This window comes from Chinchilla lanigera, unplaced genomic scaffold (assembly GCF_000276665.1).
Source record: "Chinchilla lanigera isolate Chin_1 unplaced genomic scaffold, ChiLan1.0 scaffold00070, whole genome shotgun sequence".
Taxonomy (NCBI): Eukaryota; Metazoa; Chordata; class Mammalia; order Rodentia; family Chinchillidae; genus Chinchilla; species Chinchilla lanigera.
The window spans coordinates 5,716,405-5,818,533 of NW_004955471.1; the positions used below are offsets into that span (position 1 = coordinate 5,716,405).

The following is a 102,129-nucleotide window of genomic DNA, read 5'->3' on the forward strand; positions in this document are numbered from 1 at the left end:
CCATTTATGACAAACCAACAGCCAACATCAGACTAAATGGACAAAAACTGAAACCTTTCACTCTAACATCAAGAACAAGGTAAGGATGTCCACTGTCTCCACTCTTATTCAATATAGTTCTAGAAACAATAGCCCGAGGTATTAGACAAGAGAAATAAAGGAGTAAGGATAGGAAAGGAAGAAGTTAAATTATTACTATTTGCAGATGACGTGATACTCTCCATAGTAGGCCCCTAAAATATCTCTAAATTTGACAGCCACATTCAGTAGCATAGCTGGATACAAAGTCAACACTCAAAAATCAATGATGAATGTGATCATTATGTATTCCTAAAATGTACCAGTAAACTTAATTAAAATTAGGGAAACAGCACCTTTTACTGTAGCATCCAAAAAATGAAATACCTAGGAATCACTCTAACGAAGGAAGTAAAAGACCTTTACACTGAAAACCCCAGTACCCTGAGAAAGGGTATCAAAGAGGATATCAGAAAATGCAAAGCCAGCCCCTGTTCTTGGGTAGGAAGAACCAGCGTGTGAAAATGGCCATACTGCTGCTGTCACATTTGGAGGTCACGATGCTGCTCTTTCAGTCTCATCTACTGGCTTTGGACATGCAGCTGCAGCTCTTGAAACTAATCTGTCTGTTTTCTCTGTCTTCTGACCACAGGGTGCCTAAGGGTCACCCAGCGATGAGCCAGAGGTGACACTGGTGAAGAATATTTCCTGCTTCCCACCACTCACAGATCTCTGACACTACTGAGCATTCAACAGGTGTCCAACTAAGGGGGACACTGTGGCCCACACCTATAATCCCAGCATTCTGGGAGGCTGAGGCAGAGGGCTCACAAGCCTAAACCCAGTTTGGGCAATCTGGTGAGACTCTAGCTCAAGAGTAAAAACTGCAAAAAGGGCTGGGATGTAGCTTGGTGTGAAGGCCCCAAGTTCAATCCCTCATACCAAAGATTATCTCCATTGTCTCTTGGTTCATAATAATAATAATAAAAAAAGGTCTGTGTGAAGGAAGGGGTGACAAAGGCACAAATTTTGTGGCAGCAGAGGAAAACAATGCAAGCACGTGGAGAAAAAACAGGAACAACTGTTCCTAGATCACTTCCTCAGCCTTGGCCCTACTGATGCTTGATTATTCCCAGCTGTGAGTCGACCTGTACGCTGTAGGATATTTAGCAATGTCGCTGGTCTCTACCACTAGATAGATGCCAATAGATGTGAGAGAAATGTCTTCAGACACTGTCCACTATCCCCGAGGAGCAGAACTGCCCCCAGCTGGAACGGCCCCGATCCCAAGTCGCTACCTCCATCATCAGCTGCGATGATGCGTGAGACCTTCTGCTGGATTTGTCACTCCCGTCCACACACCATGATGAAGAAATCCCATGCGGATGCAGCTGGTCTTAAGCTGAGCTGTTGCACCCCTGCCATCGGCAGCAGCTCCCGCCTGAATGGTCACGGACACATGGACCGAAGAGTCTGATTCAACCCGACTCCTACGTCTGGGTGACCATGGGTCATGTTATGTATGGCCACTGAGGCCACAACTACTTGGTGATACTGCCTTGGGACCTGAGCCCAGGTGGCTTTTTCCTTGTGAGTTGTACTTTTTCATGTGAAGAAAAAAAAATGTGCCATGAGATAGCTGTCTCTCTTTTTTTTTTTCCCAGTACCAGGAATTGAACTCAGGACCTCATGATTGCCAGGCAGGTACTGTGCCACTGAGCTAAATCCCCAGCCCCTAGATGTCTCTCCATTGGACACAGAGTTTTCTTTTTGGCCTGTTTATTTATTTTTAATTATCTTTTTAGTTTTTCTTATTTTCTTTCTCTTTTTCTTTTTTAGTTTTTGGTGGTACCGGGAATTGAACTCAGCACCCTGCGCTTGCCAGGAAGGCGCCTGTGCCACTGAGCTATATCCCCGGCCTTTCTTTTTAGTTTTATGAGACAGAATTTTGCTGTGCAGTTCATGCTGGCCTTGAACTCACTAGGTGGTCAAGCTGGGTTTGAACTCAAGGCACTCCTCCTGCCTCAGCCTCCAGAGTGCTGGGGGGTTATAGGTGTACATCACCGCACCCAGTTTATTTTTAATCTAGGTGCTGACAGTGACATCACAGGCTAGTAGATCAGTTTAAACTCCCTTGCACAAATGATAATGAGTAAGAGCCTGGCCCTAGAACACCTCATGGTGCCCACAGTAAGGCAGACCCCTGCCCCCGGGGCTTAGTCAGAGCTGGCTGGGGTCAGTGCTCCACGCTGGCTTCGGTGGCTGCTGCGCATCTGACTGATCACGGCCATCATTAACTGCTGGATGAGACAAACCGAGTGGCTCTGGTTCCAGCCTGGTGGGCTGGGTTCATCAGCGTGGCCGCCAGAGGAGCCAGTTCACGTAGAGATTCAAGCTCAGTCCTCAGGCATCAGGCCGAGGCGAGAACTGTGAGGGAGGGACGCCGCCCGGCCCTGTGCGTCCCTGCACGTTCTCGCCGAGTACCTCTGCCAAGAACACAGTCCCCTGATGGCTCTCTGCCTGCGCCATTTCTCAGGGCTGTGCTGGCATCCTGTGAGCAACCTTGAGGATGAGGTAATGTCTCCCCCAGGAATAAAGCAGGCTTGCTTCCACTCAAGTGCCGCTCTTCCGTACCACCACCCACTGCATAAGGGGCCCTTTGTGTCACCTTGGGACTTACGGGAATGGGAAACGCACACAAATCTCAGCTATTAATTTTGCTGTAAGAACAGTTCGTTGTTTCTGACCAAAGAGCCCGTCTTCTGCCAGCCTCCAAGAAACTGCGGCTGGCTAACTTTTAACACACAGCAAGCACTGCCAGGCGTGACGGTGCATGGCTGTGTGTCCCAGCTCTCTGGAGGGCTGGGGCAGGGCAAGTTCAAATTCAGACTGGGGAAACTAGTGAGATCCTGTTTCAGGAGAGAGGAAAAAAGGGTGCTGAGGATGCAGCTCAGTGTGAAGACGCTGGGCTCAATCATCAGGACCAAGAAATGCACATAATAAAGCATGGTGTAGTTCTTGATACCTTCTCCTGCCCACTTACTCCGCACCAAGCCTGACGGTCAGAGCCGTGTCTGCTAGCCAGCTTTCCATCACTGTGACAAAATGCCTGGGACCATCAGCCACCACGGAGGAAAGGCTGATTGTGGCCCATGGTCTCACAGGTGGTAGCTCAGCCCTGTTGCTGTTAGGGCTGAGCACCATGGCGGGAACATGTGGTGGAAAGCAGGCCACAAAAAGACAGGAAGGGGCGGGGTCCCAGCTCTCCAAATCCCTCCAGGGACCTGACTTCCCTCCTATAGGTCCCACCACCTCCTAACAGTGCCACAGGCTGGGGGCCGAGCCTTTAACACATGGGCTGTTGGGGGACACTTCAGACCCAAACTATAGCCATCTCTAACGTGATTCTTTAAAAGGAAGCAACCACAACCCCACTAGCTTATCAAATTTCATTAACATTACTAAATATCCAGCTGCGTCCATGAGTGGTTTGCTGTTGGATGCTGATTATATTTCCTTATTATTATTTTAGTTTTAATAGACAAGACATCCTGGTCAAGCAGGTGGCCCTGAGCTCTGGGGTCACGCAATCCTCTGGCCTCTGCCTCCCAAGTACAGTGGCACCTCAGTTCATAAACATTTTTGTCTGCAAACAATTTGGTTCACAAACAAGCATTTGGCAACATTTTGTTTTTGTTTGCAAACTGCATCAGGTGACAAACACAACCTCAGCCATTTTTCCTGCACAAATACAAACGTGGCCATCTTTTCCAGAGCATAGAACAAATAGAGTTCATGAGTCGAGGTACCACTGTACCTGGGACTCCAGGGATGCACCATCACACTGGGGTTGGGATAATGATCTTAGTTATGTATCTAGAAGAAGTGAAATGCTACGTTCACCAAAAACCTAGTAGAAGGGATAAACAAACTAGTATTAAACTGTGGTAACACTCAGTAGTCAAAGAGAATGAAATAGTTCATTCAACGTGGATGAATTTCAAAAGTTACTTACAGCAAAATTAGTAGGTGAGTTTTGTGTTCATTTTGATGCTGAGCAAAAGCCAGAAGAGTAGATATTAGATGACTCCAGTTTTACTAGGTTTAACACCAAGCAAAACTGATCTATGGGGACAGAAATCAGAAATGTGACTGCCTCTGTGAGTCCGTGTGTGTGTGTGTGTGTGTGTGTGTGGTGGAGACAGCAGATTCGGAGACAGACTGGAAAGGGGTGTGAAGGAACTTCCCAGGGTGCCGGAAACGTTCTCTGTATTTGTGGATGGTTATGTGACTATGGAACTGTCGGAACTCACAGCTTCGTCTACTCACTGTCTGTGCATTTGGTGAAAATTTTGACTCAATGTAGACAGCGGGGACTAGGGTACAACCCAGCCCAGTAGGAGCGCACCTGCCTAGAGTGCCCCTGGGTCCCAGACTTGCTGCCCTCGGGGGTCTGTGCCAGCACAGGCGGGCTTTCACAGTGCACTCCGCCCGCCAGCCTGCGCGGCCACACAGCCTGGCACAGGCTTCTCTTCTGTGCTCTTGGGGATGGGTTGCACAGAGGGCTCAGCGGCTGGGCATCGCTTCCAGGACTACGTGGCCAGATCTGGCCATGAGTGTCCTGACCGTCGAGGGCTCCACGGGTGACGGCCGCTGCCACATCCCGAAGAGGAGTCTCGCTCTCTGCAGCTAGGCACCTGTCTTTTGGCTGCCGCTCTGTGGGCAGTGAGTGTGTACAGTTCTCCTCTGCAATCCTACTCCAGCGAGATCCCGGTCCTCATCTGTCCTGAGGGGCTTAGTTTTTTTCTTTTTCTGTTTTTTTTTTGTTTTGTTTTGTTTTGGTTATTCTCCGGTACCGGGAGCCGAACTCACGACCTTGCGCTTGCCAGGCAGGCGCTTTTGCCGCTGAGCTAAATCCCTAGCCCCTCTTTCTGTGTTTTTTGAGATGAGGTCTTGCTATGCAAGTTCCAGGCTGGCCTAGAACTTAAGGCAATTCTCCTGCCTCAGCCTCCTGAGTGTTGGGATTACAGGCGTGCACCACCATGTCCAGCTCAGATTCTTATGTGGTCTAATCATTACCCTCATTCTTGTCACAAAGTAGTCTGTTCTGTGTCAATAAGTCCAACATGACCTAGAGACCAGCCACTCCTCCGGCGGGCAGACCCCGACAGCTGCACAGGTCAGCGCCACAGGCCCAGCATTTTGCTGCCCAATCTCCAACTTCACCCCAACCCTTTGCTGCAGTGCCTGCCCGGGCCTCCTCACAGACCCCAAAGCCCAGCGAGGCTCTTCCATATTCATCTGCCCCCAGAGCACGCTGTATGCACGGAGGAAGTGGGTGGCTCTTGTCACTGTGTGTTGACCTTTTAATAGTGCTGACACTGTCACACATCTAAAGAAGGCGCACCCTTGTCTTCCTGACATAGACTTAGGTAAAGTGCTGAGCTAAAGGGTCAGCCAAATGCTCCGAAGCCTTTGGGAAGTAACAGCCCTTTCTGGGGGGCATGTGCATGCGTGTGGCTATGTTGTGCAGTTTGGCCCTGAATGTGCAATCTTCCTGCTTCAGCCTCCTAAGTAAGTGTGATTATAGGACTATGATATCATGTCCAGCTAAGGAAGTAACAGCTCCAGTGTTGCCATTTGGCCAGCTGGAGAAACATGTAGTGGCCCTCATTGGTCTTTCAGTCGACTCTCTATCCCATACGTACTTCAGCACCACTGGAGAAATAAGTGTAGTTTTTGGCATTTATCAGATGGATGGGTCTCGCTTACTGCCCAGACTAGCCCGGAGCTTCTGGGCCCAAAGGGTCTTCCTGCTTTAGCCACCTGAGTAGCTGGAGCTAAAGGCATGTGCCAGCGCACCTGGCCTATTCTTTTTATTTAGTAATGAATAAACAGTCCAATATTCTGGTATTAAGACTATTAATCAATTTTTGCTAAAAGTAGACAGATAAGCTGGGTGTGGTGGTACATACTTACAATCCCAGCACTCTGGGAGGCTGAGGCAGGAAGATCACAACTTCAAGCTGAGCCTGGACAATTTATCGAGACCCTGTCTCCAAAAAAAAAAAAGTAAATAAAAGGACTGGGGATGTAACTTAGTGCAAAGGCCTTGTAGGCAATCCCCAGTACTTAAAAAAAAAAAAAAAAAAAGCAGAGAGAACCAGTATTTAAAAACCATCCATGGTATACACATAATTATGATTCCTTCAAAAATATCCAGAATGTGTCCCAGACTCTGAAATATAAATGTGTTACTTTAACAGGGCTTGGGTTAATTTGTTAGATTCCAGAACAAGACAGTGTCCTGCGCTCCTCTGTATGGAAGTCGGACCTGACGCTGCCTGCAGCTCTCCAGCTGCCCTGCAGAACCTGCGCGGGGTCTGATGTCCTCTGCTTAACACGAAGTAAGCGCCACGCCTTTGAAGTTTCTAAGCAACACCAATGCAGATCATCGACGTGAAGCCGAGAAGCTGACGGGACACCTTCTAGAAAGAGAAACTTTCTCATTCATTCTGTCTTTCTCATCTGAGATTGTACGAGAAGTTGCCACTTAACAGGTCTGAGAGACATCAACTTTGCTTGTCTAACCGCTAAAGAGAAATGTATCGCTTCAGCACAAAAAGGGCGAAGAACCGCCCTGGGCATCGGGAGAGCGGGGCTTTACTGTAGGGTCCGTCAGCAACTAAGCTGCGCAGGTGCAGGGTGGGTGCTGGTATCCAAGCACCCCTCTGCAGTGCGGAAAGCTTGCAGTTCAGCGAGAGGCCGCTAGATGGTGGTGTTGTTCTGACTGAGCCTCTGGCTTTTTCCTTGTAATTACAGTGAAGGAAAAAGGCAGAGGTTACAAGATTTCCCATTAGTTCTGGGGAAAAAAAAAAAAAAAAATCACTGCCTAAGAATTCATTCAATGGCATTCAAAATGGCACGGAATCATGACCACACAAAAGTGAACAGACCCACTTAACTTTTTTTAAAACAGGGTCTCACTATGTGGTTCAGGCTGACTTTTTTTTTTTTTTTTAATCTTTTTGAGATAGGGTCTTACTATGCAGTTCAGACTGGTCTTGAGCTAATTTTGTAGCCCAGGTTGGTCCTGAACTTGCAACGATCTTCCTGCCTCAGCCTCCCAAGTGCTGGGATTACAGGTGTGTGCCACCACGCCCGGTTAAACCTTGAACTCACTATGTAGCCCAGGCTGGCCTTGCACACATGGCAAGCCTCCTGCCTCAAGCCTCCTGAGTGCTGGGACTACAAGCTTGTGCCACTATGCCCGGCCACGGATCCACCTGGCCCAAACATCCATCACTGTTTCCCCCAAGTATACTGCATGTATCCAAGAGCAAGAAACTGGGTAAGAACTACAGAATGACTGTCAGAAGTACTGATTTTTAACCCTAAGGAAAACGTTTTTTCAAATGTTAGTTCTCATAAACTGATACATCTATTGTTTTGTCTCTTTCTGAATGGTGCAGTCTGAATTCCAGACCTGTGATTTCCATGAGCTCAAGGACAGATAATTGCATTACCCCTCCAGCATATAAAGGACACCCTTTAAAGAAATACACTTTTAGTGCCCTAATAATATATTAAATGGCATCTCCAGTTTTAACAAATAAAAAAGATTCAGAGACACACAATTTAAGGAGGCTTAGACGAACATCAATTCTCACATAAAATGCCTTGAAGGAAACAGAATGTGTTCTTCTTTCTCACCTATGAGCTTCACTGGACATGAAAATTACGTTTTTCCTTAAATACGGAGTCTTCTCTCGCACTCGATACACAAATACGAAAGTACCTACAATCCCCCACTGGCTACGTTTGTGCTTGAGTGGGAAATAAACAGCAAGCAAGAAACAGCATGAAACAGTGAAACAGAATATGGTAACCATGAATTTTATTTCAATATAGACTTCTGTCAACAAATTAAAGAGGAATAACATTGAGTAAATCCAAGAGAGTATTGCTAAATGTGAAGTCATCCACCGACCCATCCACCCACCCAGTCCAGTACAAAGGACTGGAGACATAAAGGGATGTAAGATACCGTTCCCACTCTCAGAAAAACTCAGTGTAGCCTTAGAAAGGGACTTGGAGAACTTCGGTTCAGTTTATTATACTGTCAAGTAGATTTACAACTATTGCACTTATTCTGCTTACAGAAGGTCAGCATTTAAGAGGGATTTTTTTTTCCTCTAGTGAAGACAAGCTTTCAGACTCTTCATTATAAGATGTTACAATGACACAGGCAAAGATACACAGCTCACGTCCCCCTCCACACCTCTGCGCCTTACTGCTGACGTACAACTTGCTGCAAATGAGCACTGAGTTTAGGTAACGTTTTAATCCATTTCCCATGAAGTTACTTTTGAGAGAAATTCAACAAGGATTTTCTTTACACTCTTTTCTTTACTTAAGACACAGCTCCTGTACTCTAAAATCAAACATAGCCGTACACCTGGGGGATGAGCTTCGGTCAAGGACAGAGTAGATACTGCTTCCGTGCAGAACTCCGCATGGTGTTTAGCTAGTGCCGGGATCACTGGCTGCCTAGCTTTTTGGACAATGGGGGAAAAACAACAAAAGCTAAAAAAGTGGTCCAGCATATGAAACTCTTCTCGAGAACAGAAGAAAGTCACGAACATTGTTGGCAAGGTATTTTACATTTCCAATGAAATGTCATTCCACTGATCTGTCTGGAAGATTGTCTTCAACCTTTTTGGTTTGAGCCTGTAAATTGTAATTGATTCAATCAAAGAACCACTTTTATCTTCAGCTTGGAATGTGTGACAGTGCGTGGCAGGAAAGTGGTGTTTTGTTTCCTCTAATACTTGTGCGGAGACCAGCTGGGAAAGAGGTCCCAGCCTTCAGTCCTCTCAGATTATTTTCTTCTCTGATTATACTGCAAAGAAAGGAGCTGTGGGGTCTGGGAACGGCCTTCATCCCAATAGCTGCTTTGTACTCTAAGATAGCATATGTAATTTATAATGTACTGCTATAACAAGACACAACTTTTACATATGACTGGGGTAATGCAAGGAAAATGAATTTTCCTTTGGGTACCAGTAACTGTCAAAGGAATGACTGCAGAACCGGAAGATGTGCTGCTGGCATGTACACACCGAGGGAAGGACGGCACGTAGGTGGGAAGGTTAGTTGCATTAGAAGGCGTGTCGGACGGCTGTGGTTCTTTGCACTAAGTGAGACGCACCCAAGTTTGAACCCCTTCAAAGCCGTGGGCGAACAGTGACCAGGAACACAAGAGCATCTGGTGGGCGTGAGCTGACCTCACCATGTGCTCACAAATGCTCCCGGTGCTGCGTCCTCTACCGTCCCCAAGCAAGACTCTGCCCCGGCACGAAGGCTACTGTGCTCAAGCTGTTAGAACGAATCTGAGTATCAAAAGTGAAATTTAGATTACCAACCATGTCCTGATAGTTAGAGCACGTAGAACGCCACACGTCCCCTTTTTAAACTAAGAAATGAAGAACCGTGGCTAATTCATTTGTGCTAACTGAAACCGACGTCCAAGCGCGACTTCGCTTGTGAGCCACCCGGCCGCCGCGCCGCCGCCCTCCCCGGGGACACGCCCCTCCGCCCGCCCAGCCCCCCGCACGTTTCCGGTTCCCTCGGAGGTCCCTAGCTCGCGGCTCTCCGTGTGCGCCTTGCTTCTGCGAACGAAAACTGACCACAAAACCTGCAAGTTTTCTGCTTTCAGAAAATTCTACTGTACCATGTATACCTCACATATTTCTGCTTAAAAAAATAGTGCAAAAACATATCTGATAGTCGAAGTTGATAGTTCAAGTGAGTTCTCGTGCCAAGGAGCAGTCCACCTTCACCTTTAGCTGACTTGCAGAAACTGGACGTAGTTTTTGGGAAATATCCCAGATTTTCCCATTAGTTCTCCACTCATCCAGTCATCATCTACAGTTTCCAGCTCTGATATTATAGCTCCAGCCTGCAGGAAGACAGGAGGTGGGAATAATTATTGGTTTCTGTTGGGTATTAAAAGCATGGTGACTAGCCTACCCAGAGCAGCATGAATAACCTTCTCTGTAGAGAACTCATTCATCTTCAGTTGCAGAGAGCATTAAATGACACAGTGGTACCTTGGTTCACAGACTTAATTCTTCATGATTCTGGCTGCAGACCCAACTGGATGAGAGCAGAATCAGATTCAATGGGTAGGTTCAATGCTGACCTTACAGGGAGATTTCATTCAGTTCTCAGGCAATTCTGTTTGCAACCAGAATCGTGGAAAGCATTAAGTTCGGGAACCAGGGTACCACTGCACACCATAAAGAAAATTGGAATTTAATGATACCATTTGCTTGTATGCTTCTTTTCCTCAAACCCCACTCCCACCAGGCACAGCTATAGTCCCCACATTCTGAGAGGCTGAGACAGGAGGATCCCAAATTTGAACCCAGCATGGGCAACTTAAAAAATAAAAAGGAGTGGGTATTTGCTCATTGTGAAGACCCTGAGTTCAATCCCTAGTACCAGCAGACAAAGAAACAACTGACATTGTCAGCCCTGCTGCATTTTATTTTCCTGCTTGTAGTTTATACTTTCCAAATGGACAACTCCTCATCTAAAACCCCCCTCGGGTAACAGTGTCCGTTACACACACACATTCTCTCCTTCCTCTAGCAAGTATTTACTGAGCATTATTCTGTGCCAGACACAGTTCTGAGTGCTACAGAAACAGTGAGTGAAGGCCTCACCCTAGAGCGGGAGGCCAGGCTGGCAGAGGGGCAAGAGCGCGTGCTGACAACCTGTCAGGGCATCAGAAAGGGCACCGCTAATGGGGACATTTAAGTAGTGACCAAGAGATGCCAGCCACGGATGCCTTAGCGTGTGTCGTCCTACTGCATGCACTTCACGTTCGAACACGCTGCAGTCCTAGGGGGTTACTGCTATTACCCTCGTTTTAGGGACGTTTTCAGGACTTTAAAGAGAATGAAACTGATTTCTTAACTTTGCCAGCACTGCATGCACAGTGAGCGGTAGGACCAGCACTAAATTCTCATGCGAGTCCAGGACTTGTACTCCTATCCACCAGGCGATGGGGCCAACCTGTGACATGGCCCTGTTTACTGAGAAAGGCTCCCACAATACCTGCTTTTTATTACTTGTCCTGAGGATTTTGCACTCACATTGATTCTCACAGACAGAGGTATTTCTCCTGACATTTGGTTTATTCAATGCATCCCTGGTCTCTGTACATGTATCTCTGTATGTATTCAAATACATCCCAAGTGTGTATTTTTTCCTATCTTAAGAGGCTCACCCTGACTCAGAACACTGATTTATCCTCATCGGGTGCTCTGAAGGACTGTGTTTCACTCTTGTGCAAATTATAATCCCTTTAGCGGATGATCCTCCTGCCTCAGCCTCCTGAGTAGTTGGGATTACAGAAGTGTGCCACTGTGCCTAGCTACTGTTTTGTTCTTTATGGTTTTGTTTTTGTTTTTGTTTTTTTTTGGTTTTTTTGGTTTTTCTCCGGTACCGGGAACCGAACTCACGACCTTGCGCCTGCCAGGCAGGCGCTTTGCCGCTGAACTAAATCCCCAGCCCCTGTTCTTTATGGTTTTCTAATCATTTCCATACAATCTGGGTTTAGGATTCTACAATGAAAAACAAAAGAAAAAAATAAAGAATGAAAGCACAAGAAAGGACTCTACAATGTTCCAAGATGATCCGGGTTACTCTGAAAAATATCTGTATCAGGTTAAGTAGACTTTTATCTGCAGCCTTACTACATTGCGCTTCAGGAAAATGGGTTTGATTTAGACTTTTCTTTATGGAAAATGGAAAGGGAACATGTTGATTATCCCAAGTCATTAACTTACTCTGCTAGGATCTGTAAAATTCTGGCTATTGAAGGTTTCTGTTACAAGTATGTTCCTAAATTACACCATAGTGGATGGCCCAAGTTAGTTTTCTTAGCTCTGGTCCATACCCACATACCAGGTCAGTTTCCAGAGGCTAGAATTATTTTTAAAATGAAGTTCTAGGGGTTGGGGATTGAGCTCAGTGGCACAGCGCCTGCCTGGCAAGCACAAGGTCGTGAGTTCAATTCTTGGTACCGGAAAAAAACAGAAAACAAACAAACAAAAAAAATAAAATGAAGTTCTACCTACTAACATTCTGTGGATAATAAAATATTAATGACCAATACTACTGAATCCTAGGCAGAGTCCCTTAACAAAAGCCTCAGAAGCCTGTGTGGTGGCACCTGCCTGTCATCCCCAGTACTCTGAGAGGCTGAGGAAGGAGGACTGGGAATTTGAGCCCAGCCACGGCAATTTAATGACTTAGTGAGACCCTGTCTCATAATAAAAATATGTCTAAAACGGGCTGAGGATGTAGCTCAGTGCAAAGACCCTGGGTTCAATCTGCAATGCTGCAAAAACAGAAACAAAAACAAAAAATCTTCACAGTTCGAGTCTACTTCTGGGAAATGAAGCCAGCAGGCTCTCTGGAGGGCACTAAGAATCCTGTTATTTAACTTGATATAACTGAAAGGCCAGAATGACATCCAGAAAGTCTGAACTCCGATTCTTCATTTGCAGTACCACTTTAGGTAAAGGAGACGACTAAGTTTTCAGCCAGACTCTCAAGACTGAAAAGGATGAAGGCAGAAGTTTTCAAACTTGTGGATGTTAAAGATCAAGACTATTTTTTAAGGAAAGGAATATACGGCTACTGATTTAACTTTGCACAGTTAACAGGTAGGATATAAGCATTATCTATCGTTTGCTGTTTTTTATAACAGAAACGACATTTTAATATAGACAGGCGAGCACTCTCAGGACCGGACACAGCTCCTCCTGCCTCCCCCTGCAGGCCCGCACACACTAGCGTGGACGAGGGAAGCCTTGTTTGGCACTCGCTGTTTTTTGTCTCGCCTGGCCCAAGCGTTCCTCTAGATGTGATTCTCTGCCACTCGCCGAGCACCGTCCGACCCAGTTCCTGTGAGCTGCCCACGCCCCAGCGAGGCCCCAGTACTGCCCCGAGTGCTTACTCTGCCTGTGCCCTGACTGTGGATGAGCAAACAGAACCATGGGGCTTTTGCAAGAGGCACAGTGTTGGTGAAGTAAGACTGGGATTCTATGTTAGGCTTCTTAAAACCAAACACACCTTTCCAAAATAGCTCAACCTTTGATCAGTGCTTTTTTACACACATCTTGCTATGTAGTCCAAGCTGGCCTTGAACCCATACAGATCTTCCTGCCTCAGCCTCCCAAGTCTGGGATAACAGGCATGTGCCACTGTGCCTGGCTAGTCAGTGTTTTTGTGGACAAGAATGTAGACTCTTAGGAGGCAAACAGTAGCAGCAGGCAGCGAGGGCATGTAAGGATCGTCCTTCATCAGGGTGAGGATGCCCATATTCCCGGGAAAGCGAAACTCCCATACCACTGACATCTGATGGTACAAAGCCAAGGAACAAGGAGTTCCTTTGAGGACTATGGGACTGTTAGGCCAAGGATGTCTCTAAGTTCCTAAATGACTGACTGATCGTGTAACTTCTCAGCCAGGTTTGCCTCTTTCACTTTCTCTACTGCCTTGCCCGACAATTAGGCTCTGAGAGCTCTTCATTCTGAGGTAAAAATTGACATTCTGCCCAAATATTCTACCTTTCAGTGAAGACATCTCAAAATCTCTAGTGCTTACTGCAGATATAAGAAATGCCTGCTCTGACCTTGAAGGAGAGTTCATCTTCATTCTCCCCGTGGAAGTCGTACAAGGCTTTGGCCTTCCTCCCTTTCAGGGCTGTGGCAGACATACTTTTCGCCTCAGCTGCAAAGACACCAAAAATCCAAATATATTGAAAGAAACGGGCTGCATCATTGATTAAGCATTTTAAGAAACCCCTTTCCATTTTAAACTAATTTTGAACTTATTTAACTTGCAAAATGATGAAGGATGTTCTTGTAATAGAAAATAAGATACAAGATACATTTAGTAGACAAAATTCGCCGTTATTGAGTGAAGGCATTTTACTTTCTTTTCCGTAACTCTAACAAAGCAGTATGTGAATGAAGTTTGCCTAACTTTATGGATCGGTTCTTTCCAATGCAGGAGCACAAACTGTGAGGCTGAGGGAAGAGAAATGTCCACAGCTCAGAGGTGCCAGGCTCAACGGGTGTGCCCCGCGGCCGTCCTACCTGGGCAGGGCTGCACGAACACCGCCGGGAAGGTCCCCTCCCGGTCGCGCAGTCGGCCCCGGTACCAGTCGGAGTCCAGCCGCTCGAGGATCAGGATCCGGTCTCCCCTCCTGAAGGATAAGTCGTCACTGGTCTCGGCTGTAAAGCTGTGGAGGGCTCTGCACCATTCTCCAGAAAGGCTGTTCTCCTGTTACAGAGCCAAAGTCTGGTAAGAATATGAGGTTTTCTTTTGAGCTGTACAAACCCTTAAAAATAGTGAGGAATAAAAGCTAAGGAGTTACAAGACTTCAAAGCCTGGAGGGTTCTTTAAAATACCTAGTACTTTATGGTGCTATCAAGTTTAGGAGTAAGTTTCCAATAACTTTTCCCTTGAAATATAACTTTAGATGACAAGTGGGACATAATTTGTGGCTTTGCTGTTTTTAAGGGATATATAATGCTTAACCAAAAACCTTTTCTTCTTATATTCTATATGAATTAAAATTATTTAAAAGCATCAAATACTTACTCATAGTGTTTATGACACAAAAACTTTTTTTTTTTTTTTTTGGTTTTTCTCTGGTACCGAACTCACAACCTTGCACTTGCCAGGCAGGCGCTTTGCTGCTGAGCTAAATCCCCAGCCCCCACAAAAACTTCTGACAAAGTAATTTTCGGGGGGCTCTTTATCTAAATTGGGGAGGATCAGCGGATGGTCTGTTAATCCTCACATCTTCACTTGATTCAGATATGATCAGATTCCTTAGCTTAGACTTTAATAAGTCACACTTTGTTTGTTTGTTTTTGTTTTTCTTCCGGTACCAGGAATGGAACTCACGACCTTATGCCTGCCAGGCAGGCGCTTTGCCGCTGAGCTAAATCCCCAGCCCCAATAATTCACACTTTAAAAAAAAAATCACACTTCTAAGTTTTTGAGAGGCAGTTCATGTACTCATGAGGATTACCACCCAGATCTGGCGTGCTGCTAAGATGGAGTGCTCCAGTAAGAACGTTTGCACCCCAGATACATCAGGAAGGGCTGCTCTCAGAGAGGCACCTCTGCCCCGTGGGATGGGAACCGACACTGAAGAGATTCTAGCAGGGGGCCGAAGATGTAGCTCAGGAGCAGAGCACTTGCCTAGTATGCAGGAGGCCCTGGGTTCAACCCCCAGCACTGAGTGAAAAAAGGAAAACGCAGTCCCAGTAGGTAGCAGAGGAAAACAGTAAGAGCAAAGCTTTGGGTCAAGTAGGCGAAGGCTCTGGACCTAACTCGGGCACCTCCTAGCTTCACAACACTAAGCAGCTCATCTCGGAGCCCCAGCACCCAGTAAGTGCTGCTGCGAGATGAAATGAGATCACGCATACAAAGCAGCTGGCACCGTGCCTGGCGTATCCTCTAAATTCTCAATAATCCTTGGCTTGTAAGACAAAAACAAAAACCAAGCAAATGACAAACCTGAGCCTGAGCCTCCTTGCACCTGCACTTCAGTAACCAGCCCTCAGGACCGGAGCTTATCACTCCTCAACTGCAGGCAGGCGCACAGCATGTCCTTTCGGAGAACGGCAGTCAGTGTTTTTTGTTTGCTTGAGCGGTGGGTAGGGATGGAAGAATTCAGAGCCGCACAGCCCAGTTGGAAGCGATGTTTTGACAAACACAACGAGCCCACCAGGCTCACTCCTCTAAGTACATCCTCCCAAACAACGAAGTTACCACACCCCCGCTACCGTCAACACTTCCGGAGTCAGGTTAAACAGTATAAAGACCTTCCCACCATAAAAGTCACACCAATGTTCTCAAATATTTGGAACATTCAGAAATGTATTAAGAAGTGGGGAAAAAACCTGCTTATGTATCAGATCTTATACTGAGAGGCAATTTATTTGTTTTTGAGGTAAGGTGTTGCTATGGAACTCAGACTGGCCTCAAACTCACTGTGTAGCCCAAGTTGACCTTGAGCTCACAGCAGCCTCCTGCCTCAGCCTCCTGAGGAATACAGGTAGAATACAGGCATGTGCCACCATGCCTGGCTCCAAGGAGGCAATTTAATGTTCACAATTTAAATATACAGTATTTCCTTCTAGTTTTTTCGATGCTACACATTGAATTCTCCTTTCTCTGCCTTCTTCCTACGACATTTATTTTATAAATTTAGGGTCGTGTGTATGTTTTGTCTTCAGGACTGAACCCAGGGCTTTCGCACTGAACTACGTCCTCAGCCCTTTTTTATCTTGAGGCAGTCTCACTAAGTTGCCCAGGCTCGGCTCGAACTTGGATCTTTCTGCCTCAGCTTGGCAGTGATGGGGTTACAGGCACGTGTCACTACACCTGGCGCTTTATAAAATCTAGGTTTTAACAGATTCGAAACATTCTACCAATAATGGTCATATTTAGGTATTTCAATTTTTTCCTATTATTTTAATATCATAACCATCTATGTGACTAAAACTTTGTCTCATTTTTTATCCCTTTCTCAGTGTATAAATAATAACTTGCACTTTTTTTTTTTTACAGTACAAGCTTATAATTACTTGATTAGTATTGAGTTGTACTGACTTGTTAAATGAATAGGTTAAATGGCTTTTTATTGCCACTTTATCATGTATTTCCTTGATTACTAGTAAGCTTAACTTTTTAAAAATATTAGTCATTTATTATATCTTCATCTTCTTTTTTTTTTTTTTTGTCTTTTTGAGATAGGGTCTTGCTATGCAGTTCGGGCTGGCCTTGAACTCACTTTGTAGCCCAGGCTGGCCCCAAACTTGCAACGATCCTCCTGCCTCAGCTTCCCAAGTGCTGGGATTACAGGCTACAGGTGTGCGCCATCACGCCTGGCCTATTGTATCTTCTTAAATGAATTCTCCAATTGTGTCTTTCCCCACTTTTGTTTGTTTTTTTAAAGAGACGAGGTCTTGTTCTGTCGCCCTGCCTAGAGCAGCGGCTACCCGTAGGTGCAACCCCTCTGCTGGGCAGCAAAGCCACCTGGTAGGCCTGCTCCTGGGGAGCTGACCACACGATGCCCAACTAGTGCAGAACCTGACAGCATGTAACACCACAGCCCTGAACTCCTGGGCTCAAGCAATCCTCTGTCTCAGCCTCCTGAGTAACCGGCACCATGCCCAGCTTCCTGCCTCACTGTCTACCCGGGCTCGCATATCTTCCCCCCACCCGCGCATGTCTTTCTGTGACTCTGTTTACAATCTATTAACCACTTAACTCAACTACTGTAAATGCGTGCTATATAAACGGGAAAGTGATTTCATACTATTTTCTCTTGGTAATTAAAATATTCTTCCCAGGGGTTAAACCTAGCTGTCTCTACAGTTATCCACTCAAGCAGCCCACCTGAGAATCTGAGCCAGAATCTTCTTTTTTGGTTTTCAGTGGTACCTTTGTGCCTACATTAAAAAAAAAAGTCACAATGTCAGAGGAACAGACTGCAGTATTAGAAAGGACTGAGTCAGGGCGAGTGCAGGTCTGGGGCTCCAGCCTGAGGCATGCTTCCTTCCTTGCCTGCACCCCTCTCTCCAGGACTGTTTACTCCACGAGGGGACACGCGAATTAATTAATTAAACTCCACAGCCCATTTCTGTTTGAAAGCCCTTGCCATTTCTTATATGAAGCTGTTGCTAATTATTCAAAACAAAAATCCAGCTCTTTGAACCATAGTAATGACTACCCCATGCAAATAACCACTTGAAATAATTTTTCCTTTTACCTTAAAAAGCACAGTAATGTGGTTATATCGTCATGCTACTGGTTTACTTGAATTAGGGCACAACAAAAACCGTATTCCCTGTACTCACTTAAAACATCTGCTCCAGAGGAGGGGTGATCCTCAATGAGCTCCACGAAGTTCAGGGGAAAAAGCCCAGTTCTGTCTCCAAGCTCTCCTCTGGCCCACTCCTCATTCACATACTCTTTAAGAAAAATGATTTCTCCCTCTGAGAAACTTAACTCATCCTTCTGATCTCCAATATATTCAAACCGAGCAATGCATCTTGGGTCTCTGAACAAAGAACATATCTGTGGGTTAGAGAACACATACGCACGCGCGCACGCACACACACACACACACACACACTTATTCTAAACAAGAGGTTTTAGTTGGTTTTATTTTCAGTTCCCAAGCTGGGCACCACTTCACCCCATAAAGCAATCAGCGCTCCCTAGTGCTAATTCTTAACATGTTTTAAACCTCCATTCAGTCTTTCAATAAATGTTTTCTCTGTGTGCACTATGAAGCGAAGTAAACTTGGATAACTTTTAAGTTTTCTGCAAGAGTGACACGTGTAAAGGACAGGACTATCTTTTTATCTTTTTTGTTGCTTTTTTTCCGGTACAGAACAAAAAAATTGAACTCACGACCTTGCGCTTGCCAGGCAGGCGCTGTGCCGCTGAGCTAAATCCCCAGCCCCAGGACTTACTTTTTAGACATGACATCCTCTCAGAAAAGCTGAAGCTCAAGGGCACAGAGCATGCAGTGGGGGCTCAGCTTACACCGTCACTTCTGTCTTTGACGCTGTTTACTTCGTTACCAAACCTCCCCACACACTATGTGTCTGTGTCCTGGGGCGGCAGCAATCGTGGCCACTGAGCCCTTTCAGTCACAAGTGCACCGTGCGGAGGAGAGCTGGCCCTGAGCCTCCCTCCCCTCAAGATTGAGGGCAGCCTGTTAGGGCATCGGCTCTGCAGAGAAGCACGATATGTGCCGAGCCAGCCAGCGAGTCAGATGTGTAGGAAAATAGCTACACACAGGAGGCGAAGGCGCAATGGAAGCAGACACTTGCCATTCAATCTTCTACCTAACTGCTGCTTTACAAAATAACTCCTCCTTTCCCCCTACTCTTTATTTTTTTGCTTTTATTGAGAGAGGGTCTGCTATGTAGTTCAGGCTAACCTGAACTCACTATGTAGCCCAGGCTGGCCTCAGATTTACAGTGATCCTCCTGCCTCAGACTCCCAAGAGGTGGGAGGGATTATAGGCATGGGTCACCACACCCAGCTTTGATTCCAGGATCTTCTTTACAAAAGTCTTTGCTTCTGCTAGGTGTGGTAGCACAGGCCTGTAATTCCAGCATGTGCAAGGCTGAGGAAGGAGGATGGCTGGGAGCTCAAGGCCAGCCTGGGCTACATAGTGAGACCGGGTCTCACAAAACAAAACAAAACAGCATTGTTTCTGACTCTTGGAACAATTCTTAACTAAGGTGCAATTCTGACTGAAAAGAGTATAAAAGCAGAGATGAAATTCTGTCTCTAGAAGGTATGATTTAATACCAAACTTTTGAGACCTCACAAAGCAAGTCTCAGTAGCAAGAAGCTAAAGACCAGCAACTGCCTGGAGAGATGAAGTCGGTCCTAGCTCCAATCATATTCTGGCTTAAGCTGGGTCAGTGGGTCAATGGCTGTTCAGGCCCACTTTAAACTCCATCAGCTGACATGGTATATGCTGCTTAAAAACAGGAACAAACTGAACCCGAAATAAAATCCAACTGCCGTGGCGTCGGAAGTTTTCTTATTTGTGATAACCTTTGCATTTATTTTCTCAAGTCCCCTGGGAGCATCTCCTTCTGTCTGACCTATTCCTAGACAGGTTTACAGTCTTCACCAGGTAGTGAATCCTATTAACTTCCTCATTTAACTAGAATATAAAGTTGCACTGTGGCAGGGTTTTAAATCACAGAGGAGTTACAACGATGCCTAAGAAGGTATATAAATTCATGCAAAGGTCTTCATGCACAGAGGAGGACCCCTTCAATTTAATTCTTCCTTCACTTCTCCCAGCTCTCTAGAACAGAACAATATAAAATGTCTAGGAGGGTTCTGTTTTGTTTTGCAGTGCTGGGGCCTCATTAACGGCAGGCAAATGCCCTCTGCTCCTGAGTGGCACCCCTGTCCCATCTAGCAGTTTCCCAAGATTCACATTAGTATGAGATTTATTTTCTGTGACAAAAATAGTAGAATTTTCTAAAAATCTGTTGGTAGATAAAAACTAGAAGGCTGAACTAAAATGCACTGGGGACCAAACCAGCTCTGCTCTGGGTCAGGCCAGGCTGTGGCACACAGCAGGCCAGACGCCACTTGGCTACTTTCCCCAAGGACTGCATGGAGAGCTGCTTAGGTTCGTTTCTATCAGCAAGTTGTATTTTCATCAGAAATTTACTCACTTTTAAACAAGTCAAGCTTTCTTCATAATTAAAAAGGCACCGAGAAGTCAGGCATGGTGGTATATGCCTGTAATCCTAGCACCCTGAGAGGCTGTGCAAGTAGGATTGAAAGTCTGAGTCCTACCTTGACAATTTAGTGAGACTCTGTCTTGGAAAAAAAAAAAAGATTGGGGATATACCTTAGTGCAAAGGCCCTGAGTTCAATCCCCAGTACTGCCAACAAACAAATAAACATCCCAGCTGGGCATGGTGGTGCACACCTGTAATCCCTGTACTCAAGAGGCTGAGGCAGGAGGATTGCCATAAATTCAAGGCCAGACTGGGCTACCTAGTGAGTTCAAGGCCAGCCTGAACTATATAGTGAGACCTTATCTGAATAATAATAATAATAATAATAATAATAATAATAGAACCCCCATCAACAAAACAGATACTGAAGATCTGAGTTATCACACATTAGAAGGTTTAAGCTTAGTATTCTTCATGAGCTACCTGCTTGCTTCCTTTCATTTTGCGCAAAAGAAAAATAAAACTTACGCATTAACACAATGAGATGAAACAGATTCTCTTTTCCCACTTCCTCCTTCTGGAATATCAACCTAGTAAAAGACAAAACCATGGTAACAACTGCATTTTCCCCCCACTTTTTAATAAGGTTAAGGCCAAGTTAATTAGGAAACGCATGATTGAAATCAGCCAGTAAAGTTAAGCCTTTAGTACAACAGGTGCTAAACAGCAAGAAATCCTAAATTTGTGTTTTGAACATAAGTTACAGCTTGTGCTGTAGCCCTCCTTGGATAGACGGAAAAATCCTCTTATTAGCTGGAATAAGCGTATTAGTGGCATTCTACCCTTGGTGGTTTTCTCCCATGATCTCCAACCTGAAAACTTCAGCTGAAAAGGATTTAAAATAGAAACCAAGCTGGGAATAGAGGTGTTTGTCTGTAATCCTAGCACTCCGGAAGCTGAAAGGCAGGAGGATCCTGAGTTCAAATTCAGTATGGGTGACAACAGCAAGACCCTGTCTCAAAACATAAAATAGAGCAAACAAAAGGACAGAAACCAGTCATCAGGCATTCGTGCTGTCACTCAGCAGTGCTACCACAACTATTCAAAGAGGTAGCAGGATTCTGCAATACCTTCTTGACCTCTAAATAAAACAATGTGGCGAAACCTGTGGCTTCTTTCCGTAATTCAGGAACGTTTTTTCCCCTTCAGTGTGAACAAGGAAGAGGGAGGGGAATTCATACTAAACAAGCATCTATTAACTCGCAGGCACTTTCCATCACACTTCATTTACAAGGCTCAGAAAGGCTGGGCTGTAATAAAATTCCTGGCCATGTGCATGCAGTCTGAAACTACTTCAGGCCACGAGGTTTGTGTTAAATAAATCAGGGCCCCTCTTGATGAATTCTCCAAGTTTGAAGTTTTAAAACAATTTTTTAAACTTGTGGGCTTAGAAATAACATTTATACCAATAATGTGGCAGATTCAGTGTGATTGATTTCAGTGTGGTAATTGTGCTTTTAAAACTACTGCTACATTGGGCAGAAGAAAAATGAGGAAGAATGCTAAAGCTAACATTATTCTTAATATTAATTTAGAGAATGTGGTGAATTTCTCCGAAGAATCAGGCCATGCATACAGTAAATAACTTATAAGACCTGTATTTCATTATCCAAGAGACTCAAACTCATTTCTATTTGAAAATACGGAGTTTCTTATACTTGTTTCCTAAATTTCGGATGTAATGGAAAATTATTTTCTTTTTCCCCTCAAATAAGCTGTTAATGCTAACTACGTAAGCTAGTGCTGCTGGTGCTTTGCAGTATCGGTAAGTTATATTCAGGGCTGGGTCACAGGCTTCCTGCTAATGTGGAAGTCCGAGGGGGTCTCGTTGTATCCTCCTGATCGACAGTCCCTTGGGTACAGCACGGGTGTGCTCATGGGTCAGGCTGCAAGAGTCTACAAGATCCTAATGCTTTAATATGTTTATTTCACCAGTCAGACTTCAAATTATGTGGAAAACCACCAATGGACTACTACATTCAATAGAAATATTTTTCTGTATTCCCAAATTGAGTTTTTTTGAAAAATGGAGATAAATGGTGAGAGATAAAGAAAGCAAAAATAAATGCACTACAAAGAAAATGAGAAGTGGTAACAGGACTTCAGAGAACACTCCCTTCAGGACAATCTAGAACCATTTCATTCGTGTTCACTAAACGTGTCAAAGAATTAATATAAATCCTTAAGTGTTTAGCAAATCTCTAACAGTATCTAAGTCACCAATTGACCTGTGATGACCTTTCACTTTATAATCCAGACAGATTAGACATTACATTATAATGCTTAATCGTTACCTAGTTAAACAAAGCCTTTATTTTTAAATTTTTTGTGGTACCAGAAATCAAACTCATGACCTTGCACTTCCAAAGCAGGGGCTGTGCCGAGGAGCTATATCCCTAGCCCAGCTTTTTATTTATTTCAGCCTTTATTTTTGAATTTTCTAAATTCCAAATGAATCAATGAAAGAAAGAAAACTAGAACTCAAGAATAGGGGAAAAAAACTGAACTGAGATGAGTCATGTACAGGTACAAAGTCCCTAGGATGAAAGTGCTCATTATGTATATTTAAAATATACCAATAAACTTAATTAATTAAAATAGAACAATGACTCTAGGCTTTTAGCTGTTTTTTTTCAACAAGTACCACTGCAGCCACACAGCATCTGACCAAATGAAATAGGCCCCGCCCACTTACGATGACTTTCACGTAGCTGGCCGGAAGCACACCGGTCTGGTTTCTGCACTTTCCTCTGTACCAGTCTGCATCTATTTTTTCGAGAAGATACACAATTTCTCCAGATGTGAGGTTCAGATCATCAGCTTGCTCTGTAATATCACAGTCTAGTGACATATGGGAAGTAATCCTGGTTGCAGATTTGATTAGACAACAAGGTAGTACTTAGTTCTGTCCACTAAGGTGGTATGTTCCATTGATTAGAAAACAGATTATACTAGTCAAACTGACTTTTTGAAAGAAAGTGTTCTGAATTTTGACATTATGAGCTCGCTCTCCTAAGATCAAATTAGTTGCATCTACTATGCATTGATGAATGGGGAATAATGTTTTTAAAGCTATTACGTTGGCCAGTGATTCCTACTGGTGCCAATATAAATCTCTTGTTGAATATACAGTGAGTAATGAAAGGGCTTTATAGACATGGTATATTATCACTACTCTCATTCAGGCTTAAAATCATTTCAACTTCAAATATTAACTAAGGGAGTACTATAGCTCTTTGGCAAGTGAATTTATCCACACTAAAATACACTTTACCAAGTGTATAAAATAAATAAATCAAGAGTTTATTTCAGGGCTGGTGATGTATCTCGGTGATAAACTACTTGCCTAGCATGTGTGAGCCCCTAGGTTTAATCCCCAGCATTGAAGGGGAAAAAAAGTTTATTTGTAGTCTTGGGTATGAATGGTATGTAAAAATGGTTACTAAAATTAAGCATTTTGATCTCATAGATAAGTAGGGATAAGACAATTTAGGACAAAAGAACTTCACTTATTCAACTAGAACTGAAACTTTACTACAAAGACAGTTAGTACCCAGTATTATGAAAGAGTTAAAAAGGTTAGCCCAGGTGCAGTAGCACACTCCTACAATCCCAGCACTGAGGCAGGAGGATCGTTGTGCATTTGAGGCCAGCCTGGGCTACAAAGTGAGCTCAAAGCCAGTCTGAACTGTATAGTGAGACCTTGTCTCAAAAAGACCAAAAAAAAAAGAGAGAAAAAAAAAAAAAAGGAAAAAGTTAATTTGCTATTGTCCCCCACCCCCAGGGAAGTGTATGTAACCGAGCTCTCTGGAATGGCCGGGCTCAGTGTTCTTTCCTAAAGGCAGAACACTGGAGAAGGTACCATCTCCAGTCTAGGATCTACAAGCACAGAGAAGAAAGATTAACCAGAGGAAGATGTCTCACTTCTGGACCCTATGGCTCCATCAAGTTATTATTTATGCCCTTACCTGCTGGAAAATCATGAAGAACAACAGCATGAGGAGTATTACTGTCAATAGGCTTCTGAGCATGGCTTGAATCCTTAGGGGTCAAACAGGGCTGCAAATGAAGTGAAAGGATAGATGCTGGATTTATGCACTCAAAGATGGTCTTAGCTACTTTTCTCATGGCTAAGACAAAGTATCTGACATTCACGATTTAAAGGAGGAACAGTTTATTTTAGCTCACAGTTTGTAGAGATTTCAGTCCATAATTGGCTGGCTCCAAAGGCAGGGTGGCATGGCAGAGAAGCATAGCAGAGGAGAAACAGCTCATGGCAGGGAAGGCAGAAAAGCAGCAGCAGCAGCAGCAGCAAGCCTTCCTTTGACTTGTATCCCATCCAGGTTACAAGCCTACTGGATGGGGCCAGCCACATCTGGGGTGGGCCTTCCCAATACCCATACCCAGAACTAAGCTAAATCAATCATTGGACTAATTTAGTTATCGCAAACTCGAGATTCAGCCACCTCTGAAAAGTCCCACCTATGAGTGCATGAGGCTTTGGGGACATCTACATATAACTCATATACAAGCCATAACAAAGACCAGTCCTCTTTTTCCCCTCATTAGAGTTCTCTTGACACATTACAAGATGCAAACCATATAGGCGAGCAAAATGAGGGAATTAGTATCAAACTGAGAAAAAATGTCTTTTTGTCATGGAGGATAGAAATAACTCTCAAAACCTCTAGCACACATGCACACATCTATCCATCTACTGTCCCCCCGCCATTTCTTCCTCGCTTGCTTTCTCCCAGAAAGTAAAACAAAAAGGAACTCAAGTTAAAAAAGACAAAAAAACCAATGGTACTTATTCTATCTCAAAGCAGTGTTTTTTTTTGTGTGTGTGTGTGTTTCTTTTTGAGACAGGGTCTTGCTGTGTAATTCAGGCTGGCCTTGAGTTCACTATGTAGGCCAGGCTGGCCTCGAACTCATGGTGCTCTTCTTACCCCAGACTCCTGAGTGCTGGGATTATAGACGTGCACCACCATGCCTGGCAAAACAGTGGTTTTTTTTAAAACCTCTTTTCCTTTCAAGCTAGTTTTTTCCTTACTGTGCCCAGGATTAAACCTTTATGAACAGAGCCTTAAAAATTGTATGTTTATTAGGATGAGAAAAGAAGAAAGTTCTGCAATTTATATTCTATTTGTAATGAAAGGAGTTAATGACTTCCCACAGAAGTATAATTCACAAAAAATAAAATCCATTTCATTTATTACCACTTAACTGAATGCTTTCTCTAATTTGAAAGCAATGCTACCTCCCATGCCTGGCCTGGATTTCCAATTTGGTTTGACTGGTTTATTTTGCAGTAATTCTAAGTAAATTAGCAAAGAGAATGTAATATTCTCCACCCAAAGCCAGCGGCCTACATGGGCTGAGGAGAGGGTAAGATTGAGGAAAGGCCTTTCCTTATCGACAAGCAGTTGCTTGTCGATAAGCCCTTAGTTTCTTTACACAAGAAGACAAGCTTATCATTGTCGTGGTCAGCAAATCCGACTTCAGGGTGTTATCTGGAGTTAAACTTCAAACTCTCACTGGGCACAGTGTTTCACATCTGTAAGTCTAGCACTTAGGAGGGTGAGGCAGGAAGACTGCAAGTTCAAGACCAGCCTGGGCAACTTAAATACAAAATCAAACAACTCTTCAATTAAGGTAAACCTGCAAAATAAATGAAGGCTGATTTTTGTGCTTTTTGTCTCTTCACCCTGTCAGTGATTCCTGTGCTCTCAGCCGCACCCCAGCACTTCTCTCTGCCCCTCCCCTGGCCAGGATACCGCGCTGTGAATAAGGCTCCACTCTCCCTTCCCGCCCTGCAGCGCCTCTGCTTGGATCTTTCCTGAATCTCCAATGCTCTTTCAACCACAATGCACCACGGAGGCAACCTGTATTTTCTTAGATTAGGTAAACTGAAGTATGATCTAAGTCAAGATGGTAAGGGCTAATGTGGCTCACTCTATCAGCTTTCTGAGGTCACACTCACATTTTCTTAGGGACTGCTCAACGCTTTTCCCTAAATAAATGAGCAACACGGGAGTTTCAGGAATTGTGAAAAGGAGCTGGGTGATGCTTTAGATTTGGAGTAGCTTTAAATTTTCTTTATTTATGCAATTAATTTTATGTGTGTATGTGTGATTTTCATTTTTCTTACATCTGTGGAGAAAGGAGTGACTACGCAATAAAGGACGTTAGGCTAGATGGCACTTATTTGGATAAAAAGAAATCAGAGATCTACCTCACACCCAACACAAATATTAGCCTTTAAAAATATACAAGATGGTTATACTACTAGTTTCTCTTAGTTCACTGAAAAGAAAGTGAACTAAGTATTTTTTGGAGAATTTTTATGCCCATATCTTATATTCTGAGTGACTACTTTGAAGGTAATAATATGCAATTTATTAACTACTGTTATTCTCCTATTATTGTTTTTTTTTCCCTCATTAAAAAAAGGGACCAAAGATCTAAACAGGAGCAAGCCGGGGAGATAGGGAAGGCAATGTGTGCCCCCCAAGTACAGGTCCCTTCCTTGCCTTCAGTGGACGGACATCCTGGGGAATGGTGTCCATCAGCTGGGCTGATAGATGAAGGGTAAGTGAAGCAGGCTAGCCAAGGCTGCCCACCAGTGGTCAGCACAGGGCCACCACACCATCAGCATGCAGATCTGGCAGGTAAACCTAGTATTTTCCAATCACTGCTAATACAAATGGCATTATACGAATACAAATAGCTAATATTTATTGTTCCTTTGCTGATGCCACGCACCTTGATAAACACCTTTTAGTGGTTTAGATTTGAAATGCCCCTAAAACTCATGTGCCAAATGCTGAGCTTCTGAGAAGACAATGGATCATGAGGGCTCTAACTTCACCAGCGGATTAATCCTCTAATTTGAGGACATTATGGCAGGGAATGCACACAGGCGGGGGACCTGGTCGATGGGGGTGGATCATGGCAGTGCGACCACGAGAACTGCACCTGGGCCCTGGCCCCTTCTTCTCTGCCCTTTCCCACAGTCTGCATCTGGGCTGCCATGAGGGGAGCAACCTTGCTGCACCATGACCTTCTGCCAAGATGCTCCGCCTCACTCCAGGCCCACAGCAATGGAACCACCCCATGAACTCAAGTCTCTGACAAAGTAAGCTAAAATTGAGCCACCAGTTGTTTTTATAAGGTATTTTGTCACAGCCAAGAAAAGCTAACACCTTATATGCATTAGCTCATTCAAGGATCTTTGAGATTTGACTCATGCATAATAAAATCCAGCTGTTTAGTGCACACGGTTTTAGTACATCCACAGAATTGTTTAAAAATCGGTATAACCGAATTTTAACTTATAACTTCATCACCTGTTCATCAGCAGTCACTGCCCACGCACTCTCTCCTCACCCCAGACAACCACCAGTCTACTTCCAGTCTCTATGGACTCACCTTTTGGATTTTTTATACAAATGGAATCTTATATCAATTCTAAAAACAACTCTGTGCGGTTATTACTTCACACATTAAAAGATGAAGTGGAGAGGGTTAAATAATTGCCTCAGGTGATGGAAGGGGCCAAACCCCAGCTTCCAGCAACACGGGCCTGTTATCTCCATGATACCCTCTGCAAGATCCCCTTTTTCCATGATCTGTAGGATTTAACTGCAACTGATGCTTAATACTGTATTTGCCGTATTAGAGGAATGTATTAGAGATATTTATCTAAAAGGAATGTATTAGAGATATTTATCTAAAAATGAGGCTTTCAAATAGTTAAGTTTTATTTTTCTAAGAAATGTAGTAATATCCAGCAGCCCAAAATCCTAAATGAAAATTCACTGTCACCAATAGAGATAATGACATGGCCACTTCAGGACATTTCTCAGTGTACAGCACAAGTTAGAAGGTGATGTTTAAAGTGGAAAACTGGACAGTTATAACTTCTATGTGTGTGGTGGTACACTCCTGTAATCCCAGCACTCTGGGAGGCTGAGGCAGGAGGGTTACAAGTTAAAAGTCCAGCCTGGGCAATTTGGCAAGACCCTACCTCAAAAGAAAATATTTTAAAAAGGCACAGGGGTATAGCTCAGTGCAAAGGCCCTGGGTTCAATCCCCAGTATCATCACTACCACCACCAAACACACACACACACACACACACACACACACACACACACACACACACACACAAACACACACAAAGGATAGCTCCCATTGCAACCATCAGTGTATTCTGAGAGAGGAAGGGCAGCAATGACAGATGGACAAAGCTATACTGAAACATATTCACATGCCAGATGCAATTAGCTGAATACACTGCTGTCTCTGCTCCCCTAAATATAAATGTTTCATTTCTGAGAAAACTTCAGAAGACAAACTGCCTTCTAAGAAGAAAGAATTGGATTAGATCATGGTAATTATGATGAATGGCAAACCAAATATTTTACTTGGGTTGAATGATTGGTGGGTATTATTTTTCATAAATGCTATATTAACAGTGAAAATTTAACTGAAAAATTTAAGAAGCTCCTCTAAAAATACATCTCTACAAATTGCTCAACACTATTTCTCTTGATAAACAAATGACCTCCAATAATCATTGTATCTTCTAAGTCTCTGCAAATTTGTTAGGCCTACACTGTGATTTGCAGTTGCTGGATTAGATTTCATTACTTCATGAGCTAAAATTAGAGCAGTGAGGTTTACATTAAGTTTACACTTTAAAAGAAAGTACTTTTTAAAATGTCAGACATAATGTTTATAGGACTCTTTAAAATCACTATCCATTCTGCTAGACAACTAATCTCTGCTACTTTGTTAAACATGTTTACAGTACTTAAAAAAAATAAACAGCTTTCCCAGTTGAAAACTCATGGGTGAGTGTTCTGGCTCTTATAAGTCAGCATGCTATGAAAAAGGCAAAACCAACAGTAGTCACTCTAGGTATCAAGTGTTTAGAATGGTAGTAGCAAATCTCTCAGAAGTTGTTTATTCTAAAAAGGGAATAAAAAGCTAAAATTTTTATTCTGCTTAAAATAACCATGTTAATAAAATAAACCTAGGGATGAAACGTAATGAATAGTTCTGTAAAGTGTGCTGCCATGTATAGCATGAAGGCTGTGCAATATTAATTCCTTACGTTGGCTCTGCTTCTAAGATGTTCATCAAGAGGAGTGATGATGTTCATCTGAGACGCGTGAACTCTGCCGGTACCTTCTCCCTTTTGGCATTCCAAGTAATTATTTTCTGCCTGCTTCAGCATCACAAGTACGTCCCCACGCTGTAAGGTACAATACCGCTCTCTGAAGCAATTATTATTTAATAAAACATTATTACTTTTTCACATTTTAATCTTTGGAGCCTAAAGCATTTAATAACGTGTAATAGCAGTAACAGAGGCCAGCTTTTTTTTTTTTAAATAATCAGTCTGTAAAGAAAGAACTCTGCTTTACCTTACAAGAGAGCTCTCCGGGGTTTCGAGAGACAATGTCTTCATTGGCAATTCCATGAGGCACAGGTAGCTTAAATGTAAACCGATAAAAGAATTATTCTTCAACCGAGAGACATCCCCACTAGTTGCTGACCACTTAGGGCCTGGCAAGCGCACCTAAGATGCAGCCTCTCTAGCAGTTAAATTCTCTTTCAGGCCCCTTCAGGCCCCTTCAGGCCCTACAACGAGAGGGGCCTGCCAGGTCTCGCAGACATTAAAGCTCTTGGGATGTGAAGTTGAGCTGACAGGACCACAAGGGCTGCATGTGCCTGAAGTTCCCTTCGACACCATAACCAGGAAGTTCCAGGTTACAGAGCCGGTGAGCCAAATCCCCTGGGGGACTCAAGGGCAGATAGCACCTGACCTCACAGCCTGTCAAGGCCCTACCTAATGCAGGGCTGTCACCGTGGTTGCCTTCTGACAGCTAACGGGTAACTGAAGCTCTCCATATAGGGCCTGACTTATGTTTCCATTTGCTTTGAGTCTGCAGTCCCCATGATACCTAGTGTCTGCGTAAACCCCAGCCACACCCTGGTCTACTCAGTTTGGTGTGGTCTTAGAACAGTTTTTACACCTGTGCCCCACTCTGGCCATGAGGATTTCTTTCCTTGCTTGGTGAATGTGAGTTGATGCATGCAGGCCAGAGGGTCTGTACAGTACACAAAGTACACCCAGGAGATGGAGAGGGAGGCTGGCCGGGCCCCTGGATAATCCAAGAGCAAAGATAGAAAGGTCCGTGCTGAGTAGCGTGGCTTCCCGGCTTCCTTAGACTCCATGTGGACCAGATTCCTGGCTAGCTGGCTAGCAGACTAGCAATTTAATGATATGGTAGCCATAGAAAAATAAATAATTGAAGCAATTTTTTATAACAAAAGACGTATCACTCTGAATATGCCATCATGTTGATGTAATAATTGCTTTGAGTTCTTTAAATGTTTTACTGTCAGAACGTATACAGCTGTGCTAAGTGACACTTGGCTTCCCCCAAGGAAGGGATCTTAAAAAAGAATGGCCGAAGTGGGTAGAGACTTTCCACCAGGAACAGTTTTCCTAGGGTGTCGTAACGGTTAGGAGCCTGGGCTCAGAACTAGTTAACCATGATCAAATCTCGGTTCCCTCCTTGCTGGTTTAATCTCACCATCTTACTTTCTCCAATTGTGCAATGATGATCTAACTCACAAGGTTCGTGTGAGGAATAAATGAGCTGCTTTATGTATAAGTGCTCCAAACAGCGACTGGCTTATAATTAGTACTCAATACACATCAGCCACTGTTTTTATTTATTTATTAAGTAACCTATCCCAAAGGATACCCTTGGGTTTTAGAATTAAAGTTTCATTAGTTTAAATGAATACAAATATATATGGATATAACCTTCTTATCTGCTGATTCCCTTCTCAAAGGATAATTTTTAAAAATACTGAGTGGTTTTTAAAGTAAAGTAAAAAATATCTGGCTCAGTGATGTAATGTAGAACAATACACATTATTAATTGCTGCCCCTGTTATGAGCTACTTTATCCCATAGTTGTTTAAGAAGTACAAATTTAAGAAGTACAGTTTTGCTCTCATTTTAATTTTTTTGATTTTATCAAGTTAACCTGACCAAAGTAGAGAACACATCAATTTTACTTTTCATCCACGGGTAATGGAGGCAAAAGTCATCTGACAAGAAAAACATTCACAGAGAACAAATTTACTAACCCAACTATCTCAATTACTGACAAAAACTTGTAACTAGTAACTATTAAATGGGACCATAATAATTAGGCTTACAAATGGAGCAAATGTGGGAGTATCTGTGCATCTTAGTAGCAGACACTCAATTTTTACTCAGTAGGCAGAGTAGTTCTAAGATTTAATTATATCCAGATATAACTATCATATTTGTCAGTTACTCCAATGAACATACCCTGCTCCATCAGCTTTCTCAGTTCTGGGTGTTACTATGGCCTGCTTATCTAAAGCACTCTATGCGTCAAGGGACAAGCCTGCATTTGTTTCATCTTTTTCTAAGGGATAATGGATCTTACATATATTTTAGGACAAACCTCTTGACCATAAACATTTTAAAGAGCAATATTTACCATGTATTTCTTGTACAGAGGGTGTCCTGGTTTCGGGCGAGGGGGCAGCACCGGATCTTGATTTTTAAAGACTTGGCTCCTGGCTTTTGAGAGTCCAGATGCCATGTGACTTTGTCTTTTCTGGAGATCCATGTCAGAAGAGGAGCGATTAAAAGGCAGTTTTTTACTTGGTGTTCTAGTGGCAGAAAGTTTGGGAGGTGGTGGTCTCTCAGGGGCCCCTTTGGGAGGAGGCCGTCGAGTTTGAATCACTTTGCCATTTACAGGTCTGAAAGTTAATGCAGTAGTCATGAGTCCGCGTTTGGATTGTATCAGTTTCTATTCTGTTCTTTCTTATAGGTGCGCGCGCACACACACGCACACGCGCACACACAGAGCTTTCTGCTAGTGTAATACAATTTACCGAAATCTGCAGGGTATGCTATTTTTGAGCAAATGACTGTTGCATTAAACATTACATTATTAGAGGAAATGCCATGATGTTCCAGCTTCCTCTTATCTTGCACTGGAGATTCATTAGTTTAAGACAAACAAGCACTTACTATCATGAGCTCTCAGAGGCCCCAACTGGTCTTAAACACATCATGACTGCTTCAGAAAATTAAGCACTTTCTACCAAAATCTGACATGAAAGGTGTATAATAAGATAATCAGGTATATGTACTAGGATCTTGTAAATTATTACAAAGGAAGATCCCCTACCGTTCACATTGTAGGAATCACTATTAAAATTCTAGTTTAGCTTAATTTGAAGAAAAGTAGTTCTGAAAGTGGAGTAAGATAGCTATTGCTTTGAAAGCCTTACGTTAATCACTAAGACAGAAATAAACTGTAACACGGCACCGTCTTTGACGGCAGCACAGCCTTTTGTTCACACAGCTCTGGGACTCAGGTGGTGGGTCGGTCACCTCTGAGTTCGCAAAGCCTGTCTTCCTTTAAAATGCCCAAACTGGGCCCATCTCCCTTACCCAGGAGGGTGACTGTGTGTGTGTGTGTGTGTGTGCTCCAGAAATGGAGCTGCTTTAGGTTTACAAAGCAGTCTTGCTCATTTGTTTGAGGAAACGTAAAAGAGGCCCAGGTCTGTGCTCTAAGTTTAGGAATGCGTTAAAAAGAAAAAGGTACAGAAATTCCAACAACCTTCTGTCAGAAGCAGACTGTGGGCTAGTGGCCTGGGTGAATTCGTGATTTATTTGATTCGTAAAAAAGATCTAAGGCCAACAGCATGCAGTCTGGATGTCAGAAGTAGATAGCCAGGTAGGAGTCCTGAATTCTTTTCTAACGTGTCCCATCCTCACTTACCTTGGTGGCAACCTAGGGGGTCCTCGCCCAGAACCTCCTGTTTCGCCTGTATGGTCGGGTTCCTACAAGTGCCAGACAATGCTTATTAGTCAAGGCCATCGAAAACAAGAATGTCTCAGGAGGAGTTTTGGAAAACTTTTTGGTTGTGTCTGTAAGTAAAAGTATAGCTAACTTACAGAAAGTAACTGAAGAGAACTTCATTCTTAAACAATATCAACTCATTATTCACCTCTGAGCTATCTGTGTCCTCTACAGGTGCAACACTGGGGAGAAATCACGGCATCATGTGTTGAACCAGAGCCTGACCAGGGTACTGCATGGCCTGCACCCGGTGATTTGGGAGACTTTAAAAGATGGTGTGAAAGTCATGGGGGCCGCCCAGCGACAATGCAAGCAGGCACCGTAGGGAATGAAACAAATCTATCGTGTTTATGCACCCCAACTACACAAAGGAAACCTAGTTCCTGAGTTTACACACATAGGAGGTTACTAGCTTGTTTTGCTTTGAACAGGAAGATCTTATCATTGGATGGTCTGACATTTTGTAGTGGGTTTCTTTTTTCTTTTTCTTGTGTAGTACTGGAGATTGAACCTAGGGCCTTTCACACCAAGCTACACCATCAGCCCATTTTATTATTTTGAGACAAGTTCTCACTAAGTTGCCTAGGCTGGGCTTGGACTTGTAATTCTCCTGCCTCAGCCTCCCCAACTGCTTGGGTTATAGACCTGTATCATCGGACCTGGCTTGCAGTAGGGTTTGAAAGAAAAGGAGGTAAAAAGCATAAGGGATGGTCTGAAAGGAAAACATATGAGGAGAAACAGAAGCCCAAGAAAGAAGGACGCTTGTACCACTATAGCAAAGGGGTTGGACAGGGTGACAGGAGGTTGTGTACAGAAGAGTAAAGGGGAACAATGTGAAAAATGAAAGATGACTACAGTTAGAATGCTTCAGTAGACGAGAGAAACTGGAAGGAGGGAGATTAATAGGAATGTTTCTCTAGGGGAAGGAACTTAAACTGTGCTGCTTAAAGCTTTGTGAATATATTATAGTTCAAGGACTAGAAAGTAAGTTAATACATGAGAAATATTTTCAGGTCTTCTGTTGAGTGAGAAGTTAAGGATCCTCACTAAATTCTTACTCTGTCTCCTTTGTTCACCTTTCCTACTTTCCTAAGACTCCAACATAACATCCAAGAGATATTTCTCCCTCCCTGCACTGACAGGGTCTTGCTATGTAGATCAGGTTGGTCCTGAACTCACTATGTAGCCCAGGTTGGCCTTGAACGATGGCGGCAACCCTCCTGCCTCAGGCTCCCATTGCTGGTATTACAGGAAGAGATAATATTTCTTTAAGGCCTTAGGCTAGCCCTTTAAAATTACATTGCCTTTTTTTTCTTTTTTGCAAAGGGGGTTGAATTATAGATTGGGACTCTTTGGCCTAATTCAGACTGTTTTTTAAAACTTACTTTCAAGATTTTAAATTCACCCTATTTATAATTTTTCCTTAAGTACCAAGTGATTAATTGCCAATAACTGTGATCATTTAAACATGTTTCAATGTTTTAAAAATCCCATTTAAAAAAACAAATTAAACTTGCCCTTAAAACTTGGCTTCACTAATGAGTTCAGTTAATGTAGTGAGACAAGTCACCAGCTCATAAACCCTGCAATATCCTAGAATATAATCCATGCCTTATAAATATGCTGCTGCCTGTATTTTTTCCTGACAATACTGCCGTGATACTTGAAAATGCAGTTATTTCTTTGGCCACCTTCAAAATTAAAACATACTGTAGCAGACAGGAAGAAACTTTTATCGCTTTTTCTCAAAATTATACTGGCTAAATAACTTGTTATTATGTAACTAGTTGTGAGATAATTATGGAAAAGTTAAAAAGGTACCAAAGTACAAGTATGACATGGAAATATACAGCTAATGTACCACAGTAAGTACACAGCATATGATCCTAATTTTGTACAAAATATTAGCTGTAGTTTTCTCTGGGTGGTGATGTTGTTATGAAACATCTTAAATTGTTTTTTTTTTTTCTTTGTAGTACTAGGGATCAAACCCAGGAGTACACATATGCCAGGCAAAGATTATACCACTGAGCTATATCTACAGCCCTTCTAAAAATTTTAGCTTGAGACGTGGTCTGGCTGAATTTCCTTTGATGGGCCTTGAACCTGTGAATCTCCTGCCTCAGTGTCCCTTGTAGCTGGGATGATAGGTGTGTGCTATCAAGCGCACTTTAAATCTTTTTCATTTCTCAATTTCCTACAGTGAGCAAATTTTAAAACAGAAAACAAAACAGTGAGTTGAAATTCTTTGGGGATGTCAGGCACATCCTGAGAGCACCGCTGTACTTTGCACTCCAACCACAGATCTAGGGCGGCTCCCATGGGAGGCGCTGGCTATGTTTGCTCAGGCCTGGGTTCCCACCTGCTTCTGCCGGGTCTCTGGCAGGTGACCGACTGGGGACTTCCTTCACTTCAGCATTCCACACGTAACTGGAAGCCTCTGCATTTGCTTTGTGGCAGTTTTTTCTAGTTCTAATGTCCTTGAGCTTTAGTGTTTGATGGGTTTGGATAAGCATTTTAGCTCCTGGCGAAGTTAGTTTTCCTACTTGTATTATTTCTATAGATGCTATCTTTTTGTTCAGCTGCATTAGAATTACACTTTAAGACCAAAGTAATTCCCCAGTTTTTGGTGGGATTTATTTATTTATTATGGTTTTTGTTTGTTTGTTTTTTTCCTTTTTGAGTCAAGGTCTCACTATGCAGTCCAGGCCGGCCTTAAACTTGCTTATATCGCCCAGGTTGGCCCTCAAACTCACAACAGTCCTCCTGCCTCAGCCTCCCAAGTGCTCGGACTACAGGCATGTGCCACCATACTGAGCTTTGGTGGCATCTAAAAAAGATTTTTCTCATAAGACTGTACTGATGTGTTGGAATTACCGAGTGGCCTCAGATGTGCTTCTGTGTCCTGAGTGCTAAAGCAGCCTGTGTCCTTCCACACACACCTTGTGCTGTACATTTGATTCCTTACACAGCCAATGGGGCCAGTGCCAGGTGGCAGCCTCCTCGGGGGATGCCCTGAGTTCCCACAATGGGCAGCAGAGCTCCTGCACAGAATGGCTCAGATGTTCCTCACCCTGAGAGGGCAGGTTCTCAGACTCACGCAGGAGAAGAGTAGCAGTTTTTGTCCTGCGCAGTCAGCAGACTCAGCAGGCAGAGACCAAGCCTGTCCCTGTGGGCTGCTGTCTGATGAAATATTCCTTCTAGAGACCCTCATCCTCGTCGCTAGTCTTTATGGCCTCTGGTCTACAGTTCACTCCGTAACTGGAATTCTCAAAGGAAAGGAATTACTTAGGTACACACTTGACCTGCAGGCTCTATAAATCTACACATGTGATTTCAAGCAAATCATTTCAGCTCTACCCTGTTCTCATGTTTATTCTTTCAGACTCAGTGTGTCTCAATGGCATGCACTTATGAAAGCACAGGCTGCTCTGACTCTTTTTATAAACAGTGTAGGGGCTGGGGATTTAGCTCAGTGGCAAAAGCGCCTGCCTGGCAAGTGCAAGGTCGTGAGTTCGGTTCCCGGTACCGGTACCGGTACCGGAGGAAAACCAAAAAAAAAAAAAAAAAAACTGGCATTTATTTGAAATAAATAAAATAAACCTTAGCCAATCTCACCAAAAAAGGAAAGACCATATCAGTGTAATTAGAAATGAAAAAGGCAAAATGACAAAGGACACTGATGAAATCCAGGATACTGTAAGTAACTACTTTGAAAACATACTACAATAAGCTGGGAGACTCCACAAAAAAATGGGTAAATTCCTAGATATATAGGGGCTGGGGATTTAGCTCAGCGGCAAAGAGCCTGCCTGGCAAGCACAAGGTCGTGAGTTTGGTTCCCGGTACCAGAGAAAAACCAAAAAAAAAATAAAAATAAAAAATAAAAAACAGTGTAGGACAGGATTTTCCTCATGTTCACGTGAGGCACAAACACAATTATGAGTACAGTATTCCTCCAGATGGATTAGCCTACTCTTACTTCCGTATCCTTTTTTTTTTTTAAGGTGGGAGTTGCTAGTGGATTGCTTAACACCAAATGTAATAATAACATATTTCAATAGAGCTTTGTCATTCAGAAAGCCTATTACATCACCTAAAGAATAACATGGGTGGTTTCTAGCACCCTTTCACTTCCTTTTACAGTCTTCTCAGAGTAAACGCCTGTAACCTTCTCAAACAACCACTGCCACATGGAAATGTGGGGTTTTCCCATTCAACAACAGTATAGAAAGGACCATTCTGTTCTGGCCTTTCTTGGCCCGATTTTATTTTTCTTTCTTTCTTTTTTTTTTTTGTTTTTTTTGAGACAAAGCCTTGCTAAGTAGGTCAGGCTGGCCTTAAACCCACTATTTGGCCCAGGCTGGCCTTGAACTTGCAGCAATCCTCTTGCCTCAGCCTCCTGAGTGCTAGGATTACAGGCATGCATCACCATACCTGGCTGTTGGCCCAATTTTAATAAAAAATTATTACCAAGTACTTTGAAAGTACAAGTGATCACTAAATTTTAATTCATTCTACAGAAAATCTCATTAACTTGGTATTGGCTAATTTAATTTAATGTCTCCTTCAAAGAATTTTCTCTTCACTAGATGATTAGATGGGTCTGCTGTACGATAAAGTACAGTTAATGCACAGGGTAAAGCTATTATAAAAATTTGAACTGAAAATTAGGTTCAAAGACTTTGAGAGTTGACTTTGTATGAATTAAGTCTTAAAGATCATTTAGCTTATGGAAATACTGAGATTGAAATAAAAATATATATACAAGATTTTCTGACCATTATTTTTTGTTTTTTTTTTGTTTTTGTTTTTCTTCCAGTACCAGGAATCAAACCCACGACCTTGCGCTTGCCAGGCAGGCACTGTGCCGCTGAGCTAAATCCCTAGCCCCTCTGACCATTATCTTAAATGTACAGTAATGTGTCATTTTTTTTAAATTAAAAAATATTTTTTCCTTAAATTTCACATTTAAAAAATCTTAGGGCAATTATTTTAAAGTTATGTCACCAACTGGATATTTTAAATAAAAACTGACAATGTGGTTAAATCTATTTCTGTAAGAATTAAAGTTTCTTTGAGATTTCTAGCAACTTCATTATTAGCATAATTTAAAAGGCAATGTCATTACATTGGTACATGACAAATTATTTCACAATGATATACAATGAATTAGCCTAATCTTACAGTGATCAAAAAAACGTTTTTAAGTACATGCATGGGGCTTACTAACTGGTTTCTAATTAAAGTTTTTTTTTTTTTGGTACTGGGAATCAAACTCACTTGCGCTTGCCAGTCAGGTGCTTGTGCCACTGAGCTACATCCCTGGCCCTAAAGTATTTTTAAAAAGTCTGAACAATAGTAAAATAATTTTGACATCAGCTGAGTATTTTAAATTAGTACATAGCTTTTTCCTCAACCTAGTATAATCTGTTAGGATCACTTACCACATTTCTTGTTCTGTCAGCATTACTGAGTCTTCCAGATGCTATACTGTAAGTGTTTCCAATAGGTTTTTCAGCGGGGAGCGGAGGTGGGCTTTGCGGATCCTCAGGTAAACCTTGCAAAAATAGCAGTAATTCATCAGTAATGTCTAGCCAGGTGTCCTAAAGGATGAAATGATTGCAGCTTGGTTCCTTAGGACGACATTATAGAAGACCCAAACAAAGAACAGACAGTTAAACAAATGAGGAAGAGCTCTCAGCAAACTTCAAAAATTGATGTTAGTCAACATCAATTAATTTTATTACATATTTTATAGACAGTGAAAGTAATACTAAATAATTGCAACAGTGTTAGCATTTGCTGGGAACCTTCTCTGTTCCAGGTATTAGCTCAGGCACTTCATTTGCAGACATACCTCTAACCAATAAACACGGTGCCGTCAACAAGTATGGTAAGTGTTTAAAAAGTTATTACAACAAAAGACACACTGCCATTAACTCCCCTCAAAATATTCCCCTTCACTTTGAACACATTTATCCTAGGCTTTCCGCCACTTTCTGAAACACTCTGGACGTCTTCTCCTGAGAGTGTCTTTAGTTGCGCTGTCATGGCTGCCTTCAGTTCTGAATCAGTTCAAAATGTTTACCTTTCAAGGTCGTTTTGACTTCAAGGAAAAGCCAGAACTTGCAAGGTACCTGCTATGGTTTGTGTCTGGATGTCCTCCCCAAACCTTATGCAGTCATAGTGGTGGGGGGTTTCCAGAGGTGGCTGAATCTAGAGTTTGTGAGAGATTCATGGTCCAGTGCTGAGATTAAGGTATGAGTGCTACACTTGCCCTAGGGTGGGTAGCCTGCATACAGTATAAGGGACAGAGGCTTGTTCCTGCTCTCTCTCTTTTTGCTTTTGCTGGCTTCTGCCTGATGCCATGAACTACTGCCCCTCTGCCATGTGCTACCCTGCCTTGGAGCCAGACAACTATGGACTGAAACCTCTACAAACTGTGAGATAAATAAACCTTTACTCCTTTAACCTTAGTGTTGTTGTTTTGTCTCTGTTATGGTTTGTTTCTGGGTGTTCCCCCAAAGCCTCATACGGTGGTCATGGGGCAGGCTTTTAGGGTTTGATTGATTATGGGTGTGAGAGCTACACCCACCCTGGGGTGGATATTTTGCATATGTAAGGGAGAGGAAGAGGGTGCTTCTGGCCATTTCCTCCCTTGTGTGTTTTTGTTGCTTTGCTGTGTTCTGCCGCCATGAGCTGTAGCCCTCTGCCATGTGCCAATCTAATTGTAACCTGCCAAGTATGGATTGAAACTGTAAGCAAAATAAACTTTTCCTTCCTTAATTTTGGGTGTCAGGTATTTTGTCCCAGCAAGGAGAGGAAAGTAACCAAGACAGTTTCAACAATGAGAAAAGTAATATAGTAGCAGATCCAGAGAATAAGATGGATAAGGATGTATCATTAGGATATCTGACAGAAATTGCAGTAAACATTTGATCAATGAAAGGTGATCAAAAAATGATTAGTGTTTAAATAAGAAAGTATTACAGTAAGACACATTGCCATTAATTCCCCTCAACATACTCCAAATATTTCTGGCTTTGAACATACACGTATCCCATAGCTCCAGGCAACAAACGTGTCTGTCATTATATTGTTTTCTTCAAAATGTAAACATTCACTCTGCTCTTCAATCACCCTTTCCATCTATGGGCTAGATTTGCCTATGCAGTCATTTAAACAAATTTTAATTAAAATGAAATAAAATTTCAGTTTCTCAGTTACACTAGCCATATTTTAAATACTCAATAACCACTTATTAGCTCAGATATGGAATATTTTCTTCATTGCAGAAAGTTCTACTGGACAGTATCATATACAATATCCCACATATTTTAATAGATTAAAAAAACTGAAGTTATGAGAGTTACCTGCAACCTTAATGTTAGTAAATGTTAGATTTTCTTTCAGTTATGAACCCAAAATCCTGTCTCATTCTACTAAGACATGCTACTTAATACGTGGCAGACCCAACCCTTCCTCATCTAATAATTAACTTTTTAAAATTCATTAGCTCTTGGTTAATGAACATAACCTCAATTAAACAAACAAAACCTTTACATTCAAATCACATTCTTATCTTAGTAATAGTGTACTCTCAACTTTTTGAAGGAAGAAAAAAATAGATGACCAGATTTAATTAGTGGCAGCTAATTAAAATCAAGTGTGTAAGAATAGCTGCTGAGAGGATGACCATGCCATAACGCAGGAGGCTAAAGTGATTTTTAGTGTTTGGTTTAGATACTGAAAGGAGATAGGAATTCTCTTTTTGTTTTTAAACCAATGAATACGTTTTACTTTCCTTTCACATGAAAAACCTGTAAGTAGATCATTTGTCAGGTGCCTGTTTTATCAACAGACAGGAAAATATCCTTATAAGGAGGAAAATACCCAGGTCAGTTACCAGGAAAACTGATTCAGAGACAGGCAAGTGTTGTGAGAGCCAGGGCTGCTCTGGGGATTACAACACACACACACACACACACACACACACACACACACACACACACACACTATACCCAACTCAGCCCCCATCTTAAGACTTTCCCTGCTGCATCTTTAGGAAATAAAACACTCTTCTAAGAAATACTGAAGAATGCAAAGTAGCACTGTGACAGTAAGTAAGAAGGTGTCCACCAGCAGGAGGGACGTGGGGCAGCTCCATGTGGGCGTGAGGCTGAGGACACAGACCGTTTCCAACTTTAAGCAGTAAGGCTGGGGAAGGTATCACTGAGAAAGTGGCATTGGAGTAGGCGCACGAAGGAGTGGTGAGGGAGGAAGCCAGGCCGCTCTCTGGGGAGAGGCTATCCAGTTAGCACAAGCAGGTCTCATAGGGGAAGGAGCTAACCAGTTCAGACAACATCAAGGAGTTTTGTACAACCAGACTGTCCACTCCACTCCACTCCACTCCATTCCATTCCATTCCATTCCATTCCATTCCATTCCATTCCATTCCATTCCATTCCATTCCATTCCATTCCATTCCAGGTTCTTCAGATGCCACACTCTTGTTCTTTTTCTCTGCACTATACAGTACATGCACTGCTTAACACAGTAATAGAATTGCAGAACTGGTTTTTGTTGAGAGCAATTTTTTTTTTTTTGGGGGGGGGGAGAAGGGTTTGAATCCAGAGTCTTCACCTTGAGCTATATATCCCCAGCCCCCTTTTTTATTTTTATTTGAGACAGGGTCTGGTTAAGTTGTTAAATTGCCCAAGCTAGGCTCCAGCTTGTGATGCTCCTACCCCAGCCCTCCAGATGCTGGGATTAACAGGTGTGTATCATGTATCACCATGTCTGGCCTAGAAAAGCAACTTCTCCTTTTTTTTGGAGATAGGGTCTCACTATGTAGTCCAGGCTAACTTCAAACTTGCAGTGACCCTCCTGCCTCAGCCTCCCAAGTACTGGGATTACAGGTATGTACCTCCATGGATCTGGCTTTAGAAGCAACTCCTTAGAGACCATTCTGGGGTATTAGTTATCTCACTTCTAGCAGTATAGAATTCAACTTTCTAAAAGTTTCTTTTTAAAAGAAAAAATGAAAGATACTTGCTCAACATACCCTCAGGATTTCAGTGTTACTAGTTCAAGTTCATATGTGTGCAGAAAAAGTAAACACAGTCGGCCTGAAACTTGCTCTTAGAAATGTCTGCTTGCGACACTGGGCCCTGGCTGCTATCTGGGAAATTGGGCTCTGGGCCAGTTTCCATCATTCCCAGAACTGACAAAAGAGAAGAATATGGCTGGTGCTGAATTCCTGCTTTCCTGCTGGGAGTTTTGTGCATGCCAGCATTTCTAAGGGTGTCTATGTAACCCCCAAAACAACCATGGGCAGGGACTCTAATGAGCTTCCCTGGTTGACAATATGTCACATGTGTTGTTACAACTCACTGCCAGGAGGGTCCCCATATTCTCACCAGCAGAAGGCTCTTGGAATCTTGTACCTGGTTTCTTCCAGACCTCGCCCCAGTTGCCTTTTCCCTTTGTTGATTCTCCCATAGTACTTTGTGTGTGTGGTGCTGGGGATTGAGCCCTGGGCCTTGCATGCCAGGCAAGCGATCTATCCCTGAGCTATAGACCTTATTTTGAGGCAGGCCTTGTTAAGTTGCTCAGGCTGGTCTTGAGCCTGGGATCTGCCTGTCTCAGCCTTCCTGGTAGCTGGGATTGCAGGCAGGCACCACCATGCCCAGCTCATATACTTTCAGTAGAATAAATCACAGCCATGAATATAACTATTTTTTTGAGTTGTGGGAATCTTTCCAGTGAATTAAGAAACCTAAGAACCCTGAGTTGTCTTGGGGACACCAACACAACAGTGGAATAAATTTAAATATAAAATTTATATTACTACTGGGTATGGTGGCACACGCTTGCAATATCAGCACTCTGGGAGGCTGTGGAGGATCTCAAGTCAGAGCTCAGCCCTGGAAATTTAGTGACAATGAGACTGTCTCCAAGTAAGAAAGAAAGGGAGGCGGTGGCTGGGATGTAGCTCAGTGTGTAGGTCCTGGGTTCCACCCTCAGTGCTACAAAACAAAACAAAAGCTGTGTTACTTAATATCCAAATGAGTTACTGGCAAAACCATCATCATATTTCACTCTCCTGTTAAAATCCAGAATGTACGTAATTGGGCAACAGGGAACAGGTAAGCAACTGGACAAGCTGATTCTGGGCTTTATAAAACTGTCAGAAGAAATATACCACCTCTTTTTAAATCTAACACTACAATTTAACTTCCTAAGAAGTAAGAACCCACCAGAATTTGATACCCTTGACTTTTTGTCCTCATTCTTGATAGCAAATCAGTTCAGTCTTCTTGCTACTTAGCAGAAAGCCATTGTCAGTTAATAACAAAACCATCAAGAGATTTTAAAGTCTCTCAATATGATCCTCTTCTGGATAGGGCTTCATAGAAAAAACAAACCCCTAAAGTAAAGGGTAGGCCTGCAACACAGTCGTAGGGTGCTACAGGTCGAAGTCCTAGATGCTTGCTCTGCTGTTAGGAGAATGGAGTAGGCAGAATCTCTTGTTAGACAAAGGCAAGATCCATCTGGGCTATGCAAAAGCACTGCAGGTAGAAATGAAATCAGAGGCCTGTGGAAAAAGCTGGTGATTGTCCCCAACAACGACAGGAACTACTCTGGAACCCACTGTGTGTGCATGTACATACACATGATCTTAGCCGTACTTTAAAAATAATATGAGATCTAAAATAAGTAGTTCCTGTCCCTTTGGCTTATCCCTTATGATAAATAACAAAATTCTTCTCTTTTTTTTCTGGTGATGCTGAAATCGGACCCAGGATGGTCTACCACTGAGCTATATCCTGGGCCCTGCACAGCAGATAGTCTTTTTAAGTACCCATTGAAGTTCCTATAGAATTTGATTTACTGTACCATTTAGAATATCAAATAAGGAGATACATATATCCATATATACACACATATATATGGATATATGTAGTATTACACTAATTTTAAAACATTTTTATGTAGCAATTAAGCCATCACAAGAAAAAAAGTATCCTTATACATCATTGCATGTTTTTAAAGCTTTTGTTATACATCCTCATATAATTCAGAGTCGTATTTAGACTATGCTGATTTGAACAATAAATATACTCCTGACAGACATATATAACTTTATTTATTATTAGTTTCAATTACTTTCCTACCACTCTTAACCAGAGGCACTAACAAGGGATACTGCAGTTGTTCTGAGATTCAGTCTCCCTCTAATTCTCTGTGCCTAAAGACAAGATTAAAGAAAAATGAGATCCAAACTTACGGTACTAATTCTCCAAAGAATTGTGAGAAAACAACTCGCTTTTGGATGTCCATGACTATGAATAATAAATGGGAGGTTATACATAATTTCAAGGGTACAGTTGATAAATTTGCATCTATTTCTCCCAGGGTCTTAAGCAAATAAAAAAGGCAGAGCAGTGCTTACATTTTCCTGGTTTGGCTGGAATTCGAATTACAGTGGGCTTCCTGGTGGTTGCTGGTTGAATTGCTCTTTCTCTTGTTGGCTCTGTTTTTGTGGGGAGCTGAAAGGGATCTAATGAAAAACATAGTTTATTTTGCATGTTTTAGTTAACACGGACTCAAACAAAAAACCTCATTCATAATTTAAGAGTCATATTTTTCATGCCCCAGGGAAAACTATTCATGGATAAACAAAATCTCAGTTTGCAGAGACAAAAACAAAGTTGGAGCTCATAAAAGGAAATAATTTAGTACTCTGTAAATAATTCATGTGGCTTTTCTTCCTCTCTGATGAGAGATATCCAGGACAATCCTGAATTATGTAGGAGCAAGCTTTCAGGGGAGCACAATCATTTCATAAGTGTCTGACTGAAATGAGGAGACAATCTCGCCACATCATAAGGTCCCCAGACCCTCAGGAGAGAAGGGTATTCCCTCCTGCGTCCCTTGTGCATGTCCTGGAATACTTCCCGGCAGGACTCACCAGTGGTTGTCATCCTCCCCAGAACCCATCCTCGCACAGGCTCAGCGGTCTTGGATTTGCTAGATTAGTAAAACTATACTTCCGTAACGTGAGAATGAAAAAATGACCTCTCCTTTCAGACGTTTAAACTCCAGGCAAGCACCTATGACTCAGCATTTCTCCATCTCAACTCATGTCTTTTTTTTTTTTTTAATTAAAGACAGGGTCTCCCTATGTAGATGGCTGGCCTGGACTCAATATGTAGCCCAGGCTGGCCGTGAGCTCACTTCAATCCTCCTGCTTCAGGTTCCTGGGTGTACCACCATGCCCGGCTTGTCAACTCTTGTATTTTAAATGCACAGATAGTATGTGCCTAGAGAAGGGATTTTAAACAAAATTATAACTTTAATTTTTCTAATTGAAAGAAATAATTTTTTTTCTTTAATGTAAATGTTTTTTAAAGTGGCTTGGAAAAATGGCAAAGTTTTTAAAAGATGGGAAACAGTCAACTGCAGGGGCACAGGCCTATAATCCTAGAATTTGGGACACTAAAATGGGAGGGTTGTAAGTCTGACCCCAGCCTGGGCTATGTAGTGAGACCCTGCCTGAAAAATCAAAAGATGGAAAACCTAAAAATAAACACATTACCAAAAATAGGAGGAAATGCTGTAACAGCCCGGACACGTCCCCTCTCCCCGCTCTCAGAGGGCTCTCAGGCACCCACAGAACCATCACGCGCCCTCACTGGTCACCTGCTGCTGTGTTTATGTTAACCCAGGAACAGCGCTGGGTGGACAGCCAGGATGGCAAAGTGCAACCTTACCAGAAGTTTCTTACCCGCTACCTAGAGCTGGTCCCCAGTCATGACTTGGCTACTGAGAAAATAAAATTAGCATATCAGCTCCCAAGGGAGGCAAGTCCTAAATTCAGAAAACCAATTCAAGATTATCAAATGATTATCAAGCCTAAAATAAAAGACTATTGTAATAATAATACAACTTTCTTCCACTGTAATTTATATCCCCCCCTGAAACAAGCAAAGCTCTTGCTTTTTAGGCTTAATCAAATTCCTTGAGTTGATTTCTTATTTTGTGGGAGCGTTATTTTTTTTACTACAAAATATTTTTGTAAAAATAGAAAGTAGTAAGAAATATATAAAACAAAATCTCTAATAATTTCATCTCTAATGGTAACCATTATCTAAACTGGTATATCTGTCTATATATTTTTCTACAAATGTTATGTATATGCTATATTGACACAGATATTTTGAAAAAATAGGATTTCCCTCTTTTTGTGTGTGTGCAGTACTAGAGATTAAACCCAGAGTGTGCTGAGCTATACCCCAGCCTTTTTAAATTCTGAAATGGGCTTGCTAAGTTTACCAGGCTGACCTAGAACTTGTGAACCTCCTGCCTCAGCCTCTTGAGTAATTGGGATTACAGGTGTGCATGTCCATGCCCAGATCACGTCAAGTTTTTGTAATTTGCTTTTCTCTTTTGTTCATTCAATACTGACTGGGTGTCTGCCACGCATCAAATGCTATTCTAGGTGCTGGGAATATATCAATGAATGAACAAAGCAAATAACCTCCTGGAGCATAAGTTCATTCCAGCAGGCAGACAGAGACAATAAACAAATCTAATGTAAGGCAAGTGGTTCATGTGTATATCCTGGAAGATGAGTACTACTGAAAGGAAAAACTAGACCAAGCTGAGGAATCTCAGATAGGGGCAGAGGGAAGCAGGTTATAGCAGGAAACGAGCGCAGTGGGTGAGGGAGGCAGGGCTCTATCTCTGCAACAACTGGGTGCTAGCTGTTCTAACAGTTCTTCCATTTGAGATCCTCAACAGTCTGCAGGAGACAGCAGTTCCAATGGCCAAAAAGAAGCTAGTGCATTTGTGTTAAAGCTCATTATTGCAAGTATTACCAAATCTCAGTTCTCTGAATGGGTCCTTTATATGAGTAATATTTGCTAAAATGAAAGAATGTGAAGAATCTATTTAACCATTGCATACATTTTGTTCAAACATAGAAACACTGCATCTTTCTTTCTGTTTTTTTCTTTTCTGCTCATCTCTCCCCCACTGCCCCTGCTCTGTCTTCCTGGCCTGCTGGAACCCACGAACCCCCAGGGAGCTACCAGGCTTCCCTGCCCCTGCTGTGGGGGCGACTTTGCTTCCGAACTCCCCCACTCCCTAACCAAAAGAACCCAGTGGTTATATCCCATTCTGTCAGGTTCTTTCAGGCCTCTGTTTTCTGCTGAGAAAAGGACCAAAAATTCAAGAAAAGGATTAGGCTCCTGTTCATGTGTCCTACCTTTCAAGTGGCATTTCTGGTTTTCTTTTGTTTTGTTTTGTTTTTTGGTTTTTCTCCGGTAGCGGGAACCGAACTCACGACCTTGCGCTTGCCAGGCAGGCGCTTTGCCGCTGAGCTAAATCCCCAGCCCCGGCATTTCTGTTTCAACAGTTACTCTGGGTACCCATCATCTGTTGGTTATTAGTATAGCTTTTAGTTAATGTGTTTTTGGTAGATGTGGAAAGAGAAGAAAATCTTGAGCATGGAACAGCTTCATTGTTTCCCAAGTCAAACTAAATTTGGGGCCCACCTCCTACATAGATTGCTCTCACATTCCAGGAGGTTGGGCATGGACAGGTGGCTCAAGGGGAGCCGAACAACAAAGGCCAACCACCGGCCTCAGGGCCTGGAGAGAGGGGCCACTTGAAATGTGCTAGAGGATAGGCTTCAGGACATCCTGCTGTAGTTCTGCACACAGTGGGGACAGATACTGCTTGTCCTGTGAAAGGGTCCAGTCGTTCTGTTTTAACCTGAAGAATTTACACTGACATAGCGCAGGTACAACTCACACGCAGAGTGTGCAACATATGCTGCCACCTACTCTTTCCCTCTCTTTTTTGGTCACTTTAATACAGCTAGCTGATCTTTAGTAACTGGCACTCAGATCATGTTTAATTACTTTACACATCTCTATGGAAAAAATGCTTTTCTCCATTTAGTGGGTCAAGGAAGCCTTCATGTTCCAGCACTGTGGGTGTCTGGCCCCAGAGCCCTGCTGAGTGATGTGTCCAGCTGTGCTCCTTGAGTCACTGAGCTCAGCATCTGCCTGTCTGCAGGTTGTCCTGGGTTGTGATGCACTCGAGGAGTGCAGATCAGTAAGGAAGACATCACTTCAGTGAAGAGGAGCCAGAAGCCTGGTTTTCATCTTGATGGTGCTGTGCAGGTCTCTAGCTACACAGAATGAAGCTCGTGTGTGTGTGTGTGTGTGTGTGTGTGTGTGTGTGTGTGTGTGTGTGATGCTGGAGACTGTAGCCAGGGCCTTGTGCATGCTGGACAAGTGCACTACCACTGAGCTATATCCCTAACCTCCAAGGTTCCCTTTGTTTAGTCTTCTCATGAGAGAGGTATTTTCTCCAACAGAAATGGTTGTGGGCAACATATAAAGCCAAGACAAGATTAAAATAATACCTCTGCCACATAAATCAAAATGAAAAGCACTTAAAGATGAAGAAAAAATTCTTAAGTTTTTAGTTGTCTTTTCAAGGCAATCATGGTCAAAACATTTTCTATAACATAATTAGAAAAATAAAACCTTTTTCTTTTTTTTTCCTGAGACAGTGTTTCACTATGTACTGCAGGCTGGCCCTAAACTCATTAATCCTCCTTACGATTTCCTCTATAGGGAGTAGTATTAATTTGTCTTATAGATGTTGAAACCAAGGCACTGCAAGGTTAAGTAAACATGGCAATTGAGGTGATCTCCTACTTCAGCAGCCTGCCGAATTCCAGGATTATGGGTGTGTGCCACCACATCAGGCAAAAACTCTTCTTGCAGGGGCTGGGGACATAGCTCAGTGGTAGAGCTAGCACCTAAAAAAAGTTCCCTCTTTTGAAAAAATTCTATTTAAAATGAAATAATGCAGATATGTATTTCCAAATTACCTAATTTAGAGATACTTAGCTCATAATAATTAGATTCTGTTTGACACCTTGAATAATAAAACTCTTCAGAAAAATCACCTTAGTTTGCTGTGCTGAGGATCAAGCCCCAGCCCTGCACATGCTTTACCACTCAGCCACACACTACTATTCTATTATTTTTATGCTTTCTAAAGATACCAAGGCTAAAGATCAGTGGTGGAAACTATTCTTCTATGGCAAAGATAACAAGAGATAACACTCACAGTCAGCCTAATTATGCTTATGTTCAGCTGGTTTAAAAAAGCGATTATTTTATTAAAGGTTAAAACTTACATACGGTCTGCAAATTAAATGGATCTCAAAGCTGTTACACACTGAGAACCAGCACCCTCATCCTGTACGCCTAGTTCCCTTGTAAAAGACAACTTTTGTTACCAGTTTCTCAAACATATTGCATATAACTTTTCACACAAACAGCAGCTAAAATATCATGAATCCTATTCTGTGCCTTACATTTTCCAGCTAGTAATGGTATGGAGGTTGGCCCATAGCAGAAGATAATAGCTCTGCCTTTTCTTTATTGCCATGCAATACTATGGATATACCCTATTTATTTAAGTAGTCCATTGAAGTTTATTTCCAAAATTCTATAGGAGAAGCTCTTAATCTAGAGCTCAAGATGGCCCCTGGAACGTACAAAGTACCTCAAATTGTCCTAAAGAACAGGCAACTTTCAAAGGAGATGAAAGACAGGCAATGTCAGATTCCCAGAGTTCTATGATCTAGAAAGGGTAAGAGCCTTGCTTCTGTAATTTTATCCCACACTGGTTGCTCTTGCTTCTTCACAAACAGCACAGGGTGTCACAAGAGTCTCCTATCCAAATCTAAGGGCAGTCACTGCATTGTCTCCTACTTTTAATTAATGTGTTTATTCTGTCTTTCTAGCCCCTCAGACCAACACCAATTATTCTGCACTCCCTGCCAAATAAGCAGGCCCCTTTACACCTATACCTACATGGTTTTCATTACTGGGCTGAGAGAAACACTGATGATAAAGTAGTTTTCCGCCCATTACCTATCTCTAATAATATGCTTGTCATCATAATTAGTTTCACCATCCCTGGCTTGCTTTTCTGTCATGTTTTTCCCTTGAGTTCTGTTAATAGCAGAAATTGGCTGCTAAACTATTATTCTGGTCTGTGTAATGGGGCTGACAGCAGACATATTCTGCTTTTTTTTTGACAACTCGGTATGATTTGTAAAGGTGTGAAGTGGAATTGCTAATACTTCTCAGCTCCATTACATTAACCTGGAAGGCATTATACCCAAGAAATGGATCCAATATTAAATTGCCTGTTTTATGAGTTTTCCTTTAATAATTTTTCCACTCTTTTACAATGTTTTCACAGCTTCAATATTTTCTGATCTCTATTTCCTGAGGTTAATATGGCAACTTCATTTTATGAACACTATTTTATTAGATTTCCTTTATTTTTAGGGTAGAAGACAAAGAATAGGAAAGACGTATTTGTGAGTTTCTTTTCTCCTGCGTTCTTCCCAGTTTCCAGTGGATGCTGCGGCAAGGTTTCACAGAAGGACAGTAAGTGTACAGTACTTATAATGACACTGCTACTGGAATACTGTAAAAAACAAAAGGTCACAAGGCCCTAAATCAAACAGATTCCCTCCTTGTGTTGAGGAGTTCAGAAGCAATCCTCAAGGAGCAGGTAAGAAACAAGGCCAGTGTATACTCCAAAACAACCCTTATGAAGGGCAGTAGGTCTGAGTGAGCTCAATTTATGAGGCTACTCAGGAATCTGAGCATAAAGGCCTCAAGTAGGGCTGTACAAGGAGAGAGGGAAATGAGAAGCAAACTGAAGATCTCAGAAGATTAAAACCATCAGGTGATGGTAACTAATTGGATGTGAAGGCAAAAGAGTAACAAAAATAATTACCACTTAATGACTGCTTATCACATCTCAGACGATCTGATAGGGTTTTCTGAAAAATCATATTTAATCTTTACAATTTCCTCCATGAGGTGTAGTAATAATTTGCCATAAGGCACTGCAAGGTTAAGTAAACGGCCCCAATTACATGGCAATCGAGGAACAGCCTAGGACATTCCAAATCCTAACTGCGCCACTGTGTAACTCAGTGAGGCGACTCCAGGATAGTCTCCAGGTTTCTCGGGGGGAGGCTGGGTGTATGACGGTATCACTAAGTGAGCAGCAAATACAGGAGGAGAAGCGGGCTTGGAAAGAAGATGTGGTATTCAGTTCAGCATAACTCCAGTCAACAGCAATGGAGTCAGGTGGGGCAAGCAAATTATACATTTTGCTAAAAAGACAGCCAAAATAATTAACTGTTGTGCAATGAAGTAGAAATCAAGACACAGAAAGGGCCAACTATGAAGCGTGGGACTGTACTCATGCTGAATGTACACGATTAACCTTCCTTTGTGAAGATGACTATAATTATCTCCTTGCTGTACAGAAGAAATTCTTAGCACTTACTAACCAGGTTGCCATTCTCACAGAATCTACCAGGCGCTAAAAAAGGTATGATTTTTTTGTTTTGAACTGTTTCTACCCCTTAATAACTTACTGCCATTGGATTTATCCACTTGTGCCCTTCTTTGAGGCTTGTCAGCCAAAAGGTTGAAAGAAGAAATTGATATTAACATAGACTTCAAAACTGTAAAAAATGTTGCCTAATTTAAAAGAGCTATGAAAACAGAGTAGCGAGCATGATACTGTGGCAGGTAAACTAGTCTGAAACTTGGCCTAAAAATGTGACTTTCATGATGTCAGTCAAGTATCCCTTGGTATGTGTTAATTTACCTACAAACTGAGGCCAATGATCTCTTGCAGAGCGTAGCTGTATTAAATCAAATAACTTCTGAGATGTAAGCATTAAATGTTGAGCAGTGTTGGGAACACTAGAGAAACTCCATGTATCCTAACGTTTTTCCTTTTATCCTTTATAGACAAACAGCACATCTTTTTAGCTTATATGCCACAGCCAGGAACAATGTTGTTTGCATGATACATTATATATATTGAAAATATACCTAAGGTGCATAGAATTTAGTTCTGAAATTACATACTGTATCATTTTGAAGCACAATGAACATTAATAAAAGGATAGTTAAACTTCTGAAAATACTATGAACTTTATATGTTCACAAATTCCACCCAAATAAGTGAACAGTAGCAAAAGGATTCTTATCAATAACAAGTAGAGTAAGTTAGTTTGACAGATCAAAGATAAGCTTTACTACCACACTCACCATCTAAACAGTATAAGGAAAGAACACATACTCTGCCTCTTGGGAAATTTAACTGTCCTGATCTTAGTAGCAGATTTAACAAGTATTTAATTTTATTTAAAGATTTTGCATTCCGGAGGGAAGATGTATTGGGCAGATTATAGAGAAGGACTCCACAACACGTGGCTGGGTCTCATTCCTTGCATTGCTCTTGCCGGAGTCCTCCCGGCTGGGGCTGCCCAGGGGCCGCTGCATGATTTCCATCTACGGGTGCTTCCACTGCATCCTCCCAGTGCTCTGTCCTTGACCTGGCTGGGTCCTTTCATTGTGAGCCCTGAACTTCCGCCTGCCAGAGTAAGGGAGGCCAGCCTCACAACCTAGTCCCCGGCTCCAGTCCGCTCCCTTCCGGCTGCATAATAGTAATCGATGTGCTGTGTCTCCTCTTTCTCTGTCTCCATCTCCCCACCCCATGTTCTCCCTTCCTTCTTTGTCTCCATTCTGTGCGCTGTTTCTAAATGTCTGTTCATCCTTGTCTCTCTGTACACACACACTTGTGCATACACGCGTACTCGTACCTCAGCAACTCACGTACCTCACACTTGTGCACACTTGTGCATACACGCGTACTCGTACCTCAGCAACTCACGTACCTCACACTTGTGCACACTTGTGCATACACGCGTACTCGTACCTCAGCAACTCACAGCAAGTACCACTTCTGCCATTTGAGACCCCTCTGATAGGTTCGGGTTCTCTTCCACTTCTGAGTTTTACTCACCTAGAATCATTTCTGAACCAACAGACTCTTCAGCCACGTTCCCAGATGAGGAGGGTAAAACATCATCGTCAAAGCTGATGAGGTCGATGTCCCCCAGGGGCTTGCTTTGCAGAGCTGGAACTGGGGGAGTGGCCGGGGATCCTTCTCCCAGTGACCTGAATGCTTTGGCTTGCGATGCCACGGAGAGTCGGGGAGGCACAGGGACTGGTTTAGGTGGAGCAGAAGGGCAGGGAGGGTTTTCTGAGGAAACCGACTTCTTCGGCAGCAAAGGCCTTGGAGCAGGAGTTGGGATTTTCTTCCCAACACCAGGGCTCTCGACCGTGGGCCCTCCCCCTGCAATCTCATGATTACCACTTCGTATAAGGCCAGGAGTTGGTTTCTTTGGCAATTCGGGTTTGGTTATGGGGATGCTTCCTGCTTCTTGTGGTGAGGAGTACGGGGTGAGCCCTTCCCTCGGGGTCACCTTGAGTCTGTTTTCAGCCCACGTGTCCCATTCTCCAGAAGCTCGGCTAGCAGCTGGTTTGGGAGCCACAGAAGGTTTCCCTGAGGAAACAGCAGGCTTTGGGGGAAGTGTGCGGGGAGTAATTTCTGGTTTCTTGGTCAGTCCCGAGGTTTCTGCATTTGTCTGACCCTCAAATGCTTTGATCCTTGAAACAATATTATTTTGGCTTTGTTCTGTGTTCATAATGTTCATCACTGCCTGACTATCTAAGTCGTTATTGTCCAACAGAGACTGGGGCTGGCCTGGGGATGACTCCTCTTCTGGGACTGCTGGACTGGTTTTCTGGTTACTTTTTTCTTTAATGTTTGTATCTCTAACTATTGGCCTGAGGTTGCTTTTTGATCTTGGTCTTGGCACAGGACATCTTGTAGCACTGGTGTTTTCTGGACAATTCTGTTCTTCGGAAATATCAAAGACTATTAAAGGCGCTACATTTGCTGGAAGATCGCCACACGAGGCTGCTGGGGGAGGCTGCAGGGGCTTGAGAGGTGGCTGTAGTGCTGACAAGATCAAAACGAAGCAAAGTTGTAATGTGATCATTTACAACAACAACAAAAAAGAAAATACACATTTTAAAAATATACTTTTAGGCTAGCGTGAGATTTTTGTTTCCTTAATTAGTAAAAAGTGATTGGAAAGTCAGTGGGGAAATGTTTATACTCAGCTTCCTACAGGAGGCTTCTTCAATCTGTATTTGTTCATGTAACAAATATTCATTATGTAATACTTTAAAACACCATTCAATTCTTAATTCTCATTAAACTCACCACATGAACCATTTCTTTCTCGTTGCCAAAATTTTAACATTTTTAATCCTTTACTTTTCCAACTTACTCATCTCTGTTACCCTGTAAAATACTCTTTAAAAAGCCTAACAGTCACCCTTTGTATTCTATAAAGTCTAAATTACTAAATATAAAATCCTTCTCAGTGGGAATAAAGGGCACCCATGGTAATGTGCAATATGAGTTAAACAGACAATGATTCTGTGATCTGAACAGAATCTCTAGGGTGAGCCCAAGAGATAGGGGCTGCAACTCTTAAGAATGATCTAGTACAATAATCACTGCATATCCAAAAAAGGAAAGCAGGGCTGGGGATTTAGCTCAGCGGCAAAAGCGCCTGCCTGGCAAGTGCAAGGTCGTGAGTTCGGTTCCTGGTACTGGAGAAAATCCAAAACAAAAAAAAAAAAAACAAAAAAGGAAAGCACATAGGGATCACAATGACTGGAAAGCAGAGCTCACTGAACTATGCACAAATTACAAATTATTTTAAAGGCTGACAGCCTACTGATTACTGCCCTAGAAGTAGGTGAGCATTAGGGAAGACAAATTACTGGCATTACTTTGAGGCAGGTGGTTGTCTATTTCTTCTAAAAAGTCAGTCTGAGTTGCAGAAGTAATAGTGTGCCTTGGAGTGGCAGCAGCATTATTATTATTTGTAGTATTAACTTGAACTTGGTTGATTTCTTTTATGACTTGCTCATAAGAGGGCGGGAGCTGCAAAATAAAAAAATGAAAATTTCAAACATCTATGCACAACAGCCAAAGTGTTGACAGTCTCCTTTGTTTTTACCTTCTGAGTTTCATTTTAAAGATAAAGTGCAACTCACCTCAGCAGGAACCAGCTCATTTGGCCTCCAAGGACCAGCTGCAGGAGCCGGGGGAAATCCTAAGCCTGGGGGCGGGCCTCCTGGGAACCACGAGGCTGGCCTCAGTGGCTCTGCTGCCACAATGGTGATCTCTGGGCGCCTACAAGACAGAAGCGCTAATGAGGTTTTACAGGTTGGTGACAAGCTATCACTGTCTTCCCTGTGAATGTTCAGATTCACGAAACAAATGCCACCTAAAATAGTGAAAAGAACTATGAGTCACAGGAATGACTTCTGTGGCCTGGACTATCTCCTAATCGTTTACCCAAACAGGCATAAGGGAGCAGAGAGCAGTCGTCCTCTGTGACTTTAGCCTCACAAAGTTAGAGATACAGTCTGAGCACACTCACTGTGCCTTGGCTGATGAGGATAAGCACAGTTAAGGCCTACACAATCCGTTTATTCCAGGGCAGTGCTGCTGTATAGCCTATAGCACAAACGTATGGCATAAGGTAAAATGAGTCAATGTAGTTGTTTGGTTTTCTGTTATTATAGAGTATATACTCAAAAATGAAAATTACCATGTAAGAATGTCTTCATCTTTCTCACTCTGTCTCTGTCCCAGTTTAAATTTACCTTGAGATTTTTTTTTTTTTTTCCCCCCCTCCGGTACCGGGAACCGAACTCACGACCTTGCGCTTGCCAAGCAGGCGCTTTTGCCGCTGAGCTAAATCCCCAGCCCCCTACCTTGAGATATTTTGAATGTTTACTTCTAGGCCCTGATATAGGTCTGTGTTTCTGGTCAGTTTTATATATCATTTGATGATTAATCTCCAATGCTGAGGAGTTGCAGTGATTTAGGCATGGCTTCTTTTCTTCATCTGATTCTATATTTTTATGTTTAAATTTTATCTTCATCCTGATTTCCTAACAAATACCAAACGTGACTCAGGGCAAATCTCAACTTCTCTGAACCTCTATTTTCTCATCTAACAAACACTGATGATGATGCCTGCTCTGCCTTTTCCTAGCGCCCTGTGGAAAGTAAAAATGACAAAGCACTGTCATTAGCAAAACTGTGCATGTACACACATCTTCCTGCTAGCTTATCACAGTGTAGAACCTTATCATGAAGCTGAACTAAGAACCTCTGCTGGTAGCTATTGTCTAACTAGATAATAAGAGGTACTAATTAGTAAATTTTAAATACTATACATACATTAACCCATATACAACCTTGTGATGTAGTTACAATTGGAACCATTTTAAAGATGGGAATACAGAAGCTGAGGAGGTTAGTTTGCCCAAGGTCACATGGTAGGAAAGTAGTGAAGTCAGGATTCCAACTTGGTTCCATCTGACTCTAAAGTCCTTATTCTTCACTATCCTATGCTCTATGTAACAAATCTGAAAGCAGGAGTCATGACTCACAAAACTCCATTCATCCAGTTATTTACCTGTGTATCCTTCCATCTTTCCATGTTTTCCTCTCCATTCTACTATCTGTTGGTCCTTTCTTCTACCTATCTAGCTAGTCTTTTCTCCCTTTTATTCTCCCTCTGTCTTTCCAAACAATCATCTACTTATGTATCTAGTGGCTTTCCTGTTTTCCTTTACCTTTCTAATCAACTTTTTATCTTGTCATCCATCCTTCCTTCCACCCATCCATCCATCCATCCATCCATCCATTTAGACAACATTTACTAAGTACCCAAGAGGTATAAAGCCTTTCTCTGAAACGGTCACAACAATGCTTTAACATGTAGCAGTTGTTTTACCAACATTTTAAAAAATTGAGTTTAGTAAATAATGACAGTCAAAAGAATACTCTCAGGCCCCTATCACTTTTTCTCTCAAGTTTCATCAGGAGATGTAAAGATGAGGCATAACACAGGAAAACACTGCTTATGAAAGAGATATTTAACTAGGCAACTGATGACACACTTTTATTTCAATTATCAGCAGTATACAAATATGGTTAAATAAAACCTTACCTCCTATCCCGATGAAGTTCACTCTGAATAGAAGTCCGAGATGCTACAGAATAAAGAATAAACTGGTATAGTATCAAATTAGTACACTCAGTAAGGATTTAAATTTTTACACAGTACACAGTTGGAAAAAGTTAGCTTATATAATGGACATCATATAGAATGTATGACTTTTAACACCTCTTAGTAGAAAAGTAAATCAAAATGATCTTTATATATTGGATAAGGTTAATTATAAATTTGAATTTCATTAAAAAATAGATTTCAAAACCTCCCCGAAGCACATTCTGTGGTTCTGAAAATAACTTGAAGGATGAACAGTGGACAGAAAGTAGCTGTTAAACATAGAAGCTTGAAGCATTAAAATGACATGAAATGACAATGGAAATAAAAGTCTTAAAGGTATCTATTTTAACCTATATGACTGGACTTGTGTTATTTGTTTATAACTGTATTGCACAGTATGGGAAGTAGTTAAATTTTCAAGCATTCTGTAACTTTTCAGTAATTTCACTACTTGTAAGTAGTTGTTTAAATTAAGAGATAATAAATGCAAAAGGTGTTCAAATCACTTTTATAAACAAACATATTGCATCAAGTTTTCCCTCAAGTTTCAAACTCAAAAAACTTAATCGTTTAAATTTTTGTTGTAACTTTTATTTTATAAAGCAAATAAAGTCCTAATCAGATAATCTGGAAAATATGTCACACACAAGATCAATTTTCATGTAGTAGAGAATATTATCTCTCTTTCCACAGAGCTCATTCTTAAGACTCTTTGGTGGGGGAAGTACTATACTGTAAAGACTTGTACAAGATATATATTTGTTTCAGACAGAAACTATTTCAATCAGTGGCTTTCATTATTTCTCCATAACTTTTTCAATGGGTCTGTTTTGAAAGAACTGGAAGTGTGGATCTTTTCTTTCTTCTTTCTATTAATTTCTGCTTCTCCCTTAACCTGAGGTGGGGAGAGGCAGAAAGGGGCTGTAAATGAAATTTTGGTTGGGATTAGAGCTGTGTCAGCTTCACCCGTGCAGGGCCAGTAATGCAAATCCCTAACATCTGCAACGCAAGCCCCTGGATCTCAAACGGAAAGAGGCCCTTATCTTCACAGCTGGTTTGACTGTTACACTGTAGTCAAGAGCTAAGCCAAGCTGAGGTACATTTTGTCTGCTGGAACAGAAGGGGACAGAGAGGCTAGGGCTCTGCATAGCGAGTCTGATTGGTAAGAATGGTTTCATTGTGCCACAGGCTGTCCCCAGTGTACTAATCACATCGCCACCACTGCTAAAGCTGGAATCAACACACATAGCGAAGACTTCATGTTATTGTCACAAACATACCTCTTCCACGGGGCATTTTGCTGTGCACTATTCATGAGTGCTAAGGGAAAAAAAGAAGGGGTTATAGAAGAAGAAAGGGAGAGAAAAGAGTGAACCTACGCTCTAAAGGAAATTCAGAAGCAAGATTGCCACACCACTGTTTCCCCCTACTCTGTACACTCAGATGGGAAAAAAAAAGCTGATGAACCATGGCTTCAGAGGGTAAAGAAATATACTGCTGCAAAGATTTGTCTGGAAGACCAGATCATCAGTACATACATAACCACAGTTTAAAAAACCTGCTTGTAGTTTTAATGGTGCAAATGAATCTAAAGACTATTCTGTAAAATCAATTTATTACTTCAATAGGAACCAATTTAAAAGTATGAATAATACTTAAAAGAGGTAAGTTAGTAGTCTACCTACATTCTTTTAAATCAGTGGCTTTTAGTTTGATTCTGCCCCTTCACAGGGTAACAGCCTGTGAAGCCTTCGCAGATTCAACAGTAACAGCCGCAGCCCTGGACCCGGCAGCAGACTGTGCTGCCCCTCTCGACACCACAAGGTGAGGGCAGTGGTCTCACTGCCTTCTCCACCCCAATCACTGCTCTGCTCTCTTCTTCTTTAACTGCTCCCCCTCCTCACATTTATTCATCTTCAGTACAATTTCTTTTTTCTCTCTTGATTTTTATAAAAGAACTGTCACTGTTCATCAGTGTTGAGCAAATTTAACAGCTTGAAATACTTTAGATTTTCATGTAGACTTTCGCGTGATATCTCATGGCTCTTCCTGCTGATTTCTCAGCTATGCACTTAAAATGCCATTCTTTTTCCTGGATTAGCCAGCTTTGATATACTCATTGGCCAAAGAGTCCAATTTGCCACCAACACCCATAAAGACCAACATGTCCTGTTTAAGCTCAAGCTGTGAGTCTCTTGTGCATTTTGGGTCAATGTTGGACAATAAAGGCAGCATTTTCAGGTAAGTTATACTATCACTCTAAGGAATTATTTTGAAGCTATCCTACTTTAAGTAGTTAAGTTCTAAGTACAAAACATGTTAGGCTAGAGTTGAGATGTAGATTTGTAATATCACAACCAGTGAGAAATCCTCCCAAGTTTCAGTAGGCTCCTAAACCTGGAAAAACACCAGGAATCATCCCACTCAAACCACAGACGAGACTAAGATACAGGAATTGAAGTAAATTATCCCGAGGTCACTCTGCCCATTAGGGGGAAAGGCTAGGAGCAGTTTATTTCTTAGTTTATTTCTTGAAATAGCTTAGCTCCTATGCAGCCAGATGAGCTGGATGTTAATTCCATTCTACATAATTCAAAATTCTTGATGAAGTGATTAGGAGAAATGACACATAGGATTATTATGCATGTTCTTACTGTAGAACCACCTTATCAGTGAAAGTCACACACACACACCACCACCACTAACAACAACAACCAAAAACTTATCTGCATTTATTTGGATGGGGGCAAGAACCAGATGCACTTGACATAACAAGAACATTTCTGGATAGAAAGTCCAACAGCTTTAAAGTCCAAAATTCTAGGTTTACATCCCAGTTCTAACTTGTGAAGCCATTTTCTCTTTCTTGACTCAGTTTCCCTCCTTCTGTAAGAGGGGATTTACATCTGCCATGGGGGTACAGCTTATATCCAGATGTCCCCGTAAAGACTCATGAGCTCATAGGTGGGGCTTTTGGGAGTGACTGGACCATCGGTGTGCGATACTGGATTAGTCCACTGACTGGTTTAGCATAGTTCTGGATGTGGACGATGAGTTTACTAAAGAAGAAAGACCCACTCTGGTGTGGGTAGCACCAAACAATAGGCTTGTATCCTGGATGGAATAAAAAGGGAAAAAAGGAAGTCTCTACTGCTTCCTGCCTGCCATGCCATGGACTGTTTCTCTTGTGCCATACCACCCTGCCTTGGAGCCAGCCAACTATGGATGGAAACCTCTACAAACTGTACGCTGAAATAAACCTTTCCTTCTTTAACTTGTTGGGTTGTGTTGGGTGTTTTTTACAGCAATGAGAAAGTAACTAAGACACACACACAGTGTTATCTACACTTCTTGTCTTACAGTAGGTAATCAACATTAGATATTGAGGAATACTTTCCTCTTAAAAAGTTAACAAAAGAATATGAAATTCCAGATATATCCGATTAGGACACATTGACTCCACACACTGCCTGGAAGTAGAATCATTATGAAAGAATTTGAAATATAGCACTGCCTTAAAAATATGACAAAATCTCTTTTCTTGCCAGTCTCAGATGACTAAGTCTGGTATAGATTTTTTTTTAAATTACAACTTTTTCTTTCTCTTTTTTCCTTTTTTTGTTTTTCAGTACCGGGAATTGAAACCAGGGCCTTGCATATACTGGGTAAGAGCTCTTGAGCCACATACCCCTGCCCACAACTTTTTTTTTAAAGAACGGGCAAAAAGGAAAAAGAAAAGTGGTTGGCACAAATATTCCTCATTCTATGCTTACATGACATTATGAGAGATCTATTTGGCCCTCCTGCATAACATTAGGAATAAATAAATACAAATAATGTATCTTTAGTGTCTACAAAGTGACTGACATATAAAAATTTAAAGATAACTGGGTTAGTCAGAAAGGGAAACCACCAGATATATCAAAGCAAGAATTTTCTCTTTGTTTCATTGCTTCCTTTCAACTAGGGCTGTTTCACCAGTTTCCTCTTCTCTCCATCCTGAGGCTGCTCTCCACTGACTGCGTTCTCAATGCCTCAAAAGTCTTCAAGCTCCTCCTCAACTGTCTGGTAAAAAGTTCAAATTTCCTCTTCACTTAACCTTGCTGCCTTCTCAAGCTATAATCCTGCCTCCTCCTGTTACCCTCAAGTTCATTAAAGTAGCTACCAACTCGTGGTCCCAAGTCCTGCATTCCCCTTACTATTCGAAGTGAGGCACGGCTTCCCTTCGATCTTCTGATGCTGCTCTCTCAAAGCTCTCCCCTGACCTCCTAAGTTTTACATCCGAGGACCTGTTCTCAGCCACCTTTTGGGCTGCCTTGCTGCTGCAACAGGGCTCACACATTCCTTTCAAAACCTTCTGTTCCTTTTGATCTCTAACAGTGCCTACTGTTATCCTCATCTTTCTTTTTCAGGTTTTGGGCTTACTTCTCCTTAGCTGCCTTCTCCTTAAGCCTTGCATAACTCAAGAGACCTCACGGTAAGCAGGATCCATCCTGCAGGATCTACGGAAGGTCACATACAGATTGCCACTCTTAACCAAGTAATGAAATCCTAACTGCATTAAGGTTAAGAAGCCAGAAGCCACTAGGCAGGACTCCATGAAGGAGGCCCTCCTCCTTGCAGGACTGGGTTACTGGGTTCTGCATCTTTTGCATTATGGTCCTAAAGAGAATAGATTGTCCGCAGACATCACAAGATTATACCGCTGGTCATCATCTCTATCCTGTATACTTTCTCCCTTAATGCTTAGCTACTTTCAAGAATTTGCCTATAACCTGGACTGCTCCAAATGAAGTATCTTGCTTAAATTCTAGACACTAATTTCCTATTTAATGCATTCCCACTGGCTTGAACCACTGGTGGTACATGCATGACTGTTTCATTGGGTTGTTTGTACCACCTGATGGAACTGCTCCATACCACTCTATGGTACAGTCATGCATGTACTACGCACCATTTTTTCTGAGCCACCTGGCAGTGAGACATGAATGATGGCTCATTGTGAATGCTTTATTCTCCCTGCCCCTCCTCTCCACTCCACCTCCATCATACCAAGACATGTAACGCTGTCAAGAATTTTTCTTGTTAGTATTTGAATTTCCTTTATCATACACTGTGGCAATCCTGCATCTTTATAATTCACCAACACAGAAATGGAATGAAGAAACGTGGCATGTTTTTCTGTATTGCTACCTTAAAATTTTCACTGGAATGGCTCTAATGCATGTTCTTCATGGCCTATAGATATCTTCAGTTAATATGAAATATTAAAAATTATGTTTCTAAAAACAGGTTAGGTTCTCAGTTACCTCAGCTTAATAACGAGACCATCTAAAATCCCATCTCCACTGTTCTTTCCTATAACAGGTAATTCATATTCTATTTGAAAAAGGCCCCTTTCCAGAGCCTTTTATTTAAGAAGAGTGACTTGAAGGTATACCTGAAGTCCTGTACAAAGAACAAATTTCAAAGCTTTAATCAGGAGGTAAAGACAGAAAGTATATGTGTGTCATTTTTGAAAGGAATTTTCACAGCATTTCTCTTACATGTGAACATATGTGAATGCCTTTTTTCATAGGCATTCACACAACTTTAAAAAATATTGTGAAGAAAATTCAGGAAAAGCAATGAATAAAAAAGTACATGGTTTAATACTTTTTAAACCCATCAGATGTGATTAACTTTAGAAAATGGCTACATAAAGTTGTATCATCACACAGATGCTAACTGCAGAGCCAATTTTGTACTTAAATGGCTTTATTCTATAAGAGAAAGGTACTGTGCTGAGGAGTTCACTTCTTAATAAATGAAAGTTAAAATACTAGCTGTTTGAAATGCTTTATCAATTCTTACAAGAAGCTACTTTAAAAAAAAAAGAAGCTACTTTTGTTGGGTTCTTTGTAAATTCATCAAACACAATCACTTGCTGGAAATCTAAATCATCATTTAAAAGTACTACAAACAAAAATATAGAGCAGGAAAAAACACACTTACATCTCTTGATTACCGCTCGAATGGATGACAAGGGTCCTTGGCTAGAAAAAGAAAAGAAAGAAAACATATTACACACTCATCAATCCTTTTGAAGAGGAGTTATTCATAATGTGGGGTCACTTAGGGGATTTGATATGTTGTTAAGGAGCAAGTTGGACACATTATAGGCCTATCCTCTTTACAAAACAAAAAAGTTTAAATTATCTTTTATATTTAAGATGTTTTACGGAAAGTGAGGAGGTTGACAAAGTATATCTAACGTGTAAATAAATTTGGTTTCAAATCACTTTCACAGAAACTTATATACTGTATCTTCCAGTGAAAATCTGGACACAACTTGTAGTCAGATAGTATTACATGGTACACAAAAGGGCTTACTCCTTATAGCTCTTTCATGTTTGACAATGAAACTCTTGTCTTCTCTTATTACATTTAAATATATCATCTATAGTATCAATTTGACTTGAAGACCAATAGCATTTTTTAAGATTAGAATTTAAAACACCACCACCACACAATGAAGCAATTTTCTGCTTGCTTTGAGTTCTGCTCAAGAACTGGTTGATTCTAGCTTTGCTTCAGTGTGACCTTGGACGAATCAGGAAACCTTTCTGGGCCTGTTTACTTATTAGTCCAGGCCCACTAGCTACAAGGGCTTATTGCTACCAGTTCATAGAGGGGGCTTCTGTCTTTATTCAAACCAGCCAGCTAATTGCCTTTGGAATCATTTAGAAAAAAATATAATCCTGAAAATTTAATGGTATGATTTAGCAAAAAAAAGAAAAAGAAAATAGAACTTCTTGCTTATAAAATTCTTCTCTCTTTTCCGAATGTTCTTTAAAAATTTATATTTATTTTTAAACTTATACTCTTTAAAAATTTATGCTTGTGGTAATGTTTCTTCTTGATGAACTGTGACTTTAGGAAGCTATAATAACATATCAGTTCATTTTAAGAAGGGATACTTTCAGAATATACTTGCTGTGGTTTGACGGTGCTACTCCATCCAAAAGCCTGGGTTGGAAACTTAAAACCCATGAAACAATGTTGGGAGATGCAGCCTAACGAGGTCCTTCATTAGGCCAGGAGGGCTCTGCCATATAAATGGATCAATGCTACTGCTGTAGGAGTGGGTTCATTATAAAGAGGTGAGGCAGGCTTTTCTTCTCTTGCCCTTCTGGCCACTACCAACACGAAAGCCCTTGCCAGATGCCAGCTCTTGATCTCTGCCTTTCCAGACTCCAGAACCAGAAGTCAATGCACCTCTGTTCAGTGTAAATTGGTCTGTGGTATTCTTTACAAGCAGCACAAAATGGACTAAGATAATATAGTTCTGTCAGACCAGGAAGAAAGCTCCAGGAGGTCTCTGATACCATGAAGCTACTTCCAGGACTGTGGACAATAAATTTCTGTTGCTTTAAGCCACCTAGATTGGGGAATTTTTCTTACTGCAACCCTTAAAAACTAATGCAGCCTAAGCATCTCTACTCTGAAAATCCAAAATCGCAAACGGGGTATTGACGTGACACTCAAAAGGGTTCAGATTTTGGAGTATCTCAGGTTTTGGATTAAGATGCCCCACAGGTAAAATCCATGCAGATATTCCAAAATCCAAAAAACTCCAAAATTTGAAACACTTCTGGTCCCGAATATTTCATATAAGGGATACTCAACCTTCACAGCAGACCTGGAGTGCTAACATGTGATTGTTCACTGAGCTGCAGACTCTGTGGACTTTCTGGTACCTCACACTTCAGTGAAGGGTGGTGGTGGGTTGAAACTTTGGTACAAAATAGAGTTTTGACTGAGGCTGGCTAAAGTTTTTCATCTTAAGATTTACATCATCATGTTTGGGCAGCATGTATAAACCAACCACCCAACATCTTATGTTTAGAACAGAAATTTCCACATTCTGAAGTTCTCCTTTAGAGGTTAACAGTGGTTTTACGGTGGGAAAATAAATAAGGCTGCCTGTGGTCAAGTTCTGGGAGATGGAGCAGCCTCCCAGCTATGTGGTGCACAATTTCTGTACTGACATGTGGCCATGGATGCAGAAACTAAGGCTGTGAATATGATCCTTTAGATCCATCTTTCTAAAGAGCCAAGGCCACAGGTGAAGGTACCACTGTAGAGCCTTAAGGAAAATCTCACAGAAGGCCTTCAGCACATCAGACTCATGTCTCCCCAGGGAACTGAAGGACAGTCTCTATAGGACAGCAGATATGGCCAAATGACCACAGACCAGAGGGGCAGCACAGCCTGCTGCTTCAAAGTGCTGTTCCAGAGTCCACCTGTCACGTTCATTGAGCCACACACTGCTGAGGTGCTGCTGAGCACACACTGCTGAGGTGCTGCTGAGCATCGCCTTCTAATCCAGCCCACCCTGGTAAGGCTGAAGATGGGCCGAGGCTGACCGCGTCACATTTATGGGACCGCAGTCTCTCAGGGCACGACTGCAGCGATGTGTGTGCTTGTGTGACGCCCACCGCCGCCGGCTGTAAGCACTGAAGTCGAAATTCTTGTCCTACGGCTGCGCCTGTCACAGGTTTGGGCACAACCCTCCTTAGGGACAGCCTTGCTGCAGGTCAGCAGAAAGCCCTGGAATCGCAGGGTGTTTTTACATGAGTTAGGTTAAAAACATGAACTTTACTACTTTAAAAAAGTTATTTTAAAGCTTTCTTTCAAAAAATGAAGTATCTTTAAAATTTAAAAATGCAGTATGTCCTGCACGCAGTCAGAAGTGCTTCCTTTCACTCCGCAGTGGCGCTGCCACCTTCACTCAGGCCTGGCCCAGTGTGCGCGCCTGCGTATGTAAGTGCTATGAAGAAATCTTGTGAAAAGATAGTAATTTTAATTTCAAGTTCTGTCCACAAATTGAAATAAAGATGGGTTGTGGGGGTGATTAAAAAAGGAAGAGATGAAATGTACAATTATTTTTGTTTTAAAATTGAAGTAAAATTTAGAAATATTTCCCTCTGGAAATTTTACTTCTGGTTGGGAAGACAAATTAATAGTGGCATTAGTAGGACAAAATTGGGGGCTGGCTGGGAAGGAACAGAGCAAAACAATGAGGAAGAGAAGAAGGAAAATAAATGTCTAGCACCAGTAGCAGCTTTAGAAAATGGGTACTATGGCAGCACTAGGTGGAGATAATGCTATGAAAGGAAACCTGGTAAGTCTAGTGTTTATAATTAAAGATTATCCATACTTTAAAAATGATACTTATTTCTTTTCTTTTTTTGTTGTGGTGCTGAGGATCAAACCCAGGTCCTCATGCATAAACATACGCAGGTGCTGTGTCACTGAGCTACATCATAATGATACTTATTCCTTAACTAAGATAAAACAAAGTCTGTGATTTGCTGTGTTTCAGAAGAAACATTCTGGCATGTGATTTTATAAATAAATCTTAGGCCAACCCTGACTTGCTTCTCCAAACAGAAAGCAAGAGAATTACAGACTAGCCTGTATTTTTATCTTGTGTACATACTGGACGTAATTTGTATCACTGTACATTAATCGCTAGATTAAAGCAATATATTATATAATGGAGAAAAATATTAGATACTAAATTATATTTGCTAAGAGAAAAATATAAAGGAGTGTGGCCATTTTACTAGTGTTTAAATTAGTATCACCATCACAATATTTAGGTAGGGCCAGATGTGATAACCAAGAATAATGGCAAAGTACTGATTCTTAAAATAAGTGCCAACAAAGTATCTAACAGTTCTAAAATTCTGATAAACTCTATAGTTAAGAATTAGAGAATAAAGATTTGTAATGAAAAGATAACTGCAATCCAACTGGAATGATGTTTTCTAAAGTGGGGGTACATGCTGGCAATTGAACCTAGTGACCTGTGCCTGCTAAGCAGCTGCTCCACTAAGATACACCCTCTAGGAATGGTTTTTCCTAGAGTTTAAAAACTACAACAAACCTGTAATCCCAGCACTCAAGAGGTAGGAGGGCCACTGTGAGTTCAAGGCCAACCTAAACTGCAGTAAAACCCTATCTCAAAAAGAAAAAACCAAACGAAATCAAAACAAAACACTGTAACAAAACTACAAAGAATTTCTAATTAATTTTCTGAAACCTTTAGGAGAAAATTATGAGTTCTGTCTTCATTCACTTTTCCATCACCATTGACAGCCTAATTATGATCAATAACATCAAGTTCCATACATTTTCATTTAACATTTTTCAAAGACAAGCAAATCCCATATGCAATTGCTATGTACACATGTTATTGGACAAATCTCATAAATATTTAAATGAGTTATGTTAACAGCACATATTTTAAAATTTATAGAACGAATTCTAGCCACAGTTATATCTGCAAGCACATAGCTAGTAAATGCATGATGTGCCTACTGGGGCCACATGGCTATCGTGGGAAGAGTACAGAATCTGCAGTCAGCTAGAGACTGTTTCCTAGTTGTGTGAGAGGGCCGTTTACTTACTTGATGGAACCATTTGCTTATCTGTCATATGAGGATATCGTGGCTATTTTTGTCTAGTTGCTAAGAGTGAATGAAAAATCTATGATCTCTCTGTCCTCCCCCATAAGAGAAAGAGGAAGAGAATATATTTCATACAAATTTCTGTAGCTCATAATATATGTGGCTGAAATTTTTAAAGTTATCCTGCCAACGCCAGTTGAACTGACCTAAAGCTAGCATAACCCTAACTTACATTCAGACATTTTGCATTTTAGTTGGAATTATTATTCACCACTTATAACCACGCTGAGTCTCACAGTGCATGCTTTTCATATTCTTAATCTTTTATGAAACCAAAACAAAAACAAGGCTAACAGAACAAAAGAAATTTAGAAGCTTTTGTGGTGTTTTCATTCTCACTAGAAATATGTCTATTTTTAGGTCATCCTTCCAGGATATTTTTTTAACAAAATGGGCATGGCTGATCAGTGCTCCACAGATTTACTTTCATATTTTTTAATGAATATTTAAAAAATTCCTTTAAAGAGCTGGGCATGGTGGCACACATCTGTAATCCCAGCACTCAGGAGGCTGAGGCAGGAGGATCACTGTGAGTTTGAGGTCAGCCTGTGCTACATGGTAAGACTCAGTCTCATTAAATAGATAGATAGATAAATAAATAAATAAATATCCTTAAAAAAGGCCAGTCTGCACTACACAGCAAGACTCTGTCTCATAAATAAATAAATAAATAAATATCCTCTTAAAAGTCCAAAGATTGTGGAAGAGGCTTTCAGCTATGCTATTTATAACCATAGCACTTTTAAAATTAGAACATGTTGCTGGTCCTTCTCAATCTTTAAAAAATTTTTCCCCATCAAATGCACGCCTTGATTCCCTAATTAGGCTATAAGCTTCTCAAGGAGAAATGATATGTTACTCATTTTTACAATGCAACTCAGCAGAACTGTACCATTTCTTCACGGAACTAATGTGAATTCAATTCTACTCACAGAAAAATACAGCTTAAATAGTGCCTGTGATTCTACTTAATAAATAAACTTTCAGAAATAATGTTGCTGCTGCTTTTGTTATGTCGGTCTCTATTCTCAGTTAGGTCTCATATGCACAGCTTGTCAAAACTCTCTGGGTCTAAGGTTTAAAAACAGGCCTTTTTTCCCCCATAGATAATGTCACCCTGGCGAGTATCTGACACTCTACAGCATAGTAGTCTAGAGTAATGGCAGATGGTGAATTGGCAAGGTTCGCCTTAGTAAGAGATGGCGCTTTAAGACTCCAACGTGGTACTTAATATGGAAACAGATACACTGTCGGTTAACAGAATTTCTGGGGTAACTCTATCTGCTTTTTAAAAAAGTGTATATTATCTCTGGAGCCTGTGTCTTCATAAGTGAAGACTCTAGTAGTTTCCAACCAATACACAGCACTTTTCAATTCTGAACCATGCATAACATATAATAACACAGTGATGTTACTCAGAGAAAACTTGTCAGTTATATGATGTGGAACAGGCACAGCTTGTGAGAAGGGGTATGGAGGATAACTTCAAGTCAGCACCTGTGAAAGGTTACATGTATTACAACATATGCAACATGATAACTAACTAGCCTCTGTAAATATGTACACAGAAAGGCTGCGAATTATGGGTCTGATGTATAATTGTGTTCAATAAACATCTAAGGGATGAAACAAGAAATTAAATAACTACCATAAACCTTTCCTGGAGTCCTATCTTTCCCCCACTGTCAAATTAAAATAAGCTGCACGACAGTATATACAGAAAACCTAAAAAGAAGGCTGGGGATGCAGCTCAGTGGTGCAGTGTGCTCAGCATGCATGCAGCCCTGAATCCCACCCTCAGCACTGTGATATAAAACAAAGCTAAACTTGAAAAGAAGAAACAGACTGAAATCCAGCTAGAGCAACATAGTAGGATTGATTAGGAGTAATTTATTGGTTAAAAAAAGAGGGTAGCATAGTTTAAATAGATGTTTATTATTCGGTAGAAAATAAGGCATAAAATTAGGCAGTTTCAGTTGGGTGTACCCACAACATCCAGAAACTGATCTTTCAAACTTCTCTGTTATTTGGCTAATGATTTCTGTATTTATGACCAAAACACAATTGTGGATTTAAGTTGAAGAGTAAACTTTAATTTTCAACTTAGAAATTTATACCGATATTATTCCAGGTGTCATGCTAGATACCAAAGAAATAAGACCAAGTAAGACACAGTCATTGCTCATAAAGGATGCAGTCTAGTGAGAGGTCTACAGATGCAAGAAAACCTTATCCGTCTGTTCTGCCTTTCTGAAAATTAGAATTTTCACTTTTTGGTTTTTTTTACCTTGTACCAGAAGTACTTTTGCATATTAGTTTTTCTACTAAACTGTAAGCTTCTCAGGCCACACATATGTTGGGATAATGTTGCAAAAAAAACTTAAATTAAAAAAGACACAATCACAGCAAGTTTTTAAAAATCAAGGCAATTTAAAATTTTTTTTTTGACATACATTCCATACCATAAAATAATTTAGATTTTATGTGAAGAACAGACCTCCTCTAAACAACTGTCTCATCCCGTTATACCTTACAGAATTTAACAATGACTTTCACAGACATATTGTAAGCGGGAGGTGCTGGGGATCAAACCCTGGGTCTCAAATAAGCTAGACAAGTGCTCTACCACTCAGCCATATCTTTGGCCTTGAAGAGATGCTCTTGAAAAAAAAAAAAAAAACAACCCACTCTCTTCCCTTAAACCTGTTATTCTGGTTTCAAAAACAATAAGCAGTGGAGTGATACATCTCTTTGGATACTTCTTTATGGACTTCAGTGAAGAGCTGGTATAAAATCCTGGAACAGACAAGACTGGCAGGGGATGCTGTTTGAGAAGAGAAATTAGGACACAGAAGCTTGTTGTAAAATCAAAGAAGAGTCTCTTGGTTAAAGGCAGATGTTTCCTACATTTCAATCCAGATTTAGAGTCTTAACTCCTCTATAATAAGAAACAAACACCAAATAAAAGCCCTTTCTCCAAAGATGAAAAATACTCAGAGGAAAAAGGACAGGAGAAAAACTCTCAAAACACCCTACCTTAGCACCTAGATCTAGAAAGATCTGCCTTATACTGTTTGTTTTCACTAAATACTACAATATGCGTGTTCTCATCAGAACCCGTATTTCTGTTCTCGTGGTTCTATTGTACAAAAGGACAGAAGACAGTGCAGCCCAGAAAGTGGTAATAATACTATTTCCCACTTGCTATGGTAAAGTTGGAGGCGTGTTTGGTGATGCTTTTTGATGTTAGACATTAAGATTAGCTCTCAATCCTAAAATTTATAGCAAGGCATTTGTTTATTTTACTTCACTTTCTTGGTGTATGAACAAACCTAATACTTTTGATAGAATCTGAGACTAACTATACTCTCCTTTGGAGACACTGAAAATCAAAGGGACACATGTAAATACATACCAAGTCTGCCAAAACAAATGTATACACACTTCAGGAAAAGAAAAATAGTATGATGTGTTTTCAACAAGTGGTGTTACCCTTGTATGGGGGACCCTAGAGGATGTCATAGAGTGCAAAAAACCCACTTCACTGCCAGCCCTTAGAGAAAAAACTGAAAAGGCACGTGCAGCAATTTCAATGACCAAGGTTACCCAAGCAGCAGTTTGCCATACACTGTTAATAAATGTCTGGAAGTGGCTGGGCATGGTGGCGCACACCTGTAATCCCAGCACTTGGGAGGCTGAAGCAGGGGGATTGCTGTGAGTTTGAGACCAGCCTGGGCTACAAAGTGAGCACAAGGCCAGCCTGAACTGCACAGTGAGACCCTGTCTCAAAAAGACCAAAAAAAAAAAAAAAAATCCTGGAAGCTCGCGCCCCACACTTTTGAGCACTGCTTGTAATTGTAGAGGCCCAAGGTAACTTGTATTAATCTCATGATGTCTCAATAAATTTAGTATTAAAATATTTCTAGACTGTTTCCTTTCCTGAAGCATGTATACATTCTTCTGGTAGACTGTAAATCTAACTAACAGATTATTTGAATTTTAGCATACATACAGAATACAGGAAGAGAAGGTAAAGAAAGGTACAATGGAAGTAGAAAAAAAGGAACAGACTATGCACAGTCTGGTGAGTGCATCAGACTGCAAGTGGAAGGATTAGTTATTTAACAGGGGTGTAATTAGTATAAACCAATATATTTGGCCTTTATTTTGACATCATTCCTAACTCACTTTGAATCATTCAGTATTGAAATCCTTTTTTTTAAAGGCAGTGTTTTGCTAGGTAGTTCAGCCAGGCCTTTTTTTTTTTTGGTACCAGGAATCAAACTCAGGACCTTGTGCTTGCCAGGCAGGCGCTTGTGCTGCTGAGCTATATCCCTGGTCCAGCCAGGCCTTGAACTCACAGCAATCCTCCTGCCTCAGCCTCCCAAGTACTGGCATCACAGGTATATGCCACCACACCCGACCAGTATTGAAATCTAAAGGGTGACTGTCTGGCATAGGTGTATGGTGTCTACTGATGATGTGGCCAAAATAATCAGGAGCAAAGTTCCAATGTTCCAGAAGCATTTGATATTTGGAACAGGGATGGCAAGAAACCATGTGACAAAGCCGGGTGTGTGTGCATGTGAGTATCTGGGAACTGCCTCAGTGTCAACATGTGGTATTTTTCAGAGGAGGCCAAATTTATCACAACCAGTACAACGTCCTCCTACTAAAACATGAAATAGTTCTACTAATGAAACGCATATAAAAATGAACTGGTCTAGTAGAAGGCAGCAGGGAAAGAAAAAAAGTGAGGAAAATGAGTATGAGATTAAAATAAAATATATTAAGGAAGAGAGTTTGGCAGCTTCTAGGGCAAAAATACATACACAAAGCTGATCAAAATATTAATTAACTGCTAATTTCAGAAACTCAGGAAAGAAATTAGCACAGTTTGAAATCCGTACTTCATATGAAACAGGCAGATACTTTTTTAAAAAGCTAGATGTATTTATTAATAAAAATGAACAAATTAAATTGTTGTAGGACACAAGACTTTCTTACATCAAATAACTTTTTAAAATACAGTATCCTATTTATTTATTTATAAACAGGGTCTCGTTCTGTTGGCCAGGCTCATCTTCAACTCCTGTGTCAAGTGATTCTTCTGTGTGAGCCACCCTACTAGCTAGGACTACAGGCATGCAGCACTATGCCTATTTTAAAAAGCAAGTTTTAATCCCAGAACTGAGGAGGCTGAGGACTGTTGTAAGTTCAAGACCAGCCTGGGCTACACAGTAAATTTTAAGGCCAGCCTGAACTACATAGCAAGACCCTGTCTCAAAAACAAAACAAAAAGTCAAAAAAAGAAAGTGTCTTTTAATGTGAATGCCCTTATCACCCATTTTTTTTTTTTTAGCTTTGTATCATTTAATCAAAGGTTTAAAATAACCTAAGCCCTTCGTTTGACCTTTTTGTTTTGTTTTGTTTTTCTTCCAGTATTAGGAACTGGAACTCAAACTCACAACCTTGTGCTTGCCAGGCAGGCGCTGTGCCTCTGAGCTAAATCCCCAGCACCCCCTTTGACCTTTTATAGCTTCCATCTTTTTAACAAATACTCAGCCATGTCTAACCCAGAATAAAATAGACTTAGTCAATAGTTGAGAAAATAATATAACAAAGCAACAAATATATACCAAATAGCAAAACCCCATCAATGCAATATCATACATTAAAGGCCTTTAACTGATAAAACAAATATATTTTTAAAAAGTTCTTGAAAAAAACAGTTCTTAAGAAGTTTCTGTCATAAAGCTGGAGTCTTTCACCAAGAATGTAAATGAAATGTGAAAACAGCTGAGTTCCTTCTAGTAACACAAGGATTTGTTCTCCTCTGGGAATTGCAAAAGAACTTCAACAATGAATAGACACAAAACTTTTACGCAAATATTTAAAAAAATTCTCCATCACACAAGTGGGGCCAGCAGCCCTCCCACCAGGTCATTTCTGTTTTGCAAAGCCACTGGAAAACTTCTCCATTGGATACCAAGAACATATTTGGTAGCTAAAGGAAGTTGAAGTCACGAAACCGCTCAAGAGGTACAGCCAATTTCTGGATTTGAGAGCCCACAAAAAAGCAAGTTTTAGGATACCATATTATGTATTTGAGGACACTGTCATTTAAGGGTAAAAACTGGCCATTAAAATTTTAGATACTGAGTATAATAGTCCTCAAACAGACAGTTCTGTTTAAAAAGATATTTTGAGGAATTCACAGAGAATAAATCTGCCTTCTAAAAAACATTACGAAGAAACAGGAAGGAGGGAGACAGAAGATGTGGAAGTGAGGAGAGGAGAGAAAAGGCAGATACAGGGCCAGCAGGAGAGAGGAGCACACACTCTGGGCGGGCAGAGCGACATGGTGAGGCTCATGCCAGCACACCCTCTAGAGCAGCTCGCCTGCTACACAGGAGGTTTTTGCTGCCCTGTCCCTGTTCATTCTTCTTTCCTCCCACCCTGGAGGTATTTTACTCAGCCATTCTCACCTCACCCCTCTGTGTAGTGGCTGGGAGTTCAGCTTTGTCAAAGCAGTGGAAGCACACACAATCAAATGATACCTCTAGATCATAAACCACTGAATATTTAGTATGATCCCAATCAGTCTTTAAACATTTTGCTTTAAAAAAATCTATTATGGTCTGAATGTTTGTGTCTCCCCAAAATTAATTATGTAGAAATCCTAACCTCCAAGATGATGGTACTGGGAGGGAGAGGGATTAAAGCTGTTTCACAAGAGCACCCAGAGAGATCCCTGCCTGCCTGGGCCATGGAATGACATGAGAGAAGACACTGTCTATGGGCCAGACAGGGGGCCTTCACTAGACATCTGCTGGTGCCAAGATCTTGGACCTCCCAGCATGCAGATTTAAAAAAAAAATTCTTGTGATTATAAAGCCACCTAGTATACAGTACTTTTGTTATAGCAACCGAATGAACTAAGATACACACGCAAAAAATGGTAACACATTTACTATTAGTGTGCAGGAGCCAACTTATACTGGTTTCACGAGAGCTGACACATTTTCAGAAATTTTGTATCCCAGTTGTTAAACAAAGCCATTACTGGAAATTATATCAACTCACAAATCACATAACAATAAAGGTACTATTAAAACATCATTTTCTAACCATTTTCCTAAATGTGTTACTTTGAAGCACTTTCCAATTCAACATCCATGGTATCACATTGGTACTTTGAAACTGGTCACTGGGGGGTACTTACACCACAAAAATTGGCAAACCAGCACTGAATTTATCATTTTGTTGTCTACAGACTTAAGAAAGTGGAGAAAGTGTTAATCATACATTGAACGTAGAATCATGTTAACAGTATTATGAAAGGCTGGGTATGCAGCTCAGTGATGATGCATGTTTAACATGCAGAAAGCCCTACCTTTGACCCCCAGCATTAAAAAACCAAAAATAATAACAACAAAATATTAAAAAAAGTACAAAAAAATTAACAGAACATTTTTCCTATACTCAAAAACTATCTGGATCAGCCAGGAAGTTGCTCATGGAAATGCTGACATCCTTATAAACAAAAATATCTCATTAGTATAAACAAAAATATTAATAACAATATTGGAATTATGTTCAAAGTGCTAGCTACTGAACATTTAATAGTACACTACTGTATGTGCCCAAAATGGTAACAATAGTTGTATTTAAGAGTTGCAGAATTATGAATATTTGTCATCTACATGACTATTTTTTAAGCTTTATGTAATGAATATAACTACTTTTACAATTTATAAGTTATTTTAAAAGCATTTGCTATGGCAAAAAGCAAAACAAGTCAATTGATTCATGTCAAATTCATGACCTTTGAATAATTAAGATCATATTCAAACCATCCATCAATTAATCATTTTCTAAAATATCAGGCTGAGGTCAAATGTATTTACCATTATAAAGGTGAAACTCTCCTGAATCCTAACACAAACAAAAATGACTTAAAGCATGTAAACTTCAACATGGTTTATAAAAAGAAAATGATCACTGTTTTTCGCAAATCTCTGCAGCTCTAGCATGAAAGAAAAATACAAACAGTGAAGAATCAAATTAAATCAACATAAACATTTAGAATTTTAAAAGCATTAATGTACATTGTTTTTTCCTGAGTGTCTCTTATACATCCAGGAAATTTTCAAGGTGCTGGAGACCAAAGTGAAAAAGATAAGCCCCCTATATTCCAAATGTTTACAGTTAAATAGATGATAGAGAAGTAAATGGGCAATTTCATTTTAAACACAGGACATTTTAATACAGATCAGGAGACATGGAACCACCCAAGAATACTTGGAATTTTTACTAAATATCACAAATATAGAACTAATCATGAATGCCAATTCAAATCAAATACAAACAGACGAGAGGATAAAGTATAATCAGACTTCGAAAAAACAGATCCTCATTAGCAAGACTGTGCAGACATGAAGAGTAACATCGGCCTCTTTGCAATAGCCCAAGCCAGTCATTCAAACTCACAGCTGGTCCAGTGCTGGCATTTTTAGAACTAATTTCAACTTCTGGTTTTTTCTAGCATCATCCTGCTCACATCTGTAACCACAGAATGTCTCTATGTTAACTGTTTCCTGGGTCATGGTCCTTCCTGTTCTAAGAATTGCTAACAACAGAAATCATCTAAAATGAGTATGTGAGTGGATGTTGGAAGACAGACAGAGTGGTTGTGCTTTTTTTTAATTTTAAATAATTTTACTTTCAGAGAAACAGAGACATTAAATTCCCACTACCTATAACACAGCAAGTACCATTCCCATTTTACTGACCAAGGGACAACAAAGAGGGCCTTTTCAAACACCCAAATCTAGTGTGATAATACTGTGAATCCTGCTTCCAGATATATATTGTGTGTGTGTGTGTGTGTGTGTGTGTGTGTGTGTGTGTGTGTGTGTGTGTGTTTGGTACCAGGCATTGAACTCAGGACCTTGTGCTTGCCAGGCAGGCACTGTGCTGCTGAGCTATATCCCAGATATATGTATTCTGATGGTTAAAACTGGGGCCACAATTTTCCAAGAAATATACAACTGAGGATGAGTTAAATTGTATCAGAGAACATTTGGGATTTTACCTAAAATTTTAAGAAGGTGAGGAAGAGACATGGAAACAGAAGGGAAAGGAAATGTACTGCTGATGACAGAGTCAGAGTCTAAATTTCACTTCTAAGCTTGCTCTTAATTCCACCTTATTTCCACAGACCACAGCCCAGACACAAAGGTTTCCAAGAGGACGGGTGGAATTCCCAAGACAGAGCACCTGGCAGTGTGGCAACAACGTTATAGAAGGTACTAGAAAAGATCTCCAAAAAAACTAATTAGCATAACAGTGAACTGTAAATACTGAGTGACAATGCTGCTCCTCAGAACATCAAACCCATTGTCAAACACAAATATTTTCTCAAGGTTAAGTCACGTCCAAACTAAGCAGTGAGGTCATGCAGGCCCATTCACAGCACTCACCACTTTGACCAGCTCCACCAAAGACAGGATATTTGGGTTGGAAGAGAACAAAAAGAAATATTAATGAAGAGAAAATATTCAGGAGGCAAGAGGACTGCTAATCTGATATCTGATAGGGTCTTAGGTGAATCAGGTAGAGAAATATTTCAGTACATTTATTGTACATTTAGGGCCCCAAGTCCCTGTATTTTGTATAAGTTACCTCAATCCTCTGCAAAATGCTTACCACACACACAAAATATTTTTGAATATAAGTCAGTCCACTTCCAAATAGGTCACTGAAGCTGGGCATGGTGGTGCATGCCTGTAATCCCAGCACTCGAGAAGCTGAGACAGAAGGATGGCCGCAAGTTTAAGGCCAGCATAAGCAACATAGTGAGTTCAAGGCCAGTCTGAACTACATAGCAAGATCCTATCCCAAAAACCAAACCAAACCAAACTAAAAACCAAAACCCTCAAAACAAAACAAAACCCAAATATATCATTGTATAGAAACTCTTAATATATCTGTTTGATATCATGTTCACATCAATATTTCAAGGAGATGTTATTTTTTATATTATTTTTTTTGAGATGTTATTTTTAAAATTAGGATCCTTCCAACATTATGAATGTAAGCTGTGGTTTTACCTCAGGTTTCATTGGAATAAATTTATGGGAGATTTAAGAGCTACATTTGTAAAAATCAAAAACAATATAGAGTGGTGCTGGAGGTACAGTTCAGTGGTTTAGCGCATGTTCAGTATGCACAAGGCCCTGGGTGAAGAACCTGAGTTTAATACCCAGCACCACTCCCAAAGTACACTATTTTAGTACTGAGATAAAGTTTATTCTTTATGCAAACAGAGGACCAGAAAAAGTGGGAAGAAGTGACTCGCCTTTGTACATAGCACATCTGTCTGCATTAAGGCTATAAATGAACTCCTGAGACACGGGGCATGCGGCCCAATGATCCCTCTGTCCTCAGACACGGAGAGTCAACTTGTGAAGAGTGGAACTCCAAGGCCGGGTTTCAGCCCTGCCACTACTCATCCTGTCAGCACTATCATGTCACTTACATCAGTTTCCTTATTTATCATAGGACATTATTAGATTGGCTGATTGCTACTCTGCTAGGTCAAAACAATTAAATACGAAACTTCAAAGTCCAAGATTCCATTCTAAATTCACTTAGAATCAATACAACTAGAGTAAGGGAATACTTAATCTACTCAATAATAATAAAATAGCAGCTGACCTAATTGAACTATATCTATAGCTTCACAGTGTTTAACTCAATTCTTACATCTACTCTTAGAAGAAGACGCTGTTATTATCTCAACATTAGAAAAGAGTTTGTGTAACTTGAATGTCCAAAAGCTCACATCCAGTGAATGATGCAGCCAACATTTGAATTTAGATGGGTAGGCCCCAGAGCCTGAGTTCTTTACTACTGTACTTCACCATCTCATAACAAGTTTGCCTGTAGCTAAGTGTAGCCAGGGACACACACACACACACCCTCTCTTACATAAGCATGAATTGCCAAGGGACCTCGGGAATGTGTCTTCTTTCACTGAACATGCCATGGCTGGAAGATGTAAGTCAGAGGCAATGGTGAAAGAACAGGGCAGGAGTCTTAGTCTTGAAGGGTATCTGAAAATGATTTACGACTTTCATCACTTCTGAGATTATTCATAAAATATATCAAGGAAGGTGTGTAAATAAATATTTGGAAATTCATGGGTCTGCCTGTATTTTCTGTTATTTTAAGAAATGCCACATTAAAAAGATGTCTTATTTTAGGTACTTTTGGTGGTGAAAGAAGATGAAATAATAAAGGCTTCTAGTCGAGGCACAAATCTCCTGCCAGAGTTCATAAGACAAGCAATGCATTTCCCTCTTCACACAATATATTATATGGCAAGGATTCTGTTTGCCCACAAATACTTTATAAAGTACTCTTCTGCTTTTTTCTCTCAATATATTCATGGCATTCTAATCTATGTGGAAGTAAATTTTAGAATAAAGGCTATAGTTTGAGATAGTTCTAAAGTCAATATAAGAATGTTAGGAAATGTAACATGCAGCTCTACATTATATTATTTACCATTATTTATTTTAATGGGACTTTATTATCTTGTGAGGCTAAAAGAAACCGAGATCCCTTTAAACTCTGAAGAGATAATGGGGTTTAATAATACGAGCATTCAAGGACTATCTCCAGAATTCATATTATGAGGAAGGACAGCTGTCCTCAGTGCAGCACTGGGCAGGAAACTGGTGGCCTCTCCGGCAAGCTCTCCTCCTCCATTCTCCTGGAGCTCACGGCATCTCAGCTTTCATCTTCACCTTTCCTGCTACACTTAGATGCGCTCCGCTTGCTTATCACATACATGTCCCATCAAGCCCAAATCTAAATAATTTTCAAGCTCCAGAAGCTACAGCTTTTAGATCTGTGTCTTTTAGTTTCAACTTTCAAGAGAAGAATGTGATTAGTGCAGCATATAGGCCGGAGGTCCTTCAGCAATGGCAATCTGGTGTATGGCCATGGAGAAGCCTGGCCATAGGTACCCGTCCTTCAGTTGGAGACTGGGGCTTGGCAAGAACCAACTGCACTGCAACCACGACCAGGGCACAAGGTAGGATTCTGTGGCACCACATCGCCGCCCTTTGCTCAAAGCTATGGAAACAGCCCCCATACTGGAACGCTAACTGGTAAGTCTACAGAAGGATCAGTTACAGGGTTGTTTCCAGAGCGATTCTTAAAATTCTTGAATCCCAAGGACACTAGCAAGCATCTGGACATCTAATAGACTTTTCCACTGGCTATATTACTGAGTGGCCTGCTTTACCAGTGAATTGCCCCATTAAAGGGCAAAGATGAGGTCCCGTATTCAGAGTGAGAGTGATTTATTCTCAAAAGCAATGGCATTAATTTCCCAAAACATAGTTAATCTATATGGAAAAATCAGTACTAGTAGTACCAGAAGGCCAAATTTGTGTCTTTTCCTTAACCGGTCAAAGATAGTATCACTACATCAGAAGCCTGTAGGAGCCAGATATGTAGGCGCACACCTGTCATTCCAGCACCCTGAGGGCAGAGGCAGGAGGATCACAAGCTCAAGCCCAGCCTGAGTAACTTAGCAAGACCCTGTCTCAAAATAAAATATAAAAGAGGTCTGGGGATGTAGCTCAGTGTGAGGGCCCTGGGTTGGTTGCTAGGACCACTTAATAGTTCTGACAATCTCAGAATTTATCGGTTCTCACGAGGCAAGGACATGTAGCCATGTGCTATCCAAATGTGGAAATAATTCCCTGCAATAAATCTCTTAATGTGTATCTACTACTGGTTCTGTTTATCTGACTTAAAAGGCAACTAAATAATTATCAAAATAACCCAAAGAGGGACTATAATTATCCCCATTTATAAATGAAGAAACTGAGATAAAGAAATATTGAGGAACCTTTCAAGGAAACAAAGCTCCTAAATAATAAAGCTGAAATTTAAATTGAAGCAACTTGATGCAGGAACTTAAGGTTGTCACACTATTCACAGCCTCTTAGAATGGTTCTACGTGGTTCCACCCACATGCCAGAGCCTCAAATAATTGAAAAAGCACAAATGTTCCCCAAAACTCAGCATGACTTCACACTATCTCTCTGCGTTTATTTTTTAAATTAAATTTTTATTAGTGCATGTTTACAATACATAATGACTACCTTTATTGTGGGGAGCTGGCACAAGTACAGAACACATCCGCATTCTTTTCCAGCCTCTTCCCTTCCCCTCTTTCGGTAACCTTGCTTTCATTTTGGACCACAAAAGTTTTGCAAACTTAAACACAGACAGTCCTGATTTCAAATACTGGCTTTAGGGGACACTCGCGGCATCTATGCTTCTAAGAATTCAGGGACCCAACTTCTGAGTGTCCTCAGAATAGCTTCTGAAAAGCTCCAGGCACATGGGTTTCTAGGCATATGATTTAGTGCAAGACCCTACTGGAAAGAATTATTTGGAAGTCGGTAATTAACGATTACAAAAGTATGAACAACAAATCTGATTATTCTGGCACACAAATACGAGTTACACTGAAATACTTTTTTGTGTGTATGTATGCTGGGGATTGAAGAGAGCCTTGTGCAGGCTATCAGCAAGCACTCTACCACTGAGCTACATTGTCCAGTGCATATACACATAGATTTTTTCCCTTTTTAGTACTGGACTGAACACAAGGCCTTTGCACTGAGCTGTATCACTATATCCTCAGTTCTTTTTATTTATTTATTTTTTAAATTTTGAGACAGGATCTAAGTTATCTAGGCTGTGGCAGAACTTTTAATCCTCTCCCAGTTACCTAGAGTGACAGGATTACAGGCAAATGCCACCATATCTGGCTTAATGCTAATATTCTTATTGGTTATATTTTCCTCTGGTACATCCTTATGTAATACAAGACAAAGGAAGATAGTCAAAGAATGTTTTACTATTAGGATGCACTCTTTTACTAAGGCAGTTTGGTAGGAAAGATGCTCCTAGACTTAGGACAGGGTTACATCCCAAGAAACACATCATAAATTGAATATTTCATAAATTAAAAAATGCATTTTAAAACACCTAACCTACCAAACATTCTAGCTTAGCCTAACCTACCTTAAGCATATTGAGGAAATTTATACTAGCCTGTAGCTGGGCAAATCATCTGAAGTCAGTTCTGTAATAAAGTGCTAAAAACCTCCTGTAATATACTGAATATTGTACTGAGAGTAAAAAATGTGGTTGTGTGAGCACACTTTCACAGTACTGTAAAGTCAAAAAAGTGTAAGTTGAATCATCATGAAGGACTGTCTGTATATATTGTCTTAAAATGTTTAAATATTTTTTGTTCCATTAATTCCACTGCTAGGAATGTAACATAAGGGGATAATCAGTGATGGTTCATAAAAATGCAGGTATAATAATCTTATCACAGCACTGTTTATAAAAGTAAAAAACTGGATATAATTTAAATATCTGACAACAGAAATATTAAAGTTTGGTATACCTACATGATAGAGTACCATCAAAAATCATGTTATAGGAAATGTTTACAAATTATTGCTCTGTAGGGGAAAAAAAACTTATATACTACATCCCAATTACATTTTTAAAAAGTACACCAGATATGCACAGAAAAAAGATTGAACTATGAATTTATTGGATTATTAGTGATTTTAACCTTTTCTGGGTGACTCTACAAACTTTATGTAATAAGTATGCATTATTTTTGTAGTCAGAAATTTTAACAATATTTTTAAAGAATATTTACTGAAATGGGAAAGTTCATGATATAAGAAAATAAAAAATAATTTAAAATCAGTATATTCAGTAGCCTTGTTATAAGTGTCTATTTGAAACCTGAAAAACATTAAATGTAACAGCACAAAGATATGTTATACACATGTATCAACCCCCTAAAAAGCAGGTACCTATTAAGTATTGTAAATGTACACTATTTTAAAAAAATTTAACAGTGATTAACTATGGGTAGATAGGATTATAGATGACTTTTTCCAAAATATTTCTACAATGAATATATTCTGCTTTATAAATAGAACAAATGTGATTTCTTTCAAAAATTATTTTTTAAACAGAGCAATGGTATCAAAAGCAGAAATTCACCATGTGGAAAACTTTAGAAGTGTACAGTTCAGTTTCGAAGGACTTTTTCAACTTAAGTTTCTCTTTGGAATCTCCTAGAGTAACTTAGGCAATAGATGGTGATAAACTTTTATTTTTTTATTTATTTATTTATTTTTTTTTTCTTTTTTGGTTTTTCTCCGGTACCGGGAACCGAACTCACGACCTTGCACTTGCCAGGCAGGCGCTTTTGCCACTGAGCTAAATCCCCAGCCCCTGTGATAAACTTTTAAATTCTCCTGTCATCTACCAGCATCCCTGGACTGCTTGCTGGAGGCAACACGCCAAGGAAAATATTATCTTGCAGAAACAGCTTTGGATTGAGGGGATGTTTGTCCTTTAGATGTAATGCTACTCTGAAGACTTCAAGATGATTGAAACTTTGCTTCTATTCTTTTACTTTCTTAATTACCAGAGCATACTAACTCTCAATATTCCCGTCCCAAAGGAGGGAGAACCACACAGAAGAGAACCCTTCTTGCAATGTAGGTCCCTTGTGCAGTCAAAAGTGGTGTACAAGGGACATTCTCTGCATCTCTGGAGACCTAGCCTTCCAAGAGGATGAGATCAGATGTGGCCAAAACCTGCAAAGGGCAGAACATCCGTTATGTAAGAAGCCCCTAATCAACAAGGAAGCTCCCAATCCTGGAACTGTATTCCCGGAACCAGGCCTGATTTTGGGTTTTGAGAAAGGTTTTACATATAAAGACAAGACTGATTTCTGTCCGAGGGTTTACTGTTGATGAGATGGGAGGCAACTACAACACTAAGTGACTTTTTACCAATACTGCCCAGACTAAGGTTCTCCCAGGAATTAGTATGCTTTTGAGGTTTATAGTCCTAATTAGCACATTTGAGGAATGTGGTATATACTATTCTGATAAAGGGAAACATCTAAAGTCCAGTTATACTAGGATATTTATTAGGGTAAAACCATAACCTACAAACATATTGAGAGCTGCAATGATGTATATGAAGTTCATTCAACTAAAGGCTCTTTAATATAGACTCTGTAAACAAATATTTCTAAATTATACTACAGCAAGGTAAAGACATAATATAAAATATAACCCAAAGGAAAGAGGAAAGAATTAGGGAGAAAAAATTTAAGGGCCAAAACTTCCATGTGCTCCCTTGACTGCTGAGAAATGGGTCGACACACATGCCCATCTTGATAAAAAGTAATAAGTATAGGACCAGCTGCTCTTTCAAAGTTCACTGCCTGCTGATAGTTTAATGAGAAAAAACCTCAGAGAAGCCCCACACTACTACAATGGCAGTGGCAGGCCAGCTGATAAAACTTTTCAATTATCCAACTGATACTGATATAAATATTTCATTTTCATTCCCATCACACTAGAGGAAAATGCTAAAATCACATTTCTTAAAAACCACAATAGAACAACACAATATACAGCCTCTGTAGGATGACATAAAATGTTAATAATCTTTTCACATTTCCTATTTAAACAGGGACTTATCCTCCATAAAACCTGTACACACTTTAATTTTTCACCTTGTTTATAGTATTATGGATGCTATAGCAAAAGTAATGTTTCTCTTACAGCTTACAAAATACACTGCCAGAAAGTAATTACACACAAGCTATAGTTTATAGAAGTACAGAAATCCAAACATATGGGCAGGGAAATGCTATAGAATTACAGTAGTTAAACTAAGCCCAGCAGAGCATGACATTTAATAGACATATTTAGAGAGGAGAAAAGCAAAACAAATTAAATCTTTTGCTTTTAGTTATTCTATTTAAAACTGTACGTGATAACGGTAAACTGCCAAAACAAAATCCTCAACATCTTTCTTAGATCAGCAACAGGGTTCCAATGCAAAGAAGGAAGATCCTTTTAAATTCTTAAGGATAATGTGATGCTACAAGTTTAACATAACCAACTCTTAATGCACTGAACTATGTGTTACAAATACTCTACTCTGCATGTTGAGTTTGAGTGCTTCCCTGAGTGGTGTGGTATTTCAAGCCACATTATGGAACGGAGTTTGAAACCTGGAACAGTACCACAGCAGCATGAAGCTACCCTGAGATCTGGGGGAAAAACAGACATGTAGTGTATATAAAAATTTAAAACTCAAAGTAATTATTAATGTGAATAGAAATTTTAGGAAAATAAATCTACCTAGGAAAAAACAACAATGGTCTCTGAACACATGAAGATACAAACATATTTGTTTCCTGCAGCATCATCATTCTAACTGCAATGGACTAGAACCAACCTAAATGCTGTTGATAATGGACTGGTTAAAGAAACTTATAGTATAGCTACATTGAAAATTTTTATGTGGTATTTTGAAAAATAATGCAGTGGAAACTGACATGGTAAACCTAAAATATGTTAAGCAAGAAAGGTAAATTGGCAGAAATAAATATGTTTTATCATATAAACACATACCACACATGTGTATATATATAGATATATCCCCCTTTGTTCTACTGTTTGAATATATTACACATACAAACACAATTACACACATATACACACACGGACCACACATTAAACCACCAGACTCCTAATAAGTTACTGAAGTAATAAAGGCAGATCCCATATATTTTGGTACTGTAAAAAATGTGCCCCCAAAAGGAAAAAAATGTTGTCCTACAATATTTGTATAACTGTAAGTGGCAAAAAGAGATCAAAATCCAGAGCAAGAAGGTGCTTCTAGCAAAGCATAACATGGGAGCAGGGCTATGAGTAGAACTAAAATGGAAACAGTATTTGTGTTTCTTCCTGAACATTCTTGCCTATTTCTTCCTTTTTATGCTCCTCTTTCAGAAACAGATTTCACTCAATTGTATGGTCATGCTATAAAAACATCTTTATTGGTGCTATAGGACTCAAAAAGGTCTCCCTGAGGTACTTTTAAAAAATTATGAATGCCTCCAGGATTTAAAAAAATATGTAGATAATACTGAAAAGTCTGTAACTTAGCTTAAGAAATAAAGTGGTGTAGATATACTTGCAGTTCCTGGGTACTGTTTCCTGACCCATTCCATTGATAATCGATATCCTAAGTTCACTAATTATCATGTCCAGGCATGTTTTCATACTCTAATACAGGTAGGTAGTCACAAAAACACTAAGTAACAGAATGTGTTGTGCCATACATTCCCAGCTGGCAACAACTCTGCTGGTAGGAGGTGAGGCCAGCCAGGGACAATATGAAGACAAATGGTGGCCTGAGTTCCTATGAAACTACTCAGAAACAGAGGTGGCAGCTAGATCTGGCCAATTTGCTGGTCTCTGCTTACAGAACTGGTGTGATACTGTACCTATCTCCTCTTACAACTTTTTTTTTTTGTACCAGGAATCAAACTCATGACCTTGCACTTGCCAGGCAGGCACTTGTGCCACTGAGCTATATCCCTGGCAACCTTTTTTTAAAAATCAGGCAAAACTGTATTTTTGAGATTCATCTGTGATCACAGAGAGCTGTAGTTCCCTTAATCCAAACAGTGCTATTCTGAACTGACAAAAGATGCTCTGCCAAATTCTGATTCATCTCCAGAACCTTCTACTCGGCTCATCTGTTTACTTCCTTATAAAATCCAGCTTTAGAACACTGCTAAGTCATTCTAGCACGAGCCCTCCCATCCTCAATATCTGATCACCCAGGTATCTAACCCAGATCCTCACCCTCCACCACCTCTCTGCTCTACTCCCCATGCCTGACCACCCTGACCTATCTTCAGCAAGAATCTTGTTAATTCTCTGGGCATGGCGGCACCCACCTATAATCCTAGCACTGTGAAGGCTGAGGCAGAAGCACTGCTGCAAGTTTGAGGTCAACCTGGGCTACATAGTTGAGAGCTAATGCCCAGCCTGAATGATATAGTGAGACCCTATCTCAAAAAAAAATCTTGTCCTTAGTTTGGCCAGGGTACCCTAACCCTTTAATGTTTCTCCTTAGGTTTTTTACTTACTGTTCCTACTCTGCTTTTTGACTATAAATTCTCACTTGTGTGTACTATATTCAGAGTTGGGCCCAATCTCTCTTCCCTATAGCAAAATCCCATGAAGGGATTTTAATAATTACTGCTCCATGGTCTTGAATAAAGTCTTCCTTACTGTTGTACCAAATTACATACTCTCAGGCCTATTTGACATCAGTCTTTGCAACTTTTGTGCTACCTCAATGGTATCATTATCAGGTTAGCACTTCCTTCTGGGCGATGCCAGGGGCCTCATTCTTGCTAGACAAGCCCTCCAATACTGAGCTACACCCGGGCCTAGTGCATATCTTAATATCAGCAAGGTAAAGAAGCTTTTCGTATTCTAATTGGTTACTGAGGTTTCATCTTTTGTGACTCTTGCCACTTTTTACGAGTTGTCTTTTTCTTTGCTAAGTACAGTAGCCTGGACACTAATCTTTACTGCCTATGTGCACTGCATAGTCATGACTTTCCTTCTTACATGCTTTTGATGTATTCATGGACTTAAATTTTAAATTTTCACTCAAACTTACTAATCTTTTTTACACTGTACTTGAGCTTTGTTTAAGAACTCATTTCCTGCCTAAAGTCGTATGTTCTTAGACATTTCTTCTTCCTCTTCTTCTTCCTTTTCTTTTTTTTTTTTTTTTGGAGACAAGGTTTTGCTGTGTAGTTTAAACTAACCTTGAACTCATGGTGATCCTCCTGCCTCGACCTCCCGAGTACTAGGATCACAGGCATGCACCACCATGTCCAGCTTCTTAGACATTTCTTGAAAACATTTTAGTTTTACTTCTTCACTGTCACGTTTTAGATTACATCGTAAACTAAAACTCATGAGGAATTTTAAAAACATGAATAATCAATTGTTCCACCACCACTTGTTTACACTGCCATTTCCCTCACAGATCTTCGAGTCAGCCCTATCATATCACAATACAGAACTGTATGTAGCCACCTAAGTCTGTTTGGTGACTCTTTGCTGACAAAACAGCGTCTTCATTTCTTATCAGAGTCCATTTTCTTTTTTTGGCCTTCAAAATTGCCTTAGTTCTTTTTTCTCTTTCTTATAAACTTTAGAATCATTATGTTGAATTTCCAGTTTTAATTTTTGTGATTTTAAAAATAAAACTCCATTGATTTTCATGACTGAGTATCAAAGGGGACTGTGACTGGTGGTTTTAGAGACTTAGGGAGCCAGGCCTGGTGATGCACACCTGAAATCCCAGCACTTGGGAGACTATGGTAGTAGTATTACTAGGAGTTTGAGGCCAGCCTGGGGTATATATTGAACTCAAAGCCAGTCTGGACTACATAGTGAGACCATGTCTCAAAAAAAAGTTTAGGGAGACCAAGATTCAAATAAGTTTTGAGAAATATATTTAAGGTTCCTTGTTCTACTGCTTTCTTTTTTTGATGTTGCAACTTATTTTCTTGCAATAGATAAAACATTTGAGATGAGGTAGCTAATTATACAGACCCCATAAGTCACTGAAATCTATAAAGCTTGTGGTATGGTAAAAAGAGTTCCTAATTTTCTATTCATGGCACTGATTGCTAGAGGACTTCACATTATTATCTTTACCGCCTACTTCCCTCTAATTAGTTTCCCAAATTGCTACTCCATGGCATTTTTTCTAGACATTATTAATAGTCATGTCTGAGATAGGAAGTTATGAATTCAAATAATAATTTAAGTGACATGTAATATACATATGACTTAGAGTTTTATAATGCACATTAGAATATCAATGAGACTGAGTAGTATCAGTAAAGTAACAGGTCTAATTTTATTTAATTCATAATTTCACAGGTGTTTCTTTTTTAATTAATTAATTTTTGTCTTTTTGAGATAGGGTTTCACTATGTAGTTCAGGCTGGCCTTGAACTCACTTCGTAGCCCAGGCTGGCCTCGAATTTGCAGCAATCCTCCTGCCTCAAGCCTCCCGCCTTAGCCTCCCAAGTGCTGGGACTACAGGTGTGTGCCACCATACCCAGCTTCACAGATGTTTCTGTACATGAACATTTACCTTTCTTTTTTTTGTTTTGTTTTGTTTTTGGAGCTCAAGATTGGACCAGGGGCCTCATGCATCCTAAGCACCTGCTCTACCACTGAACTTCACCCTCCCACCAAACATTTACTTCTTGACATACCGATCTCCCTATAGAAGAGTGCTCTGGGGGACATCAACTTGGGAAGTGGTGTGTTTAAACTAGTAAGGCAAAATAAGAGTAATTCAGGGACATATTTCTGACTTCCACATTGACCAGTCAGCAACAAGCAAATCATTAAAAAAAAAATCAAACCAAGTAATCAAAACTCTCATCAAGTCTCTTAAAAATGCTTACAACAGTACTTTTTAGCTTGGGTTCTTTAGAGCTGCCCTATACTTGATAAAACTTTCCCTTTAACTTGACAAGAGTTATGCCTCCTTATTTAGCACTGGAATGAAAGTAGAGGCAGATGTCTCAGATTTATGCACCTCTCATTGAAAGCTATTGGAGTATTTGGCCTTGTAAAAACACGAACAAGAGAAATGCATTTCTCTTATCCTTGCGGAGCATCCAGCCCATCGTTCTTCTTGCCAAGTGGCCTGAGGAGAACCAAAAACACGCTGAAATTAAGTGACTTTTGTTTATATTTCCTTCTTTCTGCCCCACAGATGCAGCAGGTATTAATCTGCTTGATGAGGTACTGCTGGCCTGGCGAGGGTATCCCTGCCTGCTGGAGGACAGAACAGTGCACTGCCAGGCTCAGCAGATACCCTGCAAACAAAACAATGCTCTTGTGAGAACATGTTTTTCTTCTTCTTATGGGGTATTCCTCCCTGCTGCTGTTCTAACAAACATACTCAATAACAGTCACGGGCAAGCTTTGGAAAGTCAGGTTCTTCCCAACCTGCAAGAGAAAAATACTGACATTTCCCATTCTCTCCTTGAAATATAGTTGGCATTCATTTATTCAACAGTTATTTGTTAACGGGTTCTTGTGGACCAGCCACTCTACTACCGCTTGAGCTACCAAGACTAACAGCACAGTCCTAGAGAATTTGAAAGCATAAATTAGAGAAGAAAGGATAATCATGATACTCTGGGTGTGATGGTGCATGCTTGGAACCCCAGCACTGCGGGAAGCTGAGGCAGGAGGACTGCAAGTTTGAGCCCAACTTGGGGAATTTGGCAAGATCCTGTCTCCAAATAAAAAGAAAAGTAAAAAGGGTTGGGGATGTAGGTAGTGTGAAGGCCCCAGCACTGCAAAATAAATAATAGACATTTTTTTTAAAAAGGGGCTGGAGATACAGCTCAGTGGTGGAGTGCTCTTGGGTTTAATACACAGTAAACAATCACCATCATCATCACCATCATCACCAAGCACTCTCAAGAGTACCGCAGGCATAGGCTGAAACAAAAACCAGCTGAAGACCTGATCGTGACTTTACGCTGAATAGTCTCTCAGAGATTGGGCAGATAAATATCAAACAATGGATGTTCCAAGAAGCCAAAACTTTTTTTCCTGTTTTTAATTCTATCAAGACTTGCAATAAGGACTCCTAACAAATATTTATTAGCTATTAAATAAGCAAGGGGCTGAGCCATTGGGAACAGTGACTTTCTTAGGTGGGAACCTTCTCTATTTTTATTGCCAGGCGGCTTGTTTAGCTTTCCTTGACAGTATTTGCCCACAGAGTAGGCCACTCCATCTTTGCTCAGTTCTGACAGGAAATTCTTCCTCATACTGTGCACAAACCCACCCCCTCAACCTTCTGCTCACAAATGGGCATTCTGCCCTCTGGGACCTGCTGAACACACTGAGCAGTCCCCTCACTACCACTTTCTTCTTTTTTGGACAGGGTCTCACTATGTAGCTCAGGCTGGCCTCAAACTCCATGTAGCCTAGGCTGGCCTAGAACTCACAGTGATCCTCCTGCCTCAGCCTCCCGAGTTATGGGATTACAGACACGCACTAACACATACAGCCTACCACTTTCTTCCTTGAAAACTTGAAGTTTTCAGAGAAGTTGAGGAAAACAGAACAATTAAATAATATCTACCCCTGTATATGCACTTCTTCTGTTCACCAATCACTAGTAGTTTCCCATATTGGCTTCTTCATCTCTACTTCTGTTTCTATCCTCTTAATTATTTGAGATTAGATTCTAAACATTAGATTACATCTACTCTCCTCCAAGAATGGTATTCCTATTTTATACCTACTAAAGTAAGACAGAGATCTAAACTTTCCTGACTGCCCCCTCTCCAATTCATTTTTTGAGATTTTTTTTTTTAACTCTAAGATTTTTTTTTTAAATATGCCTATTGCATTTGGTTGTCCATGTCTCTTCAGTGTCTTTTAAAATATTTTCCCAGCCTTTTTGTGTGTGTGTTTTTTTCTTAAGTTGCTAGAACTACTCTGCATGTGCTATGTGTGTGCACCACTGGTGGCATCATCTGGACACACGCACTGCCCGCTTGTCTCCCAAGGGATGGTAAACACACTGACAACTTCACTAAGGTGCTGACCACTGGAACCCCATTAAAAAGGTGAAATTCACCCTTCTACAATTAAAAACTAATCTGTGGGTGGTATTTTAAGACCATGTGAATATCTGCGCCCCAACAACTCTTTACAAAAGTATTAGCTGCCACTGATAATCTTGTCTAAGTCAACTATTGAGAACCGCCAGATGGTAATATTCTATATTCTGAATTGTAAAAAATTCCTTCTATATGAATTTTTAAACATCCATTTGTTTGTTTGTTTTGCAGTACTGGGGAATGAACCCAGAGCCTTCACACCAAACTACATCCCTAGTCTTTATTTTTGATTCTGAGACAGGGTCTTGCTATGTCACTAAATTGCCCAGACTGAGACTGAACTTGTGAACCCCAGCCTACATCTCCCAGAGACGGAGGAGGTCCATGCTGTGATTATAGGCATGGACTCCCGTGCCTGGCCAAACATCCACAGAGTTACTCCATTGCCTTTTCCCTTCTGATACTCACAGTGTCCCAAACTTGGCCACTGAGTGTCTTGAAGCTGCCACCTCGTTCTGTTTTTTTTTTTTTTTGGAGTAACCCATTAATTGAATACTTCCTAGCTTTTTATCTCAATAGGAGTCCAGGCTCATCCTGCACTCCCCCTGCCCTGTGATTCTAGTAGACTTTCTCACATACCCAGCTCTAGGTATTTGAGGCCATTGACTTTTTCTTCATCTCAAATACCTCCCCAAACTTGCACCACTACGCTAAATTTCCCTAATTCTTTATATTGCACTTCCTGATTTAGCGTTGACTTTCTCCTTCGCATTTCTTTCATCTTTGCTGCCCCAACTCAACTGCTAGACTAGAGGCTCCATCCTGGCTATGCATTAGAATTACTGGGAACCTGCTTAATATACAGATTTTGAAGTTATTCCAGACTACTGGAGTAGACTCCCTAGAGCAGGACATGAGATTTTGTTTACTAAGCTCCCCACGTGACATCAACAGAGCAATTTAGGGTGTACGTGAGCTTTTCCAAGGCCTTGTAAACCTGGAATTGGATACACTGTAAAAATCTTTTATATAACTAGGTAGAAAGTGTGGTTTGAGAGATACCACCTTTACTTGTATTATGTATTAAACTTACTTCATGGTAAGCAAATCAATGCAAACTCTTCTGGAGGGAGGTGGAGGCAATCATAACGTTTTTGACTTATGATGAATTTATGAAGAGCTAAGTCTTCAAGATTTTTCCAATATACTGCTGAAGTTAATCTTCCCCATCTTTTTATGTTCTACTGGTGTTTCAGTATAAGTATTGACACGAAATATTACAATTTATAGTACTCAATTCATTTGAACCTTCAGTATGTCAAAGTTCTTATGAATGGGGTTTTATCATCCCAAGTATTTTTTTTCCCTACCCTTCCAACTTAAATATGCAATTATGCTCTCAAAGTTTTCTCTTATGCAGCATTTTTGGAGCTATTTTTGTAAACTACTTTAAAATCAATCTTACAAAGTGCAAGTGGACACAATTTATATGTTTGTTAAAACTCCTAAGATCACACACAGAGGAGTGAATTTTAGTATATACCTGAAATATACCTGAAGAAAAAAAATCAGTCAATATTCTAAATATCCAGCTACATGTTTTCCTCAGATTAGTTCTCACTAACCTTTTTGATAATTTCTAAAAAATACATTTTTATTCTAAGTAATGGAGTTATCAGAGAGTTTATATTTTTATTCACTGAGGTCAGTGCAATATGGAGTTTGATCCTTTGACCAAGGATTTGTTTTACCAGAGTTTGAATCTAATGAATGGATTATTACCACTTTATCAGTTGTCACAATGGAAAAACCCCAACAAAACAAAACAAAAAAGTGATGGAATATGGAATAAGAAGGAATTATTATTAGAAAAATTATAATCTTTCATAGAATGATTAAAATTTCTATTATAGTTGGAGGGAGAAAGAGGGAAGTGAAAAGAACTAATATGTATTATACACACATACCAGCCTCCCATGATGAATGTAATCATATGTATTGCAAACATGTACTAAGAAAATTAAAAATTTTAAAAAATATGTATCTAATTTAGCCTGTCAGTCTTACGTAGGAGAGAACATTAGACATATTTCTACTTTTACAAGTTTGAAAAGGTTTTAAGGAATACTCTTCAGTGCCAGTGAAGGCTGGGTGAAACATTTTTAGTGTAGGTGTGAAGCTTCAGAGGTACACCTTTCTGGCCATCTCAAATTACTGAAAGAATGTAAAAGAATTCATGTGTGTCTGTGTGTGCATGTGTGTTATAAAAAGTATAGAAAGAAACACAACAAAATCTTAGTGTTAGCCATCCACTTTTGATTGGTGGAAGGCAGAGCAGATATTGTTTTTTCATTTTTTGTATTTTTAAAAATATTTTCTGAGTTTTTACAGTGAGATATTGAGGTTTTGCTTCGTTCTGTTTGCAGTGCTGAAGACTGAACATAGTACATTCTAGGCAAGTAGCTCTATCGCTGAACTATACTCTCAAGCCTACATTAGTTGTACAATTAGGAAAAGAGTAATATAAATTTGTAAAAATACTTATTACAAGGACAGCAAAATAAGTCACAAAAGGAAGCAAATGAAAATCATCTTTTATGAATATATATCTGTCACTGATAGGAATTCTAAAAGTAAAACATGTCTTCCAAAAAGGCGGTAATTTTATAAAGAAAATTTTTTCAGAGAAGGAAAAGTATTTCCCTTGTGAAGCTTTTCTAAATGCCACAGAAGGTTCCAGTACACAGTAACACTTGGGTATTTGTACTGCCTCCAATATTTTTCAAATAAGAAACTTTATAAAGAATCATTAAATACTGTAAATTCATACCTGGAAGAACGATGCTCTGGTTTATTTCGTTCGTTGCGATCTGCAAAGAAAGAAGACCGTTTTAAGTCAAATGCTCTTAAAAAGCTGTTGAAAAAAGTTCTTCAGTTCCAGCTGCCATACCATTAGGTGTCACAAGGGAGCTGTGTCCTTCCCTGAACAGTGCTCCTCCTTGGAGTGGAGAGGACTTGCTAGTAAGGAGGCAGAAAGGACACAACGAAGGACAGGAGCAGGAACTTTTTATGGTTTGTTAAAATCATCTACTTGGAAAACACATCATTCACAAATATTATTTCATTTAAAAGATCTTTGCTCTGTTAAATACTTTGTGGAAGCCAAAAAAGATTTAGCTAGGAGAGGAAAGTAAGGAAACAGAAGAGCCACAGATTACTCAGCTCAAAAAAATCATTCCATGAATCATGGTTGGCAGAAGATTTTAACAGAATGGGGAGGGGAAAAAAATGAGCAATCAGCTACAACATCTGCAAATACACCAAGGCCAGAACAGCCTCACCCTTAACTCTCTATAATCCAGAACATACAGAAGTTGGGACTTCAGTGTTTCAGTAGTAATTAGATATATTTCTTTCTTTCTCTTTCTCTCTCTCTTTCTCTCTCTCACACACACACACACAAACAAGCTTTTTGATTGTCTACCCGGGGAAGGAGCTTTGGTGGGTAAAGACCAGAAATGCTAAGTGTCCTGCAGTGCTCAGGGAACCCCCAAACAATTATTTCATACCACATGCCAGAAGCGTCAAATGTGAGGAACCTTGGTAGAGGATATGAAATGAGAGCAAAGCTGCCCGACATTCAAAAGTACTTTGCTAGATTGCTACAAAACGCTATTAGTTAACTTGAAGACTATCAAATACAGGAGAACCACAAAAACCACTCAAAGACTTTACTTGTTTATTTTTTGAGACAGGGTCTCACTATGAAGTTCAGGTTGGCCTTGAATTCACTATGCAGCCTAAGCTGGCCCTGGACTTGCACTTATCTTCCGGCCTCAGCCTCTCGAGTACTGTTGTAACTATGTGTAGTTACAACATGCGTAACTATACCTGGTAGTCTTAAAAATCTGAGTAATAAGTTTTCTGGTATTTGTTTAATAATAAAAGACTAAAGTTAAAAACCAGTGTTATGGAAGAATTAACAATAGAAGGCAATATACAAACCATAACACAGTTCTATGCAATTATAAAATCCTATGGAATATTATCAAAATAGTTTCCTAGAGTATCTTGTAAGTTAATGCTAGCAAGACAGAATTTAATGGCAAAGCCTGGATTAGACAGATACTCTTTTTTTACCCTTAATTTCATTGCTGGTAGAGCTATATAAATATTATGATGAAAATGTACTCTAAAAACTTCTAGAGAAATATGAAGGGAAAAAAAGGAACAGGGCTTACACACTTAAATGTATGTACCAATTCTTTCTAAATGGGTTCATAATAAAAATTTTTTTTTTAAGCCAGAGAGTCAGTACACACGAAGACACTGTTTTCTGAAAGATTAACAAGTAGAAAGATTCACAACAAAATATGTTTGTTTAAATATAATGCTATCCAAGTGCATAGTGTTGATGCTTCTGGTTCTAATTTCTCTACATTGATTTAACATTACAGCATCTTTTAAAACTTTGTCTTAAGTTTTACCACTCCCTTAAATAAAATTCTGGTTATATTATAGTAATTTTTAAAAACCATTCCTTTCTCGGTTTTAGTCTGTTAGTTTTGCTAACAAAAGGAACACTAGAAACTGGACAGAGATCAGTCATCCTCATATAACAAAACAATAACTCTTACCTGTGGCTACAGATGAACTAAAATTCTACCCAGAATGTCACCTGCTGTGGCTGTGACCCTAGATTCGTATAGTTTATTAGGCAGAAGGGAGAAACAGGCGCATGATGCATGTAAATAAGCCTCAGCATCCAAGGGCTTCCCTCAGGACCCATTCTGATTGGCAGATGTGTTGTGACCAGTTTGCACAGCTGGAATGCAGCCACTCAGGAAGTGAATGGCTCGAAGCGCTCCTTCACTCTTGGTTACAACAGGAAATTCTACAGTCATTTTTACACTTTCTGCTCTGAGAAAATACAAATGCCTTCCCATAGTACATCTCTATTGAACTAGTAAATAAAATCCAAGAAAATAACTGTTAGAGGACATTTTGCTTAGTGTTATGGTTCCTATGTAAATATGCACAGTGCTTATTATATATTATTCCGAGGAGCCTACATAATTGATAATTTGAAGGTCAGGGTAAATTACCCATTACTTATAATATTCCCCACTCCTCATCTCTTGACAATGGAAAATAAACTGAAACACATGTTCGTTCTCAGCTTTGTCTTTTTTCTCAAAGTACACAAATAACTGGATTTTGTCAGAGAACCAAATCCTAGCTTGAATGTACATAAATATGTGGCAGATAGTGTCTGTGTGTAGTGTGTATCTGTCTTGCACTCTTGTGCTTTAAAAATATGTATTTTAAGTAATTTTTATGATAGCCGAGAATATTGTGCAATTTTGAAGAAATATATTACAGGAAATGTGAAGTTTCTGGCAAAATAATAAGTTGTTATTATTTTGGTCCAAAAGCCAAGACTGAGAAAAACAAATCACTGAGGGAAGATTTGGGATTGGCTTTTTTGCCAAAAATAACAAAATATTTAGATAAAATCCCCTTAAGAATGAGAACAGATCAACAGCAACATAGAAATACCATCTTGGCTATATACAGTGCTTTTGGAGTATGAACTTTATTTATTTCAAATCAAATACTCTTTAGCACATTCCCTCAATTTGTTTTAGAGTTTCTAATTTTGAAAAAATTAGGAGAAAATATACTTGTAGGGACATTCTGAACTTTTGCATATTTAGAAATCATATGAATAACTTACTAGCTCAAAGTCTCACTTACTAAAAATGTTATTAAAAACAAAATGCTGTGACTCTTCAAGTTTTCTGCCAAACACTGCACATAATATATTAACTCCAGGGACCCACCAAGCAGAGTATGTGATTTAGTTCACTCAGAACATTCTCAGTGTGAGGGTAAGCACGGGTGAAGAACTATGTAAAGTCTGTTGGCTTTGAAGACCCGTGTATATCACACATGCGCACACACAGCCCTTGTTACACCCATCCATGCCCCTTAGTCCATAAAGCTAACTGCAGCAGTCGAAAAAAACCTGCAAGCAGAAAACAAAGCCAAGCTGCCCCAGTCTGTTGATGGCTCTCTATAGGTAAATATGGGACAACGGACACTGGCAGGAGTGAATTGAGGGGACTGGAGAACAACTGAGCGAGTGGTAAGAAGTCTTGTAGGTCAGAGACTCTGGTGAGACTCCAGATTATCCACATTTTCTTTTTTTTTTTTTTTTGGTTTTTCTCTGGTACCGGGAACCGAACTCACGACCTTGCACTTGCCAGGCAGGCGCTTTGCCGCTGAGCTAAATCCCCGACCCCCAGATTATCCACATTTTCCTTTTGTGATAACTTCTAGTTCTAAGTAATCTAGGTATATATGATTCCAATGTTTATGTACTTAGGTGTTATATCACTTACACGGGAAGGAGTGCACACTGGCAGGAGCAGTTTTGTGGGAACGGCCAGACAGATTCTACTGATTTGGAATCATACGAGTTGATTCTGAATCTAATAATGACAAACATTTTGAAGTGGAGATGGCAAAAATGTAAATGGCCAACTCAGAACCTACCAGAAGAACCTGTTCAGGCTTTGACGATTTGGCTTAATCACTTAACTGAAAAAAAACAACCAAACCTCACTGAGTAGGGGATATAGGAGAGATACAGCTCCCAACCTTGGTGTAAAGTTCATGTTCCCTGAAATCAAAGAATAAATTCCAAGAATGATGGAGATTAAGAGTGGGAAAGATTTATTGAGAGAGGAAACAGGACACACGCAGGTGCTAAAGGGAATGAGGTGCACACAGTTGGGAGCTGGGGAACGGGAAACAGGAATAGCTGAGAGACAGGAGGAGTCCCGAATGGGCTGCTGCCAAGATCATCTCTCTGAGAAAGTTTCACAGAACAAAGTCATGAAGTGGGTACAATGTGGATTAAACTGTAAACAACCAATAAGATTACAAGTATAGCCGTTTAGCTAATTTTGATCTAACAGAGAAGTAGGACACATAGCAAGGGCATGTGGATGACATTATTAACCTTGGTGGATATTCTGTAGTCTTAATTGTTTCAGGCTTAGTCTTGGTGGGAGAGGATAACCCACTCCTACTGAGATAATGGTCTAATTCTATGGGAAATCCCAAAAAGGTGTTAGCAATTACATAAACCTCAAACTTCCGTTTATACCTCAGGGAAGTATGTGAATCTGGCTATTGTGACTTTAATCTCGAGGTCTTGCCTTCTTCAGATGAGCCTCCACCAGTTTTTTTTTCTTCCACCACAGTTTTGATGTGTTCTCATCTTCTGCACCAACTCCTTGAGGGCCTAACCCTGTCTGACTGCCTATTAATTTTTATCTAATTTAGCTGCTTGTAATACAGGGACTGATTTAACACTAAAGTCAGAAGTTTAGAGAAGCTGTGAACTGTTTTTTAAAATTAGGAGCAAGACTCAAACTCCATGATGAATATATAGATATATACTCACAATAAAGGAGGAGGTAGGGTTTTTTTTTTGGGGGGGGGCCTTTTTGAGACAGGGTTTTACTATGCAGTTCAGGTTGGCCTTAAACTCACTTTGTAGCCCACGGTGGCCTTGAATTCAGTAATCCTCCTGCCTCAGCCACCAGAGTGCTGGGATTATAGGCATGCACCACCATGCCCAACTGATAGGCTTGTATCTCATATGGAACAAAATTTCTCTTTAGGAAGAGTATGATCTATAAAGACATTCTGTAGCATACTTCAAAAGCATTATCATCAAGTTCCAACCTGGGAGCGTGAGTGTGTGCATTTTTTAAAAGGGTTTTACTATGTTAAGTAGGCTGGTCTCAGACAATCCACCTGCTTCAGTATCCTAAAGTAGCTGGGACTACAGGTGCACACCACATTGCCTAGTTTATTACATGTTATTTTAAAACCTTGGACCATTCTGACATAAATTCTCTGTGCCATTTAGTATCAACCAAATGTTCTATTTGAGCCTCTGAAAGAGAATCATCCATGTGTCAGTTAAGGTCATTTTGGTTAATGTCAGATTGAAACAGGAGATTAGGGCACGGAAGAGCTGGCTGGGGAAGTTTAGGTGTGATCTGTTAATCACAAGACCCTGGAACACATGCACAGATCAGTTCCCAAAGCCCTGCTCCTGAACTTCTCTGGAGGACTAAAGCAGGTTTTCAATAGGGTGGTCTAGACCTGACATCAGCACGGCATGGGATCCCAGCACCGTCTTCCTGGACCTGTGTGTAGTCCTCATGAGTTTCCTCAAGATTTGGGCAATATAAAAGGACACAGATGCCAAGAACACCTTCTTGTGATAGCCTGTCCTCCTTTCCCCAGGGTATTCTTTTATCTTGCTTTTTTCTCTTTAACTTGGCCCAAGCTTGCTCTGAAGAGCAGGTTTCTCTCTCTCTTCACTTTTTCAAATACACTTTGCCACTGCTTTTTGTTTGTTTCGCTAAATTCTTTGTTCCAGATGAGAAGAACCTGGAGTCCAACTCCAGAAGGAGAGGAGAGCATCCCAGAACCTGGTAATGTTTATTTGGCAAAGCACATTTAGAAGGAGCTACCTGATAACATTTTGGCTTAGCCAGCCAGGAGAATGCTTTCAAGCCAGGTGATTCCGACAACAAGATCACATATGCAGGGGCAGTCTGGTAAGACTGCAAAGAAACTGAAAAATTCCCATTGCCTAATGACTTCATGGCCGTCATAACACCATCATAGTGCAACATATTATTCATGTGTTTGTGCTGATGCTCATATAAAAATATCTAACTGCCAGTATGCTGCCAGTCACATAAAAGTATAGCACATACAATTATGTACTGTACATAATACTTGATAATGATAATTAATGAACATACTACTGGTTTATGCATTTACTTCTGCACTTATATTGTTATTTAGAGTATATTCTTTCTACTTATAAAAGTACTGTAAAATAGTATATCATGTTACACTGGGAACAGCCTCATGTAACTTGTGTTTACTGCATCTCGACTGTATCAAAAGGCCTCATCAAATAACCAGCCTCTGCCACCTACCTAGCCTTGTATAAACACTACAGAATGCACACAAGGATGGAACTCCCTAGTGGCACATTTCTCACATGCTACAATGTGTTCCTATCACATATGACAATGTCGGTATTTGCAAAAACAAGGTCACTATCTTTTCACTTATGATAAACAGATTAAATAAAACAATGAACCCCTCCATTACATAAGACATTTATGTGTTTTTTACTTGGTGACTATTTAAAAGGGCAAAACTGATTCTGTGCAGTCACACTGTGAGTGGAATTTTATATATCAAGTATCAGGGTTTCAAAGGTATTTCTACAAACTTTAAGCAATTCTTTTATTTATGCCCAGAAAACCATCTATCTATCTAGCTAGCTAGCTAGCTATCTACCTATCTACCAGCCAGTACTCCTACAAAATTACTAACACCAACTAATACCTCCCCTTTCTAATTCCATTTGAGGGGCTGCGGGTGTAGCTCAGCGGCACAAGCAACTGCCTGGCAAGCACAAGGTCCTGAGTTTGATTCCCCGTACCAAAAAAAGAAGCAATCTCATTCCATTTGATCGCCCTATGCAGGTGTGCCTCCAAACTGACTTTTATTCATTTTTGAGAATCCCATAGTGACTAGAATAGTATTGCGCTAACTGGCAGGTTTTAAATAAATATATATTTCTTGTTGTTTAACACACTAATGAACGTAAGAAAGTTTCTATTCTCTGTGTTGAAAAGGCAGAGAAATTAGAGAACCTCTGTAAGTAACCATGCAGGAGAAAAATGAGGCATTTAAGAGACCTCTACATGACTGTGGCCCATGCTTCTGTAAGTGGGAAAGCCCAGACTGTGGGAAATTAATCCCAAAGTGCCTAAACTCACTGAAATGTAGGATCCTAACCACAGGCAGGGAAAAACTGGAGACGGAAGGCAAGTTTTTTGATATAAGATTTATATTTCAATGGAGAAGCAGGCTGCCTTTGAATCCTGACTGGATTTTCTGGTTCCAGGCTCTTCTTCAACCCAGCCACAATACCAACCAGATAAAGCCAAGCCTAAGAAAAAGTACAAATCACATGCCATAAATCCGAAGAAGAGTAACTGCGATAATCCAGTGCCATTCTCAGCATATTACCTGTGTAAGTAAGCACTCCATTGTCAGCGGCCACCATATTACTAGAAGACCAGCTGTCAGCTATGCAGAGTGACCAATACTGTAGCAACTGCACACATTATTTAATCTCTTTAAGCTTTAGTTGCCTTATCTATACAATGAGAATGTGAGCTTCACAGAAGACAAATAAATTAAACCTTTGCTCAGTATTAAGAACATAAAGTCTGATACTATTCTTATTATTTTTTGTTTGTTATTTTGAGACAGTATCTTGTTATGTTGCCCAGGTTGGCTGTAAACTCCTGGGCTCAAGTGATCTTCCTGGCTCAGCCTCCCAGTAGCTGGGACTAGAGCTTTGCACCACCGTGGCTTACTCTATTACATTTCATACCTGCCTCAAGAACAACTTCCCC

The 102,129-nt window shown here is 40.6% G+C and overlaps 1 protein-coding gene across 4 annotated transcripts; it reads right to left on the reverse strand.

The window, feature by feature from the left end:
• Positions 1–7,898: 7,898 nt before the first annotated feature.
• Positions 7,899–94,464, reverse strand: Sh3d19 (SH3 domain containing 19; the record flags this gene model as incomplete). Of its 4 annotated transcripts, none has more annotated exon segments than XM_013522885.1 (20): positions 7,899–9,979; positions 13,730–13,827; positions 14,196–14,382; positions 17,518–17,570; positions 17,979–18,181; positions 20,877–20,938; positions 23,104–23,234; positions 24,377–24,467; positions 29,529–29,669; positions 29,842–29,910; positions 31,966–32,230; positions 33,262–33,323; positions 38,790–38,902; positions 44,801–44,908; positions 53,287–54,288; positions 55,134–55,287; positions 55,401–55,539; positions 57,374–57,416; positions 63,431–63,471; positions 94,425–94,464. In XM_013522885.1, coding segments are annotated over 20 exon segments (3,119 nt in total), but the record flags the coding sequence as incomplete, so codon positions are not given.
• Positions 94,465–102,129: the final 7,665 nt, after the last annotated feature.